Source organism: Coregonus clupeaformis, chromosome 9 (assembly GCF_020615455.1).
Source record: "Coregonus clupeaformis isolate EN_2021a chromosome 9, ASM2061545v1, whole genome shotgun sequence".
NCBI classification, from domain to species: Eukaryota; Metazoa; Chordata; class Actinopteri; order Salmoniformes; family Salmonidae; genus Coregonus; species Coregonus clupeaformis.
Window position 1 is genome coordinate 28,545,122 of NC_059200.1, and position 136,818 is coordinate 28,681,939.

Below are 136,818 nucleotides of genomic sequence, written 5' to 3' on the forward strand. Positions count from 1 at the left end.
GTAAGTCGCTCTGGATAAGAGCGTCTGCTAAATGACTAAAATGTAAATGTAAATGTACCGCCAAGTCTGGGACCAAAAGGCTCCTGAACAGCTTCTACCCAAAAGCCATACGACTGCTGAATAGTTCATTAAATGGCTACCCAGACATTCTGCTTTTCACTCCTTACCTACATGTACTGTATATATTACCTCAATCAATCACCCCAACTACCTCGTAACCCAGTACACTGACTCGGTACCAGTACTCCTTGTATATACAGTAACCTGTATATAGCCACATTTATTGTTATTTGGTGTTATTTTATTGTGTTACGATTTTAACTGCATTGATGGTTCAAAATTCAAAAGGCACTCGCACATCTGAGCTATCTTTGTTGCAGGTGCATGGTAACAGTTGAATAAGATGAGAAAAAATAAGAATCCTGCACACTGCTCTTGCTATTATCACTGCTCTTTATTAAGCTTTACGTATCGGCTTCAAGGCCTTCGTCAGAGCTTTTGGGGCCGATACGTAAACCTTATTCAACTGCATTGTTGGGAAAGGGCTCGTAAGTAAGCATTTCACAGTAAATCTACACTTGTTCTATTCGGCGCAATAAAATACAATTTGCCCCCCCCCCCCACCTCCGCACAACCACTGCCTTGTCCCTAGAACAATCTCCCAGCATAATCTTATAAACAGAACAGACTCTTCCACTCATTCTTCCCTACAAATGGAAACAGTGCTGCCGGTTTGATTCAGCTGGAGAGGACTAGTGACTCACTCTGACGTGGAGATCTATTGGCGGCCCCTGGGGACAGCGGGGGAATGGGGGGATATAGGGGGACAGGCGGAGGTCTACTCCCCCCTCTCTATTCTCTGAGCTGGGTGTTCTCCAGGGGGGGTTTGAGCTGAGCTTCTGTCCGGGGAGATGCAAGGTCGGTGTGTCCCGTGATGATGATGCGATGTGACAGAGCACAGCAGAGGAGAAGAAAGAGAGGAAGGCACAAAAAGAGAAAAATCATTAAGTTAGCACTGTGATATTCAATGCTGCTGGCGCGCAACAATGCACAGGGGATAGATAGGATAGATAGGGACCATGAATCAGTGGCCGGGGGATGATGCTGCAGATAGTAGGAGGGGGCCAGAGGGGGAAGGAGGGGGAATCATCAGGTAGCTGAGGATTTAGCACATATACAAATACAGGGATTGGCTGAAGTTCAGGCCTGACTCACATAACAACCTAACAAGGGGGGAAAAAATTACAAACAGTGGCCGAGAAATATACATCACAATAGATAAAAATGTAAGTCTAAACTTCGTAACGATATTCAACTTGGTAGAAGACATTAGCCCTGTGCTAAACCTGGTGCTTGAACGTAGCGTCCATTGTGTTGGCCTAGGCCGAAATGTCATCCGTCACCTCCAAAACAGGGTTCATCCAGAGATACTGATGTACTGACTTATCCAAGAACTCAGGCCGTCTACAAGCCCCCTCAAACCCCCAGGGCCAAATCCACAAGCCCTGGGCTTGCACAGGAAGTGTGTCATGCTCAAACTAGCATTTCCAAGAAGTGCATGGAGGCCATTAAAATGTTCTCCTATCGAACAGATGTGGTTTTTAAGCCTTAACAATAAAATATTGTCAAACCAACAGTTGCCAGCTTTTCGCTTTGGTTAACCATACTCTACAAAGTCACAAAATGTTCAAATTAGCATAAATTAGCAAAATCGCTAATATTGCTAGCTAGCTATTTAGATAACTACAACTTGCATGAAATTGTTAGCTAATTTTGCTAGCTAGCTAGTTTGCTAGCTTTATTAGCAAAATTATTTAAAAATTAGTGAGTGGGCTTGCAACCTAAAGCTAGCTACCGGTAGTTAGCTAGCTTGTAGACTGTTGTGGCTAGCCAAAAAGGACTTGTTTTGATAGTTGGGTTGGCTCTAAAACACGATGTACTAGTGAATTCTGCTCTAATCCCAAAACAGCCCAGTGCCCTCTTCCGATTGTGTATCTGTTAGCTGCGCTTTTTGGGGGTGGGGGAGGGTGGTCTCGAGCTCCGGAGAGGTGTGGTTTCTAGATCCCAGTCGATCTTGATCGGTAAGTATTGGTCAGGCTTAGGATCTACTCTGACACTATACAGTAATTACAGTAATGACAAATGTGCTCAGTGACAATAACGCTGGGGTCCAGTACCACCACGTAGAGGATCAGACAGCAGTGAGTTAGACAGGACTGAAAGAGCTGTTTAGTCACAAGCACAATGTGGGAGCCAGTCCACTAACAGCTTGTTAGCACACAGCAGAAGATGAGCATGATGGATAGAGACAGGGTTTCAGTGCCAGGAGACCTGTTTAATCCCTGTTAATTGGCCCAGAAGAGTCACACAGCCTAGATAATTTTAGTGACACGACATGTCCTCCTGAGTAGCACATAGCCTACTCACACACATGCACACACACACACTCACTATGCACGTGACATACACACAGAAGCTATGTAAACACACTGGGCAGGATACAAATAAACAAGTACATACAGTAGGGGAGCCCCATGCACCCCAACATTCTGAGGGGGCACAAAGTACATGAGGATGGCTGGGGGGTGCCTCTCTACGGACCACCATGTCCGGAAGTTGGAGAATTATGAATTTTTCAAAGACCTGAAATGACTTTTTCCTGCAATCTAGAGCCATAATCATTAAGCTTAATTCTATGTCAAAGTATGTTTATTTATCTGCATATCTAAGCATACCTCTTGAGCTTTCTGTATCCTCCTGACTTCTAAAATATTGAAAGGAATGTGAGTCTTGTTCAGTACATTTAGTAATTGCTTGCCTTTCTAAGGTCTACTAACCTTGCCAGCAGGCATGCCAGCTAAGATAGTTAGACAAGCTAGCTACTCTAACTTGATTGATAGCCTGAAATGGCTTCTAGGTAGCCAGTTATGAGGTTGGAAGATTGGGAACCTATCTGAGCTAGCTAAAGCCAACTTCATAAAATGTCTAGGTGGCTAGTAGTATTACAGAGAAACACCCAACAACAAAAAAAGAACACTTTTTTTTCCCTACAGGACAAATATGAGGGGGCACATGCCCCTCTGCGCCCAATGTGTATGTACAGTATTTACATAATGAACATATACACAAGCACCTTTTCACATGCATAAACTCACACACATACGCATACACAGTTCAAAGATGAATATATTTTCACACTGTGAACAAAATGTTTGCAGTGAGCACATTCATGCACAAACATTTGACCGTCATATATGTTTTTGTTACATTTTTTCAATAGCACATTTGCAATTGCACAAAACATAATTGAATTAGTTCTGTGTGTAATTGTACTGTATTCCACGCTCTATTTAATAATTGTAATGGAGATACTTTTCTGTTGGTAATGTGTGTCTAACTATATCTGTAAATATATCTATAAATATATCTACCCTCCCCCTACATTAGAGTCCAGTTGACAGCATCACACATCACATCAGCACAGAGAGAGAGGTGGTGGGTGGGGGTATGTGTGTGTGTGTGTGTGTGTGTGTGTGTGTGTGTGTGTGTGTGTGTGTGTGTGTGTGTGTGTGTGTGTGTGTGTGTGTGTGTGTGTGTGTGTGTGTGTGTGTGTGTGTGTGTGAATGTTCTTTTGCGTTCATGCATGCACGTGTGTTTCAGTGTGTGCATGTGTGTGAGTGTTTTGTTTGTTTTTGTATACCAGAATCTTCAAAATGATAGCAGCTGTGATATTAATTGTGTCAAAACAAGTTTACATTGTCCAAAAGATGACTTCATTACTGACAATGGCCAGCAGAGAAAAGCAGAGAGTAACATTGCTCTCCATCTCTCACAATAGATCCCAAACCACCCCCTCGCCCCTACAAACTCGCTCGAAGGGCCCTCCATTGTCACCTGTTGCTGACAAAACTCCAAGGGCGACTTCCAGAGAGTGGTGAGGGAATCATTAGCTGTGTTCGAGAGGATCAAATCAAAACCGCAATGAATCATGGGTAAATTGTGACTGACTCTGATCTATAAATAATAATGAGTAGTTATTTATGATGCAAGGTTCCTTGCAGATCAGTCAGATGGCTGTCGACTGCATTGTCAGCTGCAATGTCGAACAAGCCGAATAAACTCATCAACTTCGGGAAACACTCGTGGCTTGAATGATGCAATTCATGTTCCACTTTTAAATATTAAAACAAGCATGACATTCAAATGAACAAATCCCCCTGTCGTTTTGCAAGATATAAACCTCAGTAACAGTTAAACATTTAATTTGGGAGGTAATTCATCTTTTACATGTCAGGTTTCGAAATCCGACATAACAAATGCACGAGGCATATGATTAGGCGCCTCTCCATTCTTTTGTGTGAAATTGCTCAAACTCAAAAATAACACAGTGTCTTATGGGATTCCACTTCACTCTGAAGCCTGCAGCGTTGCTGGCTCGGTCAAAGTGGTTATCGGCGGGTCTAATTAGCCCCCACACCCTCCATAATTTTCACTCACTCAGCTTTGGGACACTTGTGCATATGGCGGCGGCACGCTTGAACATGCAAAAGGAGGGCAGGGGGGCGGGGAGAAGGGGAAGGGGGTGATTTGGGACTCACCTCACTCTTTGGCTATGGGTCCCTCTCCTATGACCTTCTCCTCCAATGGGTTTTGAGAGGTAGGCGAGGAGAGAGGACGCAAGGAGCATGCAATTGAGATTCACCCTCAGTCCCAATTTATCTTTCCATCCTCCCAAAGTGTGCACTTGTTCACTTCCTTCACTGATTTGAAAGATAATGACTCTGTGATTAGGATACAGTATGTGGTTTACAGTTTTTTTGTCCCCCACAATGAAATCGGGGAAGGGACTGTGGATCTGTCTCCGTCCGTTAGTACATTAGTCACATGCCATATCTCATACAGCACTGGCCCGATTTCGATGAAACTTGGGTGAATGATGCATCTTGCCATAGAGATCCGGCATTTACAACATTACACTGATTGGCCAGATGGTGAAGAAAATGCTAATTTAAAAAGGTCACGCTCCTCACCCCGTTTGACGTAAAGTCATGAAATTCGGAACATAGGTCCCTCTCCTCACAAGGAAACATTTGCCTAAGGGCCCCATAAGGTCCACCATGATGGATTTTCCAACATTTAGAATTTTGTGAAAAACACTTTTTCTTCTGGCACCAATTGACCGATCTGCACGAAACTTGATATGTGGCATCTATGGACAAAGGTCTCTCAACGCAATATTTTCCAACTTAGTACCTAAAACAACATTGGCCAATAAACATTCACATGGGCGTGGTCTGAAACATAAATGCATATAAATCAGTCAAGGATATTTGTATTGTAACAAACTTTGGTACACATGTTGCAAACCCTGTCAAGACTCAACATAAGCAAGAACATTCATATCAACCACAAGGTGATGCAATAATGGGCACATGTTTATATCTCTTGATCTGTTTGACTCAGTGATGAAATTTGGCACACATACTCAGGGATATGAGTCTAGCTAACTCATGCGATATCTCAGTCACCACTGGCCCGATTTTGACGAAACTTGGGTGAATGATGTGTCTTGCCATAGAGATCCTACATTTACAAAATGACACTAATTGGCCCAAGGGGGTGCTATGATAATCAACTGTATGTACATTAGTCACACGTGATATCTCAGACACCAATGCCCCCGATTTTGATGGAACTTGGGTGAATGATGGTGTCGTGCCATAGAGATCTGTCATTTACAAAATTGCACTGATTGGCCCAAGGGGGAGCTATAGAAATTAACAGAAATGTGTTAGTCACACGCAAAAAAAAGAAAAAGATGCATGTTTCAAAATAGCACTTTGAATGTAGTATACTACAGTACTGTAAATTGAGTACATTACACTGTTTTCACATTAGGCAATGCACTTGCACTACCCATTAAAATTGACTGAACATCACATTTCCATAATTTCAATCCCATGTTTGATCAAAGGTGTGATCATTGAAGAAATCTTACACAATGTAATCAAATGAAAGACATTAAAGAAATGAAATAAACTGTCTTGAGCATTTGGCAATAGGTTCTCATCGACATCACAGTAAATATCCTCATTGTTCATGCACCTGGGGAAAATCCTTTTGGCATGGCGAATACAAGGCTGACATAGGAAATTGAAATCATTGCATGCCTCATCCATGGCCTGAAGGAGGCTGGTACACTCGTGGAGATGGCAATCATACATCTTCTATCTGTATTGTAATCCCCCTCCCACCCATTGAAAAAACGGTTACATTTTATTTACATTTTAGTCATTTAGCAGACGCTCTTATCCAGAGCGACTTACAGGAGCAATTAGGGTTAAGTGCCTTGCTTAAGGGCACATCGACAGATTTTTCACCTAGTCGGCTCTGGGATTAGAACCAGCGACACAACGCTCTTACCCACTAAGCTACCTGCCGCCCTGTTACAGTTCATATGAGAAAATCAGTCAATTGAAATAAATTAATTAGGCCCTAATCTATGGATTTCACATGACTGGGAATACAGATATGCATCTGTTAGTCACAGATACCTTTAAAAAAAAGTAGGGTTGTGGATCAGAAAACCAGTCAGTATCTGGTGTGACCCCCACTTGTCTCTTGCAGCGCGACACATCTGCTTCGCATAGAGTTGGTCAGGCTGTTGATTGCGGCCTGTAGAGTATTGTCCCACTCCTCTTCAATGGCTGTACAAAGTTGCTGGATATTGGCAGGAACTGGAACACGGTGTCGTACACGTTGATCCAGAGCATCCCAAACATGCGCAATGGGTGACATGTCTGGTGAGTATGCAGGCCATGGAAGAACTGGGACATTTTCAGCTTCCAGGAATTGTGCATAGATCCTTGCGACATGAGGTGATGGCGGCGGATGAATGGCACGACAATGGGCCACCTGTCAGGTGGATGGATTGTCTTGGCAAAGGAGAAATGCTCACTAACAGGGATGTAAACAAAATTGTACACAACATTTGAAAGAAATATGTTTTTTGTGCATATGGAAAATGTCTGGAATCTTTAATTTCAGCTCATGAAACATGGGACCAACACTTTACATGTGGTGTTTCTATTTTTGTTCAGTGTAGATAAAACACTGATTAAGTTTGGTGAAAAGTGACTGGATGATTCTGTGTGTTGTGCTTAGTCAACTGAAAATGTGCTTAGAGTTTTGAAACAACTGCCTTTTTGATTATCTGTTTTGAGTTTTGTACTAAGACTTGTGAACATTTTCCATATACTTGAAAATTGCACCAAAGCTAAAAACGGTACTAAGACCTGTAGAGCCCATCTACTGTATTATGTATACACTTGAGTCAGTCAGTGATGTCTTTTGATACACAACTGTTAGATGATACTGGTCATACAGTGATTGGACCCCAGCTGTCAGCCACAACATCATCTGCATTGCAAACAACTCACCCCTGCATTGCAAACAACTCACCCCTGGGCAACTCCAGCATTTACGCAGCAGACAAAGCTAATGTGTATTTTATCACATTTTCAACCACAACAATGTCTTCCTCAATAATAAGGTGATTAAACAAAGAAACATGGAAGCAATCCACTATCAAAATCGTTATTTTAGGTCACATATCACAGTCTCTTACATTATTAATAATGAGGTAATCAACATACAATGGACGGTTACATAATGTCTCAGCTGCTATTGTTTACTGAGTACTTGACATTTCCTCGCTTGGTCAATCATTAGAAAGGCCTGTGTCTATTTTTGTCATGGAAAATGCAAGACAATGTCTGTATGATCTATGGAATGAGTACTAAAAGACTGACAGCTGTGAGATGAACACTTCAGATGTCCACTGTTTGGATCCTTGGGATTAACTGTTCTCCCATGGTTTACTTTATCTCCTAGAACATACAGTGAGGGAAAAAAGTATTTGATCCCCTGCTGATTTTGTACGTTTGCCCACTGACAAAGACATGATCAGTCTATACTTTTAATGGTAGGTTTATTTGAACAGCGAGAGACAGAATAAAAAAACAAAAATCCAGAAAAACGCATGTCAAAAATGTTAGAAATCGATTTGCATTTTAATGAGGGAAATAAGTATTTGACCCCTCTGCAAAACGTGACTTAGTACTTGGTGGAAAAACCCTTGTTGGCAATCACAGAGGTCAGGCATTTCTTGTAGTTGGCCACCAGGTTTGCACACATCTCAGGAGGGATTTTGTCCCACTCCTCTTTGCAGATCTTCTCCAAGACATTAAGGTTTCGAGGCTGACGTTTGGCAACTCGAACCTTCAGCTCTCTCCCCAGATTTTCTATGGGATTAAGGTCTGGAGACTGGCTAGGCCACTCCAGGACCTTAATGTGCTTCTTCTTGAGCCACTCCTTTGTTGCCTTGGCCATTTGTTTTGGGTCATTATTATGCTGGAAAACCCATCCACTACCCATTTTCAATGCCCTGGCTGAGGGAAGGAGGTTCTCACCCAAGATTTGACGGTACATGGCGCCGTCCATCGTCCCTTTGATGCGGTGAAGTTGTCCTGTCCCCTTAGCAGAAAAACAGCCCCAATTGTTATCTCCATGTTTGACGGTGGGGATGGTGTTCTTGGGGTCATAGGCAGCATTCCTCCTCCTCCAAACACGGCGAGTTGAGTTGATGCCAAAGAGCTCGATTTTGGTCTCATCTGACCACAACACTTTCACCCAGTTCTCCTCTGAATCATTCAGCTGTTCATTGGCAAACTTCAGACGGGCCTGTATATGTGCTTTCTTGAGCAGGGGGACCTTGCTGGCACTGCAGGATTTCAGTCCTTCACGGCGTAGTGTGTTACCAATTGTTTTCTTGGTGACTATGGTCCCAGCTGCCTTGAGATCATTGACAAGATCCTCCCGTGTAGTTCTGGGCTGATTCCTCACCGTTCTCATGATCATTGCAACTCCACAAGGTGAGATCTTGCATGGAGCCCCAGGCAGAGGGAGATTGACAGTTTTTTTGTGTTTCTTCCATTTGCGAATAATCGCACCAACTGTTGTCACCTTCTCACCAAGCTGCTTGGCGATGGTCTTGTAGCCCATTCCAGCCTTGTGTAGGTCTACAATCTTGTCCCTGACATCCTTGGAGAGCTTTTTGGTCTTGGCCATTGTGGAGAGTTTGGAATCTGATTGATTGATTGCTTCTGTGGACAGGTGTGTTTTATACAGGTAACAAGCTGAGATTACGAGCACTCCCTTTAAGAGTGTGCTCCTAATCTCAGCTCGTTACCTGTATAAAAGACACCTGGGAGCCAGAAATCTTTCTGATTGAGAGGGGGTTAAATACTTATTTCCCTCATTAAAATGCAAATCAATTTATAACATTTTTGACATGCGTTTTTCTGGATATTTTTGTTATTATTCTGTCTCTCACTGTTCAAATAAACCTACCATTAAAATTATAGACTGATCATTTCTTTGTCAGTGGGCAAATGTACAAAATCAGCAGGGGATCAAATAATTTTTCCCTCACTGTATGTCAATAAACATGCTTCTCAAGGACCAAAATATATGTTGTGTTTTATTTATATGAGGTTAGAGGGGCAGTGGCACAGTGGCACAGGAAGATTTTACTGGGGTTCAGATCAATAAAGCTGTTTTAGTAGACAGCATGTCCACATCCACTGACATTTGTCCACATCACACTACATTTTCATGTCCTGGAGGATATTCTCTAACCCAGTCAGCCTTGTTAGTTACATTCAACTTGCCTAATACTATCTTCTCTGTCGTCCAGCCTCTGGCCTGTGAAGGTTCAGATCAGTTCTCTGCAAGCATGTTCGTCTCTGTCCGCCCCTTGATGAAGTCAGTTTTTAGCGCGCCTATTTCTGGTTAAAGACGCACTCCAACAATTGTTTTACTTTTTCTGTTGAAAAACAATATGTCACATATATATACAGTAATATACACACACTTACGGGTAAAAACATATGTTTAGAGCAAAATTTAGTTTTTTAGACAAGCGCAAACTTCAAATAGTAGGCCGTTCAAGGAGTTGGTCTGATGGTGCCCTCTGATGTAATCAGCCTCCCCCCTGCTTGAGGAACAATAGAGGAGCAATACAGAACAAAAGAGGAAAGGCCCATCACCCCACTTGTGCCATGTCATGAGGATACCTGGACCACCTATTGAGATGTACATTTTCTTAAGTAAATCAGGTGATAAATTAGGTGAAAAGGAGACTGGAGTGCGACTTCAAACATATAGGCCTCTCTGATTCTGATGCGTCCTCATCCGCTGTATTTACAGGACTAACGGCTCCCTATTGTCACAAGTGTAGAGAGGAGTAGGCAGGAGGCAGTCGCAGATTTAGAACTACTGAATTTATTAAAGCACCATAGCTTAAAGCGGGACGAAACCCACAGTTCAAAATATAAAGTACTCAGTAAATAGTAGGAGAGATTCCTCTCAGGAAAACAAGCAACATATACAATGACCAACAAAGACAAATGACAGCGGGAGTATATGTATACAGTAATAGGATGGGGATTGGAACCAGGTGTGTGTAATGATGACGAGACAAGGCCGGGGTTGATGAGTGAAGGGCGTTTGCCAGCAGCAGGTTAGGCAGCAGCTAGAAGGCCGGGAACGCCGAACGCCTGAGCTGGACAGGAGGGGGAGCCAAAGCGAAGGCTGGTGTGACACCTATGGGATAGGAAGATAAAAATAATGATTTTTTGTTAGCATCAAATACTATCGTTCCCACCTGTCGATGAGTGTTTATGCACAATAATCACCAATCCCAGTTAGTGTGTTGTGTTTGTATGAGTGCATAAGTACATGTGTGCCTGTGTGCGTGTGTGTGTGTGTGTGTGTGTGAGAAAGAGAGAAACAGACAAAATAGAGAAAGAAAGACAGAGAGAGAGCACTTGTCATTTAATTGTTTGATATGATTTATTTCTCATCCCACTGACGTAACTATAATCCAATTGAATAGGAGGATGTAGACAATAAACACTGAGAAAGATGACAGGGAGAGAAAGGGGAATGGCAATGAGGGAGACTGACAGGAGGAGGGAGGGAGCAAACAAAGGACAGGAAGAGAGAGCGAGAGAGAAAGAGAGATAGGGAGGGGGGGAGAGGGTGTAGACACCAGACAGAAGCAGATCAAATCAAAATCAAATCAAATCAATTTTTATTTGTCACATACATGTGTTTAGCAGATATTATTGTGGGTGTAGCGAAATGCTTGTGCTTATAGCTCCGACAGTGCAGTAATATCTAACAAGTAATACCTAACAATTTCACAACATATAACCAATACACACAAATCTAAGTAAGAATGGAATTTAAGAATATATACATATATGGACTAGCAATGACAGAGCGGCATGGACTACGATACAGTAGAATATTATAGGATACAGTATATACTGTACATATGAGATGAGTAGTGCAAGATATGTAAACATTATTAAAGTGACTAGTGTTCCATTTCTTAAAGTGCCCAGTGATTTCAATAGGCAGCAGCAGCCTCTAATGTGCTAGTGATGGCTATTTAACAGTCTGATGGCCTTGAGATATAAGCTGTTTTTCATGCTCTCTGTCCCAGCTTTGATGCACCTGTACTGACCTCGCCTTCTGGATGATAGCGGGGTGAACAGGCAGTGGTTTGTGTGGTTGATGTCCTTGAATATTTTCTTGGCCTTCCTGTGACATCGGGTGTTGTAGGTGTCCTGGAGGGTGGGTAGTTTGCCCCCGGTAATGCGTTCGGCAGACCGCAACACCCTCTGGAGAGCCCTGCGGTTGCGGGTGGTGCAGTTGCCGTACCAGGCGGTGATACAGCCCGACAGGATGCTCTCAATTGTGCATCTGTAAAAGTTTGTGAGGGTTTTAGGTGCCAAGCCAAATTTCTTCAGCCTCCTGAGGTTGAAGAGGCTCTGTTGCGCCTTCTTCACCACACTGTCTGCGTGGGTGGACCATTTCAGTTTGTCAGTGATGTGTAAGCCAAGGAACTTGAAGCTTTCCACCTTCTCCACTGCGGTCCCGTCGATGTGGATAGGGGGGGTGCACCCTCTGCTGTTTCCTGAAGTCCACGATCATCTCCTTTGTTTTGTTGACGTTGAGTGAGAGGTTATTTTCCTGGTACCACACTCCCAGAGCCCTCACCTCCTCCCTGTAGGCTGTCTCGTCATTGTTGGTAATCAAGCCTGCTACTGTTGTGTCGTCTGCAAACTTGATGATTGAGTTGGAGGCGTGCTTGGCCACACAGTCATGGGTGAACAGGGAGTACAGGAGGGGGCATATACATTTCTGATAGAGTTGGTCTTCTGCAGTTCGGAGAAGTCTCAGGCTCAGATGTGTACAGTATATTTGTGCATTTGTGTGCCTTGGTGTGTGCCCATGCAAGTGCGCGTTTGTGTATGTGGGCTGACAGCATTTTAACTACTTTGCAGATATGAAACAAACAGACAATCATAATATCTGTCAAAAATATCAAATTCCAAGTTTATGCTACAAAACCAACTTTATAAGAGGTTTTAAAAATAGGTTATATTTGACTCAAAATTCCATGACGTACAGTAAGGCATTGTTGGCAGAATAGACACAGTGCATTTGGAAAGTATTCAGACCCCTTGACTTTTTCCATATTTTGTTACGTTACAACCTTGTTCTAAAATTGATTAAATAAAACATTTTCCTCGTCAATCTACACAATACCACATCATGACAAAGCAAAAACAGTTTTTTTTAGAAATATTTAATACTTTATTGAAAATAAAAAGTATTTACATAAGTATTCACACCCTTTGCTATGAGACTCGAAATTGAGCTCACGTGCATCCTGTTTCCATTGATCATCCTTGAGATGTTTATACAACTTTATTGGGAGTCCACCTGGGGTAAATTAACTGATTGGACATTATTTGGAAAGGCATACACCTGTCTATATAAGTTCCCACAGTTGACAGTGCATGTCAGAGCAAAAAACAAGCCATGAGGTTGAAGAAATGTCTGTAGAGCTCCGAGACAGGATTGTGTCAAGGCACAGATCTGGGGAAGGGTACCGAAACAATTCTGCAGCATTGAAGGTCCCCAAGAACACAGTGGCCTCCATCATTCTTACATGGAAGAAGTTTGGAACCACCAAGACTCTTCCTAGAGCTGGCCGCCTGGCCAAACTGAGGTCTGATGAAACCAAGATTGAACTCTTTGGCCTGAATGCCAAGCGTCACGTCTGGAGGAAACCTGGCACCATCCCTATGGTGAGGCATGGTGGAGGCAGCATCATGCTGTGGGATGATTTCCAGCTGCAGGGACTGGGAGACCAGTCAGGATCGAGGGAAAGATGAACGGAGCAAAGAACAGAAAGATCCTTGATGAAAACCTGCTCCAGAGCGCTCAGGACCTCAGACTGGGGTGAAGGTTCACCTTCCAACAGGACAACGACCCTAAGCACACTGCCAAGACAATGCAGGATTGGCGTTGGGACAAGTCTCTGAATGTCCTTGAGTGGCCCAGCCAGAGCCCGGACTTGAACCCTATCAAACATCTCTGGAGAGACCTGAAAATAGCTGTGCAGCGATGCTCCCCATCCAACCTGACAGAGCTTAAGAGGATCTGCAGAGAAGAATTGGAGAAACTCCCCAAATACAGGTGTGCCAAGCTTGTAGCGTCTGATAGATTAATTATTAATGACTAATTATTACACCCTGAAACTGTGTGAAATGTGTTAGAATGTGTGAGTGTAGGACCAGTAAAGACTATGACATTGAGCTACTATTTAGCAATGTGAGTAAGAGTTAGACCAGACAACAAAGGACAAGGAGAACTGTCTACAGGCAACTGAGAAACCAAGATAACTGAGGAATTTAGGGAGGAGAGAAACTGTTAGGCTTGGAAGAGTGCATGTGTGTGTGTGTGTGTGTGTGTGTGTGTGTGTGTGTGTGTGTGCTGATGGTCAGGAGAGCAGTTTTAAAGTGGAAAACTACAGCCCGCCTACAGAGAGGAGGGATTTTTGTATGACGTATGAGTATAAAAGATGGACTCTGAAATTGTGATGGCAGAATTCTCAATGAATATATCTCTGACTATGCAGACCGGGACTCTGTCCGTTACTTATATCCCAAAAGACTTACAACCTTTTGGGAGACGCACAGAGACACTGAAATAGTTTGTTAAATAATTCACATAACAGCTTGGTCCTTCGAGAGCCGGAATCCAATACCTGCCTCTGTCATTCCAGGTAACTCTGAAAACCGTCGACGGGCGAATGATACATTCGTAAATAGAAAGTCCTGCCCTTTGACATTAAGGGTTAAGACAGGCCAGAGGACACCTGATTAATGACAGAGACGGTGACGGAATCCAAACCTACATTGAATCTCGGCTGCAAGGATAAGGTCAGTAGTCTTTATTCATTAATTGGGGCAGTCTGGGATTGCTCATGGTGGGTTCGTAATGATTCACGGTAATAGGCCATTACCAAAAGAAACTACCCTGTATTCAGAGAACCTGTAGTAGATTATAGAACAGTACTGTTCAACAAATAATCAGGGATAAAGAAATACAGGGAGGGGTGTACACCAGAAGGAATTAAAATAGCATGTGTGAGAAATAGAATATTAGTAAAGTCAAAAGTCACAAACAACTGTAGATTTTGCCGTAACTCTATCCGTTTCATGAAACTGTAGCCTTACAAACTCCGGGTTATCGATGGTGTTAACCAATAATCATGTAAGGTTGTATACGTGTGAGACCTAATATTTGCTCAAAAGTCACATCTATGAATAATTCCAGGTGGTTGTATAGAGGAAGGTGTCAGAGCGAGGTGTATGCGGTAGGCGAAGTCAAGAGCAGGACACCGAGCTACTGGCACGTACTTTACTGAACACAATGCAATACAAAGTACAGACGCCAACCTCCTTAGTGAGAGGAACAAAATAACCCGCACACATAGGCAACTGCCGAAAGACGAGAAACAATTACGCACAATACACAATGAGAGACAGAGGGTTATAAAGGGAACACAATACAACATAATGGGAAACAGGTGTAAAAAATAAAGACCAAACAATACAAACACCGAAACATAGATCGGCAGCAGCTAGTACTCCGGGGACGACGAACGCCGAAGCCTGCCCGAGCAAGGAGGAGTAGCAGCCTCGGCTGAATCCGTGACAGTACCCCCCCCTTGACGCGCGGATCCAGCCGTGCGCCGACCCCGGCCTCGGGGACGGCCAGGAGGACGCGGAGCAGGGCGAGTCGGATGACTCCGGTGGAAATCCTTCAACATGGAGGGATCTAGGATGTCCCCCCTAGGGACCCAGCACCGTTCCTCCGGACCGTACCCCTCCCACTCCACGAGATACTGCAGGCCCCCCATCCGACGCCTCGAATCCAAGATGGAACGGACTGAGTACGCCGGAGCCCCCTCGATGTCCAATGGGGGCGGAGGAGCCTCTCGTACCTCACTCTCCTGGAGTGGACCAGCTACTACCGGCCTGAGGAGAGACACATGGAACGAGGGGTTAATGCGGTAATTAATGGGCAGTTGTAACCTATAACATACCTCGTTCAATCTCCTCAGGACTTTAAATGGCCCCACAAACCACCGACCCAGCTTCCGGCAGGGCAGGCGAAGGGGCAGGTTTCGGGTCGAGAGCCAGACCCGATCTCCCGGTGCATACACCGGAGCCTCACTGCGGTGGCGATCGGCGCTCGCCTTTTGCCGCCTGATAGCCCGCTGCAGATGGACATGCACAGCGTTCTATGTTTCTTCTGAGTGCCGAAACCACTCGTCCACCGCAGGGGCTTCGATCTGGCTCTGATGCCAAGGTGCCAGGACCGGCTGATAACCTAGCACACACAGAAAAGGCGTAAGGTTAGTTGAGGAGTGGCGGAGTGAGTTTTGGGCTATCTCTGCCCAGGGGATATATCCCGACCACTCCCCCTGCCGGTCCTGGCAATAGGACCTCAGAAACCTACCCACATCCTGGTTCACTCTCTCCACCTGCCCATTACTCTCGGGGTGAAAACCTGAGGTAAGGCTAATCGAGACACCCAGACGTTCCATAAACGCCCTCCAGACTCTAGAGGTGAACTGGGGACCCCGATCAGACACTATATCCTCAGGTACCCCGTAGTGCCGGAAGACGTGTGTAAACAGGGCGTCAGCAGTTTGTAGGGCTGTAGGGAGACCTGTCATAGGAATGAGACGGCAGGCCTTGAAAACCGATCCACAACGACCAAGATCGTCGTGTTCCCCTGGGAGGGGGGAAGGTCCGTGACAAAATCCACCGATAGGTGAGACCACAGCCGTTGTGGAACGGGTAGGGGTTGTAATTTCCCTCTGGGCAGGTGTCTAGGCGCCTTACACTGGGCGCACACCGAGCAGGAGGAAACATAAACCCTCACGTCCTTAGCTAAGGTGGGCCACCAGAACTTCCCACTAAGGCAGTGCACTGTCCGACCAATACCAGGATGACCAGAGGAAGGTGACATGTGGGCCCAATATATCAATCGATCACGAACCTCGAGCGGCACGTACTTCCGACCCTCTGGACACTGTGGGGGAGTAGGATCGGTACGTAACGCCCGCTCGATGTCCGCATCAATCTCCCATACCACCGGTGCCAACAGACAAGACTCCGGAAGTATGGGAGTGGGCTCAATGGACCTCTCCTCTGTGTCATATAGTCGGGACAGGGCATCTGCCTTAGCGTTCTGTGACCCTGGTCTATAGGTGAGCGTAAATACAAATCGGGTGAAAAACATAGCCCACCTAGCCTGGCGAGGGTTCAGCCTCCTCGCCGCCTGGATGTACTCCAGGTTACGATGTTCAGTCAAAATGAGGAAAGTGTGTTTAGCCCCCTCAAGCCAATGCCTCCACACCTTCAGGGCTTGCACCACAGCTAACAGCTCCCTGTCCCCCACATCATAATTGCGCTCCGCCGGACTGAGCTTCTTAGAATAGAAAGCACAGGGGCGGAGTTTAGGTGGCGTACCCGAGCGCTGAGACAGTACAGCACCGATCCCAGCCTCGGACGCATCCACTTCAACTTGGAACGCCAAAGAGGGATCCGGATGTGCCAGCACTGGAGCCGAGGTAAACAGGTCCTTCAGATGCCTAAAAGCCCTGTCCGCCTCAGCCGACCACTGCAGACGCACCGGACCCCCCTTTAGCAGGGAAGTAATGGGAGCTGCTACCTGCCCAAAGCCCCGGATAAACCTCCGGTAGTAATTGGCAAAACCCAAGAACCGCTGCACCTCCTTCACTGTGGTGGGAGTCTGCCAATTGCGCACGGCTGAAACACGGTCAATCTCCATCTCCACCCCTGACTCGGACAACCGGTGTCCCAGGAAGGAGATGGACTCCTGGAAGAACAGACATTTCTCCGCCTTCACATACAGGTCATGCTCCAACAGTCTACCAAGCACCCGGCGAACCAGGGACACATGCTCGGCGCGTGTAGCGGAGTATATTAGAATGTCATCAATATACACCACTACACCCTGTCCATGCAAGTCCGGAAAATCTCATCCACAAACGATTGGAAGACTGAAGGAGCATTCATTAAACCGTATGGCATGACGAGGTACTCATAGTGACCCGAGGTGGTACTGAATGCTGTCTTCCACTCATCTCCCTCCCTAATGTGCACCAGGTTATGCGCGCTCCTGAGATCCAATTTTTTGAAGAATCGCGCCCCGTGTAATGACTCCGTCATACTAGCAATCAGAGGGAGAGGATAGCTGTATTTGATGGTGATCTGATTGAGACCACGGTAGTCAATACACGGGCGTAAACCCCCATCCTTCTTCTTCACAAAAAAGAAACTTGAGGACGCAGGGGAAGTGGACGGCCGTATGTATCCCTGTCTCAGTGATTCGGTGACATATGTCTCCATAGCCGCCGTCTTCTCCTGAGACAGAGGATACACATGACTACGGGGAAGCGCAGCGCCTACTTGGAGGTTTATCGCACAATCCCCCTGTCGATGGGGTGGTAATTGAGTCGCCTTCTTTTTACAGAAAGCGAGAGCCAAATCGGCATATTCAGGTGGAATGTGCATGGTGGGAACTTGGTTCGGACTCTCCACCGTCGTGGCCCCTACGGAAACACCCACACACACACTGATCAGACCATCCCTTGAGAGCCCTCTGTTGCCATGAAATGTTGGGGTCATGAGACGTTAACCAGGGAAGCCCCAACACCACGGGAAACGCAGGAGAATCAATCAAATATAACCGAATTATCTCCTCATGGCCCTCCTGCGTTTTCATCCTGAGAGGTGCCGTGACCTCCCTAATCAACCCAGACCCCAAAGGGCGGCTATCTAGGGCATGGATAGGGAAGGGCACATCCACTGGAACAATAGGAATCCCTAACTTATAAGTGAACTGGCGATCAATAAAATTCCCAGCTGCGCCTGAATCTACTAGCACCTTATGCTGGGAGTGAGGAGAAACCTCGGGGAACACAACTTTAATACACATATGCGCAACAGGGAGCTCTGGGTGAGTTGGGTGCCTACTCACCTGGAATGACTCATCAGTGCGCTGCCTACTGCCTCGATTCCGAGGAGACCCTCCCCAGCACCGACCAGCAGTGTGTCCTCTGCGGCCACAGTTGGTGCAGGGGACGGCCTCTCTCCTGGTCTCTCTCCTAGTACCAGCACCTCCGAGCTCCATAGGGGTCGGCTCGGAAGTGCTGGGGGATGGAATGGACGGCCCCGAATCCGGACGTCCGGGGGTAGCCAACAGGGTATCCAGGCGAATCGACATATCCACCAGTTGATCGAAGCTTAGGTTGGTGTCCCTGCAGGCCAATTCCCAACGCACGTCCTCCCTCAGGCTACATCTGTAGTGGTCGAAGAGGGCCCTCTCATTCCATCCCGCGTTGGCAGCCAGCGTCCGGAAGTCCAGTGCGAACTCCTGCGCGCTCCTCTTCCCCTGTCTGAGGTGGAATAGACGCTCACCCGCCGCTTTACCCTCTGGTGGATGATCGAATACTGCACTGAAGCGGTGGGTGAACTCTGCATAGTTGACAGTAGCAGCGTCTATTCCCCCCCACTCGGCGTTGGCCAACTCCAGCGCCTTGCCGGACAGACAGGAGATGAGGGCGGACACGCTCTCGTATCCCAAGGGCACCGGGTGGATGGTTGCCAGGTAGAGTTCCACCTGGAGCAGGAAACCCTGACACCCGGCAGCTGTGCCATCATAAGCCATCGGGAGCGAGAGCCGAATCCCACTGGACCCCGGTGGTGAAGCGATGGGAATAGCTGATGGTGGTGGTATCGTCGGAGGAGGTGTAGGCAAACCTCCTCTTTCCCATCGCTCCATGGTGCTCACCACCCGTTCCATGGCGGTGCCGAGAGCCTGGATCATGGCCGCTTGTTGTTCTACGCGCTCTTCCATTGATCCAGCTGGCACCGCCGCTCCTGCTGACTCCATGTCTTAGGGTGCGTAATTCTGTCAGAGCGACGTGTATGCGGTAGGCGAAGTCAAGAGCAGGACACCGAGCTACTGGCACATACTTTACTGAACACAATGCAATACAAAGTACAGATGCCAACCTCCTTAGTGAGAGGAACAAAATAACCAGCAGCTAGTACTCCGGGGACGACGAACGCCAAAGCCTGCCCGAGCAAGGAGGAGGAGCAGCCTCGGCTGAATCCGTGACAGAAGGAGAACCCATTCCTGTTGTATGAGACTGTCAGGAATGATCAAGATTACAATGTGGGGATAAATTCCTCCGTAGAGTATGAGATAATTCTGGGGGACTAGTACCTATACAGGGAGGGGTGATTCCAGGTGTGGTGTGAAGCTGTTTTGAATAACTTGTTATATAGAAGAGGTGGCTAAGGGATTTTTAACAGTACCAACCATGGGAGGCAAATCCTCACAAGAGGTCCCAGAATTTACTGGGGACGAGAAATACATGGAAATTAGAGAGAAACGAAATGTGTATTATTTACCTAATTGGGGGGAAAAAATGGCTTTACTGGGCGACTTGATGTAATTAAACTGGAATCCATGATTAAACAAATGCATGTAAATTGTGGTACTGATCTAAATTAAACAGAAAAGATAGTAATTAAACTAGAGTCCATGATTAAACAAATGCATGTAAATCGTGGTAATGATCTAAAGAAACAGAAAGGATTCAGAGCTAAGCTCAGGAGGGAGTCAGTATGAGTCAGGAGATGAGAGAGTAGGAGGGGGCTAGTACCCACTGATAGCCTTACCTAATCTATTGGCGGGGAATGAAAGGGGCCCCAGCAATTTTTGATGTATACAGGCCATGAACACAGAGGACGTGGCCAGAGGGGTAGAAGGAATGACAACCCCAAAACAGGAATAGTAAGGTTTGGGCTGCTGTTAGAGGGCAGTGGGTTTCAGGGGATGCCCAGAGGGCACTTTTGCCATGGGCCGATCACGGAGAGTATGTTGGAAAATAACTGAATTGTGTAATAGCCTCAGAGAACATTACCATCGTCATGCAGACTTCTCTAAAGTACATGAGTGTAAACAAGAGGATAGTGAGACTGTCAGCCAGTACTTAGAGAGGGTTAAAGATGTGTTTAACGCAAACAGTGGCATACCCGAGCCAGACCAGAGTCAGGGGAATGATACGCCCTACCATCAGCAATTAAAAATATAGCGTTCCTCAGTGGAATGAGACCAGAGATAAGCAGGACCATTAAAAATACTTTGATAGGGTGGAGAAAAGCACAGCAACACATATTGAGGTTTAAAAAGTATGCAGTTTACCAAGAGCAGATTGGGAGAGAGAAAGAGGAGTAAGAGAGACCTTAAGGGAGTGCCAACTCTCTGAGAGATAGTGAGGCCAGAACAAAGGAGCAGTGTCCTGGAAATCACAGTCTGTTTTGTTTTTTTCAGTTCTGCTGGGAGTATATTTGATGAAGGGAATGTGTTAAATTAGAGGCTAGAGACTTCATAAAATAATAATTGGAATAATAATTATATATTAACTTGCTCACCCAAACGTAGACATACGTCATGGGTGAGACATAATTAATATAATATTATACAAAGCCAATTTAGGGTTTCCATTAAGGAACGTCAATCACTACATTGGATATTAATACTATGGAGATAAATTCAATATATGCTGGTCAACTACGGCATGTGTTTGGTGTTATTTATAGCCTACTTAGAAAGGACAGTTACCTATATCTGCTGTATTCTAAACAATGACAGATTGGGGGTTTCATAAGAGGTGGCTATAATTTTAGTTGATAACAGAGGTAATTAGATTTGAGAAATGTTGAATTGCATTGTTTAAGCAAGAATGGCATTAAATTAATGCTGTCTAGTTATGTGTATGCAAATATGTTATTCGTTTTTGGTGGTGTGAGAATAGAATTTACTAATGCCAGGATTTAGTAAACGAAGCAGAGAGATGTAGTGAGAGCAGTGGAAGGGATACCCCACCCTAAGACGGGGGTACACCAGTTCAGAAGAGATATGGAAGGGCTGACCGCCAGCTTTAAGCTGAATACAGGGGAACTAGAGAGGGAAGTCAGACAGATAGAGCTAAAGGACTGGGCGGTAGTGAGAGGAAACTGGGTTCCCGGAGATGGGAATGCGCCGGTTCTAGAGTGGGCAGAAGGAGGGGCTTATGGAGATAAATTGGCACAACTCTGTGATAATCTGAGAGAATATTATCACAGACATGCCGACTTCTCCAAAGTCCATGAGTGTAAACAGGGAGACAGTGAGACTATTAGTCAATACCTAGGAGAGAAGAGAGGTTACGGTAGCAAAGCCAGACAAGAAGGAAACGGTAATAGTGGAGACAGGAGTGAGTGGAAGTGTTACAATTGTGACAAAACGGGACATTTTGCTAGAGAATGTGAGGAACCGTGTAGTTACTGTGCAAGGAAAGGGCACCAGTTAAGAAACTGTAGGCAGAAGGGGAAGAGAGAAATCAGGAGTCCTCATGACCTGGCTATTTTGGTTTGTTGTTTTTTAATTGGGGTTTTCAAATAAAAAACAACACACCTAGTATGATGTTTATAAAGCCATGTAATTTTGATTTTAGGGAGTTTTTCTGTTTTGACTGAGTTTAGGGTATATATGATTTCTTATGAGAATAAATGTCATGAGGACTTAATGAACACTTGGGATAAGTAACATTTATGAAATATTTAGGATGATGGTAATGTTTACTATACTATGGGATGGAACAGTTCGTTGAATGATTTCAATTGCCTCTGAACTCTGTTTTGACTTTCTGGTGTTAATTGATCATCCACACTGGTAAATTCTAAAGGCATGAGAGGAGGACTTTAAGATAGTTTATTTTACCAAATTGAGGGTAATTTATAGTACTGTGAAAAGTGTGAAGAAATTTATAATTTGGTAATAATATATATGATTCGAACCATAAAATAACAGAAGAGAGAGCTTTCCCTAAATGAAGGATACCCGTTGCTAGTCAATTGTACTAATCTTGGATTACTTTTACGGGATAGAAGTAAGTTGAAGTATTATCAAATGTTGTCAGCAGGGTTAAAACACTTCTCTGGTCCCAGTCAGCTGTCAAAATAGGAAGTTTCGATAGATAGAGATCTACTTATAGAGAGCTACAGTAGGGCCCCAATTAAGGAAGTTCACAGATGGGTGAAGCAAGGCGCAGTAAATAAGGAAGGAATATGGGTCAAAGACAGCTTACCAATTCTCCCGAAATTACTGTTTAGATATGCTGCAATATTGACACACGGGCAGAGCCATGTGTCAACGGGAGGGATGGATGGTAGAGCAGATTAGACAACACTTTGTTGCATATGGGATTACTAATTATAAAAAATAAATACAAAATAAAAACTTTTGTTCAAGATGTGTTATCTGTGCTCAAAATAATCACCAGGGCAGACAAAGGGCATCTCAGGGTGAGTATCCTCCGGCTATGTACCCCTTCCAGCAATTGGAAATGGATTTGATAGAGTTATCACGGAGTGAAGGGAAGAAATTTAGAGTAACCCCAGATAAAGATGGGTTATCCCCCTTTGAGAAAGTGTTTGGAAGACCTTACAGAATGCCACAGTTGGCAGGACCAGAACAGGCAGACATAGAACTAGAGAATACACTAGCAGAACACATGAGAAAATTGTTCATTAACCGTATGTCTAAGAATTTGTGTCCTGCAGGAGAATTAAAGGAGAAGGTGATTCATAGTATATAACCTGGAGACTGGGTGTGGATCCAATCGTTGAGGAAAAAGGATTGAAAGCAGTCACGCTGGGAGGGACCATACCAAGTCCTATTGGTAACTGCCTTCGCTATAAGAATAGCTGAGAGAACCACTTGGGTCCACGTTACCCACTGCAAAAAGGTAGGCCCACATACCAACACCGTTGAACACACACAGAGTTAACAAGAAGAACTGAACCACTAGGGTTCGGGGGTAAACTCTGTTAACGAAGAAACCCTACCCCGGCCTTTCATCACTGTGGGGTGTTTATATAGGTGTGGGTATGGGGAAGTACCAGGCAGGTGGGTCAGGGACAGGATTGGGATGGCGTTTTTTGGGATTTTTGGGGACTCGGAGCTGCATCATCATGTTAACCATATTATGGATTAATTCAGGTCAACCTAAACAGGGAAACTATGAACAAAATAATACCAAGGCACTGATTCAATCTTGTAGAAATACTGAAACCAAGAAAGACTATTGGGGGAATGATTATTTTAATAGTTAAAGTCAGTTTAGGACAAGATGGGGGATTCAAGATACCATTCGACTTCTCCCATGAAGAGATAGGAGGTTTTGGGGGCTTTGGTAAGAAGGGGGCGTGTACAAGAAAGTTAGGTCCTAGAAGGTATGGTAAATACATCTGCACTGGGGAACGCTCATGTCCTTGGGCAAGGGTGTTTAAACATACCTGGGGAACATACTATGAGAATGGAATGGACGCAGTACACCGATGGGGAATTAAACAAACCCATGATAAATGTAAAATGGAACTGGTGATAACGGTAAAGTCAATTATGCAAGATGACATAGCAAGGAACTATTGGGCCTGTGTTGATGATTTCGGGGCAGATATATGTTTGAGGTTCATTTTTCAGGAGAGAAATGAATCTTCCACCCCCGAGACAGAACAGCAGGTAGATCTAATGTTATCACCAGCGGTACAAAAAAACTAGTCTAATACCCCTTGGAAGCTAATACCTAGTCTAATACCCCTTGGCCCTCAAAAGGAATCCTAAATAGCACTAAACCACCAAGGGTAGAATATTTCCTCTTGCAGGAAATGAACCAAGGAGAAGTAGAAGGAATTTCAAATGAGAACTTCTGGGTAAGGTGGATGAACTACACAGCTAGGGCGTTGGGTCAAACTAATTGTTATGCCTGTTCAACAGGTAGGCCAACCCTTGTAACTGCACCTATGCCTCAGACCATGTTCACTTGTGTGATAGATTTGGGATCAAACCAAACCTCATCTAATTGTTCTGATATTAAAATAACCACTCTTAAAAAGGATAATACTAAGGCACCCCAATTCATCATGAACCCCGGAGATTATCAATGTTATAGACACCAAAGTAATGCGAATCACAGATCAAATTGGAGAAGGGTTTACAACAACGTTTTTCTTGTGGGTTACAATTGATAAAAATGTTGACTGTATTAATTACATCTACAAAGGTTTGTTAATTAGACAGGGGATGCAGTGAAGAGAATCTCAGGACAACTATCCGCCACCTCACTCATGACCTGCAGAATAGTTTGGTTCTCTAAATGCTTTTAGCAGAGAAGGGCGGATTTGCAAGATGGTGGGAGGTCATTGTTGTATGTCTATCCCCAACAATACAGCCCCAGATGGTACAGTAACTAGAGCGCTGGCAGGTCTCACTGCATTAATTAAAGAATGGGCTGAGAACTGGGGGGTGAATACATCAATGACTGATTGGTTTGATCAAATGTTTGGTAAATGGAAAACTATTGTTGTAACTATTTTAGGCGCGGCAATCGCGTCTATGGGTATGCTTGTTCTTTGTGGATGTTGTCTTATTCCCTGTGTCCGAGGGTTGGTGAGCAAGGCGTTGGAGGATGCAGTATTACAGCAGGATGGTGAGCTACGGCCCAATCCCGGACTCCGACCAACCGAATGAAGAATATGACCCACCAGGCTTGGTGGAGGACGACGACGATTCAGATAGTTTGAGACTGGATGTTTTCCTAGAACTATAAATCTCTAGTTTAAAAGTTATTGTAATGATCTTTTGTGTATTAAAGTCTTGTTTTAAGTATGATGTACTAGTTAACCGATGTTGCAGGATGTGATGAAGCAAATGTTATTCACTATAGGCTTAGACTGTTGTTTCCAGATAGTGGGTATACAGGTTAGGTACCATTGCTAAAGAGTAATGTTACGCTTTTAATCATGGGGTAACCCTGATGAACCTGTATTGAATGAGACAATTTGTAATGTTTTTATATGCAAACCAACTTATATGCTTCAATGTGTGTGATTAATTTCTATAACAACATATATCTTGTGAGTATGTGTGTAATATTTAGTCAAAGGGTGGATTGATAGATTAATTATTAATGATTAATTATTACACCCTGAAACTGTGTGAAATGTGTTAGAATGTGTGAGTGTAGGACCAGTAAAGACTATGACACTGAGCTACTATTTAGCAATGTGAGTAAGAGTTAGACCAGACAACAAAGGACAAGGAGAACTGTCTACAGGCAACTGAGAAACCAAGATAACTGAGGAATTTAGGGAGGAGAGAAACGGTTAGGCTTGGAAGAGTGCATGTGTGTGTGTGTGTGTGTATGTATGTGTGTATGTGTGTGTGTGTGTGTGTGTGTGTACTGATGGTCAGGAGAGCAGTTTTAAAGTGGAAAACTACAGCCCGCCTACAGAGAGGAGGGATTTTTGTATGACATATGAGTATAAAAGATGGACTCTGAAATTGTGATGGCAGAATTCTCAATGAATATATCTCTGACTATGCAGACCGCGACTCTGTCTGTTACTTAAATCCCAAAAGACTTACAACCTTTTGGGAGACGCACAGAGACACTGAAATAGTTAGTTAAATAATTCACATAACACGTCATACCCAAGAAGACTTGAGGCTGTAATCGCTGCCAAAGGTGTTTCAACAAAGTGATGAGTAAAGGGTCTGAATAATTACTCAACCGGTCAAAAATTCATTCAAGGGTTTTTCTTTATTTTTACTATTTTCTATATTGTAGAATAATAGGTAAGACATCAAAACCATGAAATAACACATATGGAATCATGTACAGTGGCTTGCAGAATTATTCACCCCCGTTGGCATTTTTCCTATTTTGTTGCCTTACAACCTGGAATTGAAATCGATTTTTTGGGAGTTTGTATCTTTTGATTTACACAACATGCCTACCACTTTGAAGATACAAAATATTTTTTTCCTGTGAAACAAACAAGAAATAAGACAAAAAAACAGAAAACTTGAGCGTTCATAACTATTCACCCCCCAAAGTCAATAATTTGTTGAGCCACCTTGTGCAGCAATTACAGCTGCAAGTCTCTTGGGATATGTCTCTATAAGCTTGGCACATCTAGCCACTGGGATTTTTGCCCATTCTTCAAGGCAAAACTGCTCCAGCTCCTTCAAGTTGGATGGGTTCCGCTGGTGTACAGCAATCTTTAAGTCATACCACAGATTCTCAATTGGATTGTGTCACGGTTTACTAAGCCAGAACCCAGAAGCAGACCAGGACAAGGTAAATTGAAACAAAGGTGAGTGTTTATTTAGTAGATCCACGAGTGAGGCTGAATAATCCAGGGAACAGAGCGGGTGGCGTGGATGGGTTGTTGAGGGTGCAGTGGTAGGTCCAGTAATGGCTCGGCAGCCGCCGACCATCAGGCAGAGGTTGGGTGAAGGTTCCGGGTGAGTGACTGCAGATAGAACAAAACGGAGGTAAGTATACAGCAAGTCAAAAAGGTGCAAAACAACAAAACTAACGCTAGAAGTTCCAAGGCTGATACACGGACAAACATACTGTTCATGGCTAACGATCCGGCAGGGAATGGATGTTAGGACAGAGCCTAAGAAGGGTGATGATCAGGACCAGGTGTGCAGATTGCTGATGGGATGCAGGTGCGGAAATCAAGAGAGCTCCCGCCTAGCAACGTTGCCCGGCAACCAGGCAGGGAGCGTTCCAGAACCCTCGGGAAACTGGAGATCCCGAGCAGAAAAACTAATACCCAGACAGAAACCGACTCAGACTGCAGGGATCGTTACAGTACCCCCCCTCCGGCCAACGCCACCGGGCGGACTCCCCGGAGCGCCAGGATGGAGGCGGTAGAAGTCACGAATGAGGTCAGCATCTAGGATCTGTCGCCGCGGAATCCAACTCCTCTCTTCAGGACCATACCCCTCCCAGTCCACGAAATACTGGAAACCCCGGCCCCGCCGTCTGGAATCCATGATGCGTCGCACCGTGTAGGCAGGACCACCTCCGATCATCCGAGGAGGAGGAGGAGGAGGCGGAGGAGGCAACAGAGGACTGAGGAGAACAGGCTTGAGGCAGGAGACATGAAAGGTGGGATGGACTCTGAGCGTCCTCGGTAGTTTGAGTCGAACTGCCACCGGATTGATCACCTTCTCCACCACAAACGGACCAATGAACTTCGGTAACAACTTCCCTAGACTCAGTCCGTAAAGGAAGATCCCGTGTGGCCAACCAGACCCTATCTCCGATGGTATAGGTGGGAAGCGGGGATCCGGCGACGATTCGCCTGGAGCTGATACCGGTCCGAAACTCTAAGGAGTGCCTTTCTGGCCCGATGCCAGGTCCGGTGGCAACGACGAATATGGGCCTGAACAGAGGGCACTGAGAGCTCCTTCTCCTGAGAAGGGAACAAGGGAGGTTGGTAGCCATACAGGCACTGGAAGGGAGACATCCCAGTGGCAGATGTAGGGAGAGTATTGTGGGCATACTCAACCCAAGGCAACTGAGAGACCCAGGAGGTGGGGTTGGAGGAGACAAGGCAGCGTAGCGTGGATTCCATCTTCTGGTTGGCTCTCTCCGCCTGACCATTAGATTGGGGGTGAAAACCAGATGTGAGGCTGACTGTAGCTCCAATGGCCAAACAGAAGGACTTCCAGACAGCAGAGGTAAACTGAGGGCCACGGTCGGAAACGATATCACTGGGCAAACCGTGGACCCTGAAAACCTCCCTAACCAGGATCTCGGACGTCTCCGAGGCAGAGGGAAGCTTGGCAATAGGCATAAAGTGGGCGAACTTGCTGAATCTGTCCACGATAGTCAGAACGACCGTGTTTCCCTCAGAAGCGGGCAACCCAGTGACAAAGTCCAGGGCCAGATGCGACCATGGTCGCGGGGAATAGGAAGGGGGTGAAGTAGTCCAGAGCTGGGCGATTGGTACTCTTATTCTGCGCACACACTGGACAGGCAGCAACATAACCCCGAGTATCCTCGGCCATGGCAGGCCACCAAAAAGCGTCTGCGAAGAAACGCCATCGTCCGAGCCACGCCAGGGTGACAAGCCATCTTGCTGGCGTGGGACCATTTGAGGACAGCAGGACGAACCGACTCAGGCACAAACAACCGACCGGGTGGACCGTTACGGGACCGGGCTGCGTCCGAAGGGCCGCCATCACCTCCTCCTCAATCTTCCACCTAACAGCTCCCACGACGCAGTTCCGGGGGAGAATTGTCTCGGTCTTGGACCCACTCTCCTCCGTCTTGGAGAACATCCGGGACAAGGCGTCCGCCTTGCCGTTCTTAGATCCAGGTCGGAACGTCAGGGAAAAAATTGAATCGTCCGAAAAACAACGCCCACCTGGCCTGGACCGGGAGTTGAGACGTCTAGCCGATTGCACGTAAGCAAGATTCTTGTGGTCAGTCCAGACAATAAACGGTTGCTCCGCCCCCTCCAACCAGTGGCGCCACTCCTCCAAGGCAAGTTTCACCGCGAGAAGCTCCCGGTTACCCACATCGTAATTCCTCTCCGCAGGCGAAAGGCGACGAGAGTAGTAGGCGCAGGGATGGAGTTTACTGTCCGTGGAGCATCGCTGCGACAGGATGGCGCCAACTCCCACATCAGACGCGTCCACTTCAACGACGAACTGACGGGCCGTGTCCGGTTGAGAGAGAATCGGTGCGTTGGTGAATCGCCTCTTCAAATCCAGAAACGCTCGATCCGCCTCCGGATTCCACTTGAAGATCCTGATACTGGAAGTCAAGGCAGTTAACGGAGCGGCCACATGGCTGTAATCCCGGATGAATCTGCGGTAGAAATTCGCAAACCCCAAAAATCTCTGGAGCTGCAATCTCGTACCGGGCTGGGCCCATTCCAGAACCACTCTAACCTTCTCCTGGTCCATCCTAATCTCTCCCCTGGAGATGATGTACCCGAGAAAGGATGTCGTGTGGGCGTGAAACTCGCACTTCTCGGCCTTCACGAACAGGCGATTCTCCAACAATCGCTGCAGAACCTGCCGGACATGCTGGACGTGGTCGGAAGGTTCCTTCGAGAAAGATCAGAATGTCATCCAGGTAAACAAACACAAAGAGACCGATCATATCTCTCAGGACGTCGTTCACCATACTCTGGAATACCGCTGGAGCATTGGTCAGTCCAAACGGCATCACCTGATACTCGAAGTGACCCATCGGTGTATTGAAACCCGTCAACCACTCGTCCCCCTCTCTGATCCGGACCATGTGATACGCATTGCGTAGGGTCTAGCTTGGTGAACACCGTAGCACCCTGTAAAGAGTCGAAGGCAGAACTCATCAAGGGCAGGGGATACTTGTTCTTGACCGTGATGTCATTCAACCCCCGATAATCAATACCGGTCGAAGAGAGCCATCCTTCTTACCCACAAAGAAGAATCCTGCCCCCAGGGGGTGATGACGAGGGACGAAACGAGACCAGCAGCTAGGGACTCCTTGATGTAGGTCTCCAAAGCCTCACGTTCAGGTCGGGAGATACTGTATAACCTTCCCTTGGGGTAGACAGCTCCAGGGAACAGGTTGATGGCACAATCATATGGTCGGTGGGGAGGGAGTGACAGAGCCTTCTGCTTACTGAACACTTCCCCAAATCGTGATATGTCTCGGGAACCAGGGACAAATCTGGGGGTTTAGCCTCAATCACCTGACTGGGAACCGAATGGGGACAGGCAGTCTTGAGACAGTTAGCATGACAATCAAGGCTCCAACTCGTTACCTTGCCCGTCACCCAATCGAACGTGGGATTGTGTTCCTTCAGCCAGGGGTATCCAAGGACCAGAGGAACATGGGAAGACGGCAGAATGAAGAATGAAATCATCTCGAATGATTCCCCGACAACAGCATCTTAACCGGTTCAGTCCTCATCGTGATACGTGCCAGACTACTGCCGTTCAGAGTGGTCGCTTCAATGGCTTCCGGCAATTGCTCCTTGGAAAGCCCCAGCTGTTCCACCAACTCGGCATCAAGAAAGCTTCCATCGGCACCTGAATCGATAAAAGCGTTAATCGCTAAGCTCTGATTCCTGTTCATAAGGGTAGCCGGGAAACGGGGTCTGACAGAGGTATTGAGAGGTCGAAACTGGCTCGCTAAAAGTCCTCCCAACTTTAGCGAGCCGCGCAGTTTGACGACCGCCGGGAACAGGTGGCGAGGTAATGTCCCGAACCACCACAGTAGAGGCAACAGTTAGTCCTACGTCTGAGTTGGCGTTCCTCCTTGGTTAACCCGTGCCGCCCCTACTTGCATTGGTTCAGAGTCGGGAGACAGGACCTCTCCACTAATCCTGTGTGGTGGACGATGATCGACGTATTCTGGTCCAATCCCGACCCGACTGGAACCTGAGAAGCTGATCGATTGGACGGAACCCATTGCTTCTCCCTCCTTCGCTCTCGGACTCGATTATCCACCCGAATAGACAAGGCTACCAAGCTGTCCAGGTCACTAGGCTCCGGATAGGAGATCAACTCATCCTTGAGCTGCTCCGACAGACCCTGGTAAAAGGCCGCTTGCAGAGACTCCTCATTCCACCCACTCTCTCCACAGCCAACGTCTTGAACTCGATCACGAAGTCGGCCACGCTGCAGAGTTCCTTGGTGAAGCGAAAACAGGCGCCTAGCTGCGTCCCTCCCTCGGACGGAATGGTCGAAGAGCTTCCTCATCTCGGCCGTGAACCCCTGGTATGAAGCCATGCAGGGTCTTGTCGTTCCCAAACGGCTGAAGCCCACTCCAGCGCTCGACCACGCAGCAACTCAATCACAAAGGCTATCCTAGCCTTGTCTGTGGCATAAGAGTAGGGCTGTAGATCGAACACTAACCCACACTGCATAAGGAAAGAACGGCATCTTCCCAGCTCCCCCTCATATTTATCCGGCGTCGGAACCTTGGGCTCACGGAAGGACACAGCTCCAGAAGCGGCAGGCGAGATGGGTGAAACCGGTAGTGGATCCTCCACCGGAAACTTGCGCTGGTTCTGGACCTCCGTCAGACCGGTAGAAAGGCTCCGAACTGCCAACGCGATCTCCTGTAGCTCCGTGCTATGATGGCCCAACATCTTCTCCTGATGGGTAATGGCATGGCGAACAGAGTCCAGGTCCGCTGGGTTCATTACTGGCCGGATCGTTCTGTCACGGTTTACTAAGCCAGAACCCAGAAGCAGACCAGGACAAGGTAAATTGAAACAAAGGTGAGTGTTTATTTAGTAGATCCACGAGTGAGGCTGAATAATCCAGGGAACAGAGCGGGTGGCGTGGATGGGTTGTTGAGGGTGCAGTGGTAGGTCCAGTAATGGCTCGGCAGCCGCCGACCATCAGGCAGAGGTTGGGTGAAGGTTCGGGTGAGTGACTGCAGATAGAACAAAACGGAGGTAAGTATACAGCAAGTCAAAAAGGTGCAAAACAACAAAACTAACGCTAGAAGTTCCAAGGCTGATACACGGACAAACATACTGTTCATGGCTAACGATCCGGCAGGGAATGGATGTTAGGACAGAGCCTAAGAAGGGTGATGATCAGGACCAGGTGTGCAGATTGCTGATGGGATGCAGGTGCGGAAATCAAGAGAGCTCCCGCCTAGCAACGTTGCCCGGCAACCAGGCAGGGAGCGTTCCAGAACCCTCGGGAAGCTGGAGATCCCGAGCAGAAAAACTAATACCCAGACAGAAACCGACTCAGACTGCAGGGATCGTTACAGATTGAGGTCTGGGCTTTGACTAGGCCATTCCAAGACATTTAAATGTTTCCCCTTAAACCATTCAAGTGTTGATTTAGCAGTATATTTAGGGTCATTGTCCTGCTGAAAGGTGAACCTCCGTCCCAGTCTCAAATTCTGGAGGACTGAAACAGGTTTCCCTCAAGAATTTCCCTGTATTTAGTGCCATCCATCATTCCTTCATTTCTGACCAGTTTCCCAGTCCCTGCCGATGAAAAACATCCCCACAGCATGATGCTGCCTCCACCATGGATGGTGTTCTCGGGGTGATGAGAGGTGTTAGGTTTGCACCAGACATAGCGTTTTCCTTGATGTCCAAAAAGCTCAATTTTAGTCTCATCTGACCAGAGTACCTTCTTCCATATGTTTGGGGAGTCTCCCACATGCCTTTTGGTGAACACCAAAAGTTTTTGCTTATTTTTTACTTTAAGCAATGGCTTTTATCTGGCCATTCTTCCCTAAAGCACAGCTCTGTGGAGTGTACGGCTTAAAGTGGTCCTATGGACAGATACTCCAATCTCCACTGTGGAGCTTTGTGGCTCCTTCATGGTTATCTTTGGTCTCTTTGTTGTCTCTCTGATTAATGCCCTCCTTGCCTGGTCCGTGAGTTTTGGTGGGCGGCTCTCTCTTGGCAGGTTTGTTGTTTGTCATGGTGCCGCTTGCTTGGTGGTGCCCCTTGCTTAGAGGTGTTGCAGACTCTGGGGCCTTTCAGAACAGGTGTATATATACTGAGATCATGTGACAGATCATGTGACACTTAGATTGCACACAGGTGGATTTTATTTAACTAATTATGTGACTTCTGAAGGTAATTGGTTGCACCAGATCTTATTTAGGGGCTTCAAAGCAAAGGGGGTGAATACACATACACGCACCACTTTTCCGTTATTAATTTTTTTGAATTCTTTGAATGAAGTTATTTTTTTCATTTCACTTCACCAATTTGGACTATTTTGTGTATGTCCATTACATGAAATCCAAATAAAAATCAATTTAAATTACAGGATGTAATGCAACAAAATAGGAAAAACGCCAAGGGGATGAATACTTTTGCAAGGCACTGTAGTAACAAAAAAACTGTTAAACAAATCAAAATATATTTGAGATTTGAGATTCTTCAAAGTAGCCAAATTTGCCTTGATGACAGCTTTGCACCCTCTTGGCATTCTCTCAACCAGCGTCATGAGGTAGTCACTTGGAATGCATTTTGATTAACAGGTGTGCCTTAACAGTTAATTTGTGGAATTGGTTTATTTCTTAATGCGTTTGAGCCAATCAGTTGTGTTGTGACAAGGTAGGGGGGGTATAACCTATTTGGTAAAAGACCAAGTCCATATTATGGCAAGAACAGCTCAAATAAGCAGAGAGAAACGACAGTCCATCATTACTTTAAGACATGAAGCTCAGTCATTCCGGAAAATTTCAAGAACTTTGAAAGTTTCTTCAAGTGCAGTCGCAAATACCATCAAGCGCTATGATGAAACTGGCTCTCATGAGGACCGCCACAGGAATGGAAGACCCAGAGTTACCTCTGCTGCAGAAGATACATTCATTAGAGTTACCAACCTCAGAAATTGCAGCCCAAATAAATGCTTCACAGAGTTCAAGTAACAGACACATCTCATCATCAACTGTTCAGAGGAGACTGTGTGAATCAGGCCTTCATGGTCGAATTGCTGCACAGAAACCACTACTAAAGGACACCAATAATACGAAGAGACTTGCTTGGGCCAAGAAACACGAGCAATGGACATTAGACCGGTGGAAATTTGTCCTCTGGTCTGGAGTCCAAATTTGAGATTTTTGGTTCCAACCGCTGTGTCTTTGTGAGACGTGGTGTGGGTGAACGGATGATCTCTGCATGTGTACTTCCCACCGTAAAGCATTGGAGGAGGAGGTGCTATGATGTGGGGGTGCTTTGCTGGTGACACTGTCTGTGATTTATTTAGAATTCAAGGCACACTTAACCAGCATGGCTACCTCAGCATTCTGCAGCGATACGCCATCCCATCTGGTTTGGGCTTAGTGGGACTCTCATTTGTTTTTCAACAGGACAATGACCCAACACACCTCCAGGCTGTATAAGGGCTATTTTACCAAGAAGGAGAGTGATGGAGTGCTGCATCAGATGACATGGTCTCCACAATCCCTCGACCTCAACCCAATTGAGATGGTTTGGGATGAGTCGGACAGCAGAGTGAAGGAAAAGCAGCCAACAAGTGCTCTGCATATGTGGGAACTCCTTCAAGACAGTTGGAAAAGCATTCCAGGTGAAGCTGGTTGAGAGAATGCCAAGAGTGTGCAAAGCTGTCATAAAGGCAAAGGATGGCTATTTGAAGAATCTCAAATATAAAATATATTTTGATTTGTTTAACACTTTTTTGGTTACTACATGATTCCATATGTGTTCATTCATTGTTTTGATGTCTTCACTATTATTCTACAATGTAGAAAATAGTCAAAATAAAGAATAACCCTTGAATGTGGAAGTGTTCTAAAACGTTTGACCGTTTCAACTCCAGACGAATGTAACTAAGGCTGGGAATGTCAATTCAATCAAACTAGCAAGGGCAATGATCACAAGTCAGTCATAACATGGCTAATAGGCTAGAGTATCTACTAATGCTAAAAACACAGAGCCTAATGTTAGCTAGCTAGCTGCTGGGATGATGTCATGTCATTGGAGGAGTGGGTGACTGACCGACTTTTTCCCCTCATATCGTTTTTTGGTGGCTAAAGCTAGAATGTGAATTGCTTTACTAGCTAGCTATGCTGAACTTGAACAACTTTTATCCAGTTAACATATCTCTTGCGTTCGTATATTCACTCTGGCTATCTACTCCGATTTCAGAGCACTCTTATCTGAGTGTGTCAGAGCGCAGAATAACTGATGAATTTACGAACACGCAACACTCGCTGAATATGACCGGTGTCAGTAAACATATGCAAAGAAAGTAACAGTAAGTCACGAATGCTCTAGATAACAGGTAAACAGCCTAATCAGCTCTGCTAGGGTGAGTAAAATTGTCAGAGTGAGGTGTTCTCTCAATTGTGTCTGGAAGTAGCTAGCCAACTTTAGCCAGTTCGGTGCTTGACTGCTGTTGTGAGGAATGCTCGGATCAACCCTACTCCTCGGCCAGAGCGTCCAGTGTCAATCGTACAGTGTGCACTCTGAACACTTGGAGAGCGAAGCACTCTGAATTTACGAACGACCCAGAGCGCACTCTGACACACTGGAGGCAATTTATGAACGCACCCTTAGCTAGTTGTCAATCAAATGTATTTGGCATTGATCAAATGGGCGGGCAGGCAGGCAAGTTCCCATTTATGCTCTCAGGAAAAGGGTGCCATTGAAAGGCGTGATTACTTGGGTAGCGGTAAATGTGAAAGTTGACCAACTGAAGGCGAAGATTCACAGTGTTTGTGATGCTCGTCATTTGGTGCGACGCAGACAGGGTGGCGTGAGTGGTGAAACAGAAGAGTCGTTGTCTGTTCTTGAGTTTTGATGTTGAGTCTTTGCCCGACAAAGTGATGTTAGGATATATAAATGATCCTGTACAAGCCTTTGTGCCGAATGCATTACGTTGTTACAGGTGTCAAGCTTATGGGCATGTGGCAGCAGTGTGTAGGAGGGATGTTCCTAGGTGTGAAAAGTGTGCAGAAGGGCATGAGACAAAGGAATGTGTAGCATTGGGGAAAGTGGTGGTTTGTGTTAATTGTAGGGTGCCCATTGGGCTGGGGATCCGAAATGTCACGTGCGAGAGAGGCAGGTTGAGGTTTCCAGGGTTAGAGTAGTGCAGAAGTTGTCATATGCTGAGGCAGTGAAGAAAGTAGAGGAAGATGGGTCAAGGGGGAGGGATCCTGAGAGGAGTGGTGTGAGTAGTAGATCTGTACCAGTACAGAGGGATAAACCAACAAGTGATATATGTTTCAGTAAGATTGGATTTTTAGCATTTATAGCAATGGTTATCAACTGTACTGCAGGGATGAAACGTAAGTCGCAGAAAATTGATGTTGTGGTGGCAGCTGCAGAGAGGTATTTGGGTGTGCGAGACTTGATGTCAGAAGAGTTACAGGGTGTGTTAAGTGGTGGTGTCCCATCCTTTCAGGCTGTTGGCCTGAAGTAGGACTAAATATATTTAAATAGTGGAGTAGGGTGTTTATTTTTAATTTATTTGTGAGTGTAGTTTTAGATGGTACGGTATTTGTTTATTTATTTTTCAAGCAAAGTATAAGGAAGTTATACTCCAGTCTAGTAGATGGCGGTAATGCAACATTTATTGGATGGCAACCGCCGTTAAACCTCATCGAAGAAGAAGAAGTTCCCATTCAGTTATCAAAACGTGGGTTGGGACAAGCATGCATTGGCAGGCAAGCTGCAGAAGGACGAGAAGGCTACTATTCCCCTTCGTTTATCAGTGCAATTTTGACAGCCAACTAGCTGAAAAAAGTTTGAGGGTTTATCTAATGTTCACTCATTAGATTTGAGCTCATCTTGCTCTGGCTAGCATTAGTTGTTGATCTTGTTGATGTGCATAACTGAAGGAGAGTGCCTACCTTTTCATGGTTGTTTGATCAATAGGACTGTAAAGTTCCCAAATGTAAGAGGACTCCCGTGGTATTTACATATTTGCTGAAATCCATTCAGGTGTATTTTGTGGCTTTTGGCGAATGTGTTCTAATGATCTAAAGTCGCGCTGTTGCTACTGCCTGTAAACACAGTGCTGTTCAAGGTGAATGATGGCAGTCCGGCCTACTGTAGTTCTGATTGGCTACGGCGCACCGGTCTGCGTAGACACCGAGCCTGAATGAGACAGATGTTTTTATTAGATTTTATTTACTGCGGTGTCTATTAATTTTCCTAATGTACAGTCAGTTTTCCAGTCTATATTGCTATAGAATTTCACTATACCTCATTACCAAACATTCTAAGAATTTATGAAAACATGAAAATTACCATATCTAAGTGCTTGCTTGTCAAAAAATTTAAAATACTAAAAGGTGTCATTCTTCCTGGGGGTGTATATGAACAGATATTAATAAGATTTCATGATGCTAAAAAGCTGTCAGTTCCACTTTGTGTTCTGTTGTGTGATGACAACATTTTTGGGATCTTGTACCCTGCCAATAATGTTTTTTTTTTAAAGACATAAATAAGTGCATGTGACATGACAAACGTAATACTTTCCCTTGTAAAAAATATATGTATGATACTAGTAACAACTTGGTTGTCTTTCTGATAAAATGTAACACATTCGCTAAATACCTTTATGGTTTGAAAATGATACAATGTATACATTGAGGTAAATTGTAATAAATAATTGTGGACAAAAAATATTTTAAATACATTCCTATTATTAAATCATAGATAAAACGGATCAATTGGCATAGGGTGGGCATTACACATAGGGCCAACACAATGAACTCATGGGGTCCAAATGGGCCCAATAAGGGCAGCCGATCCAAACGGTGGGCTTATTTAAGGCGAAGATAGGGCTGCACTTGGGGCCACCTGCCATGGGGCCATTGTGAAGCCGATGAGCAAAGGCGCATCGGTCCAATGTGGGCAGCCTACATAGGGACAATATTTTAGCCCGCATTGGGCCCACATCACATTTGATATACAGCACCTTTGGAAAGTTTTCAGACCCCTTGACTTTTTCAAAATGTTGTTACGTTACAGCTTTATTCTAAAATTGATGTTAGATCGGTTTCAAGTCCGGGCTCTGGCTGGGCCACTCAAGGACATTCAGAGACATGTCCCGAAGCCACTCCTGCGTTGTCTTGGCTGTGTGCTTACGGTCGTTGTACTGTTGGAAGGTAAACCTTCGCCCCAGTCTGAGGTCATGAGCGCTCTGGAGCAGGTTTTCATCAAGGATCTCTCTATACTTTGCTCCATTCATCTTTCCCTCGATCCTGACTAGTCTCCCAGTCCCTGCCGCTGAAAAATATCCCCACAGCATGATGCTTCCACCACCATGCTTCACCGTAGGGATGGTACCAGGTTTCCTCCAGACGTGACGCTTGGCATTTAGGCCAAATAGTTCAATCTTGGTTTCATCACACCAGAGAATCTTGTTTCTCATGGCCTGAGAGTCTTTAGGTGCCTTTTGGCAAACTCCAAGCAGGCTGTCATGTGACTTTTAATGAGGAGTGGCTTCCGTCTGGCCACTCTACCATAAAGGCCTGATTGGTGGAGTGCTGCAGAGATGGTTGTCCTTCTGGACGGTTCTACCATCTCCACAGAGGAACTCTGGAGCTCCGTCAGAGTGACCATTGGGTTCTTGGTCACCTCTCTGACCAAGGCCCTTCTCCCCCGATTGCTCAGTTTGGCCAGGTGGCCAGCTCTAGGAAGGTGGTTCCAAACTTCTTCCATATAAGAATGATGTAGGCCACTGTGTTCTTGGGGACTGTCAATGCTGCAGACATGTTTGGGTACCCTTCCCCAGATCTTTGCACCGACACAATCCTGTCTCGGAGTGCTACAGACAATTCCTTCGACCTCATGGCTTGGTTTTTGCTCTGACTGTGGGACCTTATATAGACAGGTGTGTGCCTTTCCAAATCATGTCCAATCAATTGCATTTACCACAGGTGTACTCCAATCAAGTTGTATAAACATCTCAAGGATGATCAATGGAAACAGGATGGACCTGAGGTCAATTTCGAGTCTCTTAGCAAAGGGTCTGAATACTTACTTAAATAAGGTATCTTTTTTTTTATGCATTTGCAAACATTTCTAAAAATCTGTTTTCGCTTTGTCATTATGGGCTATTGTGTGTAGATTGCTGAGGATTTTTATTTATTTAATCAATTTTAGAATAAGGCTGTAACGTAACAAAATGTGGAAAAGGTCAAGGGGTCTGAATACTTTCCGAAGGCACTGTAAGTATATAATATGATATGGGACCGCAGAGTGAAGGAAAAGCAGCCAACAAGTGTGCAGCATATGTGGGAACTCCTTCAAGACTGTTGGAAAAGCATTCCTCATGAAGCTGGTTGAGAGAATGCCAAGAGTGTATGTGTGATGACCTGAGGGGGTGGGCTGAGTAGGACAATTGCATATACTTTAGTGTCGTCAGAGTTTACTCTGAACAACTACAAGGGACCACAGAGGTCATACATCCATATAAATAGCATCAGAGTTCTCCTCATGGGACGAGTTTCAAATAGATTCCAAACATGGATGCAATTTTGTTATTCTACACACATTTCTGTAGTCAATTCTCTGTTTACTGATGTAGAGAGAGATACATGTTGGCCCCTCAGAGGGGGGAAGGGTGACTGGTCCTTACATCTTTGTCCCTTGTGTTTTCCTTGCATTCCTGGGCCATTTGCCATGTGGTCCCAGGTGACAGAGAGCACATAGTTTAGGACCGATCCTACAATCGTGCCAATGTGGGCATGTTTGCTGGGTAGACATTTGGCACTGTGGTGAGGTACTGTGTTGTGACACAGGAGCATAGCTGTTAATCAGAGTGAGAGTCGGGCTTAATGGCAGCTGGAAAGAGCCCAAGTTGTTTATTTGCATGTCTATTTAATCAGCGTGACCATGTTGACCTCTTGTGTCTTCACGTCATCCACTCTCAAATCAAATCAAATTTTATTGGTCACATGCGCCGAATACAACAGGTGCAGACATTACAGTGAAATGCTTACTTACAGCCCTTAACCAACAGTGCATTTATTTTAAACAAAAAAAGTAAAAATAAAACAACAAAAAAAGTTGAGAAAAAAAAGAGCAGAAGTAAAATAAAGTGACAGTAGGGAGGCTATATATACAGGGGGGTACCGTTGCAGAGTCAATGTGCGGGGGCACCGGCTAGTTGAGGTAGTTGAGGTAATATGTACATGTGGGTAGAGTTAAAGTGACTATGCATAAATACTTAACAGAGTAGCAGCAGCGTAAAAGGATGGGGTGGGGGGCAGTGCAAATAGTCCGGGTAGCCATGATTAGCTGTTCAGGAGTCTTATGGCTTGGGGGTAGAAGCTGTTGAGAAGTCTTTTGGACCTAGACTTGGCACTCCGGTACCGCTTGCCGTGCGGTAGCAGAGAGAACAGTCTATGACTAGGTTGGCTGGAGTCTTTGACAATTTTGAGGGCCTTCCTCTGACACCGCCTGGTATAGAGGTCCTGGATGGCAGGAAGCTTTGCCCCAGTGATGTACTGGGCCGTACGCACTACCCTCTGTAGTGCCTTGCGGTCGGAGGCCAAGCAGTTGCCATACCAGGCGGTGATGCAACCAGTCAGGATGCTCTCGATGGTGCAGCTGTAGAATTTTTTGAGGATCTGAGGACCCATGCCAAATCTTTTTAGTCTCCTGAGGGGGAATAGGCTTTGTCGTGCTCTCTTCTCGACTGTCTTGGTGTGTTTGGACCATGATAGTTCGTTGGTGATGTGGACACCAAGGAACTTGAAGCTCTCAACCTGTTCCACTACAGCCCCGTCGATGAGAATGGGGGCGTGCTCAGTCCTCTTTTTTTTCCTGTAGTCCACAATCATCTCCTTTGTCTTGGTCACGTTGAGGGAGAGGTTGTTGTCCTGGCACCACACGGCCAGATCTCTGACCTCCTCCCTATAGGCTGTCTCATCGTTGTCGGTGATCAGGCCTACCACTGTTGTGTCGTCGGCAAACTTAATGATGGTGTTGGAGTCGTGCCTGGCCATGCAGTCATGGGTGAACAGAGAGTACAGGAGGGGACTGAGCACGCACCCCTGAGGGGCCCCCGTGTTGAGGATCAGTGTGGCAGATGTGTTGTTACCTACCCTTACCACCTGGGGGCGGCACGTCAGGAAGTCCAGGATCCAGTTGCAGAGGGAGGTGTTTAGTCCCAGGATCCTTAGCTTAGTGATGAGCTTAGAGGGCACTATGGTGTTGAATGCTGAGCTGTAGTCAATGAATAGCATTCTCACGTAGGTGTTCCTCTTGTCCAGGTGGGAAAGGGCAGTGTGGAGTGCAATAGAAATTGCATCATCTGTGGATCTGTTGGGGCGGTATGCAAATTGGAGTGGGTCTAGGGTTTCTGGGATAATGCTATTGATGTGAGCCATGACCAGCCTTTCAAAGCACTTCATGGCTACAGACGTCAGTGCTACGGGTCGGTAGTCATTTAGGCAGGTTATCTTAGAGTCCTTGGGCACGGGGACTATGGTGGTCTGCTTGAAACATGTTGGTATTACAGACTCAGTCAGGGACATGTTGAAAATGTCAGTGAAGACACTTGCCAGTTGGTCAGCACATGCTCGGAGTACACGTCCTGGTAATCCGTCTGGCCCTGCGGCCTTGTGAATGTTGACCTGCTTAAAAGTCTTACTCACATCGGCTACGGAGAGCGTGATCACATAGTCATCCGGAACAGCTGGTGCTCTCATGCATGCTTCAGTGTTGCTTGCCTCGAAGCGAGCATAGAAGTGGTTTAGCTCGTCTGGTAGGCTTGTGTCACTGGGCAGCTCGCGGCTGTGCTTCCCTTTGTAGTCTGTAATAGTTTTCAAGCCCTGCCACATCCGACGAGCGTCAGAGCCAGTGTAGTACGATTCAATCTTAGACCTGTATTGACTCTTTGCCTGTTTGATGGTTCGTCGGAGGTCATAGCGGGATTTCTTATAAGCGTCCGGGTTAGAGTCCCGTTCCTTGAAAGCGGCAGCTCTACCCTTTTAGCTCAGTGCGGATGTTTCCTGTAATCCATGGCTTCTGGTTGGGGTATGTACGTACGGTCACTGTGGGGACGACATCATCGATGCACTTATTGATGAAGCCAGTGACTGATGTGGTGTACTCCTCAATGCTGTCTGAAGAATCCCGGAACATGTTCCAGTCTGTGCTAGCAAAACAGTCCTGTAGCTTAGCATCTGCGTCATCTGACCACTTTTTTATTAACCGAGTCACTGGTGCTTCCTGCTTTAGTTTTAGCTTATAAGCAGGAATCAGGAGGATAGAGTTATGGTCAGATTTGCCAAATGGAGGGCGAGGGAGAGCTTTGTATGCGTCTCTGTGTGTGGAGTAAAGGTGGTCTAGAGTTTTTTTCCCTCTGGTTGCACATTTAACATGCTGGTAGAAATTAGGTAGAACGGATTTAAGTTTCCCTGCATTAAAGTCCCCGGCCACTAGGAGCGCTGCATCTGGATGAGCGTTTTCCTGTTGATTAATGGCCTTGTACAACCCATTCAGTGCAATCTTAATGCCAGCATTGGTTTGTGGTGGTAAATAGACAGCTATGAAAAAATATAGATGAAAACTCTCTTGGTAAATAGTGTGGTCTACAGCTTATCATAAGATACTCTACCTCAGGCGAGCAAAACCTCGAGACTTCCTTAGTATTTGGTTTTGTGCACCAGCTGTTGTTTACAAATATACACAGACCGCCACCCCTTGTCTTACCAGAGTCAGCCGTTCTGTCCTGCCGATGTAGCGTATAGCCTGCTAGCTGAATGTTATCATTGTCGTCGTTCAGCCACGACTGGTGAAACATAATATATTACAGTTTTTAATGTCCCGTTGGTAGGATAACCGTAATCTTAAATCGTCCACTTTATTTTCAAAAGATTGAACGTTGGCTAATAGGCTTGATGGAAGAGGCAGTTTACTCGCCGCCGTCGGATCCTTACAAGGCACCCCGATCTGCGTCCACGATATCTCCGTCTCTTCTTCACGCGAATGACGGGGATTTGGGCCTTGTCGGGTGTCTGTATGATATCCTTCGCGGTCGCCTCGTTGAAGAAAAAATCTTCGTCCAATACGAGGTGAGTAATCGCTGTCCTGATATCCAGAAGCTATTTTTGGTTATAAGAGACGATGGCAGAAACATTATGTACAAAATAAATTACAAATAACGCGGAAAAACACACATAATAGTACAATTGGTTAGAGGGCTGTAAAACGGCAGCCATCTTCTCCGGCGCTGTTCTAGTCATTATTGTCCCTCTGAGGTCTCTGCTGCCATGCCGTTCCTCTCAATCCACACCACCCCAAATATTCCATTCTCATTCTCTGGCCCCGTTTCCATTCTCTACGTTCTCTATCATTTTCTTTGGTTTAGTTATATTCGTTGATTGTAGTTTCTGTGTGGAAGCCATTCACTGCATAGTAAAATAATGGCCCCTCTGTTCAGTTCTCCATTTACCCTTGATCTTGAGCACTGTAGTGTGCATTTACAATGACCAGACGCCACTCACTCATTAGACCTTTGCTGATAAAAGTCCACAGGTGGATTACCCAAGGTCAATTAAATGCACTTCTTTCAAAACAGAATAAAGACTTAATCCACACACTGAGTGTACAAAACATTAGGAACACCCTCCTAATATTCAGTTGCACCCCCCATTGTCCTTAGAACAGCCTCAATTTGCCAGGGCATGTACTCTACAAGGTGTCGAAAGCGTTCCACTGGGATGCTGGCTCATGTTGACTCCAATGCTTCCCACAGTTGTGTCAAGTTGGCTGCATGACCTTTGGGTGGTGGCAGATCTTGACACAAACTAAGTGTGCCTGGCACCTACTACCATACCCCATTCAAAAGCACTTCAATCTTTTGTCTTCCCAATTCACCCTCTGAATGGCACACATACACAAATCATGTCTCAATTGTCTCAAGGCTTGAAAATCCTTCTTTAACCTTTCTCATCCCCTACATGTACACTGATTGACGTGGATTTAACAGGAGACATAAATAAGAGATCATAGCTTTCACCTGGATTCACCTGGTCATTCTAGGTTATGGAAAGAGCAGGTGTTCCTACTGTTTTGTACACTCAGTGTATATATAAGCATTATGGCCAATATACCACGGCTAAGGGCTGTTTTTAGGCACAACATAACGCAGAGTTCATGGATACAGCCCTTAGCCGTGGTATATTGCAAATATACCTCAAACCCCCAAGGTGCCTTATTGCTATTATAAACTGGTTACCAATGTAATTAGAGCAGTAAAAATAAATATTTTGTCATACCCGTGGTATACGGTCTGATATCTGGAGGCGAAAGAAACGCACACCTGTTTAGGCGAGGTGCTGGCTAGTGGAGTAGAACACTTGAAAAATAAAAGGAGAGCCTCACACTTCAGGAGCTCAGATGCAATAATGTAATACCAACGTTTCGACAGACAAGCTGTCTTCATCAGGGTATAATGACAAACAATGCGGGTCACTAATTTATATAGTTTGGAGGGACACACGTGTCTGTAATCGTGGCCGGGTGTGGCTTGATGTCATTGGTTGATTTACATATATAAATAGAACATATAAAAAGCATGAATGGATAACATACGATCATAGATACAATTTGGCTACATAGACCTACAAACATTTAAAATGAATAGCAAAATCACAAGAATCACAAGAATGGCTTCAGATCAAAGTCTACGTTGAGAAAGAAGGGTGCAAGGGTCTTTAAATTAAAGATCCTGGCAGCCTTTCTTTTTAACAATAAACCCTCCTAGGGAGGGTGACGTGTTCGATGCCGATATAGCGAAGGGACGAAATAGAGTGGTTCGCAACTGGATACGGCAAGTTTTTGCACCTAATGGTGCTACGATGCTCACTGGTTCTTACTTTTAATTAGCGCTTCGTTTTACACACATAATTTTTACCACAAGGACAAGTTATAAGATAAATAACTACCTTAGTGGAGCAAGTGATAACACCTTTGATTGGGATCTGTTTCCCTGTTTGAGGGTGTTTGAAGGATCTACATTTGTAAGTGCCATTGCATTGAGCACAGCCATTACACCTGTAGTTTCCATCCGTTAGAGGCACAAATAAACATTGCGCAGGGGTATTTTGGGGTGGTAAATCAGAGTTTACCAATTGATCAGTGGCAATTTTAGCATGTAAATCTTGGTGGGGCCAACTCATATATATTTATTTTCATGCATACCAGCAAAGCCACTACACAACACAACACTAAACAATACATTAATTGCACTATAACGGTGACAAACGGTGCCCACAAACTGTTAGGGCCTGGCTTTAGGGCAAACTGTTTTTCAAGGGAAGCGGGTGACATCTATCAGCCCTCAACAAACTGTTACGATCAGTAGGTTTCCTGTAAAGATCAGTGTATAGAACATTATCCTCACACAAAATAAAAAAATCAAGGAAACTGATTTGACCTGTGTCAGATTGCATAGTAAATCTCAGGTGCTCAGAACAAGAGTTAAGAAAATCATGGAATGCCTGGAGCTGTTCTGCATCACCCCACCATAAAACAAAAATATAATCAATATACCGTTTCCAAATAATGTTAGGCAAAAAAAACATTTTTGAGAGGATTGAGAATTGAACGTTTCTCCATGTAACCCATGTAACTTAGCATAGTTAGGAGCCATAGGGGATCCCATAGCAGTACCCTTCGTCTGGATAAATAAATAGTTTAGAAACATGAAATAGTTATGTGTGAGTACTATGTCAGCCAATGTTAAAATGCATGCACTGGAAGGTAGTTTATTAGGGTCACGTTGCAGAAGAAAATGTTCCATGGCTTCATTACCGCCCTCGTGTGGAATATTGGTGTATAACGACTCAACATCAAAAGTAACTAACAAAGTATTCTCAGGGAGAGGATCAAGAGATTCAATGATAGAGATCATACTGCTGGTGTCCTTTACAAAGGACTTTTTGGAAACAAACCACTATTTCGTCCCTTCGCTATATCGGCATCGAACTTGTCACCCTCCCTAGGAGAGGGTGTGACTTTTACAATTTATTGTTAAAACGAGAGGCTGCCTGGATCTTTAATTTAAAGACCGTTGCTTACATTTTACATTTGACATTTTATTCATTTAGCAGACGCTCTTATCCAGGCTCCCTTCGGTCTCAACGTAGACTTTGATCTGAAGCCATTCGTGTGATTATTGTGATTTTGCTATTCATTGTAAATGTTTGTAGGCCAAATTGTATCTATGATCGTATGTTATCCATTCATGCTTTTTATATGTTCTATTTATATATGTAAATCAACCAATGACATCAAGCCACACCCGGCCACGATTACAGACACCTATGTGTCCTTCCAAACTATATAAATTAGTGACCCGCAGTGTTTGTCATTATACCCTGATGAAGACAGCTTGTCTGTCGAAACGTTGGTTATTAAATTATTGCATCTGAGCTCCTAAAGTGTGAGGCTCTCCTTTTCTTTTTCAAACAGTCTGATATACCATGGCTTTCAGCCAATCAGCATTCAGGGCTTGAACCACCCAGTTATAATGGGGTATAATCCCACCTATAGCCTCACATTGACTTACCAAGTCATACTAACCAGGTCTGTCACTATAAATATTTGACGATGGGTCCCGCAACGTGAGCCCCTCAGTAGTCCTAATAGTACTTCTGAGCTAGTGAATAGAATGGGAAAGGGTCAGGTGTTTGTGGCAGTGCTGAAATACTGTGATGACGGCTGGACAGAAGCTGATGACACAGTAGTTTTCTTTAGCTATCGTGACTACCTAGGAACTGGTGTGTTGTAGTTCCATGACACTTAGATCACACTGATATTGTCCTTCATGGGGCTCAGGCTCACAAGTTAATAGTCACCTGCACATGCTAGTAAATGTACACAAATCCACTGGGTAGATTTTTGGCCAATTCTCATGGACGTCTACCAGGCAAATTAATAATGTACACTGAACAAAAATATAAACGCAGCATGTAAAGTGTTGGTCCCATGTTTCATGCGCTGAAATGAAATATCCCAGAAATGTTCCATACGCACAAAAAGCTTAAATCTCTCACATTTTGCGACACACATTTGTTTACATCCCTGTTACTGAGCATTTATCATTTTCCAAGATAATCCATCCACCTGACAGGTGTGGCATATCAAGAAGCTGATCAAACAGCATGATTATTACACAGGTGCACCTTGTGTTGGGGACAATAAAAGGTAACTCTAAAATGTGCAGTATTGTCACACAACACAATGCCACTGATGTCTCAGGTTTTGAGGGAGCGTGCAATTGGCATGCTGACTGCAGGAATGTCCATCAGAGCTGTTGCCAGACAATTGAATGTTCATTTCTCTACCATAAGCCGCCTCCAACATGGTTTTAGAGAATTTTCAAAAGCACTTCAATCTTTTGTCTTCCCAGTTCACCATCTGAATGGCACACATACACAAATCATGTCTCAATTGTCTCAAGGCTTGAAAATCCTTCTTTAACCTTTCTCCTCCCCTACATGTACACTGATTGACGTGGATTTAACAGGAGACATAAATAAGAGATCATAGCTTTCACGTGGATTCACCTGGTCATTCTAGGTTATGGAAAGAGCAGGTGTTCGTACTGTTTTGTACACTCAGTGTATATATAAGCATTATGGCCAATATACCATGGCTAAGGGCTGTTTTTAGGCACAACATAACGCAGAGTTCCTGGATACAGCCCTTAGCCGTGGTATATTGCAAATATACCTCAAACCCCCAAGGTGCCTTATTGCTATTATAAACTGGCTACCAATGTAATTAGAGCAGTAAAAATAAATATTTTGTCATACCCGTGGTATACGGTCTGATATCTGGAGGCGAAAGAAACGCACACCTGTTTAGGCGAGGTGCTGGCTAGTGGAGTAGAACACTTGAAAAATAAAAGGAGAGCCTCACACTTCAGGAGCTCAGATGCAATAATTTAATACCAACGTTTCGACAGACAAGCTGTCTTCATCAGGGTATAATGACAAACAATGCGGGTCACTAATTTATATAGTTTGGAGGGACACACGTGTCTGTAATCGTGGCCGGGTGTGGCTTGATGTCATTGGTTGATTTACATATATAAATAGAACATATAAAAAGCATGAATGGATAACATACGATCATAGATACAATTTGGCTACATAGACCTACAAACATTTACAATGAATAGCAAAATCACAAGAATCACAAGAATGGCTTCAGATCAAAGTCTACGTTGAGAAAGAAGGGAGCAAGGGTCTTTAAATTAAAGATCCTGGCAGCCTTTCTTTTTAACAATAAACCCTCCTAGGGAGGGTGACGTGTTCGATGCCGATATAGCGAAGGGACGAAATAGAATGGTTCGCAACTGGATACGGCAAGTTTTTGCACCTAATGGTGCTACGATGCTCACTGGTTCTTACTTTTAATTAGCGCTTCGTTTTACACACATAATTTTTACCACAAGGACAAGTTATAAGATAAATAACTGCCTTAGTGGAGCAAGTGATAACACCTTTGATTGGGATCTGTTTCCCTGTTTGAGGGTGTTTGAAGGATCTACATTTGTAAGTGCCATTGCATTGAGCACAGCCATTACACCTGTAGTTTCCATCCGTTAGAGGCACAAATAAACATTGCGCAGGGGTATTTTGGGGTGGTAAATCAGAGTTTACCAATTGATCAGTGGCAATTTTAGCATGTAAATCTTGGTGGGGCCAACTCATATATTTTTATTTTCATGCATACCAGCAAAGCCACTACACAACACAACACTAAACAATACATTAATTGCACTATAACGGTGACAAACGGTGCCCACAAACTGTTAGGGCCTGGCTTTAGGGCAAACTGTTTTTCAAGGGAAGCGGGTGACATTTATCAGCCCTCAACAAACTGTTACGATCAGTAGGTTTCCTGTAAAGATCAGTGTATAGAACATTATCCTCACACAAAATCAAAAGATCAAGGAAACTGATTTGACCTGTGTCAGATTGCATAGTAAATCTCAGGTGCTCAGAACAAGAGTTAAGAAAATCATGGAATGCCTGGAGCTGTTCTGCATCACCCCACCATAAAACAAAAATATAATCAATATACCGTTTCCAAATAATGTTAGGCAAAAAAACATTTTTGAGAGGATTGAGAATTGAACGTTTCTCCATGTAACCCATGTAACTTAGCATAGTTAGGAGCCATAGGGGATCCCATAGCAGTACCCTTCGTCTGGATAAATAAATAGTTTAGAAACATGAAATAGTTATGTGTGAGTACTATGTCAGCCAATGTTAAAATGCATGCACTGGAAGGTAATTTATTAGGGTCACGTTGCAGAAGAAAATGTTCCATGGCTTCATTACCGCCCTCGTGTGGAATATTGGTGTATAACGACTCAACATCAAAAGTAACTAACAAAGTATTCTCAGGGAGAGGATCAAGAGATTCAATGATAGAGATCATACTGCTGGTGACCTTTACAAAGGACTTTTTGGAAACAAACCACTCTATTTCGTCCCTTCGCTATATCGGCATCGAACTTGTCACCCTCCCTAGGAGAGGGTGTGACTTTTACAATGTATTGTTAAAACGAGAGGCTGCCTGGATCTTTAATTTAAAGACCGTTGCTTACATTTTACATTTGACATTTTATTCATTTAGCAGACGCTCTTATCCAGGCTCCCTTCGGTCTCAACGTAGACTTTGATCTGAAGCCATTCGTGTGATTATTGTGATTTTGCTATTCATTGTACATGTTTGTAGGCCAAATTGTATCTATGATCGTATGTTATCCATTCATGCTTTTTATATGTTCTATTTATATATGTAAATCAACCAATGACATCAAGCCACACCCGGCCACGATTAGACACCTATGTGTCCTTCCAAACTATATAAATTAGTGACCCGCAGTGTTTGTCATTATACCCTGATGAAGACAGCTTGTCTGTCGAAACGTTGGTTATTAAATTATTGCATCTGAGCTCCTAAAGTGTGAGGCTCTCCTTTTCTTTTTCAAACAGTCTGATATACCATGGCTTTCAGCCAATCAGCATTCAGGGCTTGAACCACCCAGTTATACTGGGGGATAATCCCATCTATAGCCTCACATTGACTTACCAAGTCATACTAACCAGGTCTGTCACTATAAATATTTGACGATGGGTCCCGCAACGTGAGCCCCCCAGTAGTCCTAATAGTACTTCTGAGCTAGTGAATAGAATGGGACAGGGTCAGGTGTTTGTGGCAGTGCTGAAATACTGTGATGACGGCTGGACAGAAGCTGATGACACAGTAGTTTTCTTTAGCTATCGTGACTACCTAGGAACTGGTGTGTTGTAGTTCCATGACACTTAGATCACACTGATATTGTCCTTCATGGGGCTCAGGCTCACAAGTTAATAGTCACCTGCACATGCTAGTAAATGTACACAAATCCACTGGGTAGATTTTTGGCCAATTCTCATAGGACGTCTACCAGGCAAATTAATAATGTACACTGAACAAAAATATAAACGCAGCATGTAAAGTGTTGGTCCCATGTTTCATGCGCTGAAATGAAATATCCCAGAAATGTTCCATACGCACAAAAAGCTTAAATCTCTCACATTTTGCGACACACATTTGTTTACATCCCTGTTACTGAGCATTTATCCTTTTCCAAGATAATCCATCCACCTGACAGGTGTGGCATATCAAGAAGCTGATCAAACAGCATGATTATTACACAGGTGCACCTTGTGTTGGGGACAATAAAAGGTCACTCTAAAATGTGCAGTATTGTCACACAACACAATGCCACTGATGTCTCAGGTTTTGAGGGAGAGTGCAATTGGCATGCTGACTGCAGGAATGTCCATCAGAGCTGTTGCCAGACAATTGAATGTTCATTTCTCTACCATAAGCCGCCTCCAACATGGTTTTAGAGAATTTGGCAGTAAATACAACTGGCCTCACAACTGCAGACCATATGTATGGCCTCATGTGGGCGAGCGGTTTGCTGATGTCAACATTGTAAACAGAATGTCCCATGGTGGCGGTGGGTTTATCGTATGGGCAGGCATAAACTACGGACAATGAACAGAATTGCATTTTATCGATGGCAATTTGAATGCACAGAAATACCGTGACGAGATCCTGAGGCCCATTTATTTTAGGTATCTGTGACCAACAGATGCACATCTGTATTCCCTGTCATGTGAAATCCATAGATTAGGGCCTAATGAATTTATTTCAATTGACTGAGTTCCTCATATGAACTGTAACTCTGTAAAATCTTTGAAATTGTTGCATTTACATTTTTGTTCAGTATAATTTACTGTAAAGGTGTCCGCATACATACGTTCGGTTTGCTCCTAAAAAAAACTCGTCCAGGCGAAGCAACCGTCTGTGCTCGCATACTCCCAAAATACCTTCTCTTGAAAAACTAGGGGGAAAAACGGCAATATTACTGTTGACCAATCACCGAACACTTGCCTCAATAAAAACCCTTGCCGTATTTCACCCATTCCATTTGTTCTGGGGCACACAAGTAGCGTGGGCGAAATTAAAAGGTAGACGTGACAGCTCATGAGTTGGTTCTATTTAGGTTGAGTCTAAATTATCCCAGCAAGCACATAACGTTCTGAGAACCATATGTTTCTTAGAGCTTGGTGAGAGTGTGGTTGTCCTATGGTTATTTTGCATACAGCCTTCCTTCAACTTTCTGGGAATGGTGCAGGATTGTTACTTAGCTTTGGAACATTCTCAGCACATTTAAAGAGATTGGCAATCTACTTCCCCATAGTCAGATTAATTCATTAATTCCATTTGTATGTCTCTGCATCCAGTATGAAGGAAGTTAGAGGTCATTTTGTGAGCCAACACTATCTAGCGTTAGTGCAATGACTGGAAGTCTATCTACTAGGTATCTACTAGCATGCTAGCAATTACCATAGACTTGCAGTCATTGTGCTAAAGCTAGTTAGCAACTTCCTTCAAACTGCACGCAGAGTCTTAAAAATAGTATCCAGGAGTTAATATGACTCTGGGGAAGTCCTGCAGTATCCCTTTAAGGAACTTGACCAATAAATACTTTATTTTCTTGGTATTTCATTACTTTAACAAAATGTTTCCTAAAAGTTCATACATGGTTACATTTCATTTCAATTTTGGTAATGTTCTAGGAATGTTCTCCAACTGGTTTGACATTGGGAATGTTCTCAAATAATTCAGAGAAAGTTATAGGGTAGGAAGCATGAGTTTTTACTCACCAAAGTGTGGTCAAAGACTTAGTAACTTAGTTATAGTCATGATCTGGTTACCTGCAACTACAAACATAGTTATGTTTTTGGGTTATTACATATTTATTAATTTATTTCCAGATATCTTCTAAACTACCCACAATGTACTATTTCTCAACATCATATGGAGAATTGAGTCTGTGCTACCGAGTTCGCATTCTAGCTCGGTGGCTAGCTCAAGCAAACCTTGTTAGCCACTAGCTAGCATTTAATTACATTCCAGACCAGGTGTTGGCGAGGAAGTGTGATATAAACAAGGAACAGATGGAGCACGTGCGGCCATGCAGCATCCTCATGCTCTTCACAGACTTTGTGGCTATGTTATCTAGTTGAAACCCATTAGAACGTTCTAAGAATGTTATTTAAAAACATATACAGTACCAGTCAAAAGTTTGGACACACCTACTCATTCCAGGGTTTTTCTTTATTTTTTACTATTTTCTACATTGTAGAATAATAGTGAAGACATCAATACTATGAAATAACACATATGGAATCATGTAGTAACCAATAAAGTGTTAAACAAATCAAAATATATTTTATATTTGAGATTCTTCAAAATAGCCACCCTTTGCCTTGATGACAGCTTTGCACCCTCTTGGCATTCTCTCAACCAGTTTCATGAGGTAGTCTCCTGGAATGCATTTCAGTTAACATGTGTGCCTTGTTAAAAGTTAATTTGTGGAATTTCTTTCCTTTTTTATGTGTTTGAGCCAATCAGTTGTGTTGTGACAAGGTCGCAGTTGTAAATGACAACTTGTTCTCAACTGGCTTACCTGGTTAAATAAAGGTTAAATAAAATAAAATAAATACAGAAGATAGCCCTATTTGGTAAAAGACCAAGTCCATATTATGGCAAGAACAGCTCAAATAAGCAAAGAGAAATGAAAGTCCATCATTACTTTAAGACATGAAGGTCAGTCAATCTGGAACATTTCAATAACTTTGAACGTTTCTTCAAATGCAGTCACAAAAACCATCAAGCGCTATGATGAAACTGGCTCTCATGAGGATCGCCACAGGAAAGGAAGACCCAGAGTTACCTCTGCTGCCGAGGATAAGTTCATTAGAGTTAACTGCTTCTCAGATTGCAGCCCAAATAAATGCTTCACTGTGTTCAAGTAACAGACACATCTCAACATCAACTGTTCAGAGGAGACTGCGTGAATCAGGCCTTCATGGTCGAATTGCTGCAAAGAAACCGTTACTAAAGGACACCAATAAGAAGAACAGACTTGCTTGGGCCAAGAAACACGAGCAACAGACATTAGACCAGTGGAAATCTGTCCTTTGGTCTGATGACTCCAAATTTGAGATTTTTGGTTCCAACCTCCGTGTCTTTGTGAGATGCCGAGTAGGTGAACGGATGAACTCCGCATGTGTGGTTCCCACCATGAAGCATGGAGGAGGAGGTGTGATGGTGTGGGGGTGCTCTGCTGGTGACACTGTCAGTGATTTATTTAGAATTCAAGGCACACTTAACCAGCATGGCTACCACAGCATTCTGCAGCGATACGCCATCCCATCTTGTTTGCACTTAGTGGGACTATCATTTGTTTTTCAACAGGACAATGAACCAAAACACACCTCCAGGCTGTATAAGGCCTATTTGACCAAGGTGAGTGATGGAGTGTTGCATCAGATGACCTGGCCTCCACAATCACCCGACCTCAACCCAATTGAGATGGTTTGGGATGAGTTGGACCGCAGAGTGAAGTGAAAGCAGCCAATAAGTGCTCAGCATATGTGGGAACTCCTTCAAGACTGTTGGAAAAGCATTAATCATGAAGCTGGTTGAGAGAATGCCAAGAGTGTGCAAAGCTATCATCAAGGCAAAGGGTGGCTACTTTGAAGAATGTAAAATATAAAATATATTTTGATTTGTTTAACACTTTTTTGGTAACTACATGATTCCATATGTGTTATTTCATAGTTTTGATGTCTTCACTATTATTCTACAATGTAGAGAATTGTAAAAAATAAAGAAACACCCTTGAATGTAGGTGTGTCCAAACTTTTGACTGTTACTGTACATTCTGTTCTCAGCATCAACAAAACTCTTTCTAGCTTCTATCTTGTTAAGTTTGTTCAGGTGTGTTGGCTGCGCCCACTAATTGGCCACACCTAATCTTAACTAGTGTGTGTTTCCTTTGAAATAGGGTCTATTTGAACAGACTAAAATGAACAGCTTGGTATGAGTAAAATAATATGGCATGCTAGCTCCTGGTGGCGCAGTGGACAAATTCCATGGATAGAAAACAGAAGATTATAGGTTAGAATCTCACTGATGCTGTGTCACAATAATTGTTTTTATGTGTTAGCATGATTAATGCCTAACACTTCAGCTCCACTATTCACGTTGCGTTGCCATCAGCATCGTGTCAATGTGACGTTCTACCTGCTACACAGAGTGCATTGTTTTGAGAGCGGAGAGTAGAGGAGAATAGCGTCTTTATTCTATTTTCTCCTACTGTACTGTACCATATTAATCAATTATGCGTAAGTACAATAGCTTTGGTCCAGTTTTTTGCACGTTCTCATTAAATTTTGCTAGTGGTTGTACTAAATTATCCTCTAATTACACAAGTTGCTTTTGTTTACATTGTGAACAGTAAATGTAGCTAGCTAGCTATAGTTTCTGCTAGCTAGTAGCTTGTTGACTTCATAAATCTTAGTACCATAACCAGTGGTGTATATTCAAGGCCACATGCAACCAAAATCAACTTTATTTCTCATTATTTCAATTGATACGATAGAATGAACGCGCGCATCAGCCATCGATAATTAAACCTCTGCGATTCTTGAGCTTGGATGCTGCCATTGGACGTGATGCAACGTGAGCGCAACACGGGCAGTATAGCAGCTTTCATTGATTTCAAAGGAAGCATTTCCTCAATGGTTGATGGCTGATGGCAATGCCAGACGACTGATGGCTATAGTGTAGCAGGGCCGTAAGGAAATTAATTTCTATGTGTCCTATCTGTGCTTGGAGTTTAAAAAAAAGTTAACCCCAAATAATCTAGCAGAGTTATTAAAAGTCTTATTGAAACATTCAGTGAAAGGAAGTTAATCAAAAACCTCAAAATAACCTATAATTTCCATTTTCAGAGCATTACTAAAATCTCCCAGGAAAACTTTCAAAGAACCAGAGTAAAACGTTCACAGAACCTCCCTGAAACCTAAAAATAAACGTTCCCAGAACAGGAGACATTTTCACTTCTGTTCTCAGAATGTTTAAAAAACGTTCAGTTTTACCGGTCAGGAAACGTATGTCTTTGTTCCCACAACCAATGTGAAACCAAAAACATACATTCCCACAACTTCCAAGAACCAAATGTGCTAGCTGGGTAACCACTTTAATCAACAACACCATTTTTATCTCCCTGACAGTACCTAGAACCTTACTCATGTGGCATCAAGACACTGGAGGTTGGAATCACCAGAGACTGGGAGACCAAGTCTCCATGGAAACAGACAAGAGTTCACTCCACAGAGGAATCTATATTGACTTGAAGGTTTCACTTGGTTTCTCTAAAGGGCAGAATGCAGGTGAGACATTTACAGTGTTCTAATACAGTGAGAGGCCATGGACTCCTCATTTTAAATGCTAATAATTTCAAATGCTTGTGAGGCTATGATACTTTACAAAGTGCAGTCCATTCCGATAATCGATAACTTTTCCACTGTCGTTTGTGTAAATCAATCTCTATATTGCAGGTTATACATTATCGCTCTCATTCTCTTGGTCTCTCACAAACACTATCTCCTCCCCCCCCCCTTTCTCTTTCCCCTCTCTCTATTTATCTTAAGATATTGCCTAATTGCCCTAACAGTACAGATGTATTTTGTCAAAGCCTACTGTAAATGTCAATGTTTGCATACATTCTATGGGGTGGTAGTGCCATGTCTAGACTATGGTAGATTGTTTTTTGTCAAATCAAAGTTTATGGACTTGCCATTTTTGGCCTTTTAACTGAATTCGATTTTTTGGTTATCACTGCTGTCAAACTCATACAGAGGATATTATGCAAGAAAGAAAACAGAATGGCACAATTTCAAGAAAATGTCTTGAATGGATTTGACCCTTCATGTTACATAACGAGAAGCCATTTAGCTTACACATTTACTGTGCATCTGTACGTTTGTGTGTGTGTGCCCCTCCATCTTTGAAGAATGATGTTTGGATTATGGAGGTGAACTAAGGCATGAGTGATTTGCCTCGTTTACATAAGCCCATTGGTTCTCATGCTCTGCCTGTTTACCATTCGTCCCTCCGGCTCCAGATGGGAACATAAACGGTGTTCTAACCGGTCCTCCAATGATAAGATCAATAACCACAATTGGATGATTTGGGCTGCAGGATATAAATATTTCAGTGCATACCTGTCACAGTCCCCTCCTCTCCATCAGGTCTCATTGCGGTGCTACAGTAGTTGGGGAAGTGTCTGGTTGTTTGCCCATGCCCGCTTCACCATTACTAAGCATGAAGTGACCATTCACCCAGCTAACAATTCTAGGGAGAGCAAAAACCTTCTGAGAACCTTTTCATGTTTTGGTGTTAGAGGTAATGTCTAAAAACTCATTTTAATTAGATCAGATAGGTGTGTTGTAACTGTTGCCAAATAATGGCATTAACATATATTGTTAAAAATGTGAGAGTAGGGTGACTAGCAGGTCTTCAACCCCCCAGCCCCAATGACCAACTGTCCCAGTAAGGGATATCTCAAGGGCATGTGCTTATTGGGGCTGCCCAGAGGAAACCCTAACCCCCTAGGCACTTACAGTATGCTGCAGTTGTCTATGTGCCAAGGTGCTAGGGTCAGTCTGTCCTATCTCGTGTAATTCCCTTGTCATATCTGGTGTCCTGTGTGATCTTAAGTATGCTTCTTCTAATTCTCCCATCTATCTCTCTCTTCCCCCTCCCGTAGGAACTGAGCCCCAGGACTACTTGGCCTGACGACCCCTGTCTGTCCCCGTTCCACCTGGTTCTCTCTCTCTCTCTCTCTCTCTCTCTCTCTCTCTCTCTCTCTCTCTCTCTCTCTCTCTCTCTCTCTCTCTCTCTCTCTCTCTCTCTCTCTCTCTCTCTCTCTCTCTCTCTCTCTCTCTCTCTCTCTCTCTCTCTCTCTCTCTCTCTCTCTCTCTCTCTCTCTCTCTCTCTCTCTCTCTCTCTCTCTCTCTCTCTCTCTCTCTCTCTCTCTCTCTCTCTCTCTCTCTCTCTCTCTCTCTCTCTCTCTCTCTCTCTCTCTCTCTCTCTCTCTCTCTCTCTCTCTCTCTCTCTCTCTCTCTCTCTCTCTCTCTCTCTCTCTCTCTCTCTCTCTCTCTCTCTCTCTCTCTCTCTCTCTCTCTCTCTCTCTCTCTCTCTCTCTCTCTCTCTCTCTCTCTCTCTCTCTCTCTCTCTCTCTCTCTCAGTATTAACAGCCAGAAGAGGACTGCTTCCTCTCTAGATTTCTTCGTAGGTTCCTGCCTATCTGGGGAGTATTTCTTAGTCACCGTGGCAGCAAAATGTGAATACTGTGTAGACTTTCAATAGGCACTTAATTTGCTCATGGATGCCTTTGTCACCTTCTACCTCTCACTGCTGGTCATGTGTGGGATGTACCACTGCATCTTTCGGGTAGCACACGAACAGGTTAGTGTTTTCTTCGTTAACTTTATTTGTTGTGCGGTAGTACCATTACCAGTTTTAGTAGAGATAATAGTAATTATGCCTTTAGCAGTATAATGGTACTGGAATAATGAGTAGTTTTACTGTTGCATCTATTTATTCAGGTTAATAGATACTGTCTTCCATCTGCTGACCTGTTTCTCTAACCTGTCATTATCCACCCATCCAGGTAAGGCCTATCCGAGCTGCCAATGCTTCATTCGCCCGCACAGCATCAGCGGCGGGAGCACAAGGCCACAGTGACACTAGCAGCAGTTCTGGGAGCCTTCATTATCTGCTAGTTCCCCTATTACCAGTGCTTAATTTGTAAATCTGGAGGTCCTGGAGCACAAACACAACGTAGCAGCCAAGTAGCCTACTATCTATGGTGGTGAAACGGACAGCACTCTCCAAGGTGCTAATTAATTCAAGCATGCCCACATACTTCAGTATAGCTGCGGGGCTTACACAAGTCCAAATTTCTTATAGCCTAATTTTCTAGACATCAATGTACAGCAACATTTTTAAAGGACACTGCAGAACACCCGCCATATACACACATACTCAGCTGTGGGGCTTACAAGACCCGAATTTCATATAATTTTCAAGACATCAATGTAGCAGTAGAACAAATATCACAATATCGGAATACAACTTCAAATAAAATAAATCAATGTAGGCTACAGCAGAACACACATATGAGAATATATAGGCCTCCTGCCTATAAGATAATATGAAGCACATTACCTTCACAGCACAGAACAAGTTTGTAAAGGAAAAGAAACGTCCTACCTTAGTTTTCAAAACATCCCACAATGACTTTCCCCATGTCAAGTCCATTTAACTCCTGAGAGTCAACTTCTTGCTGAAAGCCATGAGCGGGTTTCTAAGGCTGTTCTGAAGACTCTGGCTGTAGTGTCAATTTTTTTCTTCATTTTGAGTGTTAACCTGGGTGTCCTCTTTAGCCTTGTCTACATTGATGCCACCAAATGTGCCTTAGTTCAGGCATGTTCAAAAACCTTTTTCTGAGGGCTCTTTGTTGTTTGTTTTTTAACGTCTGATGCATAGGATGTTAATTTACTGTACATTCCACCCACTCTTTTGCTAGTTTAATCCCTCCAGTCGTTTCTAGACCCAAGCTCCCTACCTTTTTGCATGTTGTACAGACCAACTTTGAATTCTGCATGACAAGCCAGGGATTATACGTTTGCTTGTTCTTGAACTGCAAATTGCACCTGCTCCGAGCACTTTGTTGGTGGATGCACAACCCCCCTCCCCCACAGCTCCCCGTCTCCCTCTCCCACTGAGTCTGACTCGCTAGTAGGCCTACTAGATAATGGAGGTGCTGGTGGTGATGCTGAACTGGCGGGATTAGCAGCGCTGCTAGCTAAGGCATCGCCATCATGAACAGTTTGCCCCTCACTCCTCTCCTCCGGCACTGACAGTTCTCTGGCTTGTTCTGGGTTTGATTCACCATCTTTCTCTTAATTTTTGGACTTGAAAAATGTCAAACTGCCTTTTCTTATCCATTTTTAATTTGGCTTTCCCACAATTCAAATTCAGTAGGGAGACGACTAGACTAGGCTATGTGACGTGATTACGTACAGTGCCTTGCAAAAGTATTCATCCCACTTGGCGTTTTTCCTATTTTGTTGCATTACAACCTGTAATTTAAATTGATTTTTATTTGGATTTCATGTATTGGACATACACAACATATTTCAAATTGGTGAAGTGAAATGAAAGAAACTTTTTTCAAAGAATTATAGAAAATAAATAGCGGAAAAGTGGTGCGTGCATATGTATTCACCCCCTTTGCTATGAAGCCCCTAAATAAGATATGGTGCAACCAATTACCTTCAGAAGTCACATAATTAGTTAAATAAAGTCCACCTGTGTGCAATCTAAGTGGCACATGATCTGTCACATGAGCTCAGTATATATACACCTGTTCTGAAAGGCCCCAGAGTTTGCAACACCACTAAGCAAGGGGCACCACCAAGCAAGCGGCACCATGAAGACCAAGGAGCTCTCCAAACAGGTCAGGGACGAAGTTGTGGAGAAGTACAGATCAGGGTTGGGTTATAAAAAAATATCAGAACATCCCACGGAGCACCATTAAATCCATTATTAAAAAATTTAAAGAATATGGCACCACAACAAACCTGCCAAGAGAGGGCCGCCCACCAAATCTCACGGACCAGGCAAGGAGGGCATTAATCAGAGAGGCAACAAAGAGACCAAAGATAACCCTTAAGGAGCTGCAAAGCTCCACAGTGGAGATTGGAGTATCTGTCCATAGGACCACTTTAAGCCATACACTCCACAGAGCTGGGCTTTACAGAAGAGTGGCCAGAAAAAAGCCATTGCTTAAAGAAAAAATTAAGCAAACACGTTTGGTGTTCGCCAAAAGCCATGTGGGAGACTCCCCAAACATATGGAAGAAGGTATTCTGGTCAGATGAGACTAAAATTGAGCTTTTTGGCCATCAAGAAAAATGCTATGTCTGGTGCAAACCCAACACCTCTCATCACCCCGAGAACACCATCCCCACAGTGATGCATGGTGGTGGCAGCATCACGCTGTGGGGATGTTCTTCATCGGCAGGGACTGGCGGATGATGGATGGCGCTAAATACAGGGAAATTCTTTAGGGAAACCTGTTTCAGTCTTCCAGAGATTTGAGACTGGGAGGGAGGTTCACCTTCCAGCAGGACAATGACCCTAAGTATACTGCTAAAGCAACACTTGAGTGGTTTAAGGGGAAACATTTAAATGTCTTGGAATGGCCTAGTCAAAGCCCAGACCTCAATCCAATTGAGAATCTGTGGTATGACTTAAAGATTGCTGTACACCAGCGGAACCCATCCATCTTGAAGGAGCTGGAGCAGTTTTGCCTTGAAGAATGGGCAAAATCATGTGCCAAGCTTATAGAAACATACCCCAAGAGACTTACAGCTGTAATTGCTGCAAAAGGTGGCTCTACAAAGAATTGACTTTGAGGGGGTGAATAGTTATGCACGCTCAAGTTCTGTTTTTTGTCTTATTTCTTGTTTGTTTCACCCCAGAGAATATTTTGCATCTTCAAAGTGGTAGGCATGTTGTGTAAATCATATGATACAAACCCCCCAAAAATCCATTTTAATTCCAGGTTGTAAGGCAACTAAATACGAAAAATGCCAAGGGGGGTGAATACTTTCGCAAGCCACTGTAGGGACATCTTCACTAGCTGACTACCACTACCAAGAACTGTGTCAAGATAAGTTACTTACCCCACTTGCCCTCCCCATAACCTCTATGTACAAATAAGAGACCAGGTCTGGAATCAGTGTGGCAGTATAGGATGATTACACAGAAGGATCACCTTGCTTTTACATGATGGTCTTTCTGGGGGCGGGAGAATAACGAGGAGGCAACTTGATTTAATGCTGATTGCTTTTATTAGAATGTCTACAGTGAAATAATTAATAAATCATGCCGCGAGTGGTACCAGATCCGGGAAAATAGGTGCTTGAACAAACAAAGTCAAATCTGAGAGGTACAGGATCTGGCAGGATCCGGCTCAAATTAAGCACTGCCTATTAATCCTTTATCTGAATGGGCATCGGGGCAGAGACTAACCCTCCTACTACTGCCCACTCTGTGGTGATGTGGCTGGGCTACTTTAACTCCACTGTCAACCCCATCCTATACCCGGCCCTGAACAGGGACTTCTGTAAGGCCCATTGGGAGCTGCTGCGGTGCAGGGGGCCACGGTGTAGACACGTCCACAACTATCTGTTTGTACCTACACAAACAAGTGTATCTCTCTAACGGGCACGGAGACACTCATCTGACCAATGGCCACAGAGACGCCCTCCCCAGGACAATCAGCCGGAGGGGAAGAGCATCACCCTGCAGGAGAGCAATGGCAGCACCATCACTGACCAGACCAGGTAAAATACACTGTTCATCACAGAATAGTAACATACTGGATAGGGATCAGGTAACACATATAGGACACATCATAAAAGTACATCAGACAAACAGTGTTATGTTCTTATTATGTCACCAACAAGAGACCCTCTCTCTGTTTCACGTCCTAGCTCACCTTCTACTACCTGGCGTCTACCTGGTGACAGGTGAGACACAGACACATAACAAAGGTGAGACAAACAGACACAGTCACACTGATGTATGCAGAGGTTTAAAAAGAATTATACAGAAAAAAATCTCCACTGGACAAAAGTGAAGGAGACATACAAACGGTGCAGTTGTGCAACAGCTTGTACACTATGTCTGACTGATATGTCTGATAAGTCATCACCTACTTATAAAACCAAGGAGGGTAAAGGGAACAAACTAAGAAGATAAAGAGAACATAGCCCGAGTCTATATTAACAGTCTGAATAGCTGTGTCCAGGCTGATCATTTCCCCAGCTAACTGATAGAGATGTACAGTCGTGGTCAAAAGTTTTGAGAATGACACAAGTATTGGTCTTCACAAAGTTTGCTGCTTCAGTGTTTTTAGATATTTTTGTCAGATGTTACTATGGTATACTGAAGTATAATTACAAGCATTCCATGTGTCAAAGGCTTTTATTGACAATTACATTAAGTTTATGTAAAGAGTCAATATTTGCAGTGTTGACCCTTCTTTTTCAAGACCTCTGCAATCCGCCCTGGCATGCTGTAAATTAACTTCTGGGCCACATCCTGACTGATGGCAGCCCATAATCAATGCTTGGAGTTTGTCAGAATTTGTGGGTTTTTGTTTGTCCACCCACCTCTTGAGGATTGACCACAAGTTCTCAATGGGATTAAGGTCTGGGGAGTTTCCTGGCCATGGACCCAAAATGTCAATGTTTTGTTCCCCGAGCCACTTAGTTATCACTTTTGCCTTATGGCAAGGTGCTCCATCATGCTGTAAAAGGCATTGTTCGTCACCAAACTGTTCTTGGATGGTTGGGAGAAGTTGCTCTCGGAGGATGTGTTGGTACCATTCTTTATTCATGGCTGTGTTCTTAGGCAAAAATGTGAGTGAGCCCACTCCCTTGGCTGAGAAGCAACCCCACACATGAATGGTCTCAGGATGCTTTACTGTTGGCATGACACAGGACTGATGGTAGCGCTCACCTTGTCTTCTCCGGACAAGCTTTTTTCCGGATGCCCCAACAATCAGTAAGGGGATTCATCAGAGAAAATGAGTCCAATCCCTGTACCTTTTACAGAATATCAGTCTGTCCCTGATGTTTTCCTGGAGAGAAGTGGCTTCCTCGCTGCCCTTCTTGACACCAGGCCATCCTCCAAAAGTATTCGCCTCACTGTGTGTGCAGATGCACTCACACCTGCCTGCTGTCATTCCTGAGCAAGCTCTGCACTGGTGGTGCCCCGATCCCGCAGCTGAATCAACTTTAGGAGACGGTCCTGGCGCGTGCTGGACTTTCTTGGGCGCCCTGAAGCCTTCTTCACAACAATTGAACCTCTCTTGATGATCCGATAAAATGGTTGATTTACAGTGGGGAAAAAAAGTATTTAGTCAGCCACCAATTGTGCAAGTTCTCCCACTTAAAAAGATGAGAGAGGCCTGTAATTTTCATCATAGGTACACGTCAACTATGACAGACAGATTTTTTTTCTCCAGAATTTTTTTTAATTAATTTATTTGTAAATTATGGTGGAAAATAAGTATTTGGTCACCTACAAACAAGCAAGATTTCTGTCTCTCACAGACCTGTAACTTCTTCTTTAAGAGGCTCCTCTGTCCTCCACTCGTTACCTGTATTAATGGCACCTGTTTGAACTTGTTATCAGTATAAAAGACACCTGTCCACAACCTCAAACAGTCACACTCCAAACTCCACTATGGCCAAGACCAAAGAGCTGTCAAAGGACACCAGAAACAAAATTGTAGACCTGCACCAGGCTGGGAAGACTGAATCTGCAGTAGGTAAGCAGCTTGGTTTGAAGACATCAACTGTGGAGGCAATTATTAGGAAATGGAAGACATACAAGACCACTGATAATCTCCCTCGATCTGGGGCTTCACGCAAGATCTCACCCCGTGGGGTCAAAATGATCACAAGAACGGTGAGCAAAAATCCCAGAACCACACGGGGGGACCTAGTGAATGACCTGCAGAGAGCTGGGACCAAAGTAACAAAGCCTACCATCAGTAACACACTACGCCGCCAGGGACTCAAATCCTGAAGTGCCAGACGTGTCCCCCTGCTTAAGCCAGTACATGTCCAGGCCCGTCTGAAGTTTGCGAGAGTGCATTTGGATGATCCAGAAGAGGATTGGGAGAATGTCATATGGTCAGATGAAACCAAAATATAATTTTTTGGTAAAAACTCAACTCATCGTGTTTGGAGGACAAAGAATGCTGAGTTGCATCCAAAGAACACCATACCTACTGTGATGCATGGGGGTGGAAACATCATGCTTTGGGGCTGTTTTTCTGCAAAGGGACCAGGATGACTGATCCGTGTAAAGGAAAGAATGAATGGGGCCATGTATCGTGAGATTTTGAGTGAAAACCTCCTTCAATCAGCAAGGGCATTGAAGATGAAACGTGGCTGGGTCTTTCAGCATGACAATGATCCCAAACACACCGCCCGGGCAACGAAGGAGTGGCTTCGTAAGAAGCATTTCAAGGTCCTGGAGTGGCCTAGCCAGTCTCCAGATCTCAACCCCATAGAAAATCTTTGGAGGGAGTTGAAAGTCCGTGTTGCCCAGCGACAGCCCCAAAACATCACTGCTCTAGAGGAGATCTGCATGGAGGAATGGGCCAAAATACCAGCAACAGTGTGTGAAAACCTTGTGAAGACTTACAGAAAACATTTGACCTGTGTCATTGCCAACAAAGGGTACATAAGAAAGTATTGAGAAACTTTTGTTATTGACCAAATACTTATTTTCCACCATAATTTGCAAATAAATTCATTAAAAATCCTACAATGTGATTTTCTGGAGAAAATAAATCTCATTTTGTCTGTCATAGTTGACGTGTACCTATGATGAAAATTACAGGCCTCTCTCATCTTTTTAAGTGGGAGAACTTGCACAATTGGTGGCTGACTAAATATTTTTTTCCCCACTGTAGCTACCTAGCTAGTTAATTCACTTGCTGACGTTAGCCTAATGTTTATTTCACTATACCTATCCGGTGTATGTGACAATAAACAAATATTTAAAAATTGATAACTTACATGGCTATCTAGCTAGACACAACACCATACATTGCAGCATAGCCAGAAATCGTTGGGCCTACAGAAATATGGGAGGGGTAAAGATACAAATCTCATGCTATGCTATTGTACATCTTTTGCCATGAGGTTGAGAGAAAATTTGTTTTAAAGCTAATTTCCTGCAATTCTACACATTTTGCCATGGGGCAGAAAGGAACATGTGCAGTTTTATAGCTAATCTCATGCTATTCTACACGTTGCCATTTGGCTGAGAGAAAATGTTGCATTTTTAAAGCTAATTAAAGCTACAATATAGGTGTGTTGACTGTGATGAAGGCACTGGATTATGAGCTGTCTTGTTTCCTAAATGAAATGAAATGAACAAATGAAGTAGGCAATGTCATGGTGCAAATAACCATAGAAGCACAGTGACATATGCCTCAATGCGGTCATATTCGTGGCTTATTGGGGGTATGGCTGTCAGTTATTTTTGGCCACCCATAACGAGAGTGAATGTCATTCCAGTTCATCTAAATGTCATTCCAGTTAGTCAAGGCTGCTGAGAGGAGGACGGCTCATAATAATGGCTGGAACGGAGCAAATGGAATGGCATCAAACACATGTGTTTGATGTATTTGATACCATTTCACCTATTCCGCTCCAGCCATTACCACGAGCCAGTCCTCCCCAATTAAGGTGCCACCAATGCCCTGTGATTCCAGTGCACGGCTTGCTATGAATTATATCGGATGGTGTTTGCATGTTTAGGTAAAAATACAAAAAATGCCCCATTTGGAACATTGACAAGTAGAGAGCATATACATACATATATGTATATATATACAGTTGAAGTCGGAAGTTTACATACACTTAGGTTGGAGTCATTAAACCTTGTTTTTCAACGACTCCACAAATTTCTTGTTAACAAACTATAGTTTTGGCAAGTCGGTTAGGACATCTACTTTGTGCATGACATAAGTAATATTTCCAACAATTGTTTACAGACAGATTATTTCACTTATAATTCACTGTATCACAATTTCAGTGGGTCAGAAGTTTACATACACCAAGTTGACTGTGCCTTTAAACAGCTTGGAAAATTCCAGAAAAGGATGTCATGGCTTTAGAAGCTTCTGATAGGCTAATTGAAATCCTTTGAGTCAATTGGAGGTGTACCTGTGGATGTATTTCAAGGCCTACCTTCAAACTCAGTGCATCTTTGCTTGACATCATGGGAAAATCAAAAGAAATCAGCCAAGACCTCATTAAAAAATTGTAGACCTCCACAAGTCTGGTTCATCCTTGGGAGCAATTTCCAAACGCCTGAAGGTACCACGTTCATCTGTACAAACAATAGTACGCAAGTATAAACACCATGGGACCATGCAGCCGTCATACAGCTCAGGAAGGAGACGCGTTCTGTCTCCTAGAGATGAACGTATTATGGTGCGAAAAGCTAGACTACGGTTTTCAACTGCACATGGGGACAAAGATCGTACTTTTTCGAGAAATGTCCTCTGGTCTGATGAAACAAAAATATAACTGTTTGGCCATAATGACCATCGCTTTGTTTGGAGCAAAAAGGGGGCTGCTTGCAAGCCGAAGAACACCATCCCAACCGTGAAGCACGGGGGTGGCAGCATCATGTTGTGGGGGTGCTTTGCTGCAGGAGGGACTGGTGCACTTCACAAAATAGATGGCATCATGAGGAAGGAATATTATGTGGATATATTGAAGCAACATCTCAAGACATCAGTCAGGAAGTTAAAGCTTGGTCGCAAATGGGTCTTCCAAATGGACAATGACCCCAAGCATACTTCCAAAGTTGTGGCAAAATGGCTTAAAGACAACAAAGTCAAGGTATTGGAGTGGCCATCACAACGCCCTGACCTCAATCCTATAGAACATTTGTGGGCAGAACTGAAAAAGCGTGTGCGAGCAAGGAGGCCTACAAACCTAACTCAGTTATACCAGCTCTGTCAGGAGGAATGGGCCAATATTCACCGAACTTATTGTGGGAAGCTTGTGGAAGGCTACCCGAAATGTTTGACCCAAGTTAAACAATTTAAAGGCAATGCTACCAAATACTAATTGAGTGTATGTAAACTTCTGACCCACTGGGAATGTAATGAAAGAAATAAAAGCTGAAATAAATAATTCTCTCTACTGTTATTCTGACATTTCACATTCTTAAAATAAAGTGGTGATCCTAACTGACCTAAGACAGGGAATTCTTACTAGGATTAAATGTCAGGAATTGTGAAAAATTTAGTTTCAATGTATTTGGCTAAGGTGTATGTAAACTTCCGACTTCAACTGTATATTCACAGTGCATTCGGAAAGTATTCAGACCCCTTGACTTTTTTAAAATGTTGTTACGTTACAGCCTGATTCAAAAATTAATTACATTACATATTTTCCTCATCAATCTACTCACAATACCCCATAATGACGAAGTGAAAATGGGTTTTTAGAAATTGTAATAATAAAAAAATAAAAACAATTATACCTCGTTCACTTAAGTATTCAGACCCTTCGCTATGAGACTCGGAATTGAGCTCAGGTGCATCCTGTTTCCATTGATCATCCTTGAGATGTTACTGCAACGTGATTGGAGTCCACCTGTGGTCAATTCAATTGATTGGACAATATTTGGAAAGGCACACACCTGTCTATATAAGGTCCCACAGTTGACAGTGCATTGATGGTCACTGACAGAGCTCCAGAGTTCCTCTGTGGAGATGGGAGAACCTTCCAGAAGGACAACCATCTCTGGAGCACTCCACCAATCAGGCCTTTATAGTAGAGTGGCCAGATGGAAGCCACTCCTCAGTAAAAGGCACATGACAGCCCACTTGGAGTTTGCTAAAAGGCACCTTAAAGGACTCTCCGACCATGAGAAACAAGATTCTCTGGTCTGATGAAACCAAGATTGAACTCTTTGGCCTGAAAGCCAAGCGTCAACGACCCTAAGCACACAGCCAAGAAAATGCAGGACTGGCTTCGGGACAAGTCTCTGAATGTCCTTGAGTGGCCCAGCCAGAGCCCGGACTTGAACCCGATCGAACATCTCTGGAGAGACCTGAAAATAGCTGTGCAGCAACGCTCCCCATCCAACCTGACAGAACTTGAGAGAATCTGCAGAGAAGAATGGAAGAAACTCCCCAAATACAGGTGGGCCAAGCTTGTAACGTCATACCCAAGAAGACTCGAGGCTGTTCTGAGTAAAGGGTCTGAATACTTATGTAAATGCATTATTTCAGTGTTTTATTTTTAATACATTTGCAAAAATGTCTAAAAACCTGTTTTTGCTTTGTCCTTATGGGGTATTGTTTGTAGATTGTTTTCTTTCCTCGTCAATGTAATCAATTTTAGAATAAGGCTGTAACGTAGCCACTGTGGAAAAAGTCAAGGGGTCTGAATACTTTCCGAATGCACTGTAGGCCTATGCATATGCATAAGCCTCTAATATGCTGTATGGGGGTTAATTAATCATCACCTTAGAAAGCACTGTCCATTTCGTTGTGTTTGGATTTGAAACAACATCCACAACAACCATGTTTTCCACTCAATTTCAACCTGTGGTGAGTTTTAAAAGCATGATACTGTTTTGATGATACTTGTTTGACCTGATTTTCGATTGCATTTGCATTGATGTCAGAGTGGTTAGAGGGACAATAGAGCGCTGAGTACCAGGCCACTAATGACCATTGTTAGCGAGTTGTGGCGGTAATACGTCACCGCAACAGCCCAACACGTGGTCCACTTATATCAGTGCATTCGTAACAACATAACCATTACGAAACTTCTATTCAATCAAATAAGCCTTCCGTACCAAATTTGGCACACTCATTGACCTCCATATAAAAATTCCTCACTTCATGGACTTATTTTTCGTGGACAGATTTTGGGCAGAGTAAAACCTCTCGCTTCGCATCTTCCTCTCTGGATTAGACCTTGAGTCAATCGTGCCTCAAACATTTTGCTTTAGTTTACATGTTTTCTTTGCTGATCTGGCAAGCAGTATCTGGGATCAGCTGATCACTAGCTAGCTGCTGCTACAAGTCTGAAGTTGCGCTAGGGGCACTCCCACTATTGCCTGGCTACCCAGACTCCTTGCTTCAGCTAAACGCTACACCACGCCCACAGACGTTAGTTTACAGAACAGCAAAATAATTGAATGTTAGTCTTCAGGCTACTCTCACTATCCTCCTGCTCCTGCTCAGAGACATTTAATTTAATCTGTGTTCCAGACCGTCTACAAGGCAATCATGCTGCACAAATAAATACATACATGACTAATCTGGCATGATGTGAGGGGTAGGGATTGTTTGTATGGTACTGGATACATTTGTTTTCAGCAATAGTCCGGTATTTTGTTGGAAACTAACATTTTGTTAGACTTGGAATGATCAGACGTTATGAATTGAATAAAACACTGATTTATTTATTTTCTTATTCTCTCCACCCCACTTCAGCTTAGTATGTCCATGGGTAATACAATTCCATCTCCTGCCATTCCTAGGTTCTGTATGTGCATTATAAGACAGGTAATGGCAGACTTGCACTTTGGCCACATAGTCTGTATTCTGCTTCTGATTCAGTGGTAGGCTTTGTGCAACAAAGGGGGATGACATTATGACATTATTAGTTATCCTTTGTGACATCACAGAAGTCTGTGACAATTTCAGTTGACACAGTGGCACTATTTCACTGACACCAACAAGGTAGGTTTTTAGGGAATTCACAATATGGACACATATTGGTAGATAATACATTCTCTCCATACTTGATCACCATTCTGCACAGTGCCTACATTATCTCAGGCTAAAATAAATACATATTTTCAGGGACACATCCCACCACCCCCTCCCCAGGAATGATGTTGCCCAGCTTGCAGAACTATGTGGACAGGTTGATGTTTGAGGGCCAGTGTGCAGACTGTGCGTTGGTGAACGTCCGTACCCGCAGGGTGATGGCGGCCACCCCAGGGGGATCACTGGAACACCTGACCCGGCGTGAGATTAGGAGGATACTGGCCAGAGAGAGAGAGGCCATCCAGACACAGGGAGTGAGCCTGGGGGGGCTGCGCTGTACTCTGTTGAGGGACAAAATGGTCACCCCAGGAGAGAGGTCCATGGACCTGCGCACCAAGCAAAGGCCCAGCCGGGGTGTCAGCAGCGAATTCCTCAACCACAAGGCCTATCAGATGGCTGCATGCCTTCGCAATGCAGGATCATCACAACTTGCTTGAATGTACTGCTTACCTGTATGTACTGCTTACCTGAACTATTGCTTGGGACGACATTCCTGTGTCATGGACAATATGGGATTTATGACGGAGTAAACTGAGTTGAAACTGTCTACACTGTGTCCCGTAGTTTGTGACATATTTGTGCTTCTTTAATTGTAGTGACCTAGAATACAGTGACCTAGTATGCAAGACAAGTACACACACACACAAGTCTGTATTGCCGGGTCCCACATTGTCATTACATTATTACATGGTCAGCCACAGACCAGGATAAACAGGCAATGTGACAATAACTGGCAAAAATACAGTTTAAGGGTTAAATGTCAGACACTCAGTTTAACAAGTAGTAAGCTAATTATGCTTGTTGCTTGGAAAACTAGACACCAATAGCAGAGTAAATACGCACCCTGTCAAGAATCTTGGAGAAATGGTTGCATATTGTGTTCATAACTTGCATAATAGCATAACCTGAGTCTAAGGTCAATATACTTTCAGAACAGAATGTATTAGAGACGTGAACAATTAAGGAAGAAATGTGACTCATGCATGCTGTGCCTGAAATTAACATAATGTAGTAGAAATAAAAAAGGGAATATGCTCAAAATATGACTTCAACCTGTCACGCCCTGACTCAGGGGACTCGTATATGTTGAGTCAGGGTGTGTAGTTTCTATGTTGTGTATTTCTATGTTGTAGTTCTAGTATGTCTAGATCTATGTTGGCCGGTGTGGTTCCCAATCAGAGGCAGCTGTCGCTCGTTGTCTCTGATTGGGGACCATACTTAGGCAGCCTATTGGCACTAGTGGGTTGTGGGATCTTGTTCCGTGTTAGGTATGTTGTTTGTGTACCTTGGACTTCACGTGTCGTTTGTTGTTTTGTCGTTGTGTTTATTAGTCAAATAAACATGTATGCATATCACGCTGCGCCTTGGTCCGTCCCGTCGATGAACGAACGTGACAGAAGATCCCACCAAACTAGGACCAAGCAGCGTGCCCAGGAAGAGCGAATAGCCATGTCACAGGTGGGCAAATGGTGGTCATGGGAGGAGATATTTGCGGGGAAAGGGCCATGGGCGAAGGTAGATGCCCAGGCAGGAGAGGTGAAACGGCGGCAACCGTGCCGACGACGGAGACCCGAGAGGCAACGGGTTGGATGACGAGGCTACAGGGGGCTAAAAGGGAGAAGGAAAGCGTAGAGGCACGGCGAGAGGAGCTGGTTAGGCAGCAGAAGGAGCGGGGGTTAATAAAGGAACCCAGTCCCGCTCCTCGCACCAAACAAGTGGTGCGTGTCGCCAGTCCGGTCCGGCCCGTTCCTGCTCCCCGCACTAAGGCAGTGGTGCGCGTCGCCAGCCCGGCCCGGCCTGTTCCTGTCCCTCGCACCAAGCCAGTGCTGCGCGTCGCCAGCCCGGCCCGGCCTGTTCCTGCCCCTCGCACCAAGCCAGTGGTGCGCGTCGCCGGCCCGGCCTGTTCCTGCCCCTCGCACCAAGCCAGTGGTGCGCGTCGCCAGCCCGGCCCGGCCTGTTCCTGCCCCTCGCACCAAGCCAGTGGTGCGCGTCGCCAGCCCGGTCCGGCCTGTTCCTGCCCCTCGCACCAAGGCAGTGGTGCGCGTCGCCAGCCCGGTCCGGCCTGTTCCTGCCCCTCGCACCAAGCCAGTGGTGCGCGTCGCCAGCCCGCCCCGGCCTGTTCCTGCCCCTCGCACCAAGCCAGTGGTGCGCGTCGCCAGGCCAGTCCGGCCTGTTCCTGTCCCTCGCACAAAGCCAGTGGTGCGCGTCGCCAGCCCGGCCCGGCCTGTTCCTGCCCCTCGCACCAAGCCAGTGGTGCGCGTCGCCAGCCCGGTCCGGCCTGTGCCTGCTCCTCGCACCAAGCCAGTGGTGCGTGTGTCCAGTCCGGCACGGCCCGTGCCTGTTCCACCGGTGCCTGGTTCGGCACCGGTCAGCTGCTTTACTCCGGAGCCAGAGCAGTCCGCTCCACCGGTGCCTGATCCAGCTACAGTCAGCTGCTCCACTCCGGAGCCAGAGCAGTCCGCTCCACCGGGGTCCAGTCCAGATCCGGTCAGCGGCTCCACTCCGGAGCCAGAGCAGTCCGCTCCACCGGTGCCTAGTCCAGCTCCGGTCAGCGGCTCCAGTCCGGAGCCTGAGCAGTCCGCTCCACCGGGGTCCAGTCCAGATCCGGTCAGCGTCTCCACTCCGGAGCCAGAGCAGTCCGCTCCACTGGTGCCTAGTCCAGCTCCGGTCAGCGGCTCCAGTCCGGAGCCTGAGGAGTCCGCTCCACCGGTGCCCGGTCCAGCTCCGGTCAGCGGCTCAAGTCCAGACCCAGACGTCAGCCCCTCTCCAGGTTCGGGGTCTCCCACACCAGGGTCCAGACAGGGCTTGGAGTATAGTGGGAGGAAGGAGAGGGGAAGCAACGCGCCGTTGTGTATTTCTATGTTGAAGTTCTAGTATGTCTAGATCTATGTTGGCCGGTGTGGTTCCCAATCAGAGGCAGCGGTCGCTCGTTGTCTCTGATTGGGGACCATACTTAGGCAGCCTATTGGCACTAGTGGGTTGTGGGATCTTGTTCCGTGTTAGGTATGTTGTTTGTGTACCTTGGACTTCACGTGTCGTTTGTTGTTTTGTCGTTGTGTTTATTAGTCAAATAAACATGTATGCATATCACGCTGCGCCTTTGTCCGTCCCGTCGATGAACGAACGTGACACAACCCTTAGTGTTTGACAAGGTGTTTGTCTACAGTGGAGTGTGCTTAAAAGTAAGTAGCTAGCGCAGGCTGACGCTGTACTGGTTATTGAACATAATTGCTTTGAACTACACTAATAACTTCAAACATTTCTATTGGAAAGTTCAATTATGGAAAACCTGTTTGCTAGAGGGTACTCACATGGCCATGGGTAAAGTTGGGTATAGCTGACTGGAGCTCCAGATGTGCGAGTATACACTTCAAGGTACATTTTAAGCACAGTAGGCTCCCACACGTAGGAGTTTATAGAGAAGAGCAGCCATCACTGTTCACTTCTATATTTTTTATACAATTTCTGCCAGTTGATTATATATTTTGTCCGTCTTGTTACAGTTTATGGATCTTTGAAATAATGTAATACCATTGTTTACTGTCATGCAAAATGTTTGTAGTTTTCCAGCCAGCTAAATAGAAGATAGGGCACATCTGTTTTGACTCACAGTTTTCACATACAGTACTGTAGGCCTAAACACACACACAGGCACACACATTAGGGATTAACTGATTCCCAGAACTAAGCATTATAGTAAAGTGGATTATTAACAACCTTTTTCTGCTCAAGAAGCAGGACTGCACTGCAGTTACAACCCTAACTTCTCTACACAAACAATCAGAGGATAGAGTGACCATGGCTGGCCTGCCTTAGTTTCCTGACTGTAGCTCTGACGTCAGAGGGGGTGTTTAGAAGGGGGCCCACAGAGCACCCCTGCCTATCTGGGATGGAGCAACAGAGAGGCCGCCTCCTCACCAGCCCCTTCCTTTCCCACAATCAACAGGAAGACTGAGCCGAGTCAGAGCGGAGACCAGAGAGAGAGAGAGGAGCCAAACACTCAGGAGAAGGAGGACGTCTAAGAAGCTGGCAATCTACATTTTACATTTTAGTCATTTAGCAGACGCTCTTATCCAGAGCGACTTACAGTTAGTGAGTGCATACATTTTTCATACTCTAGCACAAAGAAACGAGAAGTCTGACAAAAGGAATGAACATAACAAGTAAGAATCACAGAGAGGTGGAGAAACTCCAGTTAACGTCTCCACACAACGTCAAGGTGGAGAAATCAGACAAGAAAAGTTCCAAATACTGGGAGGGGGAGCTTCCAAAGCAAACTACAAAGGAAAAGCCAAGGTCGTCTAGTATGGCTGGGCAAGTATCCAAGAGCTCAGCACAGCGACTCAGCCGAGACCTGACCTGTTCTATCTGCCTGGATCTCTTCAAGCATCCTGTCTCCCTGCCCTGCGACCACACCTTCTGCCAGGCATGTATCGCTGGCTACTGGACGGGCCCCAGAGGCCAGGTCCAGGGGGGGTCCGGATCCTGTCCCCAGTGCAGGAAGGCGTTCCCTGGCCAGAGCTACCGGCCCAACCGCATCGTGGCTAACATAGTGGAGAGCTACTGCCAGGGCATGGAAGAGAGTGAGGGACTGCTGGGGGACGTGGGGGTACCAGAGAGGAGCCCTGCCCCTGCTCCTGCCCCACGCTGTGGCCGGCACCGAGAGGAGCTGAAGCTCTACTGTGAGGAGGACCAAGAGCTTTTGTGTCTGGTGTGTGGACTCTCTCAGGAGCACCGGAACCACACCATGGTGTGTGTGCAAGAGGCACAGCAGAGATACAGGGTAAGTCCAAATTCTATTTGACTTGTATTGCCTTTTTACACTCTTACATTTTTCAAAGAATGCTTGTAAAAGGCTTAGCTCTAGGGTTAAAAAACAACTAAGCCAAGGTTCCCAGTTGGAGGGGAAATTGAAGACAGGTGGTGCTATGGACTGAGCAGTAGAATTATGCTTGGGAGTAATTTAAGCAAAAAAAGTTGATTTGATTAAATGTGGCACAAAATAACTTAAAGTGACTTGGCATCAACAACTACAATGTCAATGATTTGTCACAACTTTACATGTCACTTTTTTTCTGTCCGACAAACTGCTCATTATTCTCCCCACATTGTCTGGTTTGGAGGTGCATCTGGCTTGTTTCCCATAACATTCATTTGCCAGCTCACTCCAAGAGCAGATTACTGTATTTACCGTAAGGCCTGGTGTAGAGAACAGAAGGCTGATGCCAACTTAGAGTCATGCCACTGCTTTGTTCTGGCCATGCAGGCGTCTCTCAACAGTTCCATGGACTCTCTGAAAGGGGAGCTGAACACGGCCCTGCAATGTGAGAGAGAGACTGAGGACGAGGTCAAGAAGCTCAAGGTGAGACTCTCTAGTATCTTCACCTGGTAACAATCTATACATTGCACTTAAGCCTTGAGTGTCTCATAAACCTCAACCCTCTCGAACTAACTGCCATTGCTAATGATCCCCCACCCCACACACTTTCTGTCCCCCCAGGAGCACACGGCAGACCTGAAGCAGCGCATCGAGGCCCTGTTCAGCGACCTGCACCAGTTCCTGTACCAGGAAGAGAAGCTGCTTCAGGTGAAGCTGAAGACAGAGGAGCGCAGGGAGCTGATCAGGCTGGACGAACACAAGGCCCTGCTCTGTGTGGAGGTCTGCCGTCTGCAGAGGGCCCTGAATGAGATCGAGGACAAGCTGAGAGAGCAGGACACCTTTACATTGCTGCGGGTGAGAGACAGAGCAGGGCTACTGTTTACCTACTGAAGTTATTCTAGCCTGGTGGAATTTCACATGGGAAGTAACTCAATGAGCATCCTTGATGGGGAATGTGAAAAATACGATAATGAGTTTCACACTGAAAAGTTTTAGGTTAGATTTTATGTTATTTTGCTTGTGCTGTTTGAAAAGAATGTACTGGATGGGAGGACAAAACTAGCTTGCACACTTCTAGACATTTACATCTGCAGTAATAATGTAGAAAGTAACCATTCTAGACATTCTACAGGAAGGTCTTGCTGATAGCAATGAGTAGAGTAGTACTTAATTGATCCCAACTTGGGAAATTCACTCAGCATCATCAATAAATTACAAGGACAAGACCCATATCAATGACAAACACATAAAAGACACACAATGGCCCCCCAGAGTGCAGGGAGGAACCCTTCAGGGTGGAGCACAGGCAGGATGTGGGCCCATGACCTCACTCCTGGTCGATGGTGGGGATAAGGAGATTATAGGGACAGGCTCAGACCCAGGGACTTTCCCCCAACCACTGTGAGATCCCAGAGGGCCGGGATAGCGTGAGCTCAGACAGTGATGTCATGTGGAAAACTGCTTTCTCTCTTTTTACCCACTACCAAAATTAATCAGCACTCTCTCCTCTTTTCCTGTCTCGTCCCAGAATATCAAGACCCTGCTCCAGAGGTGAGAGCGTGGTGGGACGTGGGCCGTTTTAGATTGTTATTCCATAATGGAGTTTTCCTGTTTCTGATATGTATTGTCTGAAGCTTGTGTTGTCTTTGGCAGGCCGTCACCCAAGTTTGAGAAGCCTACTCTCACGGCTCCCAGTCTGTGTGAGGGTCGGTTCGCAGGGCCCCTGCAGTACCGAGTGTGGAAATCACTGAAAGGAAGCATCTACCCAGGTACTGTAAGGCACTCAACTTTACAGTGGAGGCTTGCTGAGGGGAGGACGGCTCATAGTAATGGTTGGAATGGAGTCAATGGAATAGTATCAGTCACATGGAAACCACGTTTGGTACCATTCCATTGACTCCATTCCAGCCATTATTATGAGCTGTCCTCCCCTCAGCAGCCTCCACTGAACCTTTAGTAGAGTGAATTACAATTACAGCACTCATGAGCAATAATTCAGGAGCTTTCAGCAACTATTTTTGCTCTGCAACATACATTAATTGCCCAGAATTTACTACTTGATGGTTGTTCTCTTATTTAAAATGGAAAGTTGAAGTTGAAACTGCTACTGAGAATTATACTCTGTTCACATTGTAACGCTGTGTATCTGTGTCATGGCATTTAAACCATACGATACCTAACTTTACCACCTCGGTTTCCCTTATTCTCAGTTCCGGCCGCCATCACCTTCAACTCGAGCACGGCCAACCCCTGGCTTAGCCTGACCTCCTCCCTCACCTGTGTCCGCTACCAGACCTTCAACCACTCTGTCCAGGACAACCCCAACCGCTTCAATGCTGCATTGTCCCTGTTGGGCAGTCAGGGCTTCACTCATGGCCGCCACTATTGGGAGATCGAGGTCTACAGCAGCACTGTGTGGACCGTGGGTGTGGCTAGAGAGACTGTATCGAGGAAGGGAGTAATCAATGCCTTGCCAGCCAATGGCTTCTGGACCCTGTCCCTGTCCTATGGAATACAGTACATGGCCTGTACATCGCCCCCTACTGTGCTGTCACTGGAGGAGCCTCTGGCTAGGATAGGGGTATATCTGGATTATAAGAGGGGTCTGGTGTCTTTCTACAATGCAGAGAGCATGACACATCTCTATACATTCTGTGAAACCTTCACAGAGACGTTGTATCCCTACTTCAATCTGGGATTCCTGGATAAAGTGCATGAGAATGAGCCCCTCAAAGTCTTCCTTCCCAAAATCTGACAGCCGCGGCACGTATCTATACCCCGCAAAGAGTCGAGCCTTACACTGGTGTGGTGCTAAAATGCCCTCAAAATATAACTGTCAGATAATAAGATACGTAAAAAAACAACTGACACAAAATACTACGGTCATATTGTTTTGAGATGTTAGAAAGAGTAAGTAGTACATTTTAAAACTGTCATCTTGATGTGGGCCAGAGCTTCACCATCAAGGTTTGTTAAATGTTTTTGTTATCATTCTTATGTATGCGCAATAACCTTTTGCAGTATTACAGCGTAAATTGTACCTGACTGCCGTAAACGGAATGATGAATACAAAATTGCCTTATCGTGTACAATGTACAGCAGTTCAGTATTTTGAGACAAAAATGCGCCAACAATTTGAATAAGTAATTTTCAATGCATAATCATAATGTATTTATGAATTTTGGATATCATCAGAATTTCAAACGTACACCTCACGATACCGTTCAAAATAAATAACAATTCGTTTTGTGTCTGTGTTGAAATAGAACCTGTTATTTGATCTGCACAGTCTCAGCAGAAACAGTAACAGGCATAAACACACTTCTGCATGGTGGATTTGTGCATATCAGAGCACAGGAAAGAGGAAACTCACTAAGAGGTCATTTGAAGAGAGTTTTCTGTGTGGTTGTGTCACTCTTTCTTCCTGTGATCCATTTGGCTTAGCCTACAGTACATTGAACCGAGCTGAGTTATGAGTCAAAATGGATGGACCATTTCCTAGAAATCCCTGATAAACCTCTCTATCAGCATCCAGGAGCGGTAACGGAGATGGGTTGGTAACACGGTCCGCAGAACATCACAAGACATTCATAAAATGGAAGCCTGCAACGCAGCAGAGGTTCTAACACAACAACTGGTGAATTACTTGTTTTGTTTCTTTGGGATACAATAAAACAAGTACCACTAGCACCATATCAAGTACCTTAGTAGTACCTGTGGAAACAGTACAATACCATAACATTTAGTGCTACCCACTTTTTACACAGGATCAGCATGTCAGACTTCGAAGTTACATAATCTCCACAAGAGTACATTTCATATGCTCTTCTCCCCTCCCATTTACATATTTAAAGAATATATATTATTCTAAATTTAGTTTTGGAAGGAAACTGGACTTAACATAATGGCATAGGCCTACGCTATTATCAGTGGAGCAATCTGAGCAGAGTAGCTCCTACAAGGCCTTCCAAGGGCATAAATGATGTATCAATAAGTCATTACTTCATTGGATTTAATAGACTAATCAAGAAAGCGAGGGAGAGAGAGAGAGAGAGCATTTTAAACCTGCACAGTGATGTTTTTTGTATACCATTAGCAGTAGCACTTTGAGGAAAACATTCTCATTCCACCATGCAGGCTGATACAATTACAGTGGGGAAAACAAGTATTTAGTCAGCCACCAATTGTGCAAGTTCTCCCACTTAAAAGATGAGAGAGGCCTGTAATTTTCATCATAGGTACACGTCAACTGTGTTAGAGCGTGCCGCTTGCAACACCAGGGTTGTGGGTTACAATTCCCACGGGGGATCAGTATGAAAATGTATGCACTCACTACTGTAAGTTGCTCTGGATAAGAGCGTCTGTAAATGTAAAGGAGCACTTTTTATGTGAGGGTATTTTCATACACACATGTTTTACCGTTTAGAAATGAAAGCACTTTATGTATCTAATCCCCTCCCTTTGAATGCATCTTGAGTATTTGGACAAATTCACTTTTAGTGTATTAAATTAGTCAAAAGTTGTATTATTTGGTCCCATATTCCTAGCACCAATAACTACAACAAGCTTGAGATGCATTTGCAGTTTGTTTTAGTTGTGTTTCAGATTATTTCGTGCCCAATAGAAATTAATGGTAAATCATGTATTGTGTCATTTTGAAGTGACTTTCATTATAAATAAGAACATAATTTGTTTCTGAACACTTCTACATTAATGTGGATCCTACCATGATTACGGATAACCATGAATGAATCATTAATAATGACGAGTGAGAAAATTAAAGAGGCATAAATATCATACCCTCCAAAAAATGCTAACCTCCCCTGTTATTGATTATGGTGAGAGGTTAGCATGTTTTGGGGGTATAATCTTTGTGCCTCTAACTTTCCCACTCATTATTCAGGACTGATTCAGGATCATCCGTAATCATGGTAGCATCAACATTAATGTAGAAGTGCTTAGAAACATATTATATTCTTATTTACAATAAAAGTGACTCCAATGACACAATACATTATTTACCATTCATTTCTATTGGGCACAAAATAATCTGAAACACAACCAAAACAAACTGCAAATGGTTCCAACAAGTTTGTAGAGTCACAAGCTTGATGTAGTCATTGTGCGCTAGGAATATTGGAGATTATAATAAAATGTTTGACTACTTTAATACATTATAAGTGCATTTGTCCAAATACTTATGACACCTTCAAATGGGGGGACTAGATAAATTAAGTGCTTTCATTTCTAAACTGTAAAAGAGATATGTATGAAAATACCCTCAAATAAAAAGGTAACATTCTGTACTGTCGCCTCATATAAAACATTTGATCTCAAATCCAAAATGATGGAGTGTAGAGCCAAATTAAGTGTTTTAGCTTCACTGTCCAAATAAATACGTAGGGGAGTCTATATTTGGGACAAATCATAAAAACAATTGGAAAAGAACAGACCACCACCTTACACTATATTTATCTATATTTATTAGCCTTTGAAAAGAATAACAACACATGTTCATTTTTCTTGTCCTGCTAACATCAATCATGTGGGGAAAGAAAATATCATCCCTATTCTGCATTGGAGGACCATACTAATTACAACTGTGTGCTCAAAACAAACTCCCCGGTTCTATCCGTTTTTCCTAGTCATCAATGTGCAACCCTCAATGATACACAGTACAGTGCCAAGAATTAAGTCAAAAGTAAATAGACATATTTAGGAACCAAGGCAAGGTGGGAAGGTTAGCTTCCCAAGAAGTTAGGGCTCAGCTGGACTTCAAGTTAGGAGGTGGTCGGGGCACTGGGGAGTATTCCCTAAAACCCTGACCATCCTGTATCCTATACCGTTATACCACCATCCCACTGATCCTTACAGGCCTGTGGGATCCTTTTTGTTATCTTGAGGAAATTACACACTTTTGGGGAATTCAATTCAATTCTCCCCCACATATCCACCCTCTCGTCCACCCTCCCTAATCTAAATGATACAAACTCGAAAACGCTCTCTACTGCTGCATGGCTTGACTCCTTACAGCTGGCTTTGGGCGGAGTGGGGTATGGGGGGTAGCTATCCAAGCCTCTGCTCCTCTTAGGGAACTGGGAGTGTCAACACTTTGGGGTGCACAGTCTGCTCCTCTTAAGTCTTGGTAAAGAGGGGTTCACTTGCTTGTGTGCAATGTGTCTTGGAACTTTGTGCTCGTGTACCGTACATGGAAGCCCTTCTTATTGATGGTGTCATCAGAATGGAACTTTATAACGATGGCATCCCCAGCAGAGTAGATTTCCTCAGGGGGCTGGAAGATCAATAAAAAAAGAGAAAGAGAAAGAGAAAGAGAAAGAGAGAGACTTACACCTCTAAAATGGGTAAGTACGCAAACACCCCTGGCATTTTGTGAAGTGCTACATACAGTAACACTATCTATGTACAGTAGCTGTATGTACAGTCTAGTAGGTGTACTGAAACCTTTGTTCGTCCTTACCCCAGATCCACAGTAGCGGCCAAGCCTTGGGGCCTTAACATCAGCACCGTCAAATAGTTCCATGTAGTCGTAGCCACAGTCTGCCTCTTCCTCAATCTCAAAGGTTTGGAAGATGAGCTCTACTCCGTAGCCCTTTTCAGCGGAGACCACCCACTGGCAGTCAGACGCCCCTGGGTAGTTGTTATCCCCAAACTGGGCGTGGGAGTAAAGATCTTTGGTCTTGACCTCAGCTTTCAGGTTTCCGCCACACTCTGAGAACGCACAGCCACAAAATTAGGGACAGAGCCTCAGAGAAGGAACTCATTGAGATATGGAATGTGCAATTTATCAACAAATAATTATCTGAGAGGCAGTGTTTTTCCTCTACATTCCATGTGGGATTGTGCATCTGAAAAGGCTGACCTATTGTCCCTTTGTTTTCTTAGTTGAAAGAGACCACAAATCACAAACCCAGATGGCAACATGGCCATTGTCACCACCAATCATACTAATGAATTCATATTTAACTCATTTAGGATGAATTCCTTCAGATGAATCATCTCATTATTCAGGGGACCTGACAAAACAATAGATGTTGTCACGCTGCATGCTGAATCACACATTACAAACATAATGTATTGTATGTTAGGGATAATGTAATACCAAGACAAGATGAGAGTCAAAAACCAGAGACATTGACATCAGCATACAAGAAGACATTTGCATCAGTAGACACAGAGCGCTGATCATCAACGATGGAGGTTAACAATGGTCCCAGGATCAAATCCTTTTGGCACATCCTTTTCAACCTACCAGTAATTAGAGTTGTCTTTTGGGAAAACGCAAGTCTTTTTGATTGATCTGAGAGACAAAATGAGCCCTACCTGGATCAAAGGTCTTGGTAAGATGAATGACTACCACTGGTCTGCTGGGGTTTAAGGATGATTTATTATTATTCATATCTTAAATAGGTTATGGCAGTGGATTGACCAGGCCTACATGAAAAAGGTTGAATAATGTATTATACAATCAATATTAGTTGATTATTCTAATTTCTCTGAAATCAAAACAACATGTTAGCAGTTCACCCATCTCCCTGTATGCACCAATGAGAATTATCCATTTCAATCCTTTTCTTTCTGGTATCACAAAATGCTAGTGCTAATGCCAGTGTATGTGTCGCCCACCTGCACTGTGTGAAGCCTCAAAGCCTCTCTTCTGGACTGAGTTGTCAGAGAAGAAGCGCAGGAACATCTCGTTGCCACTGGAGATGACTGGTGAGGGTTTCTTGATGCCACAGAAGCGTCCCAGACTGGGGGCCCGGCCATCCTTTCCATCGTAGATCTCCAGGTGGTCGTAGGCACACTCCAGATGAGCCTCCATGTCCATCTCATTGAAAGCCTTAAAAGTGGATGTAGATTCAGTGAGGTAGGTGGTGAGCTATTAACAACGGTAAAAATCTACATGAACCTTCTTCCGCTAATGACTATGTACTGTTACAAGGTAAATTATAAGCATAAGAGGTGTCATTAAAACTATGCCAATCCCTACCTAAATGTACATATCTACCCCATTTACCTCGTACACCTGCACATCAACTCAGTACTGGTACCCTGTGTATATAGCCAAGTTATCGTTAGTCATTGAGTATTTATTCCTCGTGTTATTATTTTTCAATTATTTCTCTCTGCATTGTTGGGAAGGCCCATAAGTAAGCATTTCACTGTTAGTCTACACCTGTTGTTTGCGAAGCATGTGACAAATACAATTTGATTTGATCATGACACTAGCAGTAAACATACCATTTTGATGCGGTGGCCTGGGGTGGTGGAGAGGGCCCAGGTACAGGCCTTCTTGCTGGGGTATTTCTCAGGCCAGTTCGGACTGGTGATGGTGCCTGACACACTGCTCACCACATGATCACAGCCAGCTGGAAGAGAAACATTGCTGATTCAATCAGTAATCCAAGAGCACATATCATATCCCCAACTCTTTGATGTCATAAGGCATGTAAAATATGATGTCAAGGGCTGTATGTAAATACTGGATGGATGGATATGGATACGTACATGTATGGACAGAAAGAACTCTATGTAAATGTATGGATAAATTCATTAAAATAAGAGTTATCCTGTACCTTCCTTGCAGTCGTGTTTATTGTCATGCAGCACAAAGCCACTGCGACACTGACAACTGTAGCTCCCAAAGGTGTTGACACACTCGTGTTGGCAGCCTCCATTCTCCTTAGAGCACTCGTCCTTGTCTGCATGGGAACAGAACATTGTCAGATATTGCTAAACCCATCTACAGTAAGCCCTTAGTGACACTATAATGTTTGAGCCTTTGACCATGTGTAAACATACTTTAAATGTATGTTTGTTGCAACCAAAAAAAATTCAAGGCTTACCAGAGAAGAATTGGGCTTTGAAGCCTTTCTTTGACACTGTGTTGTCTGATTTGAACTCAATGCGCATGTTGTTGTATTGGGAGGTGACGGTTTCTGGTTTCTCTGTTCCACAAAACTTCCCATGAAGCCTGGAGTCAGCGGTCAGTCCACTCCTCACCTCCACATAATCATATTTACATACCTGAGGGAAGAAGAGACCACATAGGACGTCAGACACACATCAAGAGGAACTGGATCAAGTACTATGGAATAACTCAAAGTAAACCACAGCACACACACACTGGCTTACTGGACTAGACAATCATTTCCCTCATGAGGAAAGATCTTCATTGTCACTTTCACTGCGAGGCCATTGTAAATGCCCATTCCTGCCCACTCACAACATTTGTAAGCATTATTGGGTGTTCTCAGGCTATAATGCTTACATCGTTGCCCTCGGTCTCAAAGACATCAAACAGCAGGGTGATGCGGTAATGTGCAGGGGCCACCAGCTGCCAGACACAGTTCTTGTTGGGGGGGTATTCTTTGGGCCAGCCGGGAGTGGTGATGGAGCCATTCAACTTGGTAATGAAGCCTCCACACGCAGCTGCTGGGGGGATACAGAGCTGACATTAGGGAAGGACACGTGGCCACGAGGCAACACACCTCATACCACATCATAACAGTTATAGTTTAGGGAAGGTGGAGAGGTAGGTAAAACTGGTTCACAGTTCAATAAAGTATGAAGCAGGTGAATGTGATTTTTGCTCTGTTGCAAGGTCACAACACTACTCTGAGGTCATAATACTATTCCCTAGGTTTCAATCTGCAACATTAAGTGAAGCTAATAATAAAGTCAGGTTCTACCTATGTAGTCCTGTTATGAAATATGTACAAGGGTTTAAATCAAAGCTCTACAAAATGAAATAAGCATCCACTAGGTATAGCAATTTCGAATAACCATATTTCGAGTGGCAGAAGGAAATAAAACACACTTTAGCACTTGCAAGTGACAGGTTTATACCACACAAAGTGCAATCATGTAATCTTGATGCAAAAGGAAGTAAGAAACACCAATTAATGTAACCTCCCATACGGAAAGGAAATATATGGCCATATATGTCCTTATATATCAAAGAACGAGACAGATATTTAAGCAATAAGGCCCGAGGGTGTGTGGTATATGGCCAATATACCACGGCTAAGGGCTGTTCTTAAGCACGACGCAAAGCGGAGTGCCTGGATACAGCCCTTAGCCGTGGTAAATTGACCATATACAGTGAGGGAAAAAAGTATTTGATCCCCTGCTGATTTTGTACGTTTGTCCACTGACAAAGACATGATCAGTCTATAATTTTAATGGTAGGTTTATTTGAACATTGAGAGACAGAATAACAACAACAAAATCCAGAAAAGCACATGTCAAAAATGTTAAAAATTGATTTGCATTTTAATGAGGGAAATAAGTATTTGACCTCTCTGCAAAACATGACTTAGTACTTGGTGGCAAAACCCTTGTTGGCAATCACAGAGGTCAGATGTTTCTTGTAGTTGGCCACCAGGTTTGCACACATCTCAGGAGGGATTTTGTCCCACTCCTCTTTGCAGATCTTCTCCAAGTCATTAAGGTTTCGAGGCTGACGTTTGGCAACTCGAACCTTCAGCTCCCTCCACAGATTTTCTATGGGATTAAGGTCTGGAGACTGGCTAGGCCACTCCAGGACCTTAATGTGCTTCTTCTTGAGCCACTCCTTTGTTGCCTTGGCCGTGTGTTTTGGGTCATTGTCATGCTGGAATACCCATCCACGACCCATTTTCAATGCCCTGGCTGAGGGAAGGAGGTTCTCACCCAAGATTTGACTGTACATGGCCCCGTCCATCGTCCCTTTGATGCGGTGAAGTTGTCCTGTCCCCTTAGCAGAAAAACACCCCCAAAGCATAATGTTTCCACCTCCATGTTTGACGGTGGGGATGGTGTTCTTGGGGTCATAGGCAGCATTCCTCCTCCTCCAAACACGGCGAGTTGAGTTGATGCCAAAGAGCTCCTCTGAATCATTCAGATGTTCATTGGCAAACTTCAGATGGCCCTGTATATGTGCTTTCTTGAGCAGGGGGACCTTGCGGGCGCTGCAGGATTTCAGTCCTTCACGGCGTAGTGTGTTACCAATTGTTTTCTTGGTGACTATGGTCCCAGCTGCCTTGAGATCATTGACAAGATCCTCCCGTGTAGTTCTGGGATGATTCCTCACCGTTCTCATGATCATTGCAACTGAGATCTTGCATGGAGCCCCAGGCCGAGGGAGATTGACAGTTCTTTTGTGTTTCTTCCATTTGCGAATAATTGCACCAACTGTTGTCACCTTCTCACCAAGCTGCGTGAGTGGTATATGGTCTGATATACCACGGCTGTTAGCCAATCAGCATTCAGGACTCGAACCACCCAGTTTATAATTAAAAATATATGATAATATATTTAAAACTCATATATAAATGTGACATACATTTGAAAATATATGATCATATATTTTAATAACATATCTAAATCTCACTCCCACATAGAAACAATTATAATAATTACATGTATTTTCATCATGCAAAATTTACCCAGAATTTTTTTTTTTATTCAATGTATTTATTGCTTTGAAATGTATTCCAGAAATTATTTTCTTTTTTACATATTTAAAAAACAATACATTTGGGAAACTATGCAGACCACTTGACTTTTTCCACATTTTGTTACATTACAGCCTTATTCTAAAATGGATAAAAAAATTATAATTCTCCTCAATCTACACACAATACCCCATAATGACAAAGCAAAAACAGATTTTTAGAAATGTTTTATGAATAAAAACGTAAATATCACATTTACGTAAGTATTCAGACCCTTTACTCAGTACTTTGTTGAAGCACCTTTGGTAGCGATTACAGCCTCGACTCTTCTTGGGAATGACGCTACATGCTTGGCACACCTGTATATGGGGAGTTTCTCCCATTCTTCTAAGCAGATTCTCTCAAACTCTGTCAGGTTGGATGGGGAGCGTCGCTGCACAGCTAATTTCAGGTCTCTCCGGAGATGTTTGATCGGGTTCAAGTCCGGGCTCTGGCTGGGCCACTCAAGGACATTCAGAGACTTGTCCCAAAGCCACTCCTGTGTTGTCTTGGTTGTGTGTTTAGGGTCGTTGTCCTGTTGCAAGGTGAAACTTCGCCCCAGTCTGAGGCCCTGAGCGCTCTGGAGCAGGTTTTCATCAAGGATCTCTCTGTACTTTGCTCCGTTCATCTTTCCCTTGATCATGACTAGTCTCCCAGTCCCTGCCGCTGAAAAACATCCCCACAGCATGATACTGCCACCACCATGCTTCACCATAGGGATGGTGCCAGGTTTCCTCCAGACGTGACACTTGGCATTCAGGCCAAATAGTTCAATCTTGGTTTCATCAGACCAGATAATCTTGTTTCTCATGGTCTGAGTTCTTTAGGTGCCTTTTGGCAAACTCCAAGCGGGCTGTCATGTACGTTTTACTGAGGAGTGGCTTCCGTCTGGCCACTCTACCATAAAGGCCTGATTGTTGGAGTGCTGCAGAGATGGTTGTCCTTCTGGAAGGTTCTCCCATCTCCACAGAGGAACTCTGGAGCTCTGTCAGAGTCACCATCTGGTTCTTGGTCACCTCCCTGACCAAGGCCCTTTTCACAATTCCTGACATTTAATCCTAGTAAAAATTCCCTATCTTAGGTCACCACTTTATTTTAAGAATGTGAAATGTCAGAATAATAGTAGAGAGAATTATTTATTTCAGCTTTTATTTCTTTCATCACATTCCCATTGGGTCAGTAGTTTACATACACTCAATTAGTATTTGGTAGCATTGCCTTTAAATTGTTTAACTTGGGTCAAACGTTTCGGGTAGCCTTCCACTAGCTTCCCACAATAAGTTGGGTGAATTTTGGCCCATTCCTCCTGACAGAGCTGGTGTAACTGAGTTAGGTTTGTAGGCCTCCTTGCTCGCACACGCTTTTTCAGTTCTGCCCACACATTTTCTATAGAATTGAGGTCAGGGCGTTGTGAAGGCCACTCCAATACCTTGACTTTGTTGTCCTTAAGCCATTTTGCCACAACTTTGGAAGTATGCTTGGGGTCATTGTCCATTTGGAAGACCCATTTGCGACCAAGCTTTAACTTCCTGACTGATGTCTTGAGATGTTGCTTCAATATATCCACATAATATTCCTTCCTCATGATGCCATCTATTTTGTGAAGTGCACCAGTCCCTCCTGCAACAAAGCACCCCCACAGCATGATGCTGCCACCCCCGTGCTTCACGGTTGGGATGGTGTCCTTCGGCTTGCAAGCACCCCCCTTTTTCCTCCAAACATAACGATGGTCATTATGGCCAAACAGTTCTATTTTTGTTTCATCAGACCAGAGGACATTTCTCCAAAAAGTACGATCTTTGTCCCCATGTGCAGTTGCAAACCGTAGTCTGGCTTTTCTATGGCGGTTTTGGGGCAGTGGATTCTTCCTTGCTGAGCGGCCTTTCAGGTTATGTCGATATAGGTCTCGTTTTACTGTGGATATATATACACTTTTGTACCTGTTTCCTCCAGCATCTTCACAAGGTCATTTGCTGTTGTTCTGGGATTGATTTGCACTTTTCGCACCAAAGTACTTTCTCTCTAGCAGACAGAACGCGTCTCCTTCCTGAGCGGTATGACAGCTGCGTGGTCCCATGGTGTTTATACTTGCGTACTATTGTTTGTACAGATGAACGTGGTACCTTCAGGCGTTTGGAAATTGCTCCCAAGGATGAACCAGACTTGTGGAGGTCTACAAAACATTTGCTGAGGTCTTGGGTGATTTCTTTTGATTTTCCTATGATGTCAAGCAAAGAGGCGCTGAGTCTGAAGGTAGGCCTTAAAATACATCCACAGGTACTCCTCCAATTGACTAAATGATGTCAATTAGCCTATCAGAAGCTTCTAAAGCCATGACATCACAAGCTGTTTAAAGGCACAGTCAACTTAATGTATGTAAACGTCTGACCCACTGGAATTGTTATACAGTGAATTATAAGTTAAATAATCTGTCTGTAAACAATTGTTGGAAAAATTACTTGTGTCATGCACAAAGTAGATGTCCTAACCGACTTGCCAAAACTATAGTTTGTTAACAAGACATTTGTGGAGTGGTTGAAAAACGAGTTCAACTGTACCTAAATGTGTGGATACATATATGGGCAAATATGTTTCCACCATATACAGTGGGGAGAACAAGTATTTGATACACTGCCGATTTTGCAGGTTTTCCTACTTACAAAGCATGTAGAGGTCTGTAATTTTTATCATAGGTACACTTCAACTGTGAGAGACGGAATCTAAAACAAAAATCCAGAAAATCACATTGTATGATTTTTAAGCAATTCATTTGTATTTTATTGCATGACATAAGTATTTGATCACCTACCAACCAGTAAGAATTCCATCTCTCACAGACCTGTTAGTTTTTCTTTAAGAAGCCCTCCTGTTCTCCACTCATTACCTGTATTAACTGCACCTGTTTGAACTCGTTACCTGTATAAAAGACACCTGTCCACACACTCAATCAAACAGACTCCAACCTCTCCACAATGGCCAAGACCAGAGAGCTGTGTAAGGACATCAGGGATAAAATTGTAGACCTGCACAAGGCTGGGATGGGCTACAGGACAATAGGCAAGCAGCTTGGTGAGAAGGCAACAACTGTTGGTGCAATTATTAGAAAATGGAAGAAGTTCAAGATGACGGTCAATCACCCTCGGTCTGGGGCTCCATGCAAGATCTCACCTCGTGGGGCATCAATGATCATGAGGAAGGTGAGGGATCAGCCCAGAACTACACGGCAGGTCCTGGTCAATGACCTGAAGAGAGCTGCGACCACAGTCTCAAAGAAAACCATTAGTAACACACTACGCCATCATGGATTAAAATCCTGCAGCGCACGCAAGGTCCCCCTGCTCAAGCCAGCGCATGTCCAGGCCCGTCTGAAGTTTGCCAATGACCATCTGGATGATCCAGAGGAGGAATGGGAGAAGGTCATGTGGTCTGATGAGACAAAAATAGAGCTTTTTGGTCTAAACTCCACTCGCCGTGTTTGGAGGAAGAAGAAGAATGAGTACAACCCCAAGAACACCATCCCAACCATGAAGCATGGAGGTGGAAACATCATTCTTTGGGGATGCTTTTCTGCAAAGGGGACAGGACGACTGCACCGTATTGAGGGGAGGATGGATGGGGCCATGTATCGCGAGATCTTGGCCAACAACCTCCTTCCCTCAGTAAGAGCATTGAAGATGGGTCGTGGCTGGGTCTTCCAGCATGACAACGACCCGAAACACACAGCCAGGGCAACTAAGGAGTGGCTCCGTAAGAAGCATCTCAAGGTCCTGGAGTGGCCTAGCCAGTCTCCAGACCTGAACCCAATAGAAAATCTTTGGAGGGAGCTGAAAGTCCGTATTGCCCAGCGACAGCCCCAAAACCTGAAGGATCTGGAGAAGGTCTGTATGGAGGAGTGGGCCAAAATCCCTGCTGCAGTGTGTGCAAACCTGGTCAAGACCTACAGGAAACGTATGATCTCTGTAATTGCAAACAAAGGTTTCTGTACCAAATATTAAGTTCTGCTTTTCTGATGTATCAAATACTTATGTCATGCAATAAAATGCAAATTATTTACTTAAAAATCATACAATGTGATTTTCTGGATTTTTGTTTTAGATTCCGTCTCTCATATTTGAAGTGTACCTATGATAAAAATTATAGACCTCTACATGCTTTGTAAGTAGGAAAACCTGCAAAATCGGCAGTGTATCAAATACTTGTTCTCCCCACTGTATGTCCATATAAAACATAAGTAATATACATATACCTGTATTGCCATATATAACTTTTCCATATGGGCTCAGATGCCCATTAAAGCTTGATGGAGAGCTTTTCATAATATACAGGTCTTGTTTCTCTGAAATGTGTGAAAATACTCTTTGCATGTATCCTAGCTTTTTCTAAATCCATTTAGCGCCTCCTTGTTCTTAATAGACCAGCGATGAAGTGGTCTGACTGTAATAAAAACACACTTTCCTCCGATAAAGGATGATTAAACCATTGTTGAGGTGGCAGAAGACACTGAGTATATAAATCAGTGTGTGTCTGGAGGCTCCTTAGCTGTCTGTAATGTGAATGTAGCCTACAGAGGATGAAGACATACAGTACTAAGCACTAGTCTGCATACAATGGGCACCATTTCTCCATCCTCCAACCATGACTGAAGTTCCACAGTAAGCATCTGGCACATTGATGTCCAAGTGATAAAGAATATCAACATTTAGTTAGAAGACAGTGACTGATGAGTGCTTTTCAGCTACACTGGTGTCAATATTGGGATATTTTTCTCCTTCTGAGAAGCTCATTATTCAATTATGACAATAGCACAGATGGTTATTTTGTGATGTGAGACTGTGGATTGAGTTGTCTATAACCTTGAGACTGTCCAATGAGTGGGATGGTGAAGTACTACATGGATGGTGTTTTTAGGAGATGGATAAGTAATCACCCCATGCACTCACCCTCACAGCTGCGTCTGTCTGAGGCGAGCTCAAAGCCAGGGTCACAGGCGCATCGGTAGCTTCCCAGGGTATTCACACAGCGCTGCTCACAGCGCCCATTATCAGGCTTAGAACACTCGTCCATCTCTACCACCCACAGACGCCGGTGTGATATGCAATTAAGAAGGAGAAAGGAACCGTAAGAAACCATCAGTTCTACTGCACATTGTATAACTACTTCCACTTCCTTCCCTTTGTATGTTCATCATAGTCAACCTCTTGCAAGCACAGACGTCGTCGTAATATGCCATGATGAAAGAAGAATGAGAACATTTAGCAAAGCATTCTAGGAAACCATCAATTCTACATCCTTCCCTTTGTATTTTCAGTCCACAGAAATAAAGAGTTCATCATATACTCCATCTATTTCACCCAGAGGTCATGACATCCCATGAAGGAAGAAAGAGAAAATGTTGCAAAACATTTCTAAGAAACCATCAGTTCCACTTCCCTCCCATTGAAGTAGTGTACCCTATTAGTCCACAGAAAAAACAAGTACATCATAATGCAAATGGCCAAAGTAAAGCTATTAAAATGTTTAATTACACACAGGTGCACTGGATATGCACTGGATATGCACTGGATATGCACCTGGATATGCACCTGGATATGCACCTGTGTGTAAATAAACATTTTAATAACTTTACTAGCCTTCCATGTAAAGCCCACAAATACTAAGTATATCAAATTAACTTATATGAGGAGGAAGACACAACTCTAGTTTATCAATTCAAAATGCCCTCTTTTACTGTCCATCATCAGATAAGATGTGCAAAAATATACAGCTGAATAAAATATGACAATTTAAACTGACAAACGAGAGTTGTGCCTAATTTCCCTCATTTATACTCAAGGTCGCTGTCTCACCCAAAAACTGTATAAAAATAAAAAGTCTCATACCTTGGAACATTTTCAAAATAATAATGATGTAACCCAAAATGTACCAGCAATTGTCAAGTGATGTCAATGTGAAGGCCTGGGATACAGTTTAATTATCAGAAGATGGTTGCACAGATGTGAATGTGAACTCCTATATTATTAAGCATAATTCTTCCCTGGTACCACATTTTATAAAGGATTTTTGTGCCAAATATTACCCAATCCTGTGTCATCATTAGCACTAGTCACAGATGGACACTATTCTTGACCTCTGACCTTTGAAGAAGGTGGCAGCAAATCCAGCCTTGTTCACTGATCCATCAGACACAAATTTCATCCAAAGCTGCTTGGAGCTGCTCTTGATGTCGTCTGGTTTTTCGTGGCCACAAAAGCGGCCCAGCAGTGGACTGCTCTCGGAGTTCCCGTCTCTCACTTCCAGGTAGTCATAGGCACAGCTGTCATGCCTCTCAATCTAAGGTAGAGATAAGGCAAGGAACATTGGGGAGGACGTTGACACAGGATGCCCAACTGTCCTACAAACTCACAGCTCATCTACAGTGAGGGAAAAAGGTATTTGATCCCCTGCTGATTTTGTACGTTTGCCCACTGACAAAGAAATGATCAGTCTATAATTTTAACGGTAGGTTTATTTGAACAGTGAGAGACAGAATAAATAAAAAAATCCAAAAAAACGCATGACAACATTTTTATACATTGATTTGCATTTTAATGAGGGAAAAAGGTATTTGACCCCCTCTCAATCAGAAAGATTTCTGGCTCCCAGGTGTCTTTTATACAGGTAACGAGCTGAGATTAGGAGCACACTCTTAAAGGGAGTGCTCCTAATCTCAGTTTGTTACCTGTATAAAAGACACCTGTCCACAGAAGCAATCAATCAATCAGATTCCAAACTCTCCACCATGGCCAAGACCAAAGAGCTCTCCAAGGATGTCAGGGACAAGATTGTAGACCTACACAAGGCTGGAATGGGCTACAAGACCATCGCCAAGCAGCTTGGTGGGAAGGTGACAACAGTTGGTGCGACTATTCGCAAATGGAAGAAACACAAAAGAACTGTCAATCTCCCTCGGCCTGGGGCTCCATGCAAGATCTCACCTCGTGGAGTTGCAATGATCATGAGAACGGTGAGGAATCAGTCAGAACTACACGGGAGGATCTTGTCAATGATTTCAAGGCAACTGGGACCATAGTCACCAAGAAAACTATTGGTAACATACTATGCCGTGAAGGACTGAAATCCTGCAGCGCACGCAAGGTCCCCCTGCTCAAGAAAGCACATATACATGCCCGTCTGAAGTTTGCCAATGAAAATCTGAATGATTCAGAGGAGAACTGGGTGAAAGTGTTGTGGTCAGATGAGACCAAAATGGAGCTCTTTGGCATCAACTCAACTCGTCGTGTTTGGAGGAGGAGGAATGCTGACTATGACCCCAAGAACACCATCCCCACCATCAAACATAGAGGTGGAAACATTATGCTTTGGGGGTGTTTTTCTGCTAAGGGGACAGGACAACTTCAACGCATCAAAGGGACGATGGACGGGCCATGTACCGTCAAATCTTGGGTGAGAACCTCCTTCCCTTAGCCAGGGCATTGAAAATGGGTCGTGGATGGGTATTCCAGCATGACAATGACCCAAAACACACGGCCAAGGCAACAAAGGAGTGGCTCAAGAAGTAGCACATTAAGGTCCTGGAGTGGCCTAGCCAGTCTCCAGGACCTTAATCCCATAGAAAATCTGTGGAGGGAGCTGAAGGTTTGTGTTGCCAAACGTCAGCCTCGAAACCTTAATGTCTTGGAAAAGATCTGCAAAGAGGAGTGGGACAAAATCCCTCCTGAGATGTGTGCAAACCTGGTGGCCAACTTCAAGAAACGTCTGACCTCTGTGATTGCCAACAAGGGTTTTGCCACCAAGTACTAAGACATGTTTTGCAGAGGGGTCAAATACTTATTTGCCTCTTTAAAATGCAAATCAATTTATAACATTTTTGACATGCGTTTTTCTGGATATTTTTGTTGTTATTCTGTCTCTCACTGTTCAAATAAACCTACCATTAAAATTATAGACTGATCAATTCCTTGTCAGTGGGCAAACGTACTAAATCAGCAGGGGATCAAATACTTTTTTCCGTCACTGTATGTCGGTTTTAAATATTATTATTTCAAACCGACATAGCAGTATCCTCCTATAAGTGATAAAGAAGAAGTCTCCATCACGTCCATCATCTCCAAGTATCTGGACTTTATGATTGGCAGCAAGATGATGTGCTGCTGTCATCCCAGATTGAATGCATATTATTCCTTCTGCTCAGCAGTATCTGGGTGTCTCATACAAGTACAGGATTGAGTGAAAATTACATTCCACTTCCCTTTCCACCTCACAGCCTTTACCTCAAATGACTGGAAGGAGAGGCCCACATGGAAATCCTGCGCTACTGTGATCTTCCACACGCACACTTTGTTGGGTCGGTAGTCGTCAGGGTAGTTGGGTGACTGGATCTGGCCATTGTCCCTGTTCACCTCTCCCCCACAGATGGCTGGTGAGAGAGGGAAGGAGAGGGAGGGGGGTACACCTTCCATGAATTCTTCCAACAACAATATCAACTTCCCCCTTTTCCCCTTCTTTTGAGATCAAGAGAATATAGTGGTAAGCATGAGTTTTCTGTGTATAGAGTTTACGTAATTAGAATTTTGCAGAAAACTAAGGCTTTTTTCAAACACTAAAAAATGAAAAAAATATTATATATATATATATATATATATATATATATATGCAGATATATATAAACCAAATATAAACAATATGGTCTATGGTGAAATGGCTGATGTTACCTTCATACACGGCTGAGAAGCCCTTGCCCACCCAGTTGCTGCTGCTCCTGAACTCTATCCATAGCCGACTGTCCGTGGAAACGATTGGGCCAGGTAGACTGTCCCCACAGTAACGGCCTGATGCAAAAGATAAAACAAAAACACAACAACAACTCCAGGGTAATGACTAATAACACTGAGGCAGGCAGCTCTTAGGCCGGGATTCATTCTGATCTGCATTAGATCCACCTTATTGTGCGATTTACATTTAAAGGTCATTTCCGAGTGTGCCGACAAAAACAAAGTTTACTGTGAATGCGGTCTCCGTGAACGAGGGAACATTGCCTTTAAAAGGTGCCTAGCAGAAAAGGGGCGATTGAATCCGAGGCATAGTTTATCACTATTACACAGACAGCTGGCGATGTCTGATCTTTATGCATCAGTCTATTATTCTGAACATATTGTACATTCTAACCATTCTGTTCTGCTCTAGGATTTCAAAATCTCAGGTGAACATTGACTTAATTGGATGTTTTCTGAAAGAGTTATTGGCAGATGTAGATAGCAGGCCTCTCTGGAGAGTTCTCTATGGATGGCTTTTACTCTAAATCTTCTTCCATGTAAAGACCTTTCAGAGGGGCTTTTCTCCCGAACCCGTCTCGGACCTCCACATGGTCATACCAGCACAAGTGACTCCTGTAGAGGTCCATGGCGGTAACGTTCAGAATTATCTGTGAGAGAGAGACAGACAGAGAGACAGAGAGACAGACATGCAGGCAGACAGAAATGAAGATGGGGAGAGATAAAAGAAAGAAAGGAGTTTTTTACAATTCTAAACAAAAAGACTGTAGCCAATAGCCTGACTGCCCATCCACATCGCTCAGGTCAAACGCCCACAAGCATTTCTTCTCGAGCGATCGATAGAGCAGTGGAATTAAATTCAGGATGAGTTGTCAGGCAATGTAGCCAATGCACCTCACTTGAATCCAACCAGAACTATCCTCCCCTTCGTTATAGGATATGGTATATTTGCTGTCAAGTGAACTGATTAGATGTTGCAAAGTTTACCAGTAAACTACCAGAATTGTGGAATCTTTCAAGGATTTTATGTAATCTATCACAATAGCTCTAGTGGCTCTTTTGGGTACTTCAGATTAGGCGTCTGTAATCATCTCTGGCCTTCTGTGTGGCTTTATCAATTTTAATATATCAAATAATTAAATAAAATGATTTTAAAAAAGTAAAATATAATGAGCTGTAAAACATTGTCCTAAATATAAACCAGCAACTTAGTGAATATCACTGGTGTTTTATATGAGGGTTTCTGCATGGAATATCATTTTTATTTTAATTTACAAACTTGATTTATTTTGCTATGTCAATATGTATTTGTTGTCAATGTTTTAGTGTCAAACTGGTGGCAGTTGTGAAAAAAGTCAATAGTTGGAAGAGTTGCAGAGTTAATTGAAAATAATGCCATTGTTGATTAAATACTTTTTCCATTAATTAGGCTATTTTCTCTTCAACCATATGGTATATCTACTAGAAACTCATGGACAATATGTGACTAGTTTCAGGAAACTAGGCATATGTCGCACGTCACTACTTCACAAGAGCGGCATTTGAACGTAAACATACATTTTTTTTATCAAAATGCGTTTTTTGGCAGAAATGCCTTCTGGAACATGTGACCTTTCATGTGCCTTAATAACAAACATGTATTCCATCCATAAATACGAATACAATTGTTACATTACGAGCCTAGTTGGTTTAGCCACGGAAAAAGACAGGAACCTTCCCGCTAGCCATGATTGGCTGACATAATGCATGGGCTGGATATGTTTGAATTGGTTTGCCATTTATTTAACTAGGCAAGTCAGTTAAGAACAAATTCTTATTTACAATGACGGCCTACACCGGCCAAACCCAGACGACGCTGGGCCAATTGTGCGCCGCCCTATGGGACTCCCAATCAGGGCCGGTTGTGATACAGCCTGGAATCGAACCAGGGGGTCTGTAGTGACGCCTCAAGCACTGAGATGCAGTGCCTTAGACCGCTGTGCCACACAGGAGCCCATGTAGCATGCTTCTGTCTATAACGTGAGCTGTTCAGTATGTGTTGACAGTCCTTTCTACCGCGCCGTTTTTGAAAGATATAACGTTAGCCATCGAGAACTACAAAAGTTTTGCTACTTCTCTCAACAACATTGAAGCCCTGAATTTAACAGGTGCTATCGACAGATCAGTTAGAAAAAGTGATGGGCTAATTTCTGCACACGCCACGGAGTTAAATGGTTCCAGTCTGCCATGAAGCGTTCATCCATGTATACGGGTAAGAGTCTAGCCACCTTTTCAGATATAAGTTTCTAATTTAGTCAGAAAGTCGTTTTTATTGCAAGTTAAATCGTACTGTTAGTTAGCTAGCAAACATTAGCTTGCTGGCTCGATAGCTAACGTTACGTGTACGATCTGTGTAGTAATATTATTCGAATCAGAAAATCATTTGCATTGCTAGTTTGTTGGCTTTAGCTACCTGCAGATTCATACTACAGCTATCACAATGTTTGTATTGGTAGTAGTATGAGTTGGGATTATGCCGGTTCATTGTTTAGCTAGTTTGTCTAAACAAAAGACTCCATTTCGGCCAGATTATTACATGACCCATCAAATTAGCCAGGTGTGTCTGGGGGTGATTATGGCCATCTATTGTATTTCATGAACATGTGTACATGTCTAGACAATAGTGACCCATCCACTTAGCTAGATGTGGCTGGGGGGTGGTTATAGCATTTCCTTCACATGACCCATCAATTTAGACAAGTGTTTCGGGTAAGCGTCATCTAATAACGATAAAATATTTATAAACTATTTTTATCTGGACACTTTCTGTTTTTGATATTGCTGCTATGCAAGTAACCATTTCACTGTACCTCTTACACCTTCTGTATCCTCTGCATGTGACAAAGAAACTTTGTTATAGTGTGTGTTTACCACATGGCCTCACGTGAATCCTTAAAGAGATGGGTGGGGCTAAGGCTTAAGAGGGAGTGAACGATGCTGAATATGTGTAGACAAAGAAGAGCTCTCCAGTATGTGTACCAAAACATTCAAGGGCCATTTTCTCAAAAGTGGGGTTAAATGTTTATCAACTTTCAAAGCAGAATTACTTTCCCAACTTTGTTCCTCAACTGCAGTGTATGATATACCAGTTTCTAGCTCTGAGTCTCTACTTTTATCAAATGTAAAAAACACAATTTCAAATGTTGCTACATAAGACCGAATCGAGGCGGTCGGTCACATATGGACACAGATATAATAAATGAATACAATACATTAATAAAACATTTTTTTTTAAGTTATTCAAATATAAATTACAAAAATTACGATAAATTGCCATATATTTTCTGTTAATTACCAAAATTACTGAAGATTCTGGTAACTTTAGTAAATTACCAGTAGCTTTGCAACCCTAGAACTGATAAAACTCACTGAGAAACTCAGTGTGAACTATTTCCACAAGACAGAGTTTGATGGCTAGCCCTTGGATGTTTTCAACCCACCTTCTCTCCAGGTGTGACAGAGATCCTCCAGATACAGTGGACATAGGCTGCATATCCATTGGGATAACCAGGAGAGGAGAAGTTTCCACTACTGTCCTGTAGGCTGTCCCCACACCCTGCCCACAAAATATGGTAAAAAAAGAAATGGACTCAAAACACACCACAGGAATGGCATAAGCTACAATAGAGAAAGAAGGCAGTGTGCAAAAACAAACCATTGCTGGGTTTCAAAAAGACAAGCTTTCGTTTCGGAAGTCTCAACATACTGTAGATTTCCCTTAGCCTCAAAAAGGAGGCACAATACCAAGCACTTGAATGGTTGCTGATTTATTGGTTGTTGAATTGTAATAACGTTGGCCATTCCTGTGGCTTGAGTTCTCCAGATTACAACAATAAACTGAATTCCAATTTTTGGAAACAAAGAACCAATCAATCTCCTTTCGACCATGACAATGCAATTCCATTCATCTACTAATGTCTCAGCTTTGTCATCATGGTCTTGTCTTCAGAAAAATAAACACAGTAATCATTAGTCGTCATCTTTTGAATCGGCAGGGGTGGTAGTAGTCAGACCTTGTGCAGGGTTTATCAGCATGTTCTCTCAGACATTTCACATGGTGAGAATCCTACACTCTTAGAAACAAAAGTGCTATCTAGAAGCTAAAAGGGTTCTTTGGCTGTCCCCATAGGAGAACCCTTTGAAGAACCCTTTTGGGTTCCAGGTAAAATGGAAGGGTTCTACCTGGAACCCAAAAGGGTTCTACCTGGAACCAAAAAGGGTGCTCTTATGGGGACAGCCGAAGAACCAGCAGTCAGGGGGCCTGCCAAGTCGGATATGTCTTACTTGTACACTTGTAGAGTTTGCGAGCTTGTGTGATGTCCCCTTTGCTCAGCCTTGTCCTCTGGCCAATGGGTGGCCTGACTCCATTGACATCATAGCGAGGTAGAATGGTGTCTAAGAAGATGCCTCTGTAGTTCAGACACAAACAGAAACACACAGGGTCAATAAGAGAGACCTACACCTATTCTCTCTTTGCAGAACTTAAGTTTTCATTTGCATTAAGATGGACAAGAAGAAACTTTGGTTTTACCGCAAAAATTCAAAACCATTCATCTTAGATATTACCATCATTAACAACAGTTCAATCGAGTACAGGCTTAACTAAATGAACAGCAAAGACAGAATGCAATATGACATTTAATTAAATAGTTTGGGGAATGGCCTCATCTCTGAGGGAAGATCCTCAGCACCAGATGATGTGATGGCAGGTAGCCATGTTGGCATCGAACCCCAAAACTGTTGCTGAAAAAGCAAGTGAGAGAACGAGGGTAAGTTGACATACAAATACATCCCAAGATTTGGTTGGTTGAGAGAGAGGAAGGTGATAATTGCCAGAGTGAACCCATGGGTTAAACAACAAGCGTGAGTAATGTGCATTATTGTGCTTATACAGATGTAGGATCTTAATTTGATCACTCCTTTGTTGCTGATACACTTGAGGTTAAAAAAAACGCTTCTCTCTGGTCCAGCTGTACATTTCGATGAAACATGGTGAAGGCCCAAAATTGCCTACCATGGAAGCCTGTGTTTCAGAAATAAGGAAGTGGATGGCGGCAAATGTTTTACTTTTAAACTCGGACAAAACAGAGATGCTAGTTCTACGTCCAAAGAAACAAAGAGATCTGCTGTTTGATCTCTCTCTTTCTCTCGCTCTCTCTCTCAGCAAACTGGCTCCAATTAAGATCCTACATCTGTAGGTTAAGGTAAATAGGTGAATCACATTCCGCACATGGCTAATAGGAAAGAGGAGAAGAAACAAGACGCTATGCTGATGATGATACATTTGTATTCATTCCCACTATGCCCGTAGCCTTCCTGATTAAACTTTCGTAAACTACATTTCCACTGGAAAAGCAGTCATGAGTTGGGACAGCTGAGGAGTATGCCATAATAAGATATTTTCACATGGGGTTCCTGTTTGACACTTTGCTACTTTATTGAACTCCCTTTCTGTCCCCCAGCAGCCAGTTGGGGAGCTCACCATCACCCAGTTCCCATGGCGATGCACCCTTGAATGGCAGGCATGTGCAAACAGAGTGTTCTGAACGAGGGCTTTAGGCTGTGCCAAAGGGCTCTGTGGAGCCCATCCCTGAATGCCAGAGAACAAGGCCACTCCAGCCCAGATTGTCACATACAAAGAACCAACTGGCAGCCCTATATTTACCTTGGCCCGCCTCCACGACCCTGGCCTGCAAAGTGTTGGTGGAGGTAAAAAAGTAAAACACAGAAAAAGCAACAGGGTAACACCATGCACGAGACTAAAATGAAAAGACGTCTGTCTTCTGCGAAATCATGCCAATCCCAATCAGGACCCAATCCCCATGGCTTCCCATGGTTATTTGCAGGATAACTATGTGCAAAGTGTTAGTTTTGCTGGAAGACAATCAGTTCCTGACTGTGACATTGTTATTCTAACATGTATACTAATAAGAGGATTTATCATGCACAGGGGGAGGGGGATGCCTTTAAAAAAAAATGCAAATATGATCAATTTACATAACTTAATAAATGGCACTATTCATTTATTGTATACCAGACAACTAATATGCAGATTCTTTGGAGATGCTTAGTGCATAACATGTCTATTCGACCTGACTAGATTGTCAGGGGAAAAGCAAAGTACTTGTGTGAATAATACTTAACTGAAGGCCAGAATACATTAAATGTAGATCCTGAGGAGTAGAATGTCCAACCAGACAGTACCCAATGGACCAAACAGAGCCTTTGATTAATCAGTTGCTTTGTACCAACCTGGAAAAGGTATTCCGTGCGTAATGCATGATGCTGTCAAAGTCGTACACTTCCCCAAGAGAGTCCACCTCCCCTGGCTCCATCTTCAGGAAGTTATACTCTTGTCCTGGGACAAATGGGAAGAATAACAATTTGACCTGTCAGACTCAAATCAGGTATTATTAAATAATGTGACTAAACAGCCAGGCAGCCAGACAGAGACAGACAGAGAGAGAGGGACTTACCTGGCTGGATGTTATCTCTGATAATACTGACATGCTCATCGCGGTCAGGACGTGTATGCTCATGCCAGAAGCCGATCACGTGGCCCAGTTCATGCACAACGATCCCAAACTTGTCACAGTTCTTTCCTATGGAGATGGCCTGGGGACCACCGCCCCTCCTGCCCACGTAGGAGCAACACCTGCAGAGGGAGACACAGTCTTTCAGGGGGATATGCGCTTGGGCGACAGTGGGCCTTTTCCCACGGATTGTGTTTGATTAACATTTACTTCAGTCAATTCAGCCCACAAATAACTTGTTATTACATTTATTGAATTGAAAAACTACCCATTGATTTGTGCTTATTGATTTTCTTTCAGTTCATAAGTTGACTTTAATTTGTCCCCTGAATTGACTGAATGAAAATGGAATTGACCGTTTACCCCGCACACTTCAATAACCCAGTATGGTCAAACTCTGCAACTGGAGAAATACAATACAGCTCTAGCTCTGTGGTCAGTCACACATGAAAGCCCAGATTTAGAAACTGACGAAAGACTTTGCTCTGAGGCACTATTCCAGGTTTTCTTTTTTGTCACAAGCAATTTGTGACGATCTCAGCTAGTTTTGGAGCGGGGGGGGACGTGGCAGTAGGAGGCGCAAAAACACTCAAAACATATAGTAACACGTTGAAAAAAAATAACACAGCACATGCAGGCAACAAAATATGTTTTTATCCTATATTTTACCAGCGGTCACATTTAGATATACATCTCTTTTACAAGTGAGACCTGGCCAAAAAACAGTGTACTTACACACTGTCTAGAATCAAATCCTCTGTATAGAATAACTACCTCACAGCATTGCTCCTAGTCTTTTATTTTTTTATTTTTTTAAAGAGAACAGAATTTCAAACTCCTTTCATATTTGTATTTATTTGTGAAATGACAGGAGCAGAGAAGCTGGGAGAAAGAGGAGCGGGATGCCAAATGCATAGGGCTGATGCGGGGATCGAACCGGCATCTATATGTGGTTCCGAGGATGAGCGTGTTACTGCTAGACTACATATTTGTAGCCAGTGCTAATCGGTCTTAAGCAAAGAATATGAGAAGCAAGCGCAATTAGTCCTGCAGTGTGCAGTACGAACCCTGTCTGAATGGCAGACATTGTGAAAAGGTTTAAGGGCAATGGGGAGGCACGTAGTTGCTGCTCATGGAGATAATCACCAGGTTTGAAACCACAGGAGCTGAAGATATAGGCTAAAATGAAGCGTTCCTGCCTGAAGTGCATTCTTTTGCATAGGAAAAACATATTTTCTGTCAAGGACAGCTTAGATGGCCACAACCCAGAAGCAACTGGCAATGTTCTGCTGTGATGGAGCTGTAGGGATCGGTACTGATGAAAATCAGGAGAGAGCTGTAATTTACCAGCAGGTGGGCATAAGGGACTTCTAAGTAGTAGGTGCGTGCATTGAGCTTTCCTGGAGAGACAAGAGAAGATTTGGTATCCTAATAGACGGGTTGGTTGTTTAGCAACAAAACCGACGTGGGCGCAACTATGGGGCAAAACAGACGGAGTTGGCTTAGGTTGTTGACAACATGTACACTATATTTCGTCTCCAATGTTTATTGACAACATAAGTTGCACAATGAGAATTTGTCTCTCAAATACATCGTTACAGTTGTTGGTTAGCTAGCTAGCGAATTTTTGCCATATTAGCATTGACGTTCAGTGAAAAGAACAAGATAAAACTAGCTGAAACGAGTCACTTAAAATTCCCCACATCGCAGTTTCTTCTCATTGTTGCTATCTATCTGGCCATTCAGAATCACAACACACGGCCTTCTGCCGCATTGAAGAGTGAGCTTAGTTTTCGTGGCGTTCTCAGCTAAAGCGTCTATAGCCTATTGCAGGGTTCTTCAATTCCGGTCCTGGAGTGCCGAAACACTTCTGTTTTTTATTTCTACCTGGTAGTTAATTGCACTCACCTGGTATCCCAGGTCTGAATTAGCCCCTGATTAGAAGGAGAGGATGAAAAACAGAGGTGTTTCGGCCCTCCAGGACCGGAATTGAAGAACCCTGGCCTATTGCAACAATGGCCTGTCACTCACCCGCACGGCCGGTAGGTGAAGACTATGTAGCTCTCCTCCGATGTCCTCTCAATGAAGGTCACGCACGTGTGCTTCTCCCAGTGACGCATGGCCTGACGGAATATCGCTCGCTGGCTGCCTAAAAGGGAGGGTGGTCCTTCAAGTGCCCTAATCAAGGACTGCACTGAGAGTCTCAGTGGATTGAATTACTGATGTAGTACATTAGTAGACAGCTTATATGATTGGACATCAAAGACAAACAAATAATTATTTATTCTCTATAATGCTACAAAGTTATGGTATGTAGCTATACTGTAGATATATACAGACTGACGGAGAGACGTTAACAATCAATGAAGCATCTGAAAATCAAGTCAATATAAGGTCTCTCTATCTCCTAGTCAGAACTCACCACTGAAATTCCCACTGATTACGTATGGAATGACCCCATCTGGCCACACCCTCTCTGGTCTGGAGGTGGCAGCCCTCCTCCTGCGACTGAAGCCCTGGCCATAGCTGTCTGGAGACATGTCCTTCCTATTGCTCTCACTGGACAACGAACCATTCACTGGAACAAACACATGCAAACAGATATGTAACCCCATGCAGGGTTGAGGTCATTCAATCAAATTTAACTCAATCCCTTCAGAAAACAAATGTAACCCCTCATTTCAAATTCATACATGGTTTTGCAACTCAGATGGCAGTCATATGTGAACACACCCTAAATCGACCCAAATCTTGAATCCTCCATGTCCAGCATGGCTCCTGTACTGTACCTGCATCTGTGTCGTTGAAGGTCTGGATGGACCTCTGAATAACATCCAGAATGCGGTCCACCTTAAACATACGCAGATCCTCCTCATCCAAAGCAATGTCTCCCAGGAAGGCAGCTAGAACAGACACACAGGCACAAACAATAATTCATCCTGCAGCTGAAACGTTTGCTTTTAATGCGATTCACAGTTTGCAAAAAAGTTTGCAAAACTAGAGAGATACTTATTTAGACAGGCAATCAAGACAGAAATGGAAAAAGTGAAAGGGAGACAACTACTGTTTTTGGTAAACCTTTATTTATTTGTACTGAAATATATAGCTACATGGTAGTTGGGAGAACCTGGAAGTAAAGGTGGGGATCTGGTATATTAAAAACATAAACATCTACAGTAACTTAGCATGTACGCATTTGAATTCAGCTGACAGTATATCACCTACAGCATGTAAAGCTGCTGCAGTGCTTTTGGGGTATGTTTTGGTCAGGTCCCTCATTTTTGACATGTGTGAAGCTATGCAGTAAGGCCCACACCCTGCCTGCTGGCTATGGTGTGTGAGCTGATGTGTGATTGGTGCTTCCCTCTCCCCCAACGGGAGGCCCTCAGGGCTCTGTTAGCCTACTGTTTGACAAGCACACACAGCTCCTGCATACTGTATGCACTGCAAAATAACCCTCACATACCCACTAACTGTCACGTGTGTGCGCACATAGAGTGCATTCACACTTAAACAGAGATGCCCAATAGAACACAATTATACTGAACAAAAATATAAACGCAACATGCAACAATTTCAAAGATTTTACTGAGTTTCAGTTCATATAGGAAATCAGTCAATTGAAATGAATTCATTAGGCCATAATCTATGGATTTCACATGACTTGGCAGGGGTGCAGCCATGGGTGGGCCTTGGAGGGCATAGGCCCACCCACTTGGCAGCCAGGCCCACCCACTGGGGAGCCAGGCCCAGCCAATCAGAATGAGTTTTACCCACAAAATGGCTTTATTACAGACAGAAATACTCCTCAGCACCGATCCCGCAAGTAAAAGTCGCTCTGGATACGAGCGTCTGCTAAATGACGAAAATGTAAATGTAAATGTAAAGAAGCTGGATGTGGAGGTCCTGGGCTGGCGTGGTTACATGTGGTCTGTGGTTGTGAGGCCGGTTGGACGTACTGCCAAATTCTCAAATGGCGTTGGAGACGGCTAATGGTAGAGAAATTAACTTTCAATTCTCTGGCAACAGCTCTGATGGACATTCCTGCAGTCAACATGTCAATTGCATGCTCCCTCAAAACTTGAGACATCTGTGGCATTGTGTTGTGGGACAAAACTGCACATTTTAAAGTGGCCTTTTATTTCCCCCAGCACCTGTGTAATGATCATGCTGTTTAATCAGCTTCTTGATATGCCACACCTGTCAGGTGGATGGATTATCTTGGCTAAGGAGAAATGCTCACTAACAGGGATGTAAACAAATATGTGCACAAAATCTGAGAGAAATAAGCTTTTTGTGCGTATGGAAAATGTTGGGGATTTGTTATTTCAGCTCATGAAACATGGGACCAACACTTTACATATTGCGTTTATATTTTTGTTCAGTGTACATAAAGGGGTTGAAATATACGTGCTTTCTATATGTGGCCCCTTTTTCCCCATGACATATAGTAATCATATCAATACTTTTTCCAAAAATACATTTATAAATGTGTACTTCCAAATGAAGGAAGATCATGTATACATCCAACTCCACACAAACCTTATGGTCATGTTCCAATACCCACACTACCACATAGATGGGCATGATGGTGTGCAGCAGTGTGCAGATGTAGAGCTGAGAGGCCATACTCTTTGAATACCCAGACAGGCTGCTACTTGTCAGTTAGCGTAACTTGTCAAAGCATAACAATCGGAAGACCTAATTAGCATAGTGGGTTGAGAGAAATTGTTCAGGTAAAAGATTCAATACAACCTACCATGACAAATCGAGCCTTTAGAGCCATAAAGTGGCTGATGCATGACATGTAGACTGGCAAATGTCAGATGTGATATTCATAGTTCATAATTAGGTAGTCAAAGCAATATGGTAAAGTAGATGTCTTCTGGGAATTTGCTGACTTCTGTCCAGAGGGAATGAGTCTAGTGGGATTAATCTACACTCTGCCTTTTTCTCCCTTTTCCCTTGTGGCTCCCCTCACTCTGTGACATGTTCAAATAAGGTCCATGGAAAATGATATGGAAAAGAAAAAAGTTAGCACCTTGATGTAGCTTTCCTTCCACTGATTAAGGTTTATTGAAGCTAACTGCACTCTTATAACCACCTACAATATATTATATAGTTGGGATTGCTATTGCACCATTCAAGCCTTTTGTAAATGGTCCTGTAGGAAGAGAGAACGGTCTCTTGGTGTGGGAGTAAATAAAGAAGTGAGGTTGCCAGGCAATGTAGAACTGAGAGGACGAAGTAGAAGAACAGAATACAGACAGCAGTGGTACAATATCCAGTCCACAGGGGCCAGTGTCTGTGGGTGTTCATTTCCATTTGTTTCTCAGGTTTAAATCAGGCTCTAAATCCAACTCGAAACCATGAGGAAGGAATGAATACATCATCAAGAGGTGTGAATAAAAGTTATTCCAAGAATATGCTCTTTCATATTCCAAGAATATGTTCCTCCAAGAATGGACTTACATGTGTAAGAAAAAGAAGGTTAAATAATAAATAAATAAAAGCCTTTGCAGCTACAAGTGAAGTTACATTCCATGAAAACATATTTCAACTGTATGCTATCCATTCAAATGCAGCCTACAGTATGAGCTAGTGCTGCATGTCTGTACAAGTATTTTGTGTAACAACTGCATTACTGGGCAGTACTAATCATGAATGTTTCTTTGATATGTAATTCAAACTATTGACAAAATTAAACTGCATGATATATCACTAGGAATTCCAGATATCAATATCATTCACTATTCAGGGTCAGTGGTTTCGTTTTGTTTAGTACTTTTGTCATTAATACTGGAGAAAAAAAAATTATTGTAATGTCCTGTGATTTACCGCAATTAAATATCACTTGGGGGGATTTTGATGTATATGATATTAGTTTATTTTGTTACCAGTGCTAAAATCAGTAGAATACAAAATCTTTCTCATATACAGTGCCTTCAGAAAGTATTCACACCCCTTTACTTTTTCAAAATGTTGTTAGGTTACAGCCTGAATTTAAAATTGATTAACTTGAGAAATTGTGTCTACACACAATACCCAATGATGTCATTGTGGAATGGAATTTTGTTTGGAGAAAATGTTCTAAATTATTATTTTTTAAATAAAACTGAAATGTCTTGAGTCAATAAGTATTCAACCCCTTTGTTATGGCAAGCCTAAATAAGTTAAGGAGTAAAAATGTGCTTAACAAATCGCATAATAAGTTGCATGGACTCATTCCGTGTTCAATAATAGTGGTTAACATGATTTTTGAATAAGTACCCCACCACTGTACCCCACACATACAATAATCTGTAAGGTCCCTTGATCAAACAGTGCATTTCCAGCACAAATTCAACGTCAAAGACCAGGGAGGTTTTACAATGCTTCGCAAAAAAGTGTAAAAAAATATCCCTTTGAGCATGGTGAAGTTTTTAATTAGGCTTTGGATGGTGTATCAATTCACGCAGTCACTACAAAGATACAAGCGTCCTTCCTAACTCAGTTGCCGAAGAGGAAGGAAACAGCTCAGGGATTTCACCATGTCCAATGGTGATTTTAAAACAGTTACAGAGTTTAATGGTTGTGATATGAGAAAACTGAGGATCAACAACATTGTAGTTACTCCACAATTCTAACCTAAATGACAGAGTGAAAAGAAGGAAGCCTGTACAGAATCAAAATATTCCAAAACATGCATCCTGTTTGCAACAAGTAATACTGCTAAAATATTGGCAAAAAAATTAACTTTTGTCCTGAATGCAAAGCGTTATGTTTGGAGAAAATCCAACACAACAGATCACTGAGTACCACTCTTTATATTTTCAAGCATGGTGGTGGCTGCATCATGTTATGGGTATGCTTGTCATCGGCAAGGACTAGAGAGTTTTTTTTAAATAAAAATAAACGGAATACAGCTATAAGCACAGGCAAAATCCTAGAGGAAAACCTGGTTCAGTCTGCTTTCCAACAGACACTGGGAGACGAATTCACCTTTCAGCAGGACAATAACCTAAAATACAAGGCCAAATCTACACTGGAGTTGCAGGAATGTAAAACGTGTAGTGTATTTGAGGTTTAAAAGCCTTTTGAAGTTTGCAATTTCCACTTTGAAATTTCAGACTTGATTTTCCCTTAACAAAAATGTATAAACCCCTACAAAAATGTCAATTAATTATAATCCACATAATAATTCACATTTCCTGTTGCTGCAGGATTATTTTCCTGCTGCAACAATCTGGCTCAAATTAAGATCTGTGTATGGGTGATGATGCACCACTTCATGGGGCAAGGGAAAAGTACAGTATGGAGAAGGGAACTTCCAATTCCTGGGTGTATGTAACCCTAACAAAGTACTTCGGCAATAAGCCCTGGTTGTCCCTGCCTTTGAAGCAAAGTCATTCATGCAAAGAGTGACTGTAAACGACTGCAGACCTAGGCCTACAGTGCACAGCACATGCCTTGCAGCCAGTGGGATTTCACCGGCTTCCAACCGAGGACTGCTCTGGCATGGCCTCAATGACCTCTGGTCTCCAGGCAACGGAGAGACGGATAGAAGGAAGAGGACGTAGATGATATTAGGGGGGAGAGGGAAGAAGGGAACAGGACAAAGGAAATAATAAAGAGTGGAGAGGGAAAAGTAAAGATGGGGAAGGTTGGGAGGGTAGAGAGAAGATGAGAGCAACGTGATAGAAAAGAGGTAGAGGACAGGGAAGAAAAAAGGAGAGTTGAAAGATGTGGGGAACCAGATAGTTGAACACAATTGTAAACTGGGTCTCCAAGAAGAGGGAGCCTGTTCAGTACACCACCAATGTATTATGAAATACCAATAAAAAGCATAGAAGTGGTCATATTGGTGCTGTGACCCAAGTTTGATCTATTGATGTCTAGTCTGTTAGCTGCTGGGGTCATTGTGAAGAGGAGGAAGAGGCCAACGACAGTGAAGTATGATGGAGAGGGTTCAGTGAACCACGCTCACGTGATGAGTAACCTTGCCTGAGTGTAAGCTTTCTGAGCACGCTCAGTGGGTTAATACAACCTCAGATGACCTGGGTTCAAACTAGGGTTGAATGGTGGAAACCGGTTCCCGAGATTTACCTAAATTTACCGCACAAAACCACTCCCTTTTCCCGGGATAAATAACTCTGAGAAACCAGTAAATTGTAATAAAATATTATAATAATTTATATGAACATGATGTGAAATGGAACTGTTAAATTATATGCAATGTCTAAATCTGGATTCTCTATATCCTTCTCTCTGGTAACTGCATGATCAATGCTCAGGGTTGGGACCGAGAGCCCATCTCAGTATGTAGACCTATCATCTCAAAATGGTAACTTTTTTTTATTTTGACAGGTAGACCTACATTTGCTGCAGCATAGCCTATGCTATAGTAGTATAAAGACCGAATGTGCGTCTAATTTACACATCTCCATCTGGCTTTCGGGGGTCAGCTTATTTTTTTATTGCAGCTGTAGAGTTTTAAAACACTCATATATCAATGCTTTAAATCAGTGCATGAGCGAGCACTCTCTCGCAGTCTTTCTCTCTCTCCATCAATTCCATTCAAATTGCATCCAAAATAGATAATCCTGTTCAAGATTGATATATAGCCCTATATATAGATGTCTTAGCTTGCGTCTTTCTAAATGCAGTATTAGCCTTATATTTAGCTAATGAATGATGGGTAATGCATAATAAGCTTCTAACTTATAGCCTCTGTCTCTTGCGCAATACACACGCACATTTTACATTTTAGTCATTTAGCAGACGCTCTTATCCATCTTATTTATTCTAAAGATAAGGACAACAAAACTTATTTCATTTAACTGTTGAAAGCGAGGAAGGAATGAAGCACCACTAGAGAGAGAAAGAGGAGGTAGGCTAATAACATTAGGGGAAATATTCTGAAAATTTAGAATCAAATTCGCTATACTTTGTAGGCCACATGTGCTGCACCAGAATCGCATGTTCTCTCTGCTTTATTATGATTTGAACGAGGTGCGTAATTCCAGTCCATATAATACAGTATAATACAATACAGTACAGTATTGCTTGACGCATTGATAAGTTCCTTTCCTGAGGATGGCTCACTCCTCACAGTTCTGGTGACTTTAACCTCCCTTCGTCTGCCTTTGACTCATTTCTCTCTGCCTCCTTCTTTCCACTCCTTTCCTCTTTTGACCTCACCCTCTCACCGTCCCCCCCTACTCACAAGGCAGGCAATACGCTTGACCTCATCTTTACTAGATGCTGTTCATCTACTAATCTCACTGCAACTCCCCTCCAAGTCTCTGACCACTACTTTGTATCCTTTTCTCTCTCGCTCTACTCCAACACTACTCACTCTACCCCTACTCAGATGGTAATGTGCCGTCGCAACCTTCACTCTCTCTCTCTCCCGCTACTCTCTCCTCTTCCATCCTATCATCTCTTCCCTCTGCTAAATCCTTCTCCCTCCGATCTCCTGATTCTGCCTCCTCAACCCTCCTCTCCTCCCTTTCTGCATCTTTTGACTCTCTATGTCCCCTATCCTCCCGGCCGGCTCGGTCCTCCCCTCCTGCTCCGTGGCTTGACGACTCATTGCGAACTCACAGAAGAGGGCTCCGGGCAGCCGAGCGGAAATGGAGGAAAACTAGACTCCCTGCGGACCTGTCATCTTTTCACTCCATCCTCTCTACATTCTCTTCCTCTGTTTCCACTGCTAAAGCCACTTTCTACCACTCTAAATTTCAATCTCTTCCTCTAACCCTAGGAAGCTCTTTGCCACCTTCTCCTCCCTGCTGAATCCTCCTCCTCCCCTCCCTCCTCCCTCTCTGTGGATGACTTCGTCAACCATTTTGAAAAGAAGGTTGACGACATCCAATCCTAATTTATTAAGTCAAATGACACCACTGGTCCTGCTCACACTGCCCTACCCTATGCTTTGACTTTTTTCTCCCCTCTCTCTCCAGATGAAATCTTGCGACTTGTGACGGCCGGCCGCCCAACAACCTGCCCACTTGACCCTATCCCCTCCCCTCTTCTCCAGACCATTTCTGGAGACCTTCTTCCTTACCGCATCTCGCTCATCAACTCATCCTTGACCGCTGGCCATGTCCCTTCCGTCTTCAAGAGAGCGAGAGTTGCACCCCTCCTCAAAAAACCTACACTCGATCCCTACCATGTCAACAACTACAGACCAGTATCCCTTCTTTCTTTTCTCTCCAAAACTCTTGAGCGTGCCGTCTCTAGCCAACTCTCCTGCTATCTCTCTCAGAATGACCTTCTTGATCCAAACCAGTCAGATTTCAAGACTGGTCATTCAACTGAAACTGCTCTTCTCTGTGTCACGGAGGCTCACCGCACTGCTAAAGCTAACTCTCTCTCCTCTGCTCTTATCCTTCTAGACCTATCCGCTGCCTTTGATACTGTGAACCATCAGATCCTCCACTCCACCCTCTCCGAGCTGGGCATCTCCGGCGCTGCTCAGTCTTGGATTGCGTCCTACCTGACAGGTCGCTCCTACCAGGTGGCGTGGTGAGAATCTGTCTCCGCACCACGTGCTCTCACCACTGGTGTCCCCCAGGGCTCAGTTATAGGCCCTCTCCTATTCTCTCTATACACCAAGTCACTTGGCTCTGTCATACCCTCACATGGTCTCTACTATCATTGCTACGCAGATGACACACAATTAATTTTCTCCTTTCCCACTTCTGATAACCAGGTGGCGAATTGCATCTCTGCATGTCTGGCAGACATATCAGTGTGGATGTCGGATCACCACCTCAAACTGAACCTCGGCAAGACGGAGCTGCTCTTCCTCCCGGGGAAGGACTGCCCGCTCCATGATCTCGCAATCACGGTTGACAACTCCATTGTGTCCTCCTCCCAGAGTGCAAAGAACCTTGGCGTGACCCTGGACAACACCCTGTCGTTCTCCGTTAACATCAAAGCGGTGACCCGATCCTGCAGGTTCATGCTCTACAACATTTACAGAGTACAACCCTACCTTACACAGAAAGCGGCACAGGTCCTAATCCAGGCACTTGTCATCTCCCGTCTGGATTACAGCAACTCGCTGTTGGCTGGGCTCCCTGCCTGTGCCATTAAACCTCTACAACTTATCCAGAATGCTGCAGCCCATCTGGTGTTCAACCTTCCCAAGTTCTCTCATGTCACCACGCTCCTCCGCACACTCCACTGGCTTCCAGTTGAGGCTCGCATCTACTACGTGGTCCTCTGTAGCTCAGCTGGTAGAGCACGGCGCTTGTAACGCCAGGGTAGTGGGTTCGATCCCCGGGACCACCCATACACAAAAATGTATGCACGCATGACTGTAAGTCGCTTTGGATAAAAGCGTCTGCTAAATGGCATATTATTATATTATTACTACAAGACCATGGTGCTTGCCTACGGAGCTGTGAGGGGAACGGCACCTCCTTACCTTCAGGTTCAGATCAGACCCTACACCCAAACGAGGGCACTACGTTCATCCACCTCTGGCCTGCTAGCCCCCCTACCTCTACGGAAGCACAGTTCCCGCTCAGCCCAGTCAAAGCTATTCGCTGCTCTGGCACCCCAAAGGTGGAACAAGGTCCCCCACGACGCCAGGACAGCTGAGTCACTGACCACCTTCCGGAGACACTTGAAACCCTACCTCTTTAAGGAATACTTGGAATAGTGTAAAGTAATCCTTCTTCCCCCACCCCCCATAAAAAAAGGGGCTGTCCCACGGGCTATCATAAGTTGAATGCACCAATTTGTAAGTCGCTCTGGATAAGAGCGTCTGCTAAATGATGTAAATGTAAATGTAATACAGTTCACACTCAAAAAGATTAGCCTACTGGAGATTGTTTCAGTTATTTACCCAAGAGAGCATAGCTACATCTATATGCTTTTATGTTTTTCTGTCGTGCGTAATGTGCAGTAGCCTATATATCATATAGCTTATATATTGGATAACGGCACAATAATTTGGGCTTTTTTGGGCTTGGGCTCATTAAATGTCTTTAATGTAGGGTTCATAAAATGTATTTAATCAGGTTCAGGTTGCATCAGGCTTGAATTTTCGATCAAAGCTCTATACAAATCAAGACATAGGGCTATTTATATGCATTAAATGCTTTTGAATGACACTTCCGGTTTTGGCAGAAAATACCGGGTTACCCGGGAGAAAAGTGATTTATTCTCGGGATGGAACATTTGTAAATTACTGGGAAAATATTCAACCCTAGTTCAAACCCAGGTGGTTACAAATACATATAGCATTGTGGATAACAGTCGTCTGGCTGAGCAGACCCTTTTGCAAAATGAAGCACCTTGTGTGTTTAAATTGATGGATTCAATTAAAGGGAAATTTCACCTAAGCTCTGCCACTGTATACAGTCCTTACTATATTAACAACATTACGTTTTGTCATAAACATCAAAAATGTCCTCACCACAAGCTAGAACGAGTGCATTTTCATTTCACCGGTAGAATCAGCAAGTTTCGACTTCCTGTGTATTAGTCTGCTTATAGTGTACCACAAGGTCCTGCATTCATAGCAAATGTACGATGCACGATGGGGCCAGAGCAGGAAGCACCGTCTTTCAGAGGCTGAGAAAAAATGTGGCACCTTAACAATGAACATGTCGATAGGAACATCGCTGAAAAACATCCAATGGCTCCATCGAACAAGGACAACCATATAAAGTATACACGCACACAAACGTATAGAACGATTGTCATAACATAGAGGCTTTGTGAAATGCCACAAAGCAGGACTACTTTAATTTTCAGATCTCATCCACCTGGTCAAAACACCGGATGCGGTCACCGGGTGTATCATTCGGTGCGCGAAACCCAGACATGCCTTCTTGGTGGCCAATATGTGTGAGAAACATCTCACTGACCTAGAAGTGCATCGGACACGATCATAACAAACCCAGAGTGATATTAAGGAGAAATGTCCCTTTAAAGCTTTCTCCCCCGTTTTGACTATCATCTTGCCCCCACTTGACATGTTCCATGTCTATTTTTTAAAACAGTTTCATAGCTATTCCAGCCTCCAATTTACAGTAGCTTAGGTACAATGTTATGTCTTATATATATATACAGTGGGGAGAACAAGTATTTGATACACTGCTGATTTTGCAGGTTTTCCTACTTACAAAGCATGTAGAGGTCTGTCATTTTTATCATAGGTACACTTCAACTGTGAGAGACGGAATCTAAAACAAAAATCCAGAAAATCACATTGTATGATTTTTAAGTAATTAATTTGCATTTTATTGCATGACATAAATATTTGATACATCAGAAAAGCAGAACTTAATATTTGGTACAGAAACCTTTGTTTGCAATTACAGAGATCATACGTTTCCTGTAGGTCTTGACCAGGTTTGCACACACTGCAGCAGGGATTTTGGCCCACTCCTCCATACAGACCTTCTCCAGATCCTTCAGGTTTCGGGGCTGTCGCTGGGCAATACGGACTTTCAGCTCCCTCCAAAGATGTTCTATTGGGTTCAGGTCTGGAGACTGGCTAGGCCACTCCAGGACCTTGAGATGCTTCTTACGGAGCCACTCCTTAGTTGCCCTGGCTGTGTGTTTCGGGTCGTTGTCATGCTGGAAGACCCAGCCACGACCCATCTTCAATGCTCTTACTGAGGGAAGGAGGTTGTTGGCCAAGATCTCGCGATACATGGCCCCATCCATCCTCCCCTCAATACGGTGCAGTCGTCCTGTCCCCTTTGCAGAAAAGCATCCCCAAAGAATGATGTTTCCACCTCCATGCTTCACGGTTGGGATGGTGTTCTTGGGGTTGTACTCATCTTTCTTCTTCCTCCAAACACGGCGAGTGGAGTTTAGACCAAAAAGCTCTATTTTTGTCTCATTTTCTGGATCATCCAGATGGTCATTGGCAAACTTCAGACGGGCCTGGACATGCGCTGGCTTGAGCAGGGGGACTTTGCGTGCGCTGCAGGATTTTAATCCATGACGGCGTAATGTGTTACTAATGGTTTTCTTTGAGACTGTGGTCCCAGCTCTCTTCAGGTCATTGAACAGGTCCTGCCGTGTAGTTCTGGGCTAATCCCTCACCTTCCTCATGATCATTGATGCCCCACGAGGTGAGATCTTGCATGGAGCCCCAGACCGAGGGTGATTGACCGTCATCTTAAACTTCTTCCATTTTCTAATAATTGCGCCAAGAGTTGTTGCCTTCTCACCAAGCTGCTTGCCTATTGTCCTGTAGCCCATCCCAGCCTTGTGCAGGTCTACAATTTTATCCCTGATGTCCTTACACAGCTCTCTGGTCTTGGCCATTGTGGAGAGGTTGGAGTATGTTTGATTGAGTGTGTGGACAGGTGTCTTTTATACAAGTAACGAGTTCAAACAGGTGCCGTTAATACAGGTAATGAGTGGAGAACAGGAGGGCTTCTTAAAGAAAAACTAACAGGTCTGTGAGAGCCGGAATTCTTACTGGTTGGTAGGTGATCAAATACTTATGTCATGCAATAAAATGCAAATGTATTACTTAAAAATCATACAATGTGATTTTCTGGATTTTTGTTTTAGATTCCGTCTCTCACAGTTGAAGTGTACCTATGATAAAAATGACAGACCTCTACATGCTTTGTAAGTAGGAAAACCTGCAAAATCGGCAGTGTATCAAATACTTGTTCTCCCCACTGTATATATATACACACACACATACACATAGGTTTAATGACCACTATTGTTCCCAATGTTGTTTAGCACTCCTAGATTCATCAAAAGGCCATGTCCTCTGTCTTTTTCATCATGCCCCAACTTGACATGTTCCATGGCCATTCTATCAAAGTCTTCCATAGCGCTATCCCAGCCTCCTACATACACTACAGTAGGTAAAATAGACAACATGATCTTCACATAACAGAGAACATTGCATTGTATTGAAGCAAGCTCAAAGTGATGCTTGATTGATTAATGGACAAAGGCTTTTCAGCCGTCTGGAATTGACAGCTGTCTGTGTGTTCCATACAATACCCCAAACCCCCCACTGTGGAACAATGGCCCGGCGCACCATGCACGACATGGTTGGCCTTGGCCTCGAGTTTATTATAATTTCTACCGTAATTGATTTCAGTAACTTTACACGCTGTTGCTATACTATGTAAGTGTTGTGCATCACCTTCGAGCGGCGCGCTTGTGAAAACAAGTTCAACTCATTGCCTGTCCCTTTAAATCAACCATCACTTTGGGTTTGCCCAATGTGCAGTCACTGATTATCTATAAATGGAATCCAGATAAAGAAAACTGTAATTAATTATCCCATATAATATGAAAAATAGTAACATTACCAGCTTTGCAGGGATCTTTGTAGTCGATTACTTCTGGGTCGCTTAGGTCAATGAAGTTGCTTGTTTCCACCAAATCCAAATCAACCGTCAGTAAAACGCGGAGACCTGATAGCAGTAACAAATAGCTCGGCATAAAAGTCATATTTTGAAGTTAATAAAAGCAGAGTTTGTGAAAATTAAAAGGAAAGAAAAGAAAGGAAAAGCGGGTAGACAGAGAGGATTTAGGGAAACGCAATCTTTTTTTTTTAGAGGGCGGGTTTTACACACGGTGCTGCCTCTCCACAATGTCTTTATTCTAGATCAGTGATTCGCTAACATACCCGGGCGCCAAGCCAACATCCCATAGAAAAGCTTACAAACTTAGCACACTGGAGGTCATGACACAAAGCAGCACACTGGCCACCAACACAGGCCAATTCAGTCTTTTTTAAATCAACACAATTTTGTAATGCAATCTTGTTGTAAGCTATACTTGTAACATGCCTATTTTTATGTATGAACCCATACAGCCTGGGGGCCGGAGGTATGGGGTTAGGGTTAGGATTTAGATAGGGTTAATTGTTGGAGTTTAGGGTTTCAAAATGATCCAATACTCTGAGTGAACTGAATAAGTAAACTGCCCCATTTCACTAACATTTCCAGCTGAATGGTTGGTTGGGTTATGCCAGTTAGCCTAGGCCTGGGTGACAGTGGGCCCTATATTACTTTCATTCAATGTCTATAGCCTGAGCCCTTGTTGATTAAATGTGTGTTCAACATATTGGACATTGTGATCTCTTCAACGCCAAAGTTAATGGGACACCCAACCCCAACAAAACATTTTTGTTGACACACCTAACAGCATCATATAGCTATTTCCTTCCTCTATCCAACAAAAATATCATCGCTGACATGCTATGTATTATATTAACAAGATGGATTATCTTTTCATTGCAATGTCCAAATACCATTACAATTACAGTACAGGTGTGGGATCTTAATTTGACCAGTTTTGTTGCAGGAGTAAAATAATCCTGAAGCAGGATGATTTTATTATTCTCCAAAAAAGTGATAGATTCTAACAAATTAGTTTTGATAGGTTACAGTAGACTATAATTTAGGTGTAGCCTATGGCTGCATTTCGGATACACAGTCAAAACCAAGATCTATCTTGTGTTATTAAGCTACACTACATGGCCAAAAGTATGTGGACACGTGCTCGTCGAACATCTCATTCCAAAATCATGGCCATTAATATGGAGTTGGTCCCTCTTATCTGCTATAACAGCCTCCACTCTTCTGAGAAGGGTTTCCACTAGATGTTGGAACATTGTTGTGGGGACTTGCTTCCATTCAACCACAAGAGCATTAGTGAGGTCGGGCACTGATGTTGGGCGATTAGGCCTGGCTCACAGTCGGCGTTCCAATTCATCCCAAAGGGGTTGAGGTCAGGAAACTGTGCAGGCCAGTCAAGTTCTTCCACACCAATCTCGACAAACCATTTCTGTATGGACCTCACTTTGTGCACAGGGGCATTGTCATGCTGAAACAGGAAAGGACCTTCCACACTCTGCTCTTGTCCTTCTAGACCTGTCTGCTGCCTTTGATACTGTGAACCATCAGATCCTCCTCTCCACCCTCTCCGAGCTGGGCATCTCCGGCGCGGCTCACTCCTGGATTGCGTCCTACCTGACCGGTCGCTCCTACCAAGTGGCGTGGCGAGAAGCTGTCTCCGCACCACGTGCTCTCACCACTGGTGTCCCCCAGGGCTCAGTTCTAGGCCCTCTCCTTTTCTCCCTATACACCAAGTCACTTGGCTCTGTCATATCCTCACATGGCCTCTCCTATCATTGCTACGCTGACGATACACAACTAATCTTCTCCTTTCCCCCTTCTGATAACCAGGTGGCGAATTGCATCTCTGCATGTCTGGCAGACATATCAGTATGGATGACGGATCACCACCTCAAGCTGAACCCTGGCAAGACGGAGCTGCTCTTCCTCCCGGGGAAGGACTGCCCGTTCCATGATCTCGCCATCACGGTTGACAACTCCGTTGTGTCCTCCTCCCAGAGTGCGAAGAGCCTTGGCGTGACCCTGGACAACACCCTGACGTTCTCCGCTAACATCAAGGCGGTGACCCGCTCCTGCAGGTTCATGCTCTACAACATTCGGAGAGTACGACCCTGCCTTACACAGGAAGCGGCACAGGTCCTAATCCAGGCACTTGTCATCTCCCGTCTGGATTACTGCAACTTCGCTGTTGGCTGGCCTCCCTGCCTGTGCCATTAAACCCCTACAACTCATCCAGAATGCCGCAGCCCGTCTGGTGTTCAACCTTCCCAAGTTCTCTCACGTCACCCCCTCCTCCGCACACTCCACTGGCTTCCAGTTGAAGCTCGCATCCGTTACAAGACCATGGTGCTTGCCTATGGAGCAGTGAGGGGAACGGCACCTCTGTACCTTCGGGCTCTGATCAGTCCCTACACCCAAACGAGGGCATTGCGTTCATCCACCTCTGGCCTGCTGGCTCCCCTTCCTCTGCGGAAGCATAGTTCCCGCTCAGCCCAGTCAAAACTGTTCGCTGCTCTGGCACCCCAATGGTGGAACAAGCTCCCTCACGACGCCAGGACAGCGGAGTCACTTCCGGAGACATTTGAAACCCCACCTCTTTAAGGAATACCTGGGATAGGATAAAGTAATCCTTCTACCCCCCCCCCCCCAAAAAAAAAATTGTAAAGTGGTTATCCCACTGGCTATAGGGTGAATGCACCAATTTGTGAGTCGCTCTGGATAAGAGCGTCTGCTAAATGACGTAAATGTGCCCTTGAGCAAGGCACTTAACCCTAATTGCTCCTGTAAGTCGCTCTGGATAAGAGCGTCTGCTAAATGACTAAAATGTAATGTAAATGTAAATTTGGAAGCACAGAATCGTCTAGAATGTAATTCTATGCTGTAGCGTTAAGATTTCCCTTCACTGGAATTAAGGGGCCTAGCCCGAACCATGAAAAACAGCCCCAGACCATTATTCTTCCTCCACCAAACTTTACAGTTGCCACTATCCATTCGGGCAGGTAGCGTTCTCCTGGCATCCGCTAAACCCTGATTCGTCCGTCAGACTGCCAGATGGTGAAGCGTGATTCATCACTCCAGAGAAGTTGTTTCCACCGCTCCAGAGTCCAATGGCGGCGAGCTTTACACCACTCCAGCCTACGCTTGGCATTGCGCATGGTGATCTTAGGCTTGTGTGCGGCTGCTCGGCCATGGAAACTCATTTCATGAAGCACCCAACGAACAGTTCTGTTTTGGGCTGACGTTGCTTCCAGAGGCAATTTGGAACTTGGTAGTGAGTGTTGCAACCAAGGACAGGCGATTTTTACTCGCTACATGCTTCAGCACTCGGCGGTCCTGTTCTGTGAGCTTGTGTGGCCTACCACTTAGCGGCTGAGCTGTTGTTGCTCCTAGACGTTTCCACTTCACAATAACAGCACTTACAGTTGACCGGGGTAGCGCTAGCAGGGCAGAAATTTGACGAACTGACTTGTTGGAATGGTGGCATCCTATGACGGTGCCACGTTGAAAGTCACTGAGCTCTTCAGTAAGGCCATTCTACTGCCAATGTTTGTCTTTGGAGAATGCATGGCTGTGTGCTCGATTTTATACACCTGTCAGCAACGGGTGTGTCTGAAATAGCCGAATCCACTAATTTGAAGGGGTGTCCACATACTTGTTGGCCACATACTGTCACTTTAGTGTTAGTTTCCTTCAATTTGTAGCCTATATTTTGCATCATTTCATTCCGTTTATCTTTCTTTCCGGTCACGTCTGTGTGGTTGTTTCTGAGGGTCACTAGCAATAGTGGATGATATTAGGATAACGTTGTGCAATAATTTGGGATATGTAGCCTTTTTGAATCAATTTGGAACGCAGTCGCCACATAGCAGTTTAAACCTGGAGCACGGTTCACGCAACTGGACAGCTGTCATTATCGTTCCATGATTAGTGAGGATTAGAGTAGATTTATCCCGTTTTAAAAGGGATGACTTTAGATAAATGTACTGAAAACCCTATTAAATGAATTAAAATAAATTGTGTTGACCAGCAAGTGGGAGCCACACCTGCAAAGCCAGTTACACACAGGAACAAGGTAGGTCTGAATACCAACTACTGACAAGTGCTTAAATCAAAACGCGCATAAAAAAAGGACATACATTTCCTAAGTCTGAATCAGCCCCTAAGTGAGGTGCAAAGAAACTAAAAGCTGTTTTACATGAATCTGTACTGACAGACTGAATTTCAAGTGTTTGCCATCCCTGTGAGCGGTTATGGCATCTCGTACTTCTAACTGCACCCAAAAGGAACTATTCAATGACTGACGTCGCAGCATGTGTATTCCTGTCTTCCAGAAATACTAATGTTTGAAAGTTATTTCACAGGCCCAGAGGACCCATGCACACAACCACATTTGCATATAATGGCTTCGGGGGCTGTTTGATGTGTGTATATGCACACGTGCTTGTGCGTGTATTGATATTGGTGGTGACAGGGGATTGTATCTTATCGGCCTATAGGGGGGGAATTCAAACCCGAGTTACGCATGCGTAAATTGAACTTTATTCGGACCTTGAACTTAAGCATGAGGTAAAGCATGTGCCAGCCAGCTATTCGTTTGGGGTGGAGATCATAGAAATGGAGGTGTGGCAGAGGTGTGTTTACATATACGCAGTATTCAGACCTTGATTTAATGCACTCATAATTACACCTTTACACACGAGGAAACCCTGAATAAGGTGGAGCAACCCTTTGGTTCCAAGTAGAATAGAAGAAAAAAAAATCATAGAAATAACTATCTCTATGCACTAATTTATAAATTGATAAGCGCTGTCGATAAGAACAGGGTTGGGTAGGTTACTTACTAAATGTTATCAGTTACCTGTCCAAAATTGTAATCAGTAACATAACTTTGGGATTACCCAAACTCAGTAATGTAATCAGATTACTTTCCGTTACTTTTTAATTATTTCCCCTTAACAGGCATTAGAAGACCAAAAGGATCCATCAAAAACATTGTGTCATCATAATGGTCTCTGACTTGTGGTCAGACTCACTCAGGAACAAACTTAAAAGTTGTGCCTTTTTTTAAATGTAATTGAGAAAACATTTAAAAGTAATCCAAGAAGTAAACTAGTTTTTCTAAAGCAATCCGATTGCAACTTTGCTAGTAACATAACGGATTACAGTTACCCTTTTTTTGTAATCAGCAAACTGAAAAGCATGTCAATATGACAGGTATTTCAGCCCTGTAAAATAGCTCAAAGAAACTAGGGTAGGATGGGTGGGAGGTACCGCAATGGGTAGGTCTGCAAGAACACGAGGGTAGCCTTTTGTTATTTTATTGACTAGATTTGTATCATTGGTCTTTGTAGGCTTCAGATGGTGTAACAGGTAACAGATGTGATAGTTGGTGATGTAGATGAGAGAAGATGTGAAGTTGGTGATGTAGGTGAGAGAAGATGTGAAGATGGTGATGTAGCTAAGAGAAGATGTGAAGATGGTGATGTAGGTGAGAGAAGATGTGAAGATGGTGATGTAGATGAGAGAAGATGTGAAGATGGTGATGTAGATGAGAGAAGATGTGAAGATGTTGATGTAGGTGAGAGAAGATGTGAAGATGGTGATGTAGATGAGAGAAGATGTGAAGATGGTGATGTAGCTAAGAGAAGATGTGAAGATGGTGATGTAGGTGAGAGAAAATGTGAAGATGGTGATGTAGATGAGAGAAAATGTGAAGATGGTGATGTAGGTGAGAGAAGATGTGAAGATGGTGATGTAGGTGAGAGAAGATGTGAAGATGGTGATGTAGATGAGAGAAGATGTGAAGATGGTGATGTAGGTGAGAGAAGATGTGAAGATGGTGATGTAGGTGAGAGAAGATGTGAAGATGGTGATGTAGGTGAGAGAAGATGTGAAGATGGTGATGTAGGTGAGAGAAGATAGTCCCGTGTAACTCAGTTGGTAGGACATGGCACTTGCAATGCCAGGGTTGTGGGTTTGATTCTCACGGGGGGCCAGTATGAAAATAAATAAATTATGTATGCACTCACTAACTGTAGGTCGCTCTGGATAAGAGCATCTGCTAAATGACTAAAATGAATATGGTGATGTAGATGAGAGAAGATTTGAAGATGGTGATGTAGGTGAGAGAAGATGTGAAGATATTGATGTAGAAGAGAGAAGATGTGAAGATAATAATAATAATAATATGCCATTTAGCAGACGCTTTTATCCAAAGCGACTTACAGTCATGTAAGATGGTGATGTAGATGTGAAGATGGTGATGTAGATGAGAGAAGATGTGAAGTAGGTGATGTATATGAGAGAAGATGTGAAGATGATGATGCAGGTGAGAGAAGATGTGAAGATGGTGATGTAGATGAGAGAAGATGTGAAGATGGTGATGTAGAGGAGAGAAGATGTGAAGATGTTGATGTAGGTGAGAGGAGATGTGAAGATAGTGATGTAGATGAGAGAAGATGTGAAGATGATGATGTAGATGAGAGAAGATGTGAAGATGATGTAGTTGAGAGAAGATGTGAAAATGATGATGTAGCTGAGAGAAGATGTGAAGATGATGATATAGGTGAGGGATGAAGATTGTTTCACTAGGATGAATAGAAACAATACATTGTTTATACAATATGCCATAAAGGGCAAACATACTTATGTCATCAAACTGGAAGGCTCAAAGATACACATTAGCATCTATATACAATATTAGCGCTATATGGGCAACAAACAAGCTCAAACAAATTAGCACCCAATGCTGTAGGGAGAAATATAATATATATTTACAGTAACATAACAAAAGGAATAACTACAACTTGGCCTCCACACACCACATTCATATGATACTCACTGTCAATGACTGCATCTGTGTGGTCACATGTTGGTTTGGTTGAAAGAGGGTGTTTGGAGGGCTCCCCTCCAGGCAGGAAGGGAGTGGGAGGGGTGTTGTACAGGCCCCTTTTCCACAGTGTAGTATAAATACAGTGAGAGAAAAAAGTATTTGATCCCCTGCTGATTTTGTACGTTTGCCCACTGACAAAGAAATGATCAGTCTATAATTTGAATGGTAGGTTTATTTGAACAGTGAGAGATAGAATTACAACAACAAAATCCAGAAAAGCGCATGTCAAAAATGTTATAAATTGATTTGCATTTTAATGAGGGAAATAAGTATTTGACCCCTCTGCAAAACATGACTTAGTACTTGGTGGCAAAACCCTTTTTGGCAATCACTGTCACGATCATTTACGGATGAGACGGACCAAGGCGCAGCGTGATAAGCGTACATATTTATTAAAGTACTGAACACGAACAAAACAACAAACAAACGATACGTGAAGTCCAAGGTAGACTAATAACATACCTATACGGAACAAGATCCCACACAGACTGGTGCCAAACGGCTGCCTAAGTATGGTCCCCAATCAGAGACAACGAACTACAGCTGCCTCTGATTGGGAACCACCCTGGCCAACATAGATCTACACGATCTAGAAACTCAAACATAGAAAACTAAACATAGAAACTACACACCCTGGCTCAACATTTAAGAGTCCCCAGAGCCAGTGCGTGACAGTACCCCCCCCAAAGGTGCGGACTCCGACCGCGCCCCATAAACATAACAGGGTAGGGGCCGGGTGGGCATTCCGCCTCGGAGGCGGATCCGGCTCCGGGCGTAACCACCACTTTCTCTCCACCTCCCTGTTGCGCCCCTGGTCTGGTCTGGCATTGCTGACTGGAGCTGAACCCGACGACGGTGGATCGAACTGTACAGGCTCCGGACTGGAGCCGCTGGCTGGAGCTGGACTGGGCACCGGTGGAGCGGATTACTCTGGCTCCGGAGTGGATCCGCTGACTGGAGTTGGACCGGACCCCGGTGGAGCGGATTGCTCTGGCTCCGGAGTGGAGCAGCTGACCGGTGCCGGACCAGGCTGACGACGCGCACCACTGGCTTGGTGCGGGTAGCAGGAACGGGCCGGACCGGGCTGACGACGCGCACCACTGGCTTGGTGCGGGTAGCAGGAACGGGCCGGACCGGGCTGACGACGCGCACCACTGGCTTGGTGCGGGGAGCAGGAACGGGCCGGACCGGGCTGACGACGCGCACCACTGGCTTGGTGCGGGGAGCAGGAACGGGCCGGACCGGGCTGACGACGCGCACCACTGGCTTGGTGCGGGGAGCAGGAACGGGCCGGACCGGACTGACGATGCGCACCACTGGCTTGGTGCGGGGAGCAGGAACGGGCCGTTCCGGACTGGCGACGCACACCACTGGCTTGGTGCGAGGGACAGGAACAGGCCGGACCGGGCTGGCGATGCGCACCACTGGCTTGGTGCGAGGGACAGGAACTGGCCGGGCTGGACTGGGAATACGCACCACTGGCTTGGTGCGGGCAGCAGGAACGGGCCGGGCCAGAGTGGGAACACGCACCACTGGCTTGGTGCGGGGAGCAGGAACGGGCCGGACCGGGCTGACGACGCGCACCACTGGCTTGGTGCGGGGAGCAGGAACGGGCCGGACCGGACTGACGATGCGCACCACTGGCTTGGTGCGGGGAGCAGGAACGGGCCGTACCGGACTGGCGACACGCACCACTGGCTTGGTGCGAGGGGCAGGAACAGGCCGGACCGGGCTGGCGACGCGCACCACTGGCTTGGCGCGAGGGACAGGAACAGGCCGGACCGGGCTGGCGATGCGCACCACTGGCTTGGTGCGAGGGACAGGAACTGGCCGGGCTGGACTGGGAATACGCACCACTGGCTTGGTGCGGGCAGCAGGAACGGGCCGGGCCGGAGTGGGAACACGCACCACTGGCTTGGTGCGGGGAGCAGGAACGGGCCGTACCGGACTGTGGACACACACCACTGGCTTAGTGCGAGGAGCAGGAACGGGTCGGGCTGTACTGGGAACACGCACCACTAGCTTAGTGCGGGGAGCAGGAACGGGCCGGACCGTACTGGGAACACACACCACTGGCCTTGTGCGGGAGGCAGGAATGGGTCGGGCCGTACTGGGAACACGCACCACTGGCTTAGTGCGGGGATCAGGAACGGGCCGGACCGGAATGGCGACACCACTTGCTTGGTGCGAGGAGCGGGACTGGGTTCCCTTCTAAACCCCCGCTCCTTCTGCTGCCTAACCAGCTCCTCTCGCCGTGCCTCAACACTCTCCTTCTCCCTTATCGCCTCCTGTAGCTCCTCCCTCTGACCAATTAACTCCTGCTCCCTCTGGACCAATAGCCCCCGTAACCTGGTGGCCTCCTCTCCTAGTCTGCAGATTCGCCCTGTCGCTGCCTCCTGCTGCCTCGTCGTCCACGCCGTGTGCCCCCCAAAGTTTTCTTGGGGTTGCCTCTCGGGTGTCCGTCGTCGGCACGGTTGGCGCCGTTTCTCCTCTCCTGCCTGGGCATTTACCTTCGCCCATGGCCCTTTCCCCGCGAATATCTCCTCCCATGTCCACCATTTGCCCACCTGAGACATCGCTATTCTCTCTTCCTGGGCACGCTGCTTGGTCCTCATTTGGTGGGATCTTCTGTCACGAATGTTTACGGATGAGACGGACCAAGGCGCAGCGTGATAAGCGTACATATTTATTAAAGTACTGAACACGAACAAAACAACAAACAAACGATACGTGAAGTCCAAGGTAGACTAATAACATACCTATACGGAACAAGATCCCACACAGACTGGTGCCAAACTGCTGCCTAAGTATGGTCCCCAATCAGAGACAACGAACTACAGCTGCCTCTGATTGGGAACCACCCTGGCCAACATAGATCTACACGATCTAGAAACTCAAACATAGAAAACTAAACATAGAAACTACACACCCTGGCTCAACATTTAAGAGTCCCCAGAGCCAGGGCGTGACAATCACAGAGGTCAGACGTTTCTTGTAGTTTGCCACCAGGTTTGCACACATCTTAGGAGGGATTCTGTTCCACTCCTCTTTGCAGATCTTCTCCAAGTCATTAAGGTTTCGAAGCTGACGTTTGGCAACTCAAACCTTCAGCTCCCTCCACAGATTTTCTATGGGATTAAGGTCTGGAGACTGGCTAGGCCACTCCAGGACCTTAATGTGCTTCTTCTTGAGCCACTCCTTTGTTGACTTGGCCGTGTGTTTTGGGTCATTGTCATGCTGGAATACCCATTCATGACCCATTTTCAATGCCCTGGCTGAGGGAAGGAGGTTCTCACCCAAGATTTGACTGTACATGGCCCCGTCCATCGTCCCTTTGATGTGGTGAAGTTTTCCTGTCCCCTTAACAGAAAAACACCCCCAAAGCATAATGTTTCCACCTCCATGTTTGATGGTGGGGATGGTGTTCTTGGGGTCATAGGCAGCATTCCTCCTCCTCCAAACACGGCGAGTTGAGTTGATGCCAAAGAGCACGATTTTGGCCTCATCAGACCACAACACTTTCACCCAGTTCTCCTCTGAATCATTCAGATGTTCATTGGCAAACTTCAGACGGACATGTATATGTGCTTTCTTGAGCAGGGGGACCTTGCTGGCGCTGCAGGATTTCAGTCCTTCACGGCGTAGTGTGTTACCAATTGTTTTCTTGGTGACTATGGTCCCAGCTGCCTTGAGATCATTGACAAGATCTTCCCGTGTAGTTCTGGGCTGATTCCTCACCGTTCTCATGATCATTGCAACTCCACGAGGTGAGATCTTGCATGGAGCCCCAGGCCGAGGGAGATTGACAGTTATTTTGTGTTTCTTCCATTAGCGAATAATCGCACCAACTGTTGTCACCTTCTCACCAAGCTGCTTGGCAATGGTCTTGTAGCCCATTCCAGCCTTGTGTAGGTCTACAATCTTGTCCCTGACATCCTTGGAGAGCTCTTTGGTCTTGGCCATGGTGGAGAGTTTGGAATCTGATTGATTGATTGCTTCTGTGGACAGGTGTCTTTTATACAGGTAACAAGCTGAGATTAGGAGCACTCCCTTTAAGAGTGTGCTCCTAATCTCAGCTCGTTACCTGTATAAAAGACACCTGGGAGCAAGAAATCTTTCTGATTGAGAGGGGGTCAAATACTTATTTCCCTCATTAAAATGCAAATCAATTTATAACATTTTTGACATGTGTTTTTCTGGATTTTTTTGTTGTTATTCTGTCTCTCACTGTTCAAATAAACCTACCATTAAAATTATAGACTGATCATTTCTTTGTCAGTGGGCAAACTTACAAAATCAGCAGGGGATCAAATACTTTTTTTCCCCTCACTGTAGCTGTGTTGTTATTCCAAATTGTTATTGTATGCCTATGGCTTCATAATCTGCGGGGGTGAAATTTGGAGACCCAAGCCGAGGCTGTATGGAAACCGGTGCACACTGACAGTAGTGCCGAACCTATCGAGTTGATTTATGCGCTCTAGAATGTTTTAATTATATGCCCAGACTATTATTTGTAATTTTTTACAATTTCTATCATATTAAATATTAGCCCCTATCGGAAGCCACCGTCAGTAATACCCACATACAGTGCCTCCAGAAAGTATTCATACTTTTTTTCTATGCACATTTATTGAGAATGAAATACAGATACAGTGGGGAAAAAAAGTATTTAGTCAGCCACCAATTGTGCAAGTCCTCCCACTTAAAAAGATGAGAGAGGCCTGTAGTTTTCATCATAGGTACATGTCAACTATGACAGACAAAATTAGGAAAAAAAATCCAGGAAATCAGATTGTAGGATTTTTAATGATTTTATTTGCAAATTATGGTGGAAAATAAGTATTTGGTCAATAACAAAAGTTTCTCAATACTTTGTTATATACCCTTTGTTGGCAATGACACAGGTCAAACGTTTTCTGTAAGTCTTCACATGGTTTTCACACACTGTTGCTGTTATTTTGGCCCATTCCTCCATGCAGATCTCCTCTAGAGCAGTGATGTTTTGGGGCTGTCGCTGGGCAACACGGACTTTCAACTCCCTCCAAAGATTTTCTATGGGGTTGAGATCTGGAGGGCTGGCTAGGCCACTCCAGGACCTTGAAATGCTTCTTACGAAGCCACTCCTTCATTGCCCGGGCGGTGTGTTTGGGATCATTGTCATGCTGAAAGACCCAGCCACGTTTCATCTTCAATGCCCTTGCTGATGGAAGGAGGTTTTCACTCAAAATCTCACGATACATGGCCCCATTCATTCTTTCCTTTACACGGATGTCAAGAGGTGAGGTGTATGTGGGGTGGAAGTCAGGCGCAGGACACCGAGGCTCAGTCCAACAGAGTTTACTCAAATAATCCAACAAGGAAACGGTAAACAAACTGCCTCGAAAAACACAGAGGCGAGCATTACGCACAATGCGTAAAACACTAAAACAGAAAACAAGAAACGAAACACGCAGCACTACGACAGGCGAACATCAACACACAATCCTACTAAGCAAACAGACAGAACTTATAGGACAGGTGATCAATAAACAATTGGACACAGGTGTGACAGACAGACAAAAGCAATCACACACAGAACAAAGATCGGTGGCAGCTAGTACTCGGGACGGCGACCGCCGACGCCTGCTTCGTACAAGGAGGAGGAGCAGCCTCGGCAGAATCCGTGACAGTACCCCCCTTGACGCGCGGCTCCAGCCGTGCACCGACCCCGGCCTCGGGGACGGCCAGGAGGACGCGGACCCGGGCGCGTGGGATGCCCACGGTGGAACTCAGTCAGGAGGGATGGATCGAGGATGTCCCTCCTGGGCACCCAGGACCGTTCCTCCGGACCGTACCCCTCCCACTCCACGAGATACTGAGACCACTCCTCCGGCGCCTCGAGTCCAATATAGTCCGGACCCTGTACGCCGGTGCCCCCTCGATGTCCAAAGGGGGTGGAGGGGTCTCTCCTATCTCCTCCTCTTGGAGTGGACCAGCTACCACCGGCCTGAGAAGAGACACATGGAACGAGGGGTTAATATTTTTGTACTCAATAGGCAGTTGTAATCTGTAACACACCTCGTTCAATCTTCTCAGGACTTTGAAGGGCCCCACAAACCGCCGACCCAGCTTCCGGCAGGGCAGGCGGAGGGGCAGGGTTTCGAGTCGAGAGCCAGACTCGATCTCCCGGTGCGTACACCGGCCCCTCACTGCGGTGGCGATCGGCGCTCGCCTTCTGTTGACGGATGGCACGCTGCAGATGGACATGGGCAGCGTCCCCACGTCTCTTCTGAGCGCCGAATCCACTCGTCCACCGCAGGGGCCTCGGTCTGGCTCTCGTGCCACGGTGCCAGGACCGGCTGATACCCTAAAATACACTGGAAAGGTGTTAATCCGGTGGAGGAGTGGCGGAGAGAGTTCGGGCCATCTCTGCCCAGGGGATATACCTCGACCACTCCTCCGGCCGGTCCCGGCAATAGGACCTCAAAACCTACCCACATCCTGGTTAACACGTTCAACCTGCCCATTGCTCTCTGGGTGGTACCCCGAGGTAAGGCTAACCGAGACCCCCAGGCGTTCCATAAAAGCCCCCCAGACTCTGGAGGTGAACTGGGGACCTCGGTCGGACACAATATCCTCGGGGACCCCATAGTGCCGGAACACGTGGGTAAAGAGGGCCTCGGCGGTCTGTAGGGCAGTAGGGAGACCCGGCAGTGGGAGGAGACGACAGGCCTTAGAAAACCGATCCACAACGACCAAAATGGTAGTATTACCCTGGGAAGGGGGGTAGATCGGTCACAAAATCTACAGATAGGTGGGACCATGGTCGTTGTGGAACGGGCAGAGGATGTAACTTACCCCTGGGCAAATGTCTAGGTGCCTTACACTGGGCACACACCGAGCAGGAGGAGACATAAACCCTCACATCCCTGGCTAACGTTGGCCACCAGTATTTCACGCTAAGGCAGTGCACCGTCCCACCAATACCAGGATGTCCAGAGGAGGGTGATGTATGAGCCCACGAAATAAGCCGATCACGAACCTCGAGCGGAACGTACGTCCGCCCCACAGGACACTCGGGGAGTAGGGTCGGTGCGCAGCGCCCGCTCGATTTCCGCATCGACCTCCCCATACTACCGGAGCCACCAGACAAGACTTCGGCAGTATGGAAGTAGGCTCAATGGACCTCTCCTCCGTGTCATACTGTCGGGACAGTGCGTCTGCCTTACCGTTCTGGGACCCAGGGATGTATGTGATCTTAAACACAAACCGGGTTAGGAACATGTTCCACCTAGCCTGACGAGGGTTCAATCTCCTAGCTGCCCGGATGTACTCCAGGTTGCGGTGATCAGTCAGAATGAGAAAAGGGTGTTGAGCCCCCTCAAGCCAATGCCTCCACACCTTTAGGGCCTGGACTACAGCTAACAGCTCCCTGTCCCCAACGTCATAATTGCGCTCCGCCGAGCTGAGCTTCTTGGAGTAGAACGCACAGGGGCGGAGCTTAGGTGGCGTGCCGGACCGTTGTGACAGGACTGCCCCAATACCGGTCTCGGACGCGTCCACCTCTACTTGGAAAGGCAAAGAGGGATCCGGATGTGCCAGCACCGGGCCGAAGCGAACAGGTTCTTCAGCTTGACAAATGCCCTGTCCGCCTCAGCTGACCACCGCAAGCGCACCGGACCCCCCTTTAGCAGGGACGTAATGGGAACTGCAACCTGTCCAAAACCCCGGATAAACCTCCGGTAGTAATTAGCAAAACCCAAGAACCGCTGCACCTCTTTTACGGTGGTTGGAGTTTGCCAATTACGCACAGCTGATACCCGATCTACCTCTATCTCCACGCCAGACGCGGACAACCGATAACCCAAAAAGGAGACGGACTCCTGGAAGAAAAGGCATTTCTCTGCCTTGACATACAAGTCATGCTCCAACAGTCGTCTCAATACTCGGCGCACCTGGGCTACATGCTCGGCTCGTGTAGAAGAATACACTAGAATGTCGTCAATGTACACCACTACACCCTGCCCATGCATGTCCCGGAAAATCTCATCAACAAAGGATTGGAAGACTGAAGGAGCATTCATTAACCCATACGGCATGACGAGATACTCGTAATGACCCGAGGTGGTGCTAAATGCTGTTTTCCATTCATCCCCCCCCTTAATGCGCACCAAATTGTACGCGCTCCTGAGATCCAACTTTGTGAAGAAAGCGCGCTCCGCGTAATGACTCCGTCATCGTCGCAATCAGTGGAAGTGGGTAACTGTATTTTACTGTGATCTGATTGAGACTACGGTAATCAATACACGGGCGCAATCCCCCGTCCTTCTTCTTCACAAAGAAGAAACTCGAGGAAACCGGAGAAGTAGAGGGCCGTATGTATCCCTGTGCCAAGGACTCGGCTATGTAAGTCTCCATAGCCGCAGTCTCCTCTTGAGACAGGGGATACACACGACTCCTGGGAAAAGCTGCTCCGGTCTGGAGATTTATCGCACAGTCCACCTGTCTATGAGGAGGTAGCCGTGCTGCTCTCGATTTGCTAAACGCTAGTGCTAAATCCTCATACTCGGGGGAAGGCGCAGTGCGGGCACTTGGTTCGGACTCTCTACCGAGGTCGCCCTATGGAAACACCTAGACATCTCCCTACACACTGGGCAGACCACTCCATAAGAGCCCTCTGTTGCCACGCTATGGTAGGATCGTGGGTGCTTAACCAGGGAAGCCCCAACACCACTGGGTACGCAGGAGAGTCAATCAGATAGAACTGAATGATTTCCTCATGACCCCCTGCGTAGTCATCGTCAGCAGTGCCGTGACATCCCTGATTAGACCCGACCCCAACGGCCGGCTGTCTAACGCATGGACAGGGAATGGAACTTCTACCGGCCGAAGGGGAATTCCTAACCTAGCACAAAATGCCCGATCAATAAAGTTCCCAGCTGCGCCTGAATCTACTAGCGCCTTATGCTGGGAATGAGGTGCCACCTGTGGAAAACGCACAGGAATGCTCATGTGACCAACAGAGAGCTCTGGGTAAGTGGGGCGCCTACTCACCTGAAATGACTCCCCAGTGCGTGACCTGTTGTCCCCTCTCTCAGAAGACCCTCCCCAGCACCTGGCCGCGGTGTGTCCTCCACGGCCACAGTTGGTGCAGGGATTGGCCCTCCTCGGGTTCTCCCTCCTCCTCTCTCTAGCGCCAGCACCCCCGAGCTCCATAGGAATTGGCTCAGAGGTGCTGGAGGATGGAATGGACGACCCCCACTCGGGACGTCCGCGGGCGGCCAGCAGGGTGTCAAGCCTGATGGAGATGTCCACCAGCTGGTCGAAGCATAGGTTGGTGTCCCTGCAGGCCAGCTCACGGCCGAACGTCCTCTCGCAGGCTACACCGATACTGGTCGATGAGGGCCCTCTCATTCCATCCCGCATCCGCAGCTAACGTCCGGAACTCCAGTGCGAACTCCTGTGCGCTCCTCTTCTCCTGTCGGAGGTAGAACAGACGCTCCCCCGCCGCCTTCCCTTCAGGTGGGTGATCGAAGACTGCCCGGAAGCGGCGGGAGAACTCAGCGTAGGTGATGGTAGCTGCGTCTATTCTCCTCCATTCGGCGTTGGCCCATTCCAACGCCTTACCGGATAGACAGGAGATGAGGGCGGCGACGCTCTCGTATCCCGAGGGCGCTGGGTGTATAGTAGCCAGGTATAGTTCTATCTGCAGGAGGAAACCCTGACACCCGGCTGCAGAACCGTCATATGCCCTCGGGAGCGAGAGCCGAATGCCACTGGGTTCCGGTGCTGAGAGAGGAGGACTGGTCGTTGGTGATGGGATCGTGGGTGATGGCGTGGGCACTTCCCTCGTCACCAAGCGACTCATCTTGTTGGACACCTCGTCAAGGGCGGCCTCAAGTTGCTGGAACAAGATGTCTTGATAGCGTAACTGCTCCCCCAGCAACCTGGGTGCCGCCACTGCTCCTGCTGACTCCATGATGGTGTGTTGTTCTGTCAAGAGGTGAGGTGTATGTGGGGTGGAAGTCAGGCGCAGGACACCGAGGCTCAGTCCAACAGAGTTTACTCAAATAATCCAACAAGGAAACGGTAAACAAACTGCCTCGAAAAACACAGAGGCGAGCATTACGCACAATGCGTAAAACACTAAAACAGAAAACAAGAAACGAAACACGCAGCACTACGACAGGCGAACATCAACACACAATCCTACTAAGCAAACAGACAGAACTTATAGGACAGGTGATCAATAAACAATTGGACACAGGTGTGACAGACAGACAAAAGCAATCACACACAGAACAAAGATCGGTGGCAGCTAGTACTCCGGGGACGGCGACCGCCGACGCCTGCTCGTACAAGGAGGAGGAGCAGCCTCGGCAGAATCCGTGACAACGGATCAGTCGTCCTGGTCCCTTTGCAGAAAAACAGCCCCAAAGCATGATGTTTCCACCCCCATGCTTCACAGTAGGTATGGTGTTCTTTGGATGCAACTCAGCATTCTTTGTCCTCCAAACACGACGAGTTGAGTTTTTACCAAAAAGTTCTATTTTGGTTTCATCTGACCATATGACATTCTCCCAATCCTCTTCTGGATCATCCAAATGCACTCTAGCAAACTTCAGACGGGCCTGGACATGTACTGGCTTAAGCAGGGGGACACGTCTGGCACTTCAGGATTTGAGTCCCTGGCGGCGTAGTGTGTTACTGATGGTAGGCTTTGTTACTTTGGTCCCAGCTCTCTGCAGGTCATTCACTAGGTCCCCCCGTGTGGTTCTGGGATTTTTGCTCACCGTTCTTGTGATCATTTTGACCCCACGGGGTGAGATCTTGCGTGGAGCCCCAGATCGAGGGAGATTATCAGTGGTCTTGTATGTCTTCCATTTCCTAATAATTGCTCCCACAGTTGATTTCTTCAAACCAAGCTGCTTACCTATTGCAGATTCAGTCTTCCCAGCCTGGTGCAGGTCTACAATTTTGTTTCTGGTGTCCTTTGACAGCTCTTTGGTCTTGGCCATAGTGGAGTTTGGAGTGTGACTGTTTGAGGTTGTGGACAGGTGTCTTTTATACTGATAACAAGTTCAAACAGGTGCCATTAATACAGGTAACGAGTGGAGGACAGAGGAGCCACTTAAAGAAGAAGTTATAGGTCTGTGAGAGCCAGAAATCTTGCTTGTTTGTAGGTGACCAAATACTTATTTTCCACCATAATTTGCAAATAAATTCATTAAAAATCCTACAATGTGATTTTCTGGAAAAGAAATTCTCAATTTGTCTGTCATAGTTGACGTGTACCTATGATGAAAATTACAGGCCTCTCTCTTTTTTTTAAGTGGGAGAACTTGCACAATTGGTGGCTGACTAAATACTTTTTTTAAATCTCATACCTTATGCTCTCAGAGTCTTTCATGTGCTGTTTTGCAAACTCCAGGCATGCTGTCATGTGCATTTTTCTCAGGAGTGTCTTCCGTCTGGCCACTCTCCCATAAAGCCCAGATCGTTGAAGTGCTTTAGAGGCTGTTGTCCTTCTGGGAGGTTCTCCCATCTCAGACAAGTAACTCTGTAGTTCTGTCCGAGTGGTCATTGGGTTCTTGGTCACCTCCCTGACCAAGGTCCTTCTTGCCCTGTTGCTCAGTTTCGTCGGACGGCCAGCTCTAGGCTGGGTAGCTCCATATTTTTTCAATTTCCCATTGATGGAGACCACTGTGCTCTTGGTTACGTTCAACACTCCATAAATTGTTTTATACCCTTCAGATATGATCCCTACACAGACTCAAGGGGAGCCTGGGAGGGCGGGCCGTCTTTCAAAACCAGTACCCCTTGCAAATCTTCCGAGGTAAAATCCTTAGGTAACAAAACCTTTTCTGCCGCAGCCACAATAATGTCCAGTTTCTTTGACTTCTTTGAGACTTGAGCCGTACAGTTTATAACTGTGGCAATGTACGCCACAAAATCCACCTTTTTAACACACAGGGTATCTTTTGACTGGCAGCAAACATTTACTACAGAATGTGGTGCATCCACTACCATATCTTCACTACCGTCACTTGTTTTCGCAACTCTTTTAAATTGCCTCCGCATAGGAGATTCGATTGACTGCTTTAACCTTTGCAACCTCAATCTCCTTCACCCTTACAGGGCACTCCAGGAATCACAATTGCAGCACTGTCCTCCTTCTACACACCGTTCTTCAGTATACTCTGTCAGTCTGCACACACTTGAAACATGGCCAAATACTTTAAAATGTTTACATTGCAGTGGTTTGGGGACAAAAGCTCTTAAAGCATATTTTTCATAACCAAGCTTCACATGTATAGGTAGGTTTTTATTTTAAAAAACAACAGGACCGACAGACTTTCTTCTTTATTCACCCAGCGGCTCAGACACCGGGCACCAACCACACCAGGAATTCTCTTCAGGTATTCAACCTGAACATCTGTCGTCACCCCTGAGATGACTCCTTTTACGGGTGCTCTGCTCTGAAGTTCAAAGCACAATACTTCTGTTGTTCGGATTCTTTTGAGCCCAGCTGCAATATTCCTCTGTTCTTTAGAAATACAATTCATCTAAATAAGACCAATCCTGGTCACTCTGATAGACTGCACTTTTCCCAGCACATACTTCACTATTTTCGATACCTCAAACGGGTCACCCACATATGCATCCTTACTCAACAAACACATCCCAACAAGAAACTATTAATTATTGTTCATACACGTATCCTGCACTCCAATTTTAAACAATTTCCTTTTTGTTCAATTTTGACACTACTGTTGTCCATCTTCACCAACTTTGCTCGACGCGCTGCTTTATTCGAACTCAGCCTCCAGTTCCGCCATCTCTCCGCTATCATCTACTCCGCTCCAGAATTCGTTCTCTTCTCTGCCAGTTGCCGTTCTAGAGTTTAGCTAGCTAACCGTCTCTGATTTGACTCAAACGACACTACAATGTCTAGAAACCAATTCACCAGAGCTAGCTCTCTGACATGCACTGTCAACTGTGGGACCTTATATAGACAGGTGTGTTTCTTTCTAAATCATGTCCAAACAATTTAATTGGCCACAGATGGACACCAATCAAGTTGTAGTGACATCTCAAGGATTATCAAAGGAAATTGGATGC

At 44.7% G+C, this 136,818-nt stretch overlaps 3 protein-coding genes across 4 annotated transcripts; 2 read left to right on the forward strand and 1 right to left on the reverse strand.

The window, feature by feature from the left end:
- Positions 1 to 69,636: 69,636 nt before the first annotated feature.
- Positions 69,637 to 70,279, forward strand: LOC121574201 (profilin-2-like). Its single transcript, XM_041886837.2, has 2 exons — positions 69,637 to 69,668; positions 69,792 to 70,279. The coding sequence occupies exon 2, from the start codon at positions 69,821 to 69,823 to the stop codon at positions 70,193 to 70,195; it is 375 nt and encodes a 124-aa protein (XP_041742771.2). The 5' UTR covers positions 69,637 to 69,668; positions 69,792 to 69,820; the 3' UTR covers positions 70,196 to 70,279.
- Positions 70,280 to 73,712: 3,433 nt separating this feature from the next.
- LOC121574380 (E3 ubiquitin-protein ligase TRIM62-like) lies at positions 73,713 to 78,277 on the forward strand. Its single transcript, XM_041886998.2, has 6 exons — positions 73,713 to 74,541; positions 75,025 to 75,120; positions 75,259 to 75,492; positions 76,166 to 76,188; positions 76,291 to 76,406; positions 76,848 to 78,277. Exons 1-6 carry the CDS (start codon positions 73,909 to 73,911, stop codon positions 77,390 to 77,392), a joined length of 1,647 nt encoding a protein of 548 aa, XP_041742932.1. The 5' UTR covers positions 73,713 to 73,908; the 3' UTR covers positions 77,393 to 78,277.
- Positions 78,278 to 80,103: 1,826 nt separating this feature from the next.
- Positions 80,104 to 117,030, reverse strand: LOC121573785 (bone morphogenetic protein 1). 2 transcript variants are annotated; one of them, XM_041886063.2, is made up of 20 exons: positions 116,772 to 117,030; positions 104,265 to 104,378; positions 103,898 to 104,053; positions 103,507 to 103,624; positions 101,419 to 101,597; positions 101,195 to 101,300; positions 99,227 to 99,351; positions 98,383 to 98,498; positions 95,451 to 95,553; positions 94,844 to 94,960; positions 94,403 to 94,548; positions 92,267 to 92,462; positions 91,073 to 91,198; positions 83,927 to 84,087; positions 83,502 to 83,682; positions 83,232 to 83,357; positions 82,897 to 83,024; positions 82,282 to 82,495; positions 81,116 to 81,366; positions 80,104 to 80,929 (listed from the first exon to the last, which is right to left on the reverse strand). In XM_041886063.2, the coding sequence occupies exons 1-20, from the start codon at positions 116,911 to 116,913 to the stop codon at positions 80,795 to 80,797; spliced, it is 2,940 nt and encodes a 979-aa protein (XP_041741997.1). In that variant the 5' UTR covers positions 116,914 to 117,030; the 3' UTR covers positions 80,104 to 80,794. The 2 variants fall into 2 exon arrangements, with proteins under 2 accessions (XP_041741997.1, XP_041741996.1); XM_041886062.2 differs by having other exon boundaries at positions 83,927 to 84,090.
- Positions 117,031 to 136,818: the final 19,788 nt, after the last annotated feature.

Bases quoted from the DNA above. Each gene is read 5' to 3' on its own strand.
- LOC121574201 (XM_041886837.2), top strand. From the start codon at position 69,821: ATGATGTTGCCCAGCTTGCAGAACTATGTGGACAGGTTGATGTTTGAG.
- LOC121574380 (XM_041886998.2), top strand. From the start codon at position 73,909: ATGAACATAACAAGTAAGAATCACAGAGAGGTGGAGAAACTCCAGTTA. The intron at 75,121-75,258 runs GTGAGACTCTCT...CTGTCCCCCCAG, and splicing joins ACGAGGTCAAGAAGCTCAAG to GAGCACACGGCAGACCTGAA. The intron at 75,493-76,165 runs GTGAGAGACAGA...GTCTCGTCCCAG, and splicing joins ACACCTTTACATTGCTGCGG to AATATCAAGACCCTGCTCCA.
- LOC121573785 (XM_041886062.2), bottom strand. From the start codon at position 116,913: ATGACTTTTATGCCGAGCTATTTGTTACTGCTATCAGGTCTCCGCGTT. The intron at 99,352-101,194 runs GTTGGTACAAAG...TCTGAACTACAG, and splicing joins GCACGGAATACCTTTTCCAG to AGGCATCTTCTTAGACACCA. The intron at 83,358-83,501 runs GTAAGCCTTGAA...GTTCCCATGCAG, and splicing joins CAAAGCCCAATTCTTCTCTG to ACAAGGACGAGTGCTCTAAG.